Source organism: Atractosteus spatula, chromosome 13, assembly GCF_055471065.1.
Source record: "Atractosteus spatula isolate fAtrSpa1 chromosome 13, fAtrSpa1.hap1, whole genome shotgun sequence".
In the NCBI taxonomy this organism is placed as follows: domain Eukaryota; kingdom Metazoa; phylum Chordata; class Actinopteri; order Semionotiformes; family Lepisosteidae; genus Atractosteus; species Atractosteus spatula.
Genome location: NC_142718.1, coordinates 19,898,877 through 20,043,055, shown reverse-complemented (window position 1 = coordinate 20,043,055; position 144,179 = coordinate 19,898,877). Strand labels below are relative to the sequence as shown.

Sequence of the window (144,179 nt, the reverse complement as noted above, 5' to 3'; positions counted from 1 at the left end):
CTGTGTTTTGAAGAGGGGATGGGTGGCAGATGAGAGAGAAGGTCGTATTCAGTTCAGCAGTAGGCGATCAAATGCAAAAGTGCCCCCTGGTGGAAGCTGTTTTGTGTCTGCTGTACCTCAAATTACAGGGAGCCAACCAGACATTTTAAAAATTTTATTTTTTGTACTTTCATATGTGTAGGTTAATTATTTCTACTTTTATATGATACATTGTTAAATATTCCAGCCCCACAGATGTGCTCACAAGACATTACAGAAAGGAAGTTGTTGCTTCATTTGATAACATGTATAATGCATTTTATTTTAGTCTTTACGTATTTTTTTCCAGTCAAAGCATTTCACAAATGGTCTAGTTCTAATTTTGTAAGTTAATTGAACTTTTCTTCAATGCTTTACCATGTTACCAAAAATTAAGGTTCTTGTAAAATATTATTTTGCTCTTAGTTTGCATAAACATACACTTAATTTAGGCCAGTTGCACTTAATTTCAGGTTGCTTTTGTTGCCTTCTGTATTGTAAGCTGTTTAGTACTCGGTTGGTGCAGTTACGAGAATGAAATCATGAAAATATCTGCAGTTATCTCATCGTTTAATTATTATGACAACCTGTGGGATTTCCAGCAGATTTTGTTTATAAAGCATATGTATCTACAAACAGATCATTTTATTGTTTCGTTTAGAGCGAGAATCACGAGAACATGAAGACCCAGTGACAGCTGAAATCACAGAGGACCTGCACCCTGCCAAAGTGCCTCTCCATCCTAAAGACCCCATCCGTGGCAAGAAGGCAGAAGCGCTGCGTAAGGAAAAGAAGAGACTGCAGGAAAAATCCCGATCTGTTGGCAATTTAGATTACTCTCCACTCCCCATTGACAAGCATGAGCCAGAATTTGTAAGTTCACACAGAGGGGGGAAGGGTGTGAGTTCTTAGCACTGTAACGTGTTAACAATTTGATTATACCTTGCTTGTAATGTAAGGTAGAACTGAAATGAACTTGCAGGTTGAACTTGCTATGTTTTTTAAGGGTCCCTGTCGAAGAAAGCTTGATGGAATTATCCAAAAGATGAAAGATACGTCTCGGATTATGGCCCTGTCTTTGTACCTTCCGAACTGTGACAAAAGGGGCTTCTTCAAGCGCAAACAGGTACTTTTTATATGATTTAACTTGACTACCATGTCTGATGCAGTGATGCAATATTTTAAGCTAAATGCTTAATGTAGAAGAAAAATGTACTTTTTTCAAAGAAGTAGCTGTGTTCTCTGTGGAGACTTAATACTTTATTAAAGGCCCCAGAGCAGTCCTAATAACTTTTGTAATCTCTGATCTAATGCCAGCTTATGCTTTAACTTCAATAAAGTTATTTAAGATATCTTAATTATATAGTCAAAGTATTTGATTTTGACATAATATCTCTTGTCATCTGTTGTCTGTTAATATATCATCTGGATGATGATACTGGATGTCAAGGCCCCTAATGTTATATGTTCTGTGTCAATAAAATAAAGCAGCTTTTTAACTGGAGTCTGGATACAGGTCTCCAGAATGTCAAATTCAAAAGACCTGAGGGTTTCTCATATATCATTCTTCTTTTTAGAAATATCCTTTTTCCCCAGTGGGAACCTTCAGTGATTTGGCAGTAAAAGACTTGTTCTGTTCATTTTTAATCATTAAGGAGATACCCTTTAAAAATACAGGAATCTGAGGCTTTCATGATGTGTTTGACTCTGAAATGCCTTTAAATGGATTACGGCTAAACAACAAAAGCAAAATTCCCCTTCCTCTTTCAAATGAGGAACCTGTCTGACAAATTACCTGCCTCAATCCAGCTGAGCATCGTCAAACCCAGTGGCTTTACACAGTGTAGTCTTGTTCCCTTCGAAGACTGATGTGCTTTTTTTCCCCCTCATTCCCCCTGTGATGCAGTGTAAGCCATCCCGTGGGCGAAAACGAGGCATATGCTGGTGTGTGGACAAGTACGGGGTTCAGCTGCCGGGCACTGACTACAGTGGAGGAGACATCCAATGTAAGGACCTGGAGAATAGCAACATCAATGAGTGAGGAACAGCTCTCCCTGAACGCATGACCCAGGGCCTGCCTCCTTCCTTCCTGCCCGTCCGCCCGCCAGTCACTTTGAGATTCAAAATAAAAAAAGGCATATGAACCTTTGACTGTGCGCTCAACTCTAACTAGCTGGACCCAGTAGGGCTAGCCCTTTTTCTGTCTATTATGTGACCTCTCTGAACAAAATGAGCTGGGTCTGAGCAATTCATTTGTAAAAATATATACATATATTTATATATTTTTATAGAAGCTGAGGTTTGAGCACCAAACTTTATTTCTTTTAAAGTTTAATTAAAGCAACAAAAGGCACGTCTGTGAAAAAAGGCTTTGTCTTTCACGTCTATTACTTTGTGGCATCAGGAGAGATACCAGGAACTAATAATATAGGCAGAATGATGATGCATTTGTTTGTTTTTCAAAAACAAAAACACATGAGGTAGGGATCTGCTGAAACAGTTCTCACTATCCAGGTATTTGTCCTGTCAGAGCACTTATTTTGTAGGGGAACCTCATTTGCTTCTTAAATTTATGATTTCTTTAGGTTCAATGTATGTGTTTTTGTGAGTGTGTTGAGAGAGCGAATTTATAAAAGAATGTCTTTTTTCCTGTCATTGACACTTCCATGATGTTTCCTGTGTATTAATACTGAAAAAGGAATCTTTCTGGAAGCACACTCTTAACGTCCTATAGAGATAGGGTGTTTCTGAATTTAGGAACCATAGACCAAGCTTAAAACCAGCATTCTGTGGGCAAATAAATAATATGTCTCCTTTAATGGTCCATTATACCAGTTGTGCCTATGTAAACAGAAACTGTCAAGCAAATCACATTAATTTTCACAGAGAGTGCTATTTCTGCTGCCTAAAAGAGGTCAAGCAATACAATTTATATATCTTTTTGTTTTAAGGGATTCTGTCTTCAAATATGCAGAGCTTTGAAACTTGATTGGAAACTGTGAGACTGCATGATGTGGTGGCATGACCACCATCTCTGTCACCTAGAGTATCTTATACAATATATCTATTCACAGTTCAAAATTGTTGGTGGTAAAAATGTTTGCTTCTTTTTTGTCACACAGAGATCACTTGCGACTTTTTTAAAGGATTTTGCATTATTTTTGATTGATGTAGCTACTGCATTGCCTATTGTTTTCTGAATTCCTTTGTAAAACAGTTTCATTACTCCAAAGTTTTAACAGACAAATAAAGCTGTCTTAAGGTTTTGTGAAGATTATGCATAATCTCAAATATAGTGAACGTGGTGCATTGACACAAAAATAAGCTAATAGATTCTCTGGGGTATTGTCTGGTTTGATTCAGTTTGTGCTGTATTCTTTCCTTCAGTGAAGAAATAGCTTGCTAGTTACTGAGCTGTGTTTTTGAATGTTATTCAGTCAATTAGTCTGAATAAGATTCTGAATAGAGACAATAAAACATGTGTAATCTAGGTTTTAGTGTAGGTTCGTTTCTGTTACAAAGAGCTAGGGAAAAAGCCTGGCCCCTGCATAAGGGTTTTTTTGTGTACTTGAGCCAGTGTCCTTTAAAAAGAACTAAAGCACAAGCTTTCATTATGATGATGTATTTGCATAGTTTCTTTCAGTCTGTCACAACTGAAAGATTGTTGTTCCTCTTAACTTATTTGTTTCGAATAATATCAGCATGTTAAGTCAATTGTAAATTGAATTCTTTATATCACCAATCGAAAAAGAAAGGAAAAAATAAATACACTGAAATAAAATACACACACTATCACAACAGGGTCATTTAGATTGTGGCCTTAGACCTGTATGGAAATGTGAGTGCCTTTTGTACATGCAAATATTTTAGATATTTGAATTGAGTTTTAAATAGAGGCCTAGAATATAATATGCCTTTACTTAACTATTTATGCCGATAAATTAAAATAAATGACTTGGAGATAACCCATGTAACATAATAGAAATTATGATGTATTGTAGCAACCGCAATTAATTCAGCCAAATAATACTGGCAAATAAAGGTGTATTGTCTGCTGTTTAGCAAGCTGCACTTTTGTTCTAGTTCAGTGGACGTTCTCTGTTGAGCTGATTTTTTTTTTCAATTGGAATGATGAAAATGTTCTTTTATGTCACAAAAGTACCTCAGCTTAACACAAATGTGTGTCTAGATAAATGTGACAAGTGATGAACAGTACAGATAACTTCCAATTCATATATTTCTGAATATTCAAAGTGACCATTCCATACTTGAAGCCACAATTTTGAAGTTTATTTATTATTAATATTACTACCACTTTTTTGGTCATTTTGTTGACCCTAACTGCCTACATCAGAACAGAGCAGAAAGGCTTGTAATGAGTGATGCCAGATCACTGGAGCATCACAAAATATCATAGATAGTCTTGTTGTCCCACAGCTTTAATTTTGGTTTTCTCGGCATGAGTGGTTGTGCCTCTTCAGAAAAAGATGAAGATTAATTCTCAAATGACTTGATTGATAGATTGGACCCCTGTTTTTATAGGCAAATATGAAATCCTTTGATATAATACACAGTTTGTACTGCAATGGGAAATAGAAGTATAAAACATAACTTAAATCTACTTATCCCAAAGGCTTTACTATTGCTTTGATGTTTTTAATACTTAAAATAGGACAGTAAATGGAAAAGATAGGTATAAGTATACTTTATAATAAATCCACTAAGCATTTTAAATTCCAAAACTTGTCAATTAATTTCGGATTTCTTTGTGGCTCATAAAATTTCCATAATGGATCACAAATTGATATATATATATTAAAAATAGAACACATTTTACTTTGCCAATCTCTGGGGAAGCACTGCATTTTCAGAACAATGCAACACCCATAGCACTCTCTTCTTGCTCTTACGGTTATCCCATTGAGCAGATCAGTTTGCATAAAAGCAAAAGCAGCCTTCATCTGCTGCATTTAGTGCACTCAAATCCTGTCACAGAATATTTTAGTGCAGTTATCATTCAGACAACAAGTTATGAGCAGCCAGCAATTTGTATGTTTAAAAAACACAAATGTTATCTAGATTGATTTTTGCATTGCGGCTTTGTGAAAAAGAAAATTTCTATAAACTTTGAAAACGAAATTGAAAAGAGGAATGCAAAAATTCCACGGTCTTTTATGGATGTGTACCTGTGTATTACTTTAAAAGCAAACTGAGCCCTGGGTCTATAATCGTGTAAAATGTGCACACATGCTGGAAAAGCCATAAACAAGTTTGGTATTCATGTTAAATCGGCATGAACACAGAGACTTGTATAGAATGTTCTTTAAACTAAAATAAATCTTTTTTCAAAGCTTTTGAGCCACTCTTAAAAGCACTGTTAATGTCTGGCATTCAGTCAGCTCCATCTTAAATTTCTCTCATTAACTACAGAAATTGAAATAAACTCAACTGAGAAAGCAGCTTGCACTTAAAAAAAATGACTTCTTGCTGTACCTTTAATAGCAAATTCCTTTTACTTTTAAGGAACAGATGCTGCTTTCCATTGGAGGTTTTCTTTAATAAGGTTTAGAATTACTTTGACAGGGGCTGTGCAGCCCATGCCTGGGGTGTGGAACAAATTCAGTTAAGTATAACAATACTACTAATATAAAAACAAATTCCGCTACTACACAACAAAAAGAATTTCTGTCTTAGAGTCATTTGGAAAAGAGCACAGAACAGTCAGGGATTTATCAGAACTCTGTTCTCTGACAGGCAATTGCTAAAGGGTGACACAATCAGCACTAGCATCACATACTGTAGATGCACTTAGCAAATGACAAAGATCTTTGGAATCTGAGAACTGTAGAAATCATGGAGGTAGTAATCATAATTATTTTCTTCCTGCTGACTCCCTTTTTCCCTGCTAGAACTGTTCGTAAACACAAGGTGAGCGAGAATGTACATTTCCCTTTGGTTTGTCAAAGTGTTAACAAAAGGCATCAGTCTGTCACAATGAGACAAAAAAAATACAAGTTTTGCAAAGACAAGATAATTTTTTTTATTAAAGTCTAATAAAATAGTTTCTTCCAGCAGGTTAATGTTGTTTATTTTATATGGCCTACAGAGTTATCCTTCTACTATGTGCTGGAATGGTTCTTTTCCTCTTGCAATACTACATTCAACGTCATATTTAGAGCAATTAATTAATTGTAAGGATCTCAACCAAAGAAAAAGCCTGAAAAGGACTTACGTTTCGTACAAATTCCAGATCTACTGTAGGTTGCTCCCATACTTTAAATGGGAGAGGATTATGATCATATATATACAAACATTTATCTGGAAAATAGTTTCAGAAATTTCTTTAAACCATGCCATTTGATGCAAAGCATCCTCATGTTCAGGTGCTACAAATGACACAGTAAATTACAGAGCTCTGATGATAAAGATCTGGAATTTAATAGCTTTGTTATTTAAAATAGAAATGTAAAAGTTCAAATACACCACTTAAAACCAGACTTAATTGTTAGGTTTTTTTAATTAGCCTAACCCCAAAAGTGTCCTCCAATCAGATTCTGTGTCTCCTACCTGGTAAGACTACAGCAATAATCACAGCTCTCATTACAGTAGCTAACTATAGCTTCTTTTGAATGCCGAACTTTTTTTCATGGAGAAGAAACAAACTATTCATTATCTTAACGTGATGTAAACTGGTTTGTGAAAAAAAAAATGTGGCAGGAGAAAAATGTTCAGCATTTGGAACTTTGCTGAAAAAATAAAAAAAAATCTCAATTTATTAAGTGAATATCACTGTGTAATATTTATTCATCCTGTAATTTATGTACTCTTTTAACCTTTGTCTTTTTGTTATGACAAAGCATTTATTTAAATAAAGTTGTGTATTCATTTAAACCTTGGAGGCGTTTTGTCTGAAAGTGCTTGTATGCTTTTATTTATTTTATTTTATTTTTTTCAAATGCAGTTTCAAATGCCATGATCACTAAAGCTAGTTGCACTTTATATCTCTGATGCTACTAGTTTGAACCTGGATCATGACTCTCACCAAGCTAACAGTGAACAGGACTCACCAAGCTAACAGTGGACAGGTCTCACCAAGAAGAAGCACACAACTGGCAGAATGTAGGGTTAGGATTAGTCAATCGGGTTCCTCTTGCCTTTTTATGGCTTTTCAAAAATCAACTTTACAGTAAAATTAGTAAAAGCCAAACCATTACCTTTGCTATCAGGCATATTAGGACTTGTAATGTGTCAAAAGACAAAGGGAGGTTGACACATTGAAGAAGTTAGTTTCTCCTTCTCTCTGGAACAGATACAGGAGCTGTTTGGAGAGTGGTTAATCAATTATTAAAAATTACGTGGATATATGAGAAAAATAATTTAAAAATGATGATTCCATATAAACAATAATCACAAAGAGTTTCTAAATGTATTCCTTCTTAGTTTCTGCTTGAGATCTTTTCCTTTCACTGCTGGCCCCCTATTAATTATCTGGAATAACTTTGTCATTTTTTAAAGCTTCTAATTTTCCTTGCTACCTTTCATTAAACCAATTCTAGACCATCAATATGTTTTTGATTAATAATGGCCATAAATCTACACAGTATTTGAAGTGATGTCTTACTAGCACATAGTGTTGTTTGAGAACACCTGGGAAAAACTAAGGTTGCTGCTAGAAGAGGTGTTAGTGGTACCAGTAGGGGGCGCTCACCCTGTGATCTGTGTGGGTCCCAATGCCCCAGAATAGTGAGGGAACACCTTTACTGTAAAAAGACACCTTCAGATGAGAAGTGAAACTGAGATCCTCACTCTGTGGTCATTAAAAATACAAGGACATTTCTTGAAAAGAGTATGAGTGATGAGCACTGCAGTGATTTGGGGGATAAGGAGGAGGTATGTACCACTCACACTTCATAATTATCACATTAGAAAGGGTACAGGAGAGGTCTCGGAGTATTTAACCTTTCATAAACAAGCTATCCTGTCACAAGCTTCCATTTGTTAAATTGCTTTTTATTAACAATTTTATTTTTATTTTCCCATAGAAAAATAAAATACAAAAATATCAAAGTATTCTCCACCACGCATGAAGGACCAAAGGACGCTAAAACAGTAAAACAACTACAATGGAAGCAACTGCAGCACTCAAAGACAACTTTTTAAGGCAGTTAGGCCAACTATCCTGCAAACAGAGAGTAGAAAAGGAAAAATATCTTATAGTTTACAAGGAGCTAAATACACCCTGTGAAGGATATTATAAGTAGATCATTCAAAGGATAAATAAGGTTCTATTGACAAACATTTTATTAAACAAAATAACACAGGAAATAGCATATGAATTCTAAAAGGGTGATGCTGTAGTGAGTTTTAGTGAAGTTTAGTGATTTCTCTCTGCTTGCCAGGAGCCTGTAAGCGAACTGTTTGGGTCTACTTGGTAAGAACTAGGTTACTACGAGGTCACCGTATCTGTTACAATACTAAAATACCCCCCCAATCAAACCCCTGTAATTCTACTCCCTTCAGAACTATTATCAAAGATGCTTTCATGCCAATTAAACAGAACATTGTGTGGCCGCCTTTTTTCTTACATACTGTAGGTATGTCATGCATGGGAGAAAACAGTATCATGCAAGTTTGGTTGGCTAATGGAGACGAAGGATTAAACAATGGATGGCAATCAAGTAGTCAATCAAACTTACAATTATGGTTTATTTCCATATAACAAAGTTACTGCTGGTGTCCAAAACCACCATCCATCTTCTTCAATTGGCGATATAATGGTGATGATGTAAGGCTGTTAAGGCAGTAATTTCAGTAAAGCACTTGGCAGGTCCAAGGTAAAAATAACATATGGACATTGTCATGATTCTTGCAACTTTGAGCAGTACTTTTTGTTATTGCATTATCCTTTAAGTAGACTTACTCTCTGGATCACCTACTTGATTGGACTTGTTCCTAGAGAGTAGACCATACCTTTTCTTTTGGCGTAATCAGAAGGAAAGTAATGCTCCCAAGAAAGATGCCTCACTGGAGCAGTTAGTTCATCGCAATGAATTTCATAGCATTTATCCAGATGTGTTTCTCTCCCATTGGATTTTTAATAGTGAGGCTATCATGGATTATTGTTCCTTGTTTTCTTTCCTGGAGCTTTCCAGTCTGATCTAGTTGTGTATGCCTCAGTGGCAACACCCTACGTCATCTACATGGTGGTGAAATTTCTGACAGTTCAGACAAACTGATAGCTCATTTTCCATTCTCTGGGTGGTGGAGCATGACTGTACTTAGCATATATACATGGGAGTAGTGGTTTTATTTTTGAAGTTAAAAAAAGAAATCTGGAAAACTGAGCCAGAATGGAGTGTCCATGAATACAATAATGCATTTGCTCATGGGCAAAGTACAGTAGCGTACCTTAGGTTGAGTACTAAAGATTTAAAAAATGATGGCCTTATGAAAGCTGCCATTCAGGAAAATTAATGGATTTCTGTCCAAAACGTTAAAGAAAGCAGTTTCATAAGACCAAAGTCCAGTCAGGTGATTCACCAAGGGAAGTATACAGCTTGCTAAAAGACCGGGAATGGAAGTGATTATGTTCAAAGGGGAAATCAAAGAAGGAAATACTAAATAAGATTATTCTGGAACAATATATTTTGTCTTCAGTTATGGGAGCTTTGCAGCTGGGTAAAAAGACACAGCCCAGTGAAAGGCACTTGGACTAGGATTTTTCTGGCATCATAAGAGAAAAATGAGAAGTCTTAATTTCTCACTCTAGGCAAAATTCTACGCAACAACAATTGTCTAACCTTCTTCTGTCTTCAGTCCATTCTTGTACACAGCTTACATATTATCTGTGGTCACTGAACATTAGGTGATCACAATCCAAGTGGGTAAGTTACAATGCCCTCCTAAAGTATTTGGACAGCAAAGTGAAAACTGAGTTTTGATTCTCAGTTAAGTTATTTGTAATTGTGATGATATGATTGATAAGTGCACTCTAAAATATGCTTAATTTTGGGTAATTCCATGCAATCATTTAATCCTATTAGAACAAAACCAGACTGTGTTCAACCCAGTGATTTAAAGTTACCATAGTTATGCACACACATTCACTTTAAGTAAATTTACAAGTATAAAAACAGAATTTGGTTGCTTGGCTTTGCATTTGAGGTAATAATTTCTTGTTTGCAGTCCATTGAGCTCACCAAATTCCCTGAGTTCACAGTACTCTTTGGCACTTTTTGCCTATTCTTGGGGTGTTTTGACTTCAATTGTGTCTTCAGCATGTAGAGTACGTGCTCAATTTGGATTTTTTATCTGGGCAAGTCCATTTCTATTCCGAACATTTTCCTCTTTTTACTCCTGATGAATCTGGTTTCATTGGCCATATGTTTTGAATCATTGACATCCCATATCCTGAAGTGCCACCCAATTATATGAAAGCATTTTCTTCTACATAAGCAGACATTTACAGCATTGATTCTATCTCACCATTAGTTTAATCAAAAAATGAGTGAACCAGTTCCAGGGGTGGCCATTCATGTCATTACATTACCACTTCCATGATGAGGTGGTGCTCTTTGGGACCTCTGCAGCTCCCTTCTTTCACCACCCTTTAACATTCCAACACTTTGCAAAAGTAATATCCCGGTCTTATACAGTACATCCGCAAAACAGCCGTTAAAAAAAAAAACAACTTTGGACTTTCAAGTAAATTCTAATCTGGCTTTTCTGGTTTTTGTACTGATGAGAGGCTTATATATTGTAGTGTAACCTTTATAATTCTTCTTCGGACTTTCAATTTTGATACCATTACCCCTGCAAGCTAGAGACAGTCACTAACAGTTGTTTTAGACTTTTTCTTGACAACTGATAATTTCTATGTTCAGCTTAAGATACTTTTCTTGGCTGATCCAGTCTTGGTCAATTAGTAATTATACCTGTGGTTTCGTTCTTCTTCTGTGAACTCTCTGAAATAGATTTAATGAAAATTGAATTCATGAAAGAGGTTTTATGAAAACTGGAATGAAAATTCCAGTTTAGACTTATTCTAATACATTGGGATGGTACTGTGTTTTTATTTCATTTAGCCTGCATTGAATATTATTAGGAATAATTTGAATCTTTCAATTTGAATTCTGTGAGTTTATCAAACAACCAAATTATTCCTAAAATAAAACATACTGAGTTAACAATCAAGTTTACTTGACATTTCTGTGTCATTATTTAAATATGAAACTCAGCATTTTAATATGAACATTTTCAGAATTTATAAATATGACACTAGCCTTTTAAGACCATAGATAAAGGCTTCTAAAATACTTTTCATAAAAACACAGAAAGGTTTCTAAACACTTTGTATTGCAAGGTTCTTTTGAAGGTACTAATTAAGAAGGCATATGGTTAAAACAAAAGATAAAGGTTAATTTGTAAACAAGAGATGGATAAGACAAGAAATAAATGTTCCAAATATTTATTGGTAAACAAGGAAGAAATAAGTTTTTTCTGAGCTGGAATTCAAAGAAAGAAACAAAACAGAGGCAACATTTCCTCCACAAAATTGTGCTCTAGTGGTGATTCAGCAGACACACATGTAAAAGACATAAATTTGTTAGTACAGGTCTTGTGGCACTGAATGTCAATTCCATTAAAGAGCTACTCTTCAAAAAAGGGTAAAAGAAGGACTGATCATTTAGAAATTGAAAACTATTAATTTTGAAAAGAATTTGTTCATCTTGGCAAAAAAAATCTTATCCAGCTTCCAGGCAGGAGTTTAGGTCAGTGGTTGCAATCAAGGCACCTTTTGACATGAATAGAAAATGTATAAATCTGCATCAGGAAATCACATTAGATATATATATACTGTATATTTCACTCATTAATAACACTTAGGTCACATTAAAATAAAAATCAAGAAAATGTCTAATTGTTTGAAAACATTTTCAATAAAATATTGGATTAAATGATAATATATAAAAGACTCATTATACAAAACTCAAGGAAAATGCTTATGAGTTTAATTAAGTGATTTTCTACAAGTTTTGAGATCATTTATTCTACTTCTGTTGTTTTGTAATAGAATTACAAATTTCACTTCATTTTAAAAGACAATAGTCATCTACATCGTCTCTTTTTTTCAAATTAAAAAGAAAATGCATTTTGTAAATATGCATAGAAGCACTTTGTTTTTATTTTGTTTTCCCCAGATGAATTGTACAGGATTATTATAGTTTTCTCTTTTTATTGTAACTCAAAAAAACATTTTTGTATTCTCATTTTAAAAATGCTTTGAGTGACAGTTGGATGCATTAAAAAGCAAATAATACACCTTTGTGGCTCCTGTTCAAACTAAAAACCAGATTTTTATTACCAAATAAAACCAAAGAAACAATGTATGTATTAGCCATTTGCGAAGTTCTTTGGTAATGAATAGAATGTAATGAATAGAGTATTTGATGTTTTATGGGGTCTTAACTATAGGCATTTTTCCTAATCAACTGAGTATTTATGTGCACGTGGGCTACTTTGTAAGGTATCATAACCTAAATATTATAGTAAAGGCCTATGTAAAATCAGCAGATAGACCTGCTATTCATATATGTTAAAAACATTGGCCATTAACTACTATCAAGATCACTGAACTTGTGCAGTACTTGGCATTGTTTTCAGATGTTCTGGGCACAAACGTGTGGGTGGCTTCTCCATCATTACTTGGAAATATGTATAACAGAGCTAGGTGTTGTACAGTCAGTCAGCATTGCACGCATATATATGCAAACATACCATTTTTTATATAGTCAAACCCACTTAATATCACATTTGTCAATGTCAATCGCTTTCTCCTAATCTTGCTATCTGTCAGCACTTCATTAGTAATTCCCCTAGATAATGCCACATGGTTCTTTATAGTGCAGAAGGGCTTGGAGAACAGGGTTATTTTAGCCGCCAAAAAATCATGCATTCATTCTTTAACACAAGGCTCAGTGACAAATCTGGCAGTGCTATCCATTGGCACAATAACAGTGTCGAGTTCTGTACACTAGTACCGAAAGGAGAAGTGCAATGTGTAGAAGGGATGTTGACAGCAAAGTGAGATTAAACCATCTTGGTAGAAAGGAACGGAGTGAGGTGCAGTGATGAAAGACAACATATGGTTATATTTCAATAACAAAACTATTCCAATCTTAAAGATTTCTCTTTTTCGGCGACAGCCTGAATAGCCAAAGGAAAAGTTGAATAAATAAAAATGGAACTGGGCCTGAACAACAGCAGCTGAACAAATGAAGGACTACATTACCTTAAATAGCTAGAAAACTAGTTGCAATACTAAAAAGGAGATCTAAAAGACAGTTCTATGTTGCTTGTAATGTACTCTGTATCAATAAAATACAGCCAATTTTGTAACCTTAAAAAATTATTTCTAGTTTATTTTTGTGACTTGATTTTCTGCATACATTTGCCTTTGCCATGTCTCCCTGCTCTTTATTTTTTCTTGTGATATCATGGAGGTTTGACTTATATGTTCCAAACAAAACTATAACATACATCTGTAACTTGTATAACTGCTTCAAATCCTGGTACTCCATAACTTTTAGAATTTCCAGCACTTTTTCTCAGGAGGGTTATTTTTGAGAGGCCATAGGAGGCTGGGTCTGAAGCCCAGTGATGTACTGCTTGCAGCTGGGGTCCCCTCTCACCACAGGAGATCCTGGGATCGGCTTTCCAGTGTGCTGGTTCACACACCAGCACTCACCTCTTTGGCCATTTACAGACATCTTGCACTGAAACACAGGAAAAATACAAGAGCTTAATTAGGGATATTATATAGTCAACAGCAGGGGTGTGAAAATAATGTAAACATGGCAGAATCCCAACTACTGCTATGAAATGCTATGGCAAATTAGCAGTGAGCCATTAGTATTGTAAAAAGATGGTCAGAATTGAACTGGGTAGAACACATTTGGGAAAACAAATACACAAAGTATTTTTTCTATAAAGGCAGGGATATGGAAAAGCAAAATTTCCAGGAATTACAAATTATTACAGGAATAAAATGATGACTTGCAAATTATTACACCTTAAATTTGATTTATTGATGTCTCCATGAGCAAACAGTATTACAAATATAACATGCAAATTAATTTCTATTTGCTAAACTCACACTATGACACTTTAGTTTCAAGATTAAAAAAACATCAGTGATCAAAGATCAGTGAACCTCAATTTTTAAAATGAGACATGGGACAAACTAGTTTCATTTAATTTTCAGAAGGTTTTAAATGTCCCTGGAGTTATACATGAAATATATTCAAGGTAAATATGATTGAAGAGTATCACCTGTTTCAAGTTGTAGAGCCCTTGTTTGTCACAGTTGGGGATGTGAAGTGCATACAGGTACTCCAGCGGACCCCTTTCATCACTGAAGGGCATTTTTGAGATCCGTTCAAGAACTCGGTCCAGCTCCTGTTGGCACTGACTCTGCAGAGAAAGAATAATCACTCATTACATTAAAACAGAAATCAATCAACATGGTCTTTTGAGTTTACTACTATTTTCAGTTTTTTTAGACTTGTGTCTGTTATTAATTAAAGTCTTCAGACATATTCATCTGACAATTATAAAAAATATAATTGCTCTGTACCAGAAGAGGGCACTACAGTACTAAGTACATTAAGCAAAGATCTTGTTATAAACTATCCTCTGCCTCAACAAAGGAAAAGATCTACCTTATAACTACAGTCTCTATACCACAGTTTCTATGGTTTATGTAATGATACACTTTTATCATATTGTTTTTAGTTTGGTGAAAGATTTTGTAACCTAATTTTGCAAACAAGTAATTTTATCCTCTATCCAAAATAACCCCAACCCCCAACCATTTCATTCATACTAAAAATGGTTATTGAGAAAAATCTGCTTCACTTAAATGTCTAAGCAAATTGTCACAAACAAAATCCTTTACTGCTTTAATGTATTTTTAGTTAGTAAGCACAGTTTACACTGACAGGTTTCAAACGAGGCCTTTTGGGTTCTTCCTGTAGTCTGTTTCCTGTGTGCATCTTAAGGCTTAGCCCTTTGGTATGCTGTCGAACTGCAATATCCTTTGGACTCAACCATTGACCGTTTGTGCTCCTCTCCTCAGGCTGGTGGTCCGTCAGGCTCACCTCTGAGTGGTCCACCATTTCTGCTATTTAAGAAAAAAAATGATATTAGGAATTAAATGGGTTTTTTAACCATGTAACTAAGCTATGCATTATACGGCAAAAATGTAGCTAATTTCCAACGTACCAACACAATGGGTAATAAATCACTATGACTGACTTACTTTTTTATGTAAGGTATTGGTTAGAGTATTTACTGCCTCTTTTACAAAAAGAGGGGAGCAGAATAAGAGGAGGTGTTCGGAGCTTTGGAGCAGGGATTATATGAACTACTGAAGCTTAGGTGAAGCAGTTTAATATCTCAATATCCAAAGGGAACAAGTGGAAACTACAGAAAAGGCTGGGAACAGGACGCACTTCTTTATACAAAGAACAACCAGTATCCTTGCTGCCTGGTTTAAATGGGATCCTTAAATCAATTAGCTATTAGTCAAATGAGCTTAACAGATCTCTCACAGAGAGATATTGGCTAGCATATTAAGAATAATTTTCAAAAACCTCAAACTTAAAGCACTAATATGTACAAGTAATCAATAATTTGTAGCGGTTACCTCTACAAAATACTGTTACATTGTGTTACAGGACAAGATAACAGATGTTCTTCAAGATCATTACTGCTTTGAAAGGTTCTGAATTAAAGAGTTTAGCTCTTAATTACACACTGACATTTTCTGACGGTACAGAAAATTGCTCTCTCCCTCTTCTCTGTGGAATATATTTAGAAAATCAGTTATCACTTGCCAAGTAGTCTTCAAAGGGGACAGCAGATACTCTCTGAAAACATTTCAGTGCTCTTTTCAAGTATCAGTTTAAACAACTGAACCCACTTGATAATGTATTTTGATGTGGACGACCTGCTGTATAATATAATCATTGATGCTTAGAAAAATGTAAAACTGAATAACTGAAGTAACTCATATTTAACAATTGTATATTATGGTTTCTTTCCAAAACAAGAATTGAAGCATTTCAAGCTGACTTTCAAAGAGGTTTTGGTGATTAATAAACATGAGGTCTGTATAAAAAATTACGTATGCTTTGGCTTCACTCAGCATGTTAATATCTCCATGCATAACCATGGTTACATTTCAGATCTTGTTAGTGTTTCAACTGCACGTACTTAAATTGGGTATATATGATCACAAGTATGTTTTATCTAATCTATACACTCCCTTGTTCCTTTAAAAGCAAATTGTTGCTTGCTTAATTTTAAGTAAACTCTTCAATTTTATGAAGTTAATACCAATGTTCCTTTGTGAAAAGCACATTCATATTTTCTAAAGGATGCAGATTTGCCATATAGTGATTTCCTCACCAACATTTCAGATAATCTGCCTCACAGTATACAGTAAACTGTGCAGGATGTGTAGGATGTATGTAGAAGTATTCATGAGTAGGACTGTGTTACAGTTTATTTGCAATATTTAAAACAACACCAGCTGGCCTACTGGATCTGGAGTTCCCCCCATTTTTTCATCTCTACACAGTTACTGAAAAATCTAAAATAATTTAGGCCCTTATGCATTACAGGCCAGTTTCTATCTTGTTCTTTCTTGCAAAAACTTGTGGCAGCACAAAACTGAAAATCAAACATTACCATCTATTGTGGAAAAAGTATGTAAACCCCTTGGATAATGACCTCTGTTAAAGGGGCTAATTGGAGTCAGGAGTTCCAATCAATTAGATGACATTCAAGTGTGAGTATGAGGTGTCCTGCCCAATAATAAAAACCCACAATGTTTTGTTACCAATAGAGTCTACTCTTCACAACACAGATTTGTCAAAGTGAAACATAACCTGATCAAAAGAGGTTCCAGAGGACCGCAGAAGAGTTGATGATGCTCATAAGGCTGGAAAGGGTTACAAAAGAATTTCTAAAGACTTAGTCCTTTCTCAATCAACAGTCAGGGAGATGGTGTACAAATTAAAGAAATTCAGTACCACTGCTACTCTACCTAGGAGTGATCATCCAACAAAAATCATTGCAAGAGAGAGCTGTACAATTCTCATAGAGGTGACAAGGAACCCCAGGGTAACAGTTAAGTATCTGCAAGCGTCTCTTGCATTAATGTCTGAGTCCACAATAAGAAAAACACTGAAAATGTGGTGTGCATGGGAGAATACCATGTGCAGGACTTATCAGCAGCTACAGGAAATGTTTGGTTGTGGTCTTTGCTGCTTAAGGAGGTTCCACTAGTTACTAAATCTAATAGTTCACAAACTTTTTCTAGCATAGACAGTGAATGTTTAAATATTGCGTTCAATACAGACAAGAAAAGGTATGATTGTGTGCTATTTGTTTATCTATCATTATGACAGAAATTGTGATCAGAACATTTTATGAGCAATTACTGCAGGAATTCAGATAATTGCAAAGGGTTCACAAATGTTTTCTTGCCGCTGTGTGAACTATTTTTTTAATGTTTCAGATCCACACACAATACAAACACAGCTCTTGTCAGGGTGGTCAATGATTCATTGATGGATGAATTTTCAGCTTCATTAACTACTGTAGTCATTGTGAATTTAACAGCGGCCTTTGATAATATTGTTTGGAACACCAAACACTCTAGTATACTCACTATACAGGTGTATCCGTCACTGTTGTTCACCGATTCAGATCCAATTTGAGTAAATAAAAACGGTTATAAAAAAAACATATATATGGTTTTAAATCTGATGTTAATTTTTTTCATATTCACTTGTGTGTTATGGTGTCTGCTAGGACTCTGACCTTGGAAACATATTTTATTTAGTAAAGATATATGCTACTTATTGGCCATATATTTCACAGGGATTTATGAATTTTCATTGCTATAAAGATGATATTCACATTTACCTGAATAATCCTGATATAACTCATTTTTGTTAGTCCTGCACTGATTGCTTCTGATATCCACGTTTTTTTCAGAGTTTGGTACCATCCAACCTCAAAGATGTATTTCTGAATTACATTTCAACACTCAATGTACACTGCACTAATTCCAGTGTACCCATGATAAGATTTCACTCCATGGGTGATTGAGCATTCTGTTCTGTAACTCAACTGTGGAAATTTCCAGAATTGTCAGGGACTGATTCTTATTCACAATAAACAATTTTATTTAACATTTTTAATTTAGTGTGACACCATGCCATACTGGTTAGCATTGCTGCTTTGCAGTGCTGGGACCCTTGGTTCAATTATGAACCTGAGGTACTATCTGAGAGGAGTTTCTATGTTCTCCCTGTGTTTGTTTCCCACAATCCAAAGACATACTGCTTGGTTAATTAACCTCTAGGAAATTTGGTCCTGGTATAAGTGTGTGTGTGTCTATGTCTGTAAGTGCCCTGTGATGGACTGGCATCCTCTCCAGGGTGTATCCTGCCTTTGGGTTGCTGGGATAGGCTCCGGTTCCCCTGTGACCCTGAATTGGATGAAGTGGTTAGAAAATTGACTGATTTTTTTTTTATTGGCTCTGACATTTTAATAGCATGATACATTTGTTTATTTGTTTTGTAACATTATTTGGAATATTAAAGGTGTTGCGTAAATAAAATATGTATTATTTATATATTTATCTTTTATACAGTATGTACTTTATGTATATATCTGTACGAATACCAAAACATTGGCTCTACAATTAAAGTACATTTACGTAGCATATCACAAATACAAACTGTCTTGAAAATAGTAACTTGCAAAACTATTCTCGGTCCTTTAATATGTGACTCCCTTTACTTGAAAGACAAGTCTTCAGAGGTATCCCTGCAGTAGAAGATCTAGTGAAAACACTTTTTTCAGCAACCTTTATGATGTTGCAGTGAAAGACAAAATATAGATTAGAGCAAACTAATTAAACTGACTTGGTAACTTTTATAAACAGCACCCAACGTGGACTGACAGTAACTCTAACAACAATTGCTGCAGGTGTTTCCTTCTACGCTAGACACAGACATTTCTGGATATGCTCATAAATGTGGAAATATAAATATTGTTCATAAATGTGCAATAGACGAAAGTAAGGGGATAATATTTGTCCCCCAGAATAAAGTTTAGATTTTGCTTGCTGAGTAAAAAAGGTTAACATTCTTTTGTCTGGTTTTATCGTCTGTACCTCTGTCTGGTTTTAGCAACCCGAGCACACAAATAGACATCTGCTTATCTACTCAAAAATAGATACAGCAGCATTATGTCCTAAACAATAATTGAAATGGCTTACACTGATGTCATCAAGGTGTGTAAGCACAAACAAAGCTATCAGAATGAATGAATTCCTAGTGCACTGTCCAGCCAAGAACTGTGGTTTTATACTTCACACCCAAATGGGGAGAAAGTGGATAAGAATAGTGTCTAACTTTCCAAGCAATAAGCAATATTTTCAGAACTTGCCTCGTTTCAAAATTTGTTAGCAGGTAGTTTTGCACCAGACATCTGTCATTTAATATAATTATAAGTATCCATTGTCTTCATTTATATTTCCTTGGCCTGCCTCAGATGAGCCTCAATAAAGGCAAAACTGCTGTTTGTGGTTGCCCACTTAAATATATGCAAAGCAGTATTAGAAGTCTTTTTAGATGGTTCTACTTTCTAAAACAGTGATAGAGCCAAAAGAAATATTCATATATCTCATATTTTGTGTGACTTCTACATATTCTTACACTTAATACCACCTTAATCCTTAATGGTCTTCTTACAAGCTTGCATTCATTACAGGTAGGAATATAAAGTAGTTGTTTTTTTCTTATTACAATGTTATGCTAAAAACAAAAGAAAAAAAGTAATAAAGGATTTATCATTGAAAGGAAAACAAAAGACAATTTGACAATGGAAAAGGTGAGGGGAAAAAGAGGGTCTAAAGATATGAAAATCTGAAAGATGAGTTTAACAAAATGCAGAAATATGTAACTGAATGGAGAGATTTAGAAAGACATAAATTGATTATTGGGAGTGGGGAAAGATGTGAACCTTATTTAATTAAAGAGATTGCTTTCTGATATCATTCTGGAATAGGATTCTTTGAAATCCTGTATGTCCCTTTGAAAGGACACTGTCATAAAGGTTAGTGTAATCATGGTTGGGAAATGTAAAATGAGGAACTATGTCCCTGACATGGCTATCTGCAACCTGAAATGGTTGGTCAGTCATCTTCCTATTTTGCTAATGTAAATGGATGGGCACTTATTGTAAGAAATGGATAAATTAGATTGCTGGACACACATGATGCTCATGGGTAAGGCTATTGTGGACAAGAAGAACTGTGGAACCAGATTACCTGGTTACTGGTATGAGCTGATTGAGAGCACAAAGGGTGTTAGGAAAGAAGGTAAGGACAAATGCTATGTGATTTCAGGTACAAGAATCCCCCATGAATTTTATGCTCTGTGACATTCATATCTGAAAGGAAAACATTTTAGGTTTAAAGTGAAATTTAAAGGCATGCAGAATAGAAAATAATTATTATTGATATATGTACAGTATGTACAGTGGACATAGCTGCATATAGAAGTGGTTACCTCACCATCAAATTCAAATCATGTGCTTTTTTCCCCTTGGATATTAGTATCTAAAGTGTTTCAAAGTTATATTGATACATTTCTAATTACAGCACATGTGAAAATACATAACTGTAAACCGTGTACGTCTACAGTCTACAACACAAGACGCACTGTGAGAGACAGTAAAAACATGTTTTGCCGTGTGGCAGATAAATCATTTAAATATACTACATTCTTAGGCACTGCTCTTCTTGATTCATATTCAAAGACTGATGTTAAAGCAGTTGCATTCATTAGGGTTTCATGTCCTGTTTTTGTGACTGTATACTGTCCTCCATATTTATTATGGAGGTCCGTTATTAGAGGTTATCATTTGTCTACATTAAATGTCTCTCCACAAAATCAAATGTCTGAGAGTAAAGTCAAAATTAACTGGTCTAAGCTTTTAACACACTCATATTCCTTATCTGTTCCTGGTTATCTTAGCTGAAATGGAAGATGTGAGCTAGCTACTACATTCATAAACAATTAGCAAATGTCCTTTAAAAACACACAAAAGTGAACCCTAATGTCACCTCCTATTAACAATATGAGCAAAACATTCAAGTTAAGCTTAAGAAATAACCTGTTGATAGCAAAAAGAAACTGGATATAAATATTGGTGGGATTAGTAGAAGTAAAGCAGAAAAGGTTTTTATATAAAAAAGGGAAATCAGATTTTGTGTCAGATGAACTAAGGGAACTGGGGATGCAAACCAACAATGCAAAGTTAGGGATCCACAAACTTGATTCAACATGATAATGTTGAAGAATTAATATATTTACAGATTTGATTGTGCCATGTAGAAAAGAGTCAGGCAATGCGTTGTTCTTTGCAGCCTCTAGGTTGCTTAAAGATAAAGTTAACATGTTCTTAGAGTTTGTTATTTGAGGTAAGGGGAGTGAATTTTTTGTTAGTTGAACCATAAACAGTGAATGAGATTTTGGTCCATGCCTGTCCTGAACCTCAGACATAACCCTCTCCACTGGAAAACTAAAAGAAGACATTGATTGGAATTCCTCCATAGTTTACTTTTTTGGTTAAGCATTAACAATTAAACAATCTTCCATAGTCCCATTGAACTACCCTCAGGAAATAAGCAATTCTTGAATTCATACTAAAATGGCAACTTTCACAACTTCGTACCAAAAAATCAGCAGTTCTTCTATTAAAACAATATAAATGGAGATTTTTTGCTAGCACAACAGTGTTATGGATTGCATAAAACTTGTAAAGGAAACGCTAGAGGAGAAATGGAGTCAGTGGAAAAAATCTATATGCTGAAAGGAAGAAGTGAACGCAAGTTTTACTTCAAAACATCACTTTGATGTTCCTTCTGTGATTGTTTCTGTATTACTGAAAAAATCTAGCAAATCTCACTTGGGGTACAGTATAATGTCTGAATTTGTTTAGAAGGCAACATGGCAACATGGAACAATGCTAATTGCTCTAACTGATCATTTCAGTATGTGCTAGTGACCTTTATAAGAAAAAAATCCCCTTACTAATTAAATCATTTTACTAAGCCATTAAATATTATGTGTATATTAGTAGCTTGGAATATTATTGACAGAAAATTGTACAGTATAAAAAACATCCAAAAAACTGAAACTTGACAATAATTTTATATGTCAGTCAGAGATTCAGGATGTAGGATACTTTAAGTTACTGAAAGATGGGGAATTGAAAAGAAATGCACAAGGCTGAGCTAGTTACTATTCTATCTGGATTTTTATTTATTCAATTAAACATTCTTCAGTTGAAGGTTCGTGTCCCCAGAAGTGATGTTTGGATAATATGACAGGATCAATGCCTTCTATGTTTTTAAAATGGGGCCTCCTTTTGCATCTGTTTGCCAGCACAAAGAAAGGCAAAGGTGAATTTAGTTTGTTGTGAGCTTATCTGCCTACAGGGCAAGAGACTTCAAACAAAGTTCTTAACTCAGAAAGAAAATAACAAGGGATGTAACAGGGACTTAATCTGTTAAGGTCAGATACACAGGCTTGGTGTTGTTTTGATTTTTGGTTTAGATATTTTTATTGTATTTATATGTTAAAATTAGTATTTCCTTAATTTGATTAATATTCGGAACATTTAAAATGTTACATCACAGATTCTGAACTGTTTTTAGAATGCCAGTGCTGCTTGTAAGACATTGTTAGTGTTATCAGTATAATGATGGCACATAATACTTTGAACGTAAAAAGCCCACTGCCACATTTCTCAAAAGGTTTGTATTCTAAACTTTGTGCTCTTCCTTTTCTTGAAAAAATATTAGCTTTCAAGGTACAGAACAAAGAACCGGGACACTGAAGGAAATTACTGAAGTATGGGTACTTTGTTTTGTATATATTTTTTTGGTTTTCATTTAAATGGGTACTTAATTTTACTTCAAATGTTCCTTATATTTTAAATCTATGTTAATCTCACTGGCAGTTGTACCGCTGTATTATAGCGTTTGAATATACTTGGAAAAACTTATCATCTTTAATAAGTAGTGCAGAAGGTGGGTATCAAACCTACAATTTAAACTGTCAGAGAGAAGTGGTGTAGAAATTCTAAACACTTTTATTATGTATTGAGGATGTAACAAATACATTATCATTCTGGTTGTGGTAGTATAAACAAATAAGTGGGAAGTAAATAATGTCAGTATAATTCTCACTGGTTTGCTCTCATAAAGCATGGATGTTTCTTCTTCAGTGTCTTTATTTTTTTCCCCTCTGTTTGTTCTCAGTTAAAATATCACCCAATATAGAAACTATTTCTTTTTCCTTTGCACCTTATTCTAAGCAGTTACCACAAAGCAATCTCGGGTGCTAAAGAAGGGCTTTCCATTTTCTTGCTGACGAAGGGGACTTAAACTTGCAGGTTAATTAGAGGAACGAATGCAACCTGCCGAAAGCATTTTTAACTGAATGTGCAGTGCCAGCATATTTCACACAGGTTTGTCTAATGTGTAATTACAAATGTATATACGAAACGCTTATTCTGTGAAATCATAAATCATATTCCTAGGCTTGGAAATGTTCCTTGTGAATCAGCAGGCAGACTGTAAAGTGACATTTCATGTAGGAACAACTTATCATTTCATTTTTTTTAACATAGGCTAGATCCTGAAGGGAAATACAATGGATTGCACATTGTTCACTTCCTTCAGAATACACTTGTTATGTATTTTTTTCTTGTAAGAATCAAACATTGAACAAACTAAAATTTGTTTTAAATTAACACAATTTAGCACAATTAATTTGGACAACGTTAAATTACCATCATAAAACTTTCCAGACATTTCCTTTATAAACATTTCCAGCTTTCTGTAAAGACTTAAATTAATAATCTTTTCTGCTGATGTCCATTCATTTCTAATAGCATAGCATTAAAATAAAACAATCATTAATTTCTTGTTATACTACTAAGGAACTTGAAATATATGGTAAACAAGACCAAACTCCCATTCCATTATTGCTTCCTAGTCACTGACCCTTATCCCTAAAATTAACATCCAGTTTAAATTACATGAATTTTTAATCACACCAGTCAGGATAGAAGGCAGCTACTGGTTTATTTAATGGTCTGTATGTGTTAGTATGTGTGTATATTGGTCAGGGGGTGATAAATCATCTTGTGTTTTTATTTATTTTTTCAATATCAGAAACATAGTCATTTTCATTTAAATAAGTGCTTCACATAACAAACATTAAACAATACATGTTAGTGCAAAGTTGTTCTTTGAATTTTTTTAGGTACTGTATACATTCTAAACATACATATTTTGTTGTAAAACCATGTACTATTGCACCATCTCTGTAAATGTTTGATATATTATCAGTATTAGAGTATGACCTGGTCAAATGTCCAAGGTTAAAATATGGGTAGATGGCTCCCTTATTTTCCACAGAAAAGCACAAATCACATTATTAACTTACAACTGTGAACAGTTAAAAGAGACCTTTATATCTCTAATGTTTCAATAAACCCCCTTGGGTACAATCTGTAGCGCATTACACTGTATATGAAATAAAATGAGCTCATCTTAAATTTTAAACTGCACTTTGCAGAACTGGAAGCAGTGTAGACATAAAAATTCATGGTCACGTTTTGGCTGGGTCAAAAATCTGAAAATGTAACAAAGGCAGTATGAGAGAAGTCTGAGGAACCTTGTGTTGATTCATTGCATCAATGTAATCCTCTGTTTTTATTATTAGTTTTTGTTTCCTACATTATACAAATGTTCCATCAGATACAGTACATCTTGAGAAGAGTGATCTCAAAATCATTTTTAATGCTATTCATACAAAAAACAAAAACAATAGAAGGTTTTTCTTGAGTTTTAATCGTATTAGAGAGTGTACTCTTTTTTGGGTTAACAGCTTGTTCCCAATGCTCACAGAGGGATACACATCACATTTTATAACACAATTTTCATACAATATATTATATGATATACGATATAATCTATAAAATATATGGTATTTAATACGCTATTTAAATTATTAATATGATACAAATAATTTATTTAAACAAGAACTGAGCCTTTGATTGGTTTTACAACACATTAAACACTTCTGTTTCTTTCAAAGTAAAATGACTTTTATAATCCATGTACAGTATGCCCATTCACGTATTGCTGTCCCCACTGTTAAAGTGGCTTACAGCTGCTGCCAAATCCTAAAATACTGTTTGTTTCAATATTGTAGTCTTACATTATCTTATTTAGTTGTTTATACTGGCAGCTGTACAACCATAATGATTCAATCTGCAACAAAAATGCCAATATTAAGCATGGTACATTTTAGTAAATAAGGAAGATATGTATGTATTGATTATGTATAATTATACTTATATGTGGCTGTGTAAATATGTAGTTTCTAGAAATGACAAGTGTATATGAGTGTGTTTCACACTCAATTAAGCATTAATCGATGCAAAGATCTTCTTTTAATTACGTGCAATAATAATAAGAAATTATGTTGATTGTGTATATGTCTACTGTTAAGTCTTAAGTGACTTAACTAATGAAGGTGGAATTCCAAGCATCAGCTGAGCCCAGTAATGCAGACATCATCAGTTTTGAGTCTGGGCTTCGTCATCAGCAACTGAGACAGAATTCACTTTCTGTTAGTGCAAAATTAGCTGAGACTCAATTGGGTGGTCAGCCTCCAGATGATCTGGAAATCATTGGGAGTGGTCCATGTGGGGATATCGGGTTCCTGTGAGACCTGCAGTGTTATCAATGAGGGCTTTTACCTATTGAATACTAATTCTTCTGTGGGCAGCATGGGGTTCAGAGTGTGAGAAAGGGTAGATGGCTTGACTGTCGACTGATATCATTCTGACTGATGTCATTCATCCATCACATAACTGCGTGAGACTCAGTGATTGATCATTGGTAGTTTCAATTCCAGGGGTTTAGAAAGAAAAAAACTAGGCAGTTCCAAGATTGACATATATACTTAGAATTAGACCAATAACTGTATATGCTTTCATTTGCTGTAAATAATCTGGCACCTTCCTTTGAATGTAAAGACATGTGTTGTGAGATCCAATCATTTCTAGCACCATTTAAGAAAAAAATTAGTAAAAATTATTATCTATTTGACTTGCAAAAAATGAATTCTAAGATCTTCAGGTATGTCAGTGTAGACCTATAATATAACATAAAGCTTATTAATACACATCAGTTCTCCTCAGCTGGCAATCAAATGACTAATCTTGAATTTGGGCAAATATTTTTATACTATGTTTTTTTAAGGCCATTTAGTATTAGTCCGTAACCCAATTAATCACGTACATATTTGTTTGAGATGTGTGCATGTTGTATGTGTGTGCACTGAGCCTTCCATTGTTTTGAATTCCTCCCCTGTAAGGAATGCTTTTAGTGACTCAGCTTGAAAACCACAGCAAGCCCTGCAGAGTATTTGTGTGGGAATGACTGACAGTTTTAAACCTTTTTTCATCACCTTTATTTGTCTTCAGGGGGTGAAAAAAATGCCTACAGAGAATGGTTTCAATTTTTTATTCCTCTAGATCTTTGAACCACCTTACTGGCTTTGTATTGCACATTAAATCGCAGGTCTGCCTATGTGCAGGTCTTGACATACACTCACAGCCCAAGGAGGAGAATGAGGCTCTCTCCTCTCACCTGGTAATTACACCCCGCCAGGCTTTTAAGGACACCTCAGGTAGAAGTAACTGTAGTGGTGTGCATGTCTGAATGAGTAAGCCAGGAGCAAGCCGTGGCACATTGGCTGCCATGGGGTTTGTATTGCAATTATAAGGGAGGATCCTCTAATCACAGACAGTGCAAATGAGAGAGCGAAAGAAAGAAATATAGGAAAACCTAGAGTGTGAAGAGCAACCGCAATGTCTGGCATGCAGTGTCTCCTGAGAGCTTAGAAGCTTAGCCAAGAAGAGCTCTGTGCATTATTCAGATAAGAGACCTCCAAACATCTGAAACACTATACCTTGGAATTGGATGGACAGTCAACACCTGATAAGAAGACTCCAACTTACATTTTATTCCTTTCACCATTGCCCACAGTTATAATATTTCTATCATTTAAGATAAGCAAATTAAATAAACTACATTTCAACACTGAAAGCTCATACCCTGTTTCAAAACTTGTTCAGCTTGCCTTCATCTATGTTCTCATTCATTCCAAAAGACAGTAGTCAAATTAGTCTGTAAATTCTGTAATACACTTTCACGTGAATTAGGTTAAATTAAATAACCAGCTATCCATCCATTTTCCAACACTTTATCTGATACAGGGTTGTGGGGGGAGCCAATGCCTATCCCAGCAAGCAACGGGCACAAGGCTGTATACACCTGCAAATTGCAGGGCACAGACACAAACACACACTCACATCTGTGCCAATTTTCCCAGAAGCCAATTAACCTACCAGTACGTCTAGAGAGCAGGAGAAAACTGGAGCACCTTAAGGAAACCCATGAGAACACAGGGAGAACATACAAACTCTATGTACTGTAGATAGCACCCCAAGAATTGAAGCCAGGGCCCCAACCACCGTGCTACTGTACTTCCCAATTTAATAATGTTCTCATTAAATTCCTGCCTTTAAATCATCAATAATGTGTAGGATAGACTAGAACTCCAAGGTAAAAATCAGACCGATTCACATTGGATTGCTTGGGTGGCCAAGCCAGTCCTTTGCCATAGATATCAGATACCAACAGATTGTTCTAACATTACATTTAGTGAGATCAAATTGCTGTGAAAGATGCTATAACATCTTATGTGGAATTCTTAAAGTCTTTGGCTACTTCTACATCTAAGGCTACATTTTGATGTGTAGCTAACATAGCCTTTATATTGATCAAGCACATGCCCAGTTTCAAACCAATGAAGAGAGGTGCTTTCTAGTCCCTGTAAGAAGAGTGTCGAGAGGTATAAGCTTTCTACAAAAATTCATTTATACAGTTATGACCAAATTCACAATCCAACAATAATTGTTGATTATACACTCTCCTTTTTCACATTTTACAACAGCATCTTTCACAGCAGCTGTTGAGTTAGGATTGTAATACAAGCCTTTAAAGATTCACTTTCTAATATTTTTTTTTATTTTTATAGGAAACATCTCTGGTCTTCACTTGGTACTTTGCATATCAAAGTTTTGAATACTCATAATAATCTCATTGGTAAAAACCTACCCTGTACATTATAGTAAGAACTGCATTTTTCTGAAAAGCAAAAAGAAACCAGCTTGTTGAGGTCCAAATTGCTAGTTCCGCATTAAGCAAAACAAATGTGTTAAAAGTTAAAACAATGTTTCAAACTGACACAACTGTTGTGGAACTTCTGAGTTATGGTTCCTATCGTCTGTGAGGAAAAATATGGCTGAACAGAGATCTTACAATAAATATTGTTTTCAGAAGCTGAAATTAAGACCTATGTGGGAGTAGCACCTCTCCTTCTAAATGCATATTACCAAATCTATTTGCTAGGTGCTGGGGACTTTAATCTGGATTTTTCATTTGTGATACATTCTGTAGCCTACAGCTAATGACTGGAGATGACAGACATATGCGAGTATTTGAGTGAATGCAGTTTATTTCTCACCTCTCCTTACCATATTGTCTAGCCCCCATTACAAATCTGAAAGTTAAAATCTTAACCTATACCACAACACAATTTGTATACTGATGTCACCCTTATGATTTGAAACTGTAAATTAACAGAGAAAACCACAGATTACTTAATTGTAACACAACACTACATGTTATATTACAAGAGTGTATCTGTTCTCTTTAAGCACTTTCACAGAATCCTACTGACGGGTAAAGTAGATATACATTAATAATGATTTTACTCATTTAGAACCCAACACATCATGTTATGTTTTGCTTGCCTATGTACCCAATAAATATTTGTTTCATCACTGTTTAAGCTATCGCTTTAAATAGGTAATACCTCCAGCAGCCATATCACCCTGCAATTCACATCTGACATCTCAATGAACCTAAGCAGGTGTGAGCCCAGTCATTACCTGGAAGGGGACCTCCTGGGAAACACTAAGGTTGCTGCTGGAAGAGGTGTTAGTGGGGCCAGCAGGGGGCACTCACCCTGCAGTCTATGTGGGTCCTTATGCCACAGTATAATGACGGGGACACTATACAGTAAAAAGGCACGGTCCTTTGGAAGAGACGTAAAACAGAGGTCCTGACTCTCTGTGGTCAAACCGCAGAGCATTTCTCGAAGAGTAGGGGTGTAACTCTGGCCAAATTTCCCATTGGCCTTTATCAGTCATGGCCTCCTAATAATCCCCATCTATGAATTGGCTTCATCACTCCATTCTCCTCCCCACTAGTAGCTGATGTGTGGTGCACTATGGCTGCTGTCGCATCATCCAGGTGGATGCTGCACATTGGTGGTGGTGGAGTGGAGTCCCCATTACCTGTGAAGCGCCTTGAGTGGAGTGTCCAGAAAAGTGCTATATAAGTGTAAGCAATAAATACTTTCAACTAAGTGAAATGTATGACTTCAGCGCACATGTAAAACAGCACACTGCAACTCTTACATATGCCTTTCAAATATCTATTAGCATCCCATTCTACCTTACTGAAATCATTAAAAAATGATTAAATGATTACTTACTGAAATGCATTTTAAAACAACAGCAGAAATGGCCTACTGTCACACTTATTTAACATTTACCTGTTTTTACTATGTAAAAAAAGATATTGTGTTAATGTACTCAGGTGGTAGGACCAGCTGCTAATTTATGTGTTGTACTAATGACAGGTAGAGCATGTTTTTACTTAATGCTTTATAAACTTTAAAAGATGCTATAAGAAAAGTAATTATAGCACACACTTAAAGCATTTCCCACAAAACATATAGCAATTAAAATAACATATAAAAGACCATAACAACTCAGAAAAAAAGCATAAATGTCCTTTTCAATGCCACAGTTAAAAAAGAGACTGTAGTCATAAGCAGAAAGAGAAGCTATAAAGAAGTGTTTTTGGTATGAAGGATCAAGGGTTACACTATAGGACATATACAATATATTAACAACATATACAATACACTAACTTCAAATCATGTCTGTTTTATAATATCTGAATCTCTGCAATAATTTTGTCCAATTATCCAAATAAAGGTATGCACAAAATGTATTTGAAACTTCAACAGATAAAAGGTAGAGATTGAAGATGAAAATGCAAGTGTCCCTAATGTAATTATAACAAAAACACTACCCTATTCTACATTTCTGTTCTGCTAGAGATATGAAGACATAATGGATTGGAACGGCTTTAAACCTCAATTAGAGGGCATATCAAGATGTTTCTTCAAAGTCCAACTTTTGTTGAGGAGATGTGCCTCAGTTCTACATGCTTATGAGAATTTTGCTGTATAAATAAGGAGACCATAAGCATATGTGACTTTTTTTGTTTAAAGTGCCTAGGAGCATTGTGGAAACAAGATACTTTTGATAATATTTCTTTCTTTTAAAATAATCCAGAAAGAAAAAGAAAATGGTGTGTGTGTTTGGGGGGGGGGGGGGGTGGGGGTGGGATGAAGATCAAAGATGTGATGTACATAAAAAAGAATACACTGGCCTTCGCCTGCTGAAGATCATGCTGGTATCATATGATGTCAATTAGGATCATTTAGTGACCTATGTACTGTATCTTCAGGTGGTGCAACAAAAATATATGATCTCATAATTTATCACAATAATCTCAGTATTATTTTTTGTTTCTCATATTTCTTGTTTGAAGGGGTTTGGCCTGGAATATGTTCTCTGATTTTTGGCACCTCACTTGCCAAGAAGCCTGGAGACAGTGCTAGTTTTGGCTCCTAGTACAGGATTAGCATTTAGAGCTCAATTCAGTAAAAGATCAAACATTCAATCATATCTATTTCAACTCTGAATACTATTAAATTGGATTATATACTACTGTATACTGTATATATACTGTATACTGTATCTTAAAATATATTAAGAAGTTTAAACTTCAGTTACAGATACTGTAGATGTGACCCTTTTCAATCAAATTACTTTTTCTCCATGAAGATACATTTCATTACACCTTCACTCTACAATATGAGGTAGTGCCCATTTCCCAATTGGTTATTGACCACGAATCTTCTATACTCATGTTTCCGCATTCTTCACAGTCAATAATAATTGTTTTGAAATTCTAAGAAAAAATGTTTCTGGAGTGCCCCTGAGATAAATTTGGATTTGTTGAAACTCTCCATTGTATTACGGTTTCACATTCCTATCGTTCTGCCCCACTTCTAATTTTCATTTAATTTTTTTTTCAATATTCAATTCAATTGTTAGTCTTTTCTTGGATGATCACCTTATCTGTGGATCTGAAGATGGTTGATGAAGCCAATCTGGTATAGACAGACTCTACTGCGTTTTGCATGTGTTACCAATTAGATTAAGAAGTCCGGGGTTGATGACCACTTTCACAACACTCTGTTTCTAAAGTTACCATTTTTCAGTTTGTTATCATTGTACAGTATGCTGAAATATCATTCCTGGCCACCTGAGGTAGTACTAGAAAATAGTTTCTAACCACGTGGTGTCCATGTTGCACTGAAAACTTTAGGCCTTGTGGACATCTTTGAAGAGCTGTGTCTTATCTTGCATATGATCATCCAAGTGCTGGATGTTTGCTTCTTGTAACTTCTACATTCCAGCCAGTACATGACTGGAAACAGTTATGCTCCCACCATGATTACCTGGCCACTAAAAGGTTTGGTAAAAGGGGTGGAAGATTTTGCTTTTAGTGAAGATGTCTGCATGATGCTTAATTTAGAGAAGTCGTTGTACACCAGCTGTTACACACCTTTCCTAAGAATGCTCTTGAAAGACAGGGGCCTTGATCTAATGGCAGGGATGGCTGGATGACATGCCTGCAGCCTTCATTTACTTTCTCCGCTAGGGAGATTTTGACATTGTCTTCCACCTGTTCTGCCATTCAGCCATTCAAAGTCTTTTTGCAGAGTACTGAACTTAGTAACAGCAGCTCTTAATGTCAGTAAAGGTTATTGATCAAACCTTCACAAGTTGATTAAAAAGTTGGGATATGAAAATCTCCTGGCATTTCTCCTCATATGTCCAGTTCCTTTTTAACCACAAAGGGAGAGTGCAGTGAAATATATGGTTTGTGAACAGACTAAGAAATTTCTGATGAAAAACAAATTTGCTTTCAGCTTCATCTCAATTAACCATATGTCAAGTGACACCTAGCTGGATGAAAGGAAACATCATCTTAACGTGTGTAATTCAGCACCAGTACATCCTGCTGAAAGCTGTTCCAGGACTCATCACACACAATCAGGTAGCCAACTGACAGTAACTGACTGACACTTTTGCTAGTAACAGGAAAGTGTAATACAATTTAAAAAGAATTCCTTTAACCTCTATTTTTAATTAACAACAGTATACCTTTCATCTCTGCTTTTTGAGAAGCTACTTTTAAAGGTGCAATATAAAGTTTATTCGTACTCCTCTAAAAATACTGCTCAGCTTCACCTTAATTTAAGGCTTAAATACACAGATACATTAGCTAATCAACGGCCTGCTAGATGTATTGCTATTGAAATAAGATATGTGGAAAAAACGGTCTTGATAACATACAAGAGAACTGGAATAATGTGCATTTTTTCATTCTATAATGTTGTATTTGGATATATCATTTAAGCATAAAAAAACAAAAATTAAAAGCAGACCAGCAATTAATGAATTGTATTTATTTACATCTCTATTAATGTATCTATGTTAAAATACTGACAGAATAACTAATCTCTGTCAGTGATATTGTAAATTACACTAATTCATTCCATACGCTCGATGATTAGTTGTACAATTTGTTTTGTATATAATCCACAGGATAGTGAGGTCAGTCTTTTGCGTATCACACACATGCAAGATGTCATGTCTTCTATTCCATAAAATCAGTTACAGGTACTGTAAGTTGTGAGCCCCAATAAATTATTTGGATTTGCTCAACCTTTTTCATTCGGGAGTATGAATTTGTCATACCTTAGAGTAAAATATGACATTTCTGCTCAATCAAACCTGTCTTTTAAAATATGGATAAAATGCACCATTTACTGGTACCTTTTGTTCATTGCATCAAACACTTAAAATATAAAAAACAAAAAGTAAACTGAAATGAATTGAAATGTTAAAGCACTGAAGAAACTGAGAAAACACAACAGAACAAACAGTTCAGACCAAAGTGATAAGTCTGTTTGTCTTTAGAAATACAGTGCACTGTTTTTCTGGTTTCATGATGTAAACATGCAAGAAAACCAATTGATTTTTGAGTATCCCAGCAGAAGCATTGAAAGAAGCAAATAATTTTCTTTCATATTATAACTTCTTATCTCTGCTTTAGGAAATGAAAGCACAGTGGGCAATGTTATTATTGGCTGTGTAACACTAATGTCTCAGCCCTATTTCTGCTGGCCAGGGATCCATGCATGCAGCTGTTTCAGATTAATTAGTAGTATTATTTGTGCTCAATTAAATCAGCTCATTTACACTTTACAAACTAGACTAGTCATTACACCTCAAAGGCCTGTTCTGCTTTGTCAGGGAGTCAATGTAAGTGACAACAAAACCCCTTTTATCTCACAAAGTTCACTTATCTGGTGGAAAAAAAATGCTATCAGAAGAGTCAGAAAAAAACACAATGAGGCTGAAATGTATGTACAATTTAAACACAATTAGCTTGTTTGAAACAATTACATGAAAGAGGTTGTAAGGAATGGTAACAAGACCAAAGGCTTTTAAAGTTGTCCCGAAAAGGGTCTAAATTCTTATTTGCTCAGTAAAGTAAAAAATCTTCAGACCTTACGCAAACGTTGAAGGAACTTTGGAAATTTAGCATGGGATACATCTGTCGAGATTGTTCTGTGTATTACAGTCGACTCGGAGAATAAACGTGTGTTTATAGAACGAGGATAACGTAATAAAAAACAGGAAGCAGATTATAAAAACATAAACTTGCACGACTCCTGTAACAAAAATAATAGAACGATACCACTTTTTTTCGTTAAAAATGAAATTATACAGTACGTACCACTACCAGTTCCATGTTCCTGGCTCCCAGTGCCTTCTCCGTCTACTCTTCGACCGCAAGTTCCAGATCCCTTCACCAGCTCTTCCAGGGGTAAATCGGAGTCTGGCTTTGGGTAACAGCGAAGCCCACTAGAGCATCTTGGGGTGTAGACACCGCAGGATTCACCCTCTAGTCTAGCGCACACGGGACAGCAGCCGCAGCCGGGCTCCCTCACAATCTCCAAGCAAGTTGTCACAAGCTTCGGACAGTCAGCCTGCCGCTCAGCGGAGCAGACGGGACAACGGAAAACCAAGTCACCTAGTACGGTGCCCGAGAATGCCACTGATGCCAACAGTAAGATGCTGCCAAAGAGAGAGACCATTTTGCCTTTAGCAAAATAATAATGGGTCCAAACTAAGTCAGAGCTACTTCAGGTGTAAAGCTGAACTGGAGGCGGACAGGTGAAGATCAGAAATGCAATCTGCAGGGTCCTATCAACTGACGGGTTCGTCTATCTAAGCCATCTAGCGAAATGAACATAAAAGCACAGGGTCTGTAAATGGGGTACTTGTACCCGAATCAAAAGACATTGTATGGTGGTTGAATATGGGTTATCTAATTTTATTAATGCCATCTATGTATTAGCGTCATATCCTCACCTATTAGTGTAGTACAGCAAATATCATTTTTTAGTTTTGTTTTTTAACTTGTTTAAAATAAGTATTACTTTTTTATAAATAGACTGGAAGTGTAGTGGTAAAAAAGGATTACGTAATTAAATATAAGGGGTTAAGATTTCATTTATTCTCAAGAATATAGGTCTAGCTGTTGCTTTCTTTAAAAACAATTTAATAATTACCCTTTACTTTTAGTTTTTGTAACACATAAATTCTTTCAAAACACCCAAACTGTCTAATAATTCATTACTGTACTGATAATAATTTAATCACCACTAATACGGTAAAGCATTCTAAATCCCTTTCAAGTCCAACGCAATACTTTTGTACATTAAGAGATAATGCCTATAAGTAGTTAAATGCTTTTAAACATTGTAGAATATGTTGTAATTAATATTAACATTTATCCAGGTAATTATCATATGATACTTAATTGAAACCTACTAGATTTGTTGCAAAACTTGTGAGATTCTTTAACAAAAAAATAAAGATCTTTATATTATGAGGTAAATACCCCCCCCCAAATTAATGGTACGATCATTCCTTTGAGACACTGAAGTGTATATTCTCTTTTGGGAGCCACAAGATTAGAGTGGTTAAATTCTGTTTGTTGTGTATTGATTACCAAGGAAGAAAGCTTAGCCACCAGAACACTAAGCCACCAGAAAAAGCTTCTATTAACCCATATAGTACGGCAGTTCATTTTTTTTTTTGCCCTGGAGACTGATAATTGTTGATTTAAGCTTACAAAAATAGCTCCTCAATCTGAAACTTAATGCTCCCATGACAGGCTTGCAGATATAAATGAGGATTATTTTGTTTTGTGGGTGTCTACTGATTTCATGGCATTTATATGCTTATGGTTTGCTGCCAGTTTTTCTTTGGAGAGTTTTAAAGAAAGAAGGACTTTTGAAAGTCTAGTTTAAGCAGGAGTTAGATGGAGTTGGTGTTTGTATAGAACCTCATATGTCATTTAAAAAAAAGAAACTGTACAAGAGCAACCTTACAGTTTTATAAATATAGTTAATGTACCGCATCTGCAGAGAGACCTTTTAACTGACTATAATTTGTAATGATAAAAATGATAAAATCACAGTTATACATCACAGATTATCAAACAAAACTGGAAAATATCTGAAGGCATTAAATGTATTACATGTATAAAGCTGATATAATAAATATAGAAAAATAGAAATATATATTGAAAATACATTTATTATGACATCCTCTATTCAGATCTTTTTGATTCAATGGCACCATATACAGCATTACTAAAACCTATTATTCATTTAATCCAGATTAAATCAATCCTAAAATGTTTGACCATGTGTTGATGTTAAGGGCTTGATACTGGTCTACACTGAACACTTCAGGATGTCTTCATGGAATTGTAAACCCTTTTTTTAAATATTATAATAATTGTGGAATTCATTTTTTATTACACATCTGTTTTTATTTAGAATTGTTTTTGTTGTTATAGCCACTCAGTTTGAGGTGTCCTACTTACTGTATCTTCAAATACGCACCATCATGCCACAATGACCACCTCATGCCAGAGGTTTAAATCTGATCGTGGCGCCACATACTGTACATACAGGGTACAAGTGCCCATGATGCTGCTGTAGTCTTTGTGTTCACTAAGAAGACATATATAGAGTATAGAGAGCCTTGGCCAGCTAATTTCACCCTACCCTCAGCAGCATTTAGTCAATTGTGCATCACTGTTTGGGAACTCCCAGTCATAGTTGACTAGTGACATGGCCCAGTCTTGAACATGCTGAATAATTAATCATAAACTGCAATCAAATAAGTGTTTTTATCAATTGAGCCCCCTGGGAGGCCCCTTAATTGAGAGACATTTTCATTTACCTCTATAGTCTTGGACAGGTTTTCACTTCCTCCTGGCTTTTTTTCAAACTGTGATATTTAATTCTTTTAAACAATATAAGAACATGCAAACTGAGAAAGGGAAGGTCATGTTGCTCTTCTAACTCATTTTATTTATTCGTGTCATCAAATTAATTTCTGAAAGAATCCCGGAGAACCAGCTTTGTCATCTTTTCAGTTGATGAGAACTGAGATCTGAGTTTCCACTTGTGTTCTCTTGTTCATGTTTCACTGTTAAATTGGAAGAAGTCCACCAGGTCGACTTCATCATCAGTGTCTTTGAGGATTTTGAATACTTGAAATAAATCCCCTCAAAATCTGTTCAGGGCTAAAAAAAGAATAAGTCTTGAAAAGAATTAAATAATAAATTATTTTAGGATGTTAGCATATGAAATTCCTTTAAACTTTGGAATGTAACTGGTAAGTCTTCTTTGGCTTAATTCCAGAAAAAAATCATTTTATAAAGTCATGATAGAAACTGTACACAATACACAGATACAGTCTTTCAAATCTCTTGTACAATTTTGACATCCTTTGGTTTATATTCTGTACTTTAATCTATATATCCTCTTACAAAGTATGCATTTTATCATTTTACTGTATTGTTTAAGGGAAGGAAAGTCTGCTGCCAACACGTAAGGCTCTGTACTTCTCTTGTCAGCAGCCAGGTATATGTCCAGTTCTGAATTTCATTTAAGTGTGTTTGAATTTTCTTCTATTTGTATTTATTATTTGGACTTAATTAGCTCAATCATTAGACCACTGGCAAAAAAACCTCTTGTCTGTAAAGACAGGTGTAATACACATCTACGGTATTTGAAAATTGCTTTTGTTACACCCATCTATAAGGTAACAACAATCCACAAAGGTAAAAAAAAACAAGTAAGGCAATTATAGACCAGCACGTATTACCTTATATTACTGTTATGAAGACAATAATTACATTTAAACTAGAGGATCAACCATATGGAAATAGGATTATAGTGGATGGATTTAGAAAAGGTATTCCTTAATTAACTAACTTATAAAAACTCTTTAAAAAAGCAACATCAGTAATAGATACAAACAGCGCATACAGTAATGGATACAAACAGTGCATTATATTGTACACTTAGTTTTACATAAGGCTTTTGATAAAGTTCACATAAATGATTAATCTTTAAAGTAAAGGTAGTAGACATGCAGGATAATGTACAGTATTTGGATTAAGAGCTGGTTAATGGATAGACAACAGAGACTAATGGTAAAGATTGAATTCTCCAGTTGGAGTGTTGTGTTAATTGGAATACCTATGGGTCTATATTAGGAACAATGCTCTTCCTTTATATCAATTAATTTAATTAATTATATCAATTAAATATAATTAGTAAATAAGGATCATTGACAAATACAAAAAAAAGGATATTAAGCAAAATCTGTAGAACCTGTAAAAGATATTCAGAAAGATCATCCATCCATTTTCGCTTTATCCAATACGGGGTTCAAATACAGTACAATCCAGTGGGGGAGTTGGATCCTATCCCAGCAAGCAAGGGGTGCAAGGCAGGATACACCTTGGATGGGACACCAGGCCATTACAAGATGCATACAGACACAAACACACACACCACATCCAATTTTCCCAGAAGTCGTTTAACCTAGTTATATGTTTTTGGACTGTGGGAGGAAATCCACAAGAACAGGGAGAGAACATAAAACACCCCAGGAATAGTTGCAATGCTAAATCCTGTGCCACTCTCAGAATAAGCAAGTAAATGAAATTGAATATAGCTAATTGCAGAGTACTATATGCAGGTAACACAACCATAAATGTTTTATAACAGATTAATTAAAAAAGCAAGATACAGTATGAAAAAGACATGTTTATGTTGATATACTATTTTCATCTTCTATACAATGTGGGGAACCAAAGAACAAACAATGTTACAATAAACAGTTAAAACTGCTGATTTCAACACAAGGGATACTATGTTAATGCACAGTAAGACATAATTTAAAATACAATGTTCACCATTTTATACCATCTGTTACTGAACGTTTGAAGAAAAAAACGAGGAAAATGTTTACTGGATTCAGTCCAGAAAAGAGAGACTAGATGCATTCTGAAGCTGGAATGGAAGTATAAAGGAAATTAATCTTTTTAGTTTTGCACAGTCTTGAAGTGGACCTGATTCAAGTATTCAGACACTGAAAAAGTTAACCCAATGGACATCTTAGGAATTACAGATAAAACAGCAGAGGACACAATTGGAAATTATGGAGATGTGCATTTAAAAATGAGACTAGAACTAGCTGTGGGTGTCTACAGCAAGCTACCCAGCCATGTTGTTGAAGTTAACACCCTAATACTGTATCTTTCATGAAATAATTTGTGAAAATCCTTAGTGAACTAGATTCTGGTATTGTTGTTAAGCTATTCCTTTTTGCAGATGATACCATATTAAGAGGATTGGCAAACACTTTAGGAACAGCAAATTAAATTTTAAAAATAGATTCAATTTAAAACTGGATTATACTCACCCTTTTACCCAGGTTTACCGGTTCTCTATGCAAATACATGCATTACATTGAATGTCTTCTGCCCACAATTTAAAAATATACCTTAAATGATATACTTTATTGAAAGCTTTCTATAACCCTAAATATAATGTATCATATCATATTACCATACAGATTATCTTCTAATTTAGTTCAAATTTTTGTCTCCGCATCTTCCATGAAAAATAAATAAAACATATTGGCTAGGTCCATTTTTGTGGATGAGTGATTCATTAACAAGTTTCCAGTCAATTGGTATAACTCCTGCTTTGAGTGACTGTTGAAACAATTTTGCTAATGGCCTTTAATTAGCGCCTCTCATTTCCTTTTAGTGCATTTGGTAGAAGAGCAGCACACCCTGGAGACTTCTAATACTTGTAAAACTTTTACTTTTATTTTGCTTAAACTATTTAATAAAGAACTTTATTTTTACACAGTTTGGTATATGTTGTATATTTATTCCTTAATAAATGCCCCGAGTGAAATATTAATTTAATACATTAGCCATTTCCTTTCATCTTTTAATATTCCTCCTTAATATCTCACTTTACTTTATCTTTAATTATTATATAAAGTACTTGCTTTCTCCTTAAATGTTTCTTAATTGACTTATCTAACTGTTTAACCATTTTTGTCACAGTTTTCTAAATCTTAAGGTACTTAATTTTGGGACAAAGTTTAAATGTTTCATTCTTTTCTGAAGATTCCATATCTTAACCCTTTGTAAATCTCTTGAAACCATGTCTCATTCCTTTAAAATCTGTTTTCCTAAAACTGTAAACATTTGTTTTAGACTCTACCTGCATATTTCCACAATGCACTTTAAAGTACACTGTATAATGATCCCAGTTCTCTAATGGTTCTCTGACCTTTCTTTTCCATAATCTGTTTTGACTGTTTGAAAAGTATTTTCAGATTAGTACTATTAAATGAAACAAAGTGCAACTAACATTCATTTAATTCCCTGCTCAATCTTACGAATTCAAACTGTAAATCCTTAAATCAAGTATATTAGGGATGCAAGCTTGAAGAAGTAAAATTAAATAAAAAGAGTTGTTTCAGAAACATTGTATAATTTCAGATTAAATTATTTTAATCAATAGTTCTCCAAAAAATAGTTACTTTATAAAATATACCTTTTATGACATCGCAATATACTATATATACTGTATGTAGAAAATATCTACAGTATATAGGATAGATTGATGAGATTTGAAACGGCTGAATTATCTTTTTTTACTTTTATGTTCTAGTTAATCTTAATTAAATACAACTTTAATCTGTTTACATGTAGATGCCTATAGTTACTGCATATATGGGAATAAAATGAATTCCGAATATCATAACCAGTGGTATGGTTTTCATCGAGAGTCCAGTTAACAAAGGTGTATTTGCATTGCATTCACAAATCACACCGCAACATACCGAAAGTAGGTTCATCACATAAAAAATAATGATGAGGAATTCCATAATTCAGATTAGATCTCAAATATTTTAAAATCTGTTAAAGAGCAGCTATTAACCTCCCAAGGAGTTTCTTAATACATTGTTATACGTTTTGCTATACCTTAATATTTCTTTTATTCCAAGCATACCGACCTTGCTGAATTTTGCTAAAACGTGAGTAATAGACTGAGTCATTGGCTACTTTTTTATTCTGAGGTTCACCTGCTTCTATTTTAAGCAATAGGTGTAATTGCTGACTTCTAATGTGTTTATTCTGCAATAGCTTTTAAACAGTGGCTTCTGTGTTCTGCTTCCAAAGAAAATCTTGAAGGTTCATCAGTTACAGTAAAAATAAAACTAGAAAAAATAACAGAAAAAAGTCAGCCAAGGGAAGGTTTTGCCATTTTGCCAGTGGGCGCCTCAGTTTTGTTCTATTAACTTTATTCCAAATTTTATGATTAAATGTTAAGCAAGTGATGAGGAACCTACTACTGTCCTTTGATGTGAATGTCAGAATATATTTCAAAACATTGTAGATCATCAGAGAAATACTCCCTTTGATATTCATATTAGGGCACTTAATGGCCCATGTCCAACTGGGAAAGAGTTCCTTGGCTTGCCAGGAGATATTTGCTCTAATAAGCAAGACAGGAGCATGGTTTTGCTGATGTTATCATTGGAAGGCCCCAACTAAATATAGGCCTTGGTTTATTCAGTGTTTTGGATTTGTTGCAAGTGGGGATCTAATGATAGAAGAGAAAAATGTGATGGGTAAACAGCAAAAGGCTAGGAAGGTCTCATACTGAGAAGAGAAACACTTAGAAATATAAACCTAAGCCCCTTTTCAATAGTATCTTGATTATCTGTTAGTTTCAGAAAATTAAACTTTCTCAAAGACTATACATTGTACAGTATGTGTGTATCTTCTATAAATATAAATTTATATTAGAAATCATTTCAAATTTTCCATTGAACAAAACCTGAGAAAACCTATTTGTATGTACATTTATTTTATGTGCTAGCTGTATGAAGAAACAATGTTTTAAGCCTAAAATGCTAAAATGCACTTTTGTTTTTTCCACTGAAGTCAGGGACAGAAAAAACAGAAAAGTATTAATACCTTCATCACCTCATCAAACTTTTCAGTGCTTAAGAGGCTTCCCAAGTATGACCCCTGTGTGTATGAAGGGGTTTCCGGGCAGTAATGGTACCTATGAGTAAGAGCTCACGTCTGGGCCTGCACTAGCCTGGAATGTGAGGTAATGTCTGATGCATTTGTTGCTATACGATAGAGGTGACTAAAATCCACCTCTGAGTGGAGGAGCTGTTTGAGACCTTGTTTGTTGTTCTTCACATATACATTCTATGCAAATTTATACAATGGAGGGGAACAAGGGATGAATTTTTACAAGATGGACAGTACACAGAGCTGCAACCCCAAAAAATGTCCACTAATCCCCTGTCAGATCCCTACCAGAAAACAGACGTGTCAACTAGGAGGATTGAATTTACATTGATTAGAATCTACAAAAATTTGGTCACAGCAAAGTAATGTATATGGATATACATCCAGTATATGGATATGTATATGGATTTAGCACCCAGTATAATGTGTTGTAGTAGTAAATCCATCCCATTTAACAATCAAGTTTAAATAATTCATTACCAGTTGTTCCTTGTCATCAACATCATTGTTCCTCTCTACATAACTATTTAATTAAAAATGACTATTTTATATGCTACACAAAAAACATATCTATCATTATCTTAAAATAAAACTGCTACAAGTCCTGTACCATGGAACTGTGTTTTTGCACAAGAAAAGAAAACACTGAGTGCAAGAGCAGAACAATGCAAAATATGCAGTGCTGTATTCACTCAGGTTTCTCCATACTCAGGTTCCCTTGGTATCTAATGAATGAACTGAAAGTGAAAGTGGCAGGAAAACAGAATCATCTGTACATGATGCTCAAACATACACATGGCAATTTGCTATACAATACTTTTATAATTAATTTTAACACAAATTGAATTAAATGCAATGTCAGGTTGCATTAAAAAATCATCCGATCTGTATTACTGATATTGCTGGAGTAAATCTAATTGGTCAAGTTAAATTAACAGTTAAATCACTATGAATTCAACTTTTATATAAGTCTAAGGCAGGTTGCACTCACAATCAAACATGTTACATGACTAATGCAGCTGCACTATGCAAATGTCACAAACACTGGAAGTATTTGTAAGTGCACAGCAGAAGACAAATGCACCTTCTTCAAGGAAGTCCTAGATTATTTATATTCAGCTGTGTCAATAGCACCATAAATATTGTCAATTGAGCAACAATAAAGAGGAAAACAGGTTAATTGATGATATCTGAAACCACAGAACATTCACATAATGTAATTTAAAAATGAAATGCAAGTAACACACACACACAAGGAAAATCAAACATGTTTCCAATAACATTTTTGTGTTACGTAAATGTAAAATTTAAGATATGTATAATTCTTATTTCATATGCAACATTGTTTTAAAACAGTTCATTAAAGTTACATGCTCAGACTTAAAAATACTGTGAATTCCAGACACGTAAATATTTATTTTGTTACTACGATTCACAGTTCTTGAAGCAAACATTAGGTCATAGTAGAGCATAAAATTTATATGATTCCAAGAAATATGTGCAACTTCCAATATTCTCTTCAAGTCTAGCTCTCAAATGCCCACTTGACTAAACTGAATCTTGTCTGTTATTCTAAGGTACCTTTACCTCAGTACTTTCCTTTCAATACCATCGAGACTACTCCTAAATATGCAGTTCTTGTTATGATAAGTACTAACAAACAACATAAATGCTTTGAATTCCAATGAGAATACTGTTGCAAATCACATATTTAAAGCCTACCTATTTATATATGTAAAAATATGTATTTCCATATTTTATCACATATTTATCCTTAATTTAAGTATACCATAAAGCATTTGCTACCAATATTTTTGATACAATGACACTATGTATTGTCTCTGACTGCCACCTGGAGGCGTTTCTGGCTGGCATTGAACATGTGAAAGGATTATTTCAAAGAGAACAAGCTAGTACAGTTGGAAATAATGGAATGTGTATCTGGAGTCAGTGTGCCGAGTTCTTGCAGAGCCTCTGGGCTGTTCTTTACATATTCAGTAAATTTCAGTTTTTCCTCAAGCTCCTTGCACTGATCTTGAATCTTAAACGAGAAAGGAAGACTTAAAAATATATCAAAATATTCTTAGATTGAATCATGATAGAGATGTTTTAAGAAACCAAAAAATGAAACATGATGGTGTAAAGCCCCAATTTTAAATCTATAACCTATATCAGTAGAGTATATTAGTATATTGCCACTTTATGGACATGTCTTCATAGTCAGATGTTTAACTTGTAATATAATATGATGACACTGTACATTTTTGTCTAAATCAATTAAAAATATTATCTATATGAATTTATATGTGAATATACATATTTAATTATACATAAAATGTTGTTGTTGCTAATCCAGCACGTTTACCAATCACATACTGTATGTTACCTCATCATTAATATAATTTGCTCCTATCAAGATATCCATTAAGACAAAAGGCTATAAATACATTTAATAACACACTTCTGACAGGATAAATTGTTAGCATAAAACAAAATGACTAAAGTTCTATCAAAAGTGCAACACAGAAATGATTGTGTTAAAAGAAGAAAAATATTAAGTTAAAAAAGTAGAATAATAGCACAACATATTATATACTGTAGTTTATTTTGAGTATTTAATCCATTTATATATAGATCTTAACTATCCTTCTTCCATTTGCTGAAGATTTAGATTAATTTCACTTTTCATGGAAACTCATAAAAACAGAAGACAAAAAGTTAATCTCTATTTTCCTTTACTGCAAGAACATGAAATACATTAACTCATTTATCTAGTTTTCTAACCGCTTACTCCTTGTAAGGGTCACAGTGGTAATAGGCTGACAACGGCAGGGCAGACCAGACTGAGCTGCTCCTGGGAGATTTCCAGGTGCTCCCAGACCAGCAGAGAGATATACAGTAAACTCCCAGTGAGTGCTGGTCTGCTCCATTGTCTTTTTACTTTGTTTAAGTGTATTCAAACCACACAGTTATTTTCTTACATATATAAAAGTTCTTAAAGTCATTGCAATATTTATCGGTAAGCTTAAAAGATATCAAGAGTTTCACAGTTAAATAAAGAAATGGTCAATTTATACCATTTTTAACAGCACATAGACTACTTTAAGAAGCATTATAAAATTATTTTAATTACAAATATAAATCTTAAAATTCATTCAAGAAAATAAACCCATACTTAATTTGAAAACAATTCACAAATTCAGAAATATTATTACCATGATTTATATGTTAACGTTTGTTGTCCTCTGTAGGAGATAGAGAGGCTATTTTGTACAGTATGTATAGTTTAGCTATTTGACACTTACCATTTCTATTTGTCGGATTAGAGATGGACGGATTTCTAACTCAAGCATCATATCTCCTTGCAATATATTTTCATGGTACTCCTCCAGCTTCAGATGTTGCTCCAGACTTCGGATTTGATTAAGGCACTCTTTGTACTTTTGGTTAAGCATGTCTGTTTTTTGCTCATCTCTTGCTTCCCATTCTGTAAGTTGCTTCAGATGGTCCATTTCATTTTTCTTGTCTTCGAGTTGAATACGAATGTTTTTAACCTTCTGCAAGACCTGTATAATCTGCTGTTCCAGAACCTTTGCTCTCTCTTCACGCCACATGAGTGCCATGAGCTCCATTCTGGCATTTCTTAGCTTTGCTCTTATGCCAGTCATTTGTTCTCCTTGACCGTTCCCACTTTCTGTTTTTAAGATGCTTAAAGGCTTTCTTAAGTGTTCTGTCTTCTCTAGGTTTGGGCTATTGGAGGTCTCCACTTTTGCTTGGCTAAATGAGTGTTTTGGCCACTTCTGGTCACTATATTTCATCTGGTGAAGGTCAACCCATTGAGATGTTAGGTTAGCTGCCAGAAGGCTTTTATAGAAAATATCTGGTACCAACCAAAGGATTTTTCCAAAATGCAGTACCCCCCCGGCCTCCTTTGGTGCACTCTGTGGATTAAAGTTCTCTGCTTTAATGGGGCCAGGAGTGAGCAGCAAAGCCCACCTCCGTCGCAGGATAAAAAGTTCATTAGCCACCTTAGCAATGGACTCCTTTGGTTGCACTTTTGGTTTTGTCCAGGACTCCTGAAGAGAAGTTAAGGGTGAGAAGATATCTGAGAAGCATTCTGAGATTCCTCCTTCGTCATTAACATAAAGACTTTCACAAAGAGGGATAACCACTTTGTCATCAAAGGTTTCTTTCATTGACCTTAGATGCTCTATGAAGGAGCAGAGCCATGAGATATAGCCTTGAAGGTCAGAACCTCCATTATTAACTGTGATGTTCACACCTACTTGATTTGTGATAGCTGGTATTCCAGCAAGATGCCAGAGCACATCCAGGCTCTCAATCTCTCCCTGGTAACTCTCAGTAAGCACACTCAGAACATGCTTCAAGGTGTCCAGGTCAAAAGCTTCTTTGCAGACCTGAACATGTGTCTCAAAGGAGGCAATTTCCTTCCGGAGACATGAATAAAGCTGATCCATAATGCTTCCTGTAAAGATATATTCACACGCTGAAGAATTGAAGCTATTAGTCTAATTAATGTGGTCACATAACAGGTTAAATTACCAGTTAAAACAGGAATGCAAATTGGATGATATCATGAAAGAAATTAAATGAGTTGCAGTGTACTGATACCACAGTTCTTATTTCTATACATATTGCAAAATCATTTATTTTTCAGTTTCAAGGCTGAAATGACATTCATGGAAATGTATGTCTCCAGTTATATAGGGTAAAGAAATTTAATGAGTGTATGCCTTTGTGACATGAAATATAGGTTCACAGGCCAAATCCTTGAAACATTCAACATCAGAGAACCTCACCTATTTGAACTTCAAAGGTGCTGAGAAGCTACATTTACTAGTTTTGAAAGGTCACTCTTTGAAGTGTCTGACCTGTCACACACAATGAATGATGTTTATAAAGTTTGCTCTTTCCATTGCAAATTTCATGTTAAATGTTAAGAAACAGAGAAAAATTAATTTGGACAAGTTAACAACCAAAGGAAAATTTGATTGATGTGAAGCATTAGGTTGTGTATTCCAGTTCAGCTTTAATTGCTAGTTAAAAAAAATGAGATTTGCAATAAAAAAATAAAAATCTTCTCTGCAAGCCATTTGAGAGTCAGCTCAAATCTTAGGTAATCTAAAATGCTATTCAGTAAGAATCTTTCTAAATGATTTTTTACTAAGAGAAGCATCCTAATCTTCTGATATCTGTAGTAACTTACTGTGCCATTTTGTCTGGTACATTATGGATAATAACACATCAAAATCTATCACATGTTGAATAAGACACAGCACACATACTGTCATTCATGTTTCTGTATTAATTTTTAATATAATCTAAATTGTTGCTATGGTGAGAAAACAGTTTTGGTTTCCACAGCATAGTAAATAGATGATGGATGGATAGATGGATACAATTTTTTCTATGGAGATGAAACTGAAAACAAAATTAAATAAAAATGTTGGAAAACACAAAAATGAACTATAGTGCTGAACTATAGTCCTGTCAGTTTTTTTGGTAATTAAATAATAACACTTTTATTGGAAACTGCAGTTAAATAACTACACAACTGACTTGCAGACAGGAATCTTTGCATAAATGCTATATACTGAATGTTAAATTTTAATTTCACATACAATAAACATTATACTCTATTATGATATTATTATAGAATATTTTCTTATCTCTTTAAATCTTTATATCACAGACTTGTTTACTGCACCCACAGAAATTACATTCGCTTTGGGACTATATACTGTACTTCAGGTCAATTTCCCGTCACTGTCTTCAAAGGAAAGAAAAAAAAAGTTTTGAAAAAACTTTGTTTCTTCTCATGTTAACACTATTTTAAAGTATTTGTTTTATATCACTACAGACAATGTTAAAATCTTTTTTTCTTCCTATCTACTGATATCAACTACATTTATTTTCTCTTCTCTTTTCTTGATGAAATGCCAACTACAGTAAACTTAAATATGTTTACTGTAGAATTACAATGTAATTAAAATGTAATGTATGCAGTGCATAATATTTGTCACTATAGTCTGAAAGAAACTCATCAGATATAATATACAACACATCCTTAGAATAAATTATGATGTAACACCAAACACTTACCAAAAGGTATTAGAGCTGGTCAGAGATTCTTGTATGTGGCTGAACTTTGTCATTCCTCGGTTGCTAAAGAAAATTATCACAATTTTCTAAACATGAGTAGAATCATATTTCTTAAATTTAATCATGTATTTCAGCTTTTAACTGAGAATGCTTTTCCAAAGAGAATGTTTTTCACAAATTTAGTACTTTGGCATCCTCACTTAGTGTAACCCATTAGTTTCACTTCTGTTAACAATTATTATGGTTTCCCATTTATTCTTCTGTTAATATTTATTTTCGACCATGTTTAAACAATATTTTCAATTCATTTATAATTTACAATTTAGACTTCTTAGTTATAATTTTTTACATTGGATGCAAACCTGTTCTGTGGCTCTATGATGTTTTCAGATTTCTATGTATTCCCTGTCTTAACTTGCCAAGCCAGGGCTAAAGTACAGAAGTCTTGCAAGACACAAAGTGATCTCTCCACAGTAACCGCAAGTTAAAACATGCAGTCCCTAAGCAATAAAGCCTGCTGTCACTGTTCCTTCACTGCTAAAGACAATCCCTTATTAGTCAAATGCCACAGCAGGACTACTTTGTTAACATAGTGAAAAGAGAAGAAAGAAAACACAACGTTGTGCGTTCTTTCTTCACTTTTCAGCATGGAAGAAACCTATTACTTGTTCCTTTACAGCTTACACTTGCTGATGCAGCTACCCACCTGAACTACTTTGTTAATGTTAGAAAATATCCTCCGAGTTCTACAGAACTGGGGTTTGATTACAGCTATGGTGATACATCTAATTTTAGGACATAATCACCAAAGGGAAAACAGCAAAAAGAAAAGGTATAAAATCAGGGCAATGGCATGTTGTATTGAATATAACAAATACATGTTATGCATTAATTCATCTTTGTTGCTGATAACTATTACTTTTGCATAATTGTCTATAAAGTTTGCTTGTGTCCAATGGTCTTATATTTTTTACAGTACATATGCTTTAGTTTCTGAAGGTCCTTGTTCCTGATCCTTCAGGATTGCTGGAATATTACATTATTAAGAGATTAAGTATTCTAAGAGGAATTAAAATTTTACTCAAAAGTACTCAAACAGTGTTACATTTCTAATTCCTATCAGTAATGGAAAAATGAGTAAGAATTTCTGTAACTCCCAATACTGTATAATACAAATAACTGTTTAGTTGATAATAAAATTAACTGTGTAAATGTTTAATTGTCTTATACTGTATATCAACTCTTCAGGTGAAATTGTTTACAATGGTACCTTTAATAATGATTGATACAATGAAAAAGCTCTAAATTGTTTCTCCTGGAATTGTGAACACAACAGACCTTTGGCTTGCTAAACTCATTTGTTGGGCCAGTGTGGCAGGTACAAAGATCCTCAGCTTGGATCCAGTTTTGTGTCTAGTCTAAAAATGCAAAGCTCACACACCAAGCAGACCCCACTGGTGTCATTACCCAAACAATCTCGCTTACATTGCCTGTGGTTGTCTACCTCTATTCAATAACAGTGCCCCTGCTTCATGTTATCACAGATATTCTTTGACAGGGGCATGTGTTTGCACAAAAACTAATGCCGGCTTCACACTACACTACAAGAGTTGTAAAAAGACACAGTGTGCGCCCGTTACCATCAGTTGTGTAGTGTGAGACCTCCAGCATCTCAGTCATAAAGCTCTTTATAGCCGGTACGATTCTCTGTGACTCGCTACGATAAAATCAAACAAAGAAACCTTGAAAGTCACCAGTTAATATTCTGTACATCAATAATAATAATTGCTTACATTTATATAGCACTTTTCTGGACACTCCCCTCAAAGCGCTTTACAGGTAATGGGGACTCCCCTCCACCACCACCAATGTGCAGCATCCACCTGGATGATACAACGGCAGCCATAGTGCACCAGAACGCTCACCCCACATCAGCTATCAGTGGGGAGGAAAGCAGACCAGGAGGCCATGATTGGTAAGGGCCAATGGGAAATTTGGCCAGGATGCTGGGGTTACACCCCTACTCTTTTTGAGAAACGCCCTGGGATTTTTAATGACCACAGAGAGTCAGAACCTCAGTTTTACATCTCATCCGAAGGACAGCACCTGTTTACAGTATAGTGTCCCCATCACTATACTGGGGCATTAGGACCCACATGGACCACAGGGTGAGCGCCCCCTGCTGGCCCCACTAACACCTCTTCCAGCAAACCAAATGGGTTAATACCCTTGTTCTAATCCATGGATAATGTTTTATATTATGATTATAGAAAGAAAAAAAATCTGATTTAGGACAAAGCAACAGATTACCATAGCTAAAGCCAATTGCATTTTTAGTAAGACTGCAAGCTATGAGCAAAAATGAGAACTATCAGTTGTGAAACATCTCTGCAGTGTTGAGTACCATCCTTTAGAGGGAATAACTGTAAAGCATGGGAAGTTAAATGGTTTCACTGGGGAAAAGATGCAAGGGGGATTCTTTAAAATTATATTCTGAGTATAAAGGCTCAATCATGACAGGCTAGGACATCTAACAGCTGTTAATTAAATGCTATCACAGACTTCTATGATATGAACAACAGGGTTGTTCTGATGCTTAGTTTGCTGAGCTTAAACAACAGAATAGCTCAGTGTTCTACTTTGCTAAATAGTAACAGCTTTCTTTTGTAATAAATTTGAGCAAACAAAACTACCATGGTGACTAAAGCATTACATTCTTTGTTTGAGTAGCAGTGAGTTGGTGCTATTAACATCAGTTGGCAGAGATAAGAAAACAACAAACATGAAACTCAAGGTCTGCATTTCATGTGCATTTACTGTAGGAAATACACTGAGTAACCCATTTTCCAATAAGGAACTCTAGCTGTTGTTGGGTATTATACTGGACTAAAGTCGGTCTTTACAGGTACAACTTTCATTTTTTTTTCTTTTAATGAAGAACTGTCTGTTCTTAACTAACCTGACTTATCCCTATGCAAAATTTGCTGTATACTGTATAAAGCCAATGGACAGATGGACATACAGTATGTAAATCGAGCAAGATAAGACTGTCACTCTGTTGTTGTTCCCAAAGAGACTCGAAATAATTTACTGTAGGTGTCCTGTAGCAAAGACCAGTCTGTTGTGATAGTAATGTTAGTGCATGGTTGGAGTGTGTGGGTCAGTGAGTCTAGACATGCCCTTGTAATCTGTTTTTGAAATATGATAATAATGATAATGTTTCTTTATTAGCCCTATACAATTTCTTGCATTAGGAATTTGTCTTTTCGCATACCTCAGCTTTTCTCCATGAGACACAGACACACAGACAGGGAGAGAAGTTTGGGGTCAGAGCACAGGGTCAGCCATTGTACAGCGCCCCTGGAGCAGTTGGGGGTAAGGGCCTTGCTCGGGGGCCCAACAGAGTAGGATTCCTTTGTCGGCCGCGGGATTTGAACCAGCAACCTTCCAGTCACAGGTACAGGTCCTTAGCCACAGTGAAGTAAGATATATCCTGGCCTGCTGGACAATGAAAGGCAAATGGCTGGTGTTCTAAACCTGCATTTCACTCTGGTATTCCCTAAAGTAGAAGTTAGCAACACACCTCAGGCAATAGAAAAACAAAGCTGTGTATTAAATAGGAACAAGTAATAGGTTTATCCCATGCTGAAAAGAGAAGAAAACACAACGTTTCGGCTGTGGAGCCTTCTTCAGGTGTGTGAAATACAGTAGTATCAAATAGTATTAGCAAAGTGTTTTAGGTACTAGAAGAACACTGTTGTTCTGCTGACCAATTTATGTTGCAATTGAAAAAAGTTTTTAAAAATGGATTCTTAATAAATCTTTAGAACAGAAAAACTGAAGAAGTTAAAGCTAATATTCAAACAATATTAAAAAAAGATGGGCATAGAAGGAAAACAAAATAATACAAGAAAGGGTCTAATCAAATAAATGCTTCAAATGAAACAGAAAGTGTCTGGCTATAGAAAAAAAGTACATAATTATTTGGCTACACAGTACTTCTCTCAGAAATAAAGTAATGCAAATTAATTAAACCAGGTGTCTAATGATGATGAAGTGTGTCTTCATCTCTGCCCAATCTTACAGAAATGACTTTTTAATTGCAAATAGACAATACAAATTTGTGTCTAAAGACTGACAGCTAACTCGAAATCATCATTGAAATGAAGTTAAGGGCTCAATTGCACAGTCATGCCAGTTATATCGAAAAACATATTATTCACTCAAACGTGTTCTATCACAGCCACACCCAAAACATGTGTAATTGGGTATCAGCCACAACTTAATTTAATCTGTGACAGTGTTGGGACTATTGTATGATAATTCTCATCTGGAACTGCCAACATAATTTTATATACACTCTGTATGCAACTTTATTATGTATTATCTAGTGTTCTAAATTGTTGGAGCAAGAAACAGTACTTTCTCAGATTGCATTAACAAATCAGGACTGCCATCTGGCTTGTCTAGGTCTCTATCCAATACCATCAAGCGATAGGATATTAGTAGGGTTGCCAAAGTGGACAAAACACCAAGAAAAAGCAATTCACCAAAAAACAATCTTCATATGAACCCAGTGTCAAACTGTCTACATGTATTACACTCCTTGTTACCTGTATTACAACAGTTGTATGGCCTTTTCCTAAAATAGATAAATGTTAGCTTTTGACAATTGATTTTTAAATTATTTTTAAGAAATACTAACTCCTTTTCTTGTTACATTGTTATCTGTTATAATGTTAGATGTTTTTCCTTCATTTCTGCATGGGCTTTAATTTAACAATCATCAGAGTTCAACTCCACCATCAAATGTTGTACCCAAATATAGCACAGCACTCTTCAAGGAAACATGTCTGTTAAATGAAAGCTATTTCATGTGTCACAGGTTAATTGGCTGTTACTGTTTATGGTAATAAAGGTGCGCATATCTCCCACACGTCTCCTCCCGCATCACAGCATGTCTAGCAGACATCTCTTCTTGGATGTCCTGTAACGCATATAAGCATAGTGATGTGAATGTATGCGAGTTGCTTAGTGACTCACAGGGCTATTCTATGATAATTAGTCTGTATGGTAATTGATGAGTGCCTAGGCAAACAGTGTGTGATTTAGTCTGTGAAGAATGCTGCTGTTGTGCTAATTGTGTTAGGACAATAATGGTTAATAATAATTATTAACATTAAGAATTGTTAATAATGCATTAATAATATCCTACATTAAATGTTATTTAGTTGTTTCCAATAGTACAAATGGGCTAGGTTCAAGGTTATGAAATGGGTCAAATTGTGTCCTATATTATTTAGGAATAGTATTTCATGGTCTTTCATAAACAGTTTTTAATTTTTCAATTTTGGAAGTGTGGAGTGGGGTTCGTTGCTAATAGATTCAGAAACACAGGAGTATTTCCTAAGATTGGGGTTAGAACAAGTTTTGCAGATTAGTGCCAAACCAAGAGTCTGATGAAGAAGAATGAAATAATACCTGTATGTCAGAGGGAATGATTCATTTCCTTCACTATTTCAGTAAAAGGTGTGAGTTTTTGGGCAATGGGCAATGGGTTTCACTCACAGTGAGGATGGTTTGTCTTTATGTTTAACAATGCTACTCTCCCCTCCTATCTCCTAGCTAGTGTCATAGCTGAGATAATTAGCAGACTTTGGCAGCTATCCCGGGCTAAAAGAGGTTAAGGTACATTCGGTGCATAAACATTAATAATGGTGATTGATTTTTTTCACTATAAAGCATGTCATTAATTAATACATATCTACCTTCTTCACCTTTATAGCATGCTTTATAACTTTGTATTTTTAGCTATTTATATTGTGTCCTTGTGAAGATCCAAAATGTTATATTCAATATTAACACCAACATATTAACAAAATAAAACCAATATCCCAAAGTAACATAGCATACCACAAAGCCCTCCATGTTGTCTTTGAACTCTCTTTATTCATATACAGTAGTCAATATACTCTCTGCAGTCACTCATTTAGACTGAAGACCTGCAGCTCACTGGCAGTAGTTATAGTTCCCCGTGTATTGTGGTGCCAGTCTTGGTGGTGGGGCTTTTTTTACTTCAATTTACACATTTTGTAGGAGTATGGAAAAACCTAGTCGAGTCTTTGTATTGGATTCTCAATGTCTGAAAAGGGCGTGGCATATTAAATTCACACTGCTCAGAGATTTGTCTTTACCTCACTGAAACTGCATATTTTTTTCTGCAGAGAAATCTTCAAAAACAACTTTTTTTCTCCAAACTGTAACGTTCCTCCTTATTTATCTGTATAATTTTGGAACCACATAACTTTAACTCTAGGTCTTTTGCCCCCAAGTGGTTGATAGATTCAGCCTACATTGTTTACCCAACTTTCTCAGAAACTTGGCTCGTCAGATTTCAGAGAATGCCATTGGTTTCATGCCATCAGAGCCTTCTGACATTATAGCAACTCTAATTTTGCATCTCCTACTCTTCTCATTTAATTTCAATCTTCAATGTTAAATCATTTGTGTCTGAAATACTTTACTTAGTGTGCTAGAGTCTAGTTTCAATCATTTGTAGACATTCAGAAACACCTGCAACAGATTCCTCAATTTGTTGTTGAAGTGCAGTAACATTGGAAAATAAATATACTGTATATACGCAGGCAGTAGACCTGAGGAGCACATGCTGTTATCATAAAACCCCCTAAATATCTATTAAATTTTAAACACTTTTAATATTGAATCAGCTTTTATTACCTCGGAAAATTGTTCCTGTAGGAATACAAAGTAATCTTGCCAATTATTTCCTGTTTTGTGCTACACAATGTGAGAAAGGAAATGATTTTATGTGACCATACTGTTTCCCATACTCCACATACTGTTCCTTTGGGCAAACATTCAAAACTCAACTCAGAAAGTCACATGAATGCTCTGCAAGCAAACAAGCTGAGTGAAGAATAAAGCAGCAAGAATATTCCACAAAGCTTCTATATTGTCAATGCCAATGTACTGTCAATGTTTTACAAAAGGCAGTGCCTAAAAAAATCAAGCAAATGTTCCATCTCGAAATCAATCCTTACAACCTTTGAGCTGAAACACATTTGTTTCAATGTTTTTATCACTGTTTTAATTGTGCAGTAAATAATTTAATTGAACTGATATTATGGTTTTGTTTCTCTCCTCTTTTCCTTGAATGCGTCTTGGATATCAATGCCTATAAACTTCAATGGGCTTCAATGCAGGCTAGATCTTTTGCCCAAGAGAAAAATTGTTTTGGCTGTAAATTTTTTCCAAGCCAAATACTGGCTATCGGCTATTATTGCCCTGTAGAACACAGCAGCAGTAATTTCCAACAATCAGTACATTTTGCACAATACAGACAAGGAGTTTTTGGTAGTCAAAATGAGAAACATTTTTTTTTTACATTTTTTAATATTTGTATTCTGCTGTTTGGTTTATCCTTTTTTATGTGAAACTTTTTTTTTTCCTAGTACACTGCTCGAAAGAGTAGAACCTTAATACAGTCTGGCTTCAAGGGACAAAGGACATGGGAAAGGAAGTCGATGTTATGATGTAATGAGTTTGCTTTAGGTTTGATATTTGTATACGTGAACTGCTTGTAGGGAGGCTGAGTACCCAGATAACAGTTAAATCATAACTTAACAGACTACACCAACAGTAATGCTCTTCTGCTTTGTATAGTACAGTGAACCTGATTGGAAGGAAGAAATATTCTACAAAAAATGCCAGTTCAAAAGGAATAACAGCTCATTTTTTACTCTCAGGGTGAGTTTAACATTTTTTTCTAAAGCTATGGTTTAATGCAAATGTATGTAAAGTACTGAGAAGGGTCTAATGTTTAAAGAACGTTTTTCCCAATGAAGATAATTTTGGACAACTTTGTAGAAAGAGATGAATAGCTCTTTATCATTATGTTTTATTATTACTAGTACTCATGAAGGATGAAAAAAAACATATCTGTGTCATTATAGTGGTAAATATGAAGACTATAAACTAAACATTTTTCCTTAGTAATTAAAGAAATACACACATTTACATGATAAAGAAAAATACAGGATCAAAGACTCATTTACAAGTTATTCTACTTTTTGTATCTTTCCTGCAATGTGATCCAAGCATAGTAGAAGCTTCATTTACCTTTTAGCCACTTCTTTGACATCACTGTCTTAACATTTCATTTTCTGCAGAAAGTTAGCATTTCACATCTACACCAATATTTTTGCTATCCTGTACCATTTAACATGGTTTTTACATTTTCTCTTCATCATGGCAAGATAGTGTTTAATTTTCCTTGTTGTCAGAAGTTAGCAATTTTGAAAACACTGAAAACTTGAGGACATTTCTTCCAGAAAAATAATGAGAAAATTTAGAAGAGAGAGAGAGAAAAGCAACAACACAATTGTGTAAGAATTTTATTCCATCTTAGACATTTCAAGTAAACATGTAGTCTTTCATAGAGCTACAATAAAAAGCAATGCACTGTACACAGTAGGACAAAAATATAGCATTTTCAACCACTCAAAATACATGTCACAAATAAAATGAATCTCAAAGGAAAAGTAATTAGGCTACTGGAAATATTATGATGTGAGACAAGAAATATAACTGTCAAGCAAGCATTATTGAAATATCAATGCATATATTTTTTCAATGTTTCATTACGTTAAAATAATTCTATGAGTCCTGTTGATCTGATCATTCCTGCCTTATGTTATGTTACTCTTTCCAATATTTTAAATGCCTAGAAAAGTACTAGAAAATGTCATATTGTCTCAGATAGAGAATTTCTTTAGTTTTCATATTATACCTGGTCCTTAATGATCTTTTCAGAATCTCTAAAGATACATCAAACAATAAATAACTAGAAATAAAATGGAAACATTGCTATTTTCCATAACACTTTTATGAAACCGGTTACAGTATGTTAAAATGACGTAATTCCCAATCCATTGCATCATTGCTTCTTAGTTTGCATGTATTTAACAGTATTGGAACCTAGATGCCAAGACAGAAGAATGGGAAAGCAATGGACTTTGAACTTTCTGCTCTATTTGATAGTGTGCCCAGGTAGGTACTAAAAGAAACTGATTCATGTGTTCTGCTTTTGCTGAATGATTGCATTTGTCATTAAAAAACAACAGAATGAAATGTATAAAAACACTCAAGACAGAGTGCCATTTGTTATAGTCATTGCTAATCAGACTTCTGACTTCAAGTCTTTTTCCCCAGCAAGTTCAGCACCTTTATTCTTTTTCACTTTAAAATAAAATTTTTGAAAAAAGTGCCAGAAGAAATGAATTGTAAATGAAAAAAAATGAAGGCACTCCAAAATACACAAGTAAGAGCAAATTTCACCTTGAATGCAGTTGTTTTGATGCTATTTATAATCTGTTTTCTATATGTATATATCTCAGAGGAGTACCCATCTCAGAGATTAATTATGTGAAAATGCACATCTGGTCTCTCTCAGACATACTGTACTTTAAACTGTGGATGCCTATCTATATTTATCCTAATTTAATTTTTTACAAACTTCAGACTTGAATCAGATGTACTGTATGTCAAGTAAGAAATATTAAATCATATTTAATAAGGAGTTAACAAGATTTGTTTTTGTTCAGGAGATGCCAACTCAAGTTTAATGTTAAGAGGAAGTAGAAAATGTATATCAACCAGCACTTACATGAGTAAGAGAATTATACCAAGAATCTGGCTGCCACCATCAATTCATTATTCTGCTTTTAACATACAGTATTTCAAACACTAAAAGCAAACACAATGGTTTGTTATTTTTCCACACTTCACTGAAATCAAATCAAATCAAATAAAAACTCAAAACAAATAAAAAGTAATCATTTAAGTGGGCATCACAAAATCCTTTCCATGGATTCCAAATTGACCATTAATAGCCTATAATGATGGCTGTGCTACAATATCCACTCATTTTAAGTGCTAATTGATATTCCTAGTGAATTAACTAACTTAATAGGCATGGTAAAGTAATTGTTTTTTTTTAATTCTATATAAGGTGCTTATATAGAAGTTCCATTAATGTACAATAAATATCACTGTCAAACTAGTGAATAACATTTGTTCTTTTCAGGTCTGGACATTTTAGCAAAAGATTTCCAAATATGCAACCAGGCTGCCTTTGACAGTGTTGTCAATAAGTTCTGTATTCCTCAATTTGCTAAAACTATGGAGTCCTTGAATTTCAAACAGGAATGTCCCTGGTCAGCCTCAAAAATGTAAGTGTGGATTTTATATTTAATCCAAATACCGAGAGTGAGGAGAAGGGTTTTTTGTGGATGTTTTTTTTTATTTTTAATGGCCTGAACACACAAAAATGGATTTTGTATGGAATTAGTAATTACAGGAAACATAATAGTTAATTTGTATATGACTTAAGTACACCTTTGATCTTGAAAAATCTGGAATATCAACATGATAAAATATTATATTGCTCTTATTTCATGAATCAAGACTCAGAAATAACTGAAAAGGAAGAAAAACAAATTCTTTTTTTGATAAATTATTATTTATGATCTCTATATTCTTATGCATCCAGATTCTGGCAGTCTGTTCCCAATAGTTGTCATCTTTAACATCTTGTGACCATTTTCCAGTCTCACAAATATGGAAATTTACAATACAATATGTAATAATATGACCTTCGTTATGTTTTACCACTTACTTTTCTCTCTCATGTCTCACAGCTCTTACAATACTCTCATAAAATGTGTGGAAAAGACTGCAATAAACACAAAGTGCATCAACCCCAGTCTGAAAGACAAAATATTCCTGGAACTTCATCATCTGTTTTTCCCCCTCTGTCCTTCCTACATGAAACCAAAAGACCCTGGCCTCCACATCATACTACTTCTGGTGTTGCCCTGTGTTCTCAGCCCTTTTCTCCTGTCATACTTTTGTACTTATATTACAATCAGAACTGCTAACCCACAGGTTCCTGCTTCCCCATAACTCAGTGGTTAAGACGAGACTTGGTATGAGGAGATTCAGCTGCAGATCCTGCAAAATCTTAAAGAAAAGTTCTGGCTCCTTGCTTCACGGTGCAGTCGAACATGTTTGTCAGTCTGCATATACAGTATGCAAAGAACACGTGTACCAATGATTGTGCTCTATTTCCACCATTTTGCTTTGGTGTGGGGAAGTAAACTCTTCCTCTCAGGACAAAATTCTTCTGTCCACATTCTGTATATGGATGGAAGGATACTGCTGCCCTTCTAGTAGATTATGGCATCAAGCCCAGCTCTACAATTAACTTTTTGTGTAATACATCAAACATTCTTACAGGATGTCCTTGTTGTCCATCTTTTGTGTGAGTTGTATAACAAAGGGCATCATTAGAAGAGATTTTCTAGGTAAAAATGCCAATTCTTAATTCACCCCTAATACTTTTTAAAAAGTATAGGCCAAATGATTAATAACTACAGGTCTTATGTTTTGGAGTGTCACTCTATCAATGAGGTAAATGGGTGTTTTTCTAAAATAAAATTGGTTAATCTTAACAGCACTTCATATTGTAGTTTTGTATTATTCTTGCCCTTTTTAATAGATGTGTTAAGGGACGTAGTTAGACATTGCAAAACAGACCTCCCCCTTTTAAATGACAATTTGTTGTAGCATCTCCTGCCACCCACCACCATGCCACACAACAATGACTCTTCCAAATACCCCCCATAATCATGCAAGAACATTCAAATTTTCAACAACATCCTGAATTTGGTCCCTTTGCTTTTGTTATACAGTACATCTTGAGATCTCCACAAAACACATTTAAAAAGCAGTTGAATTGCACTTTTCTTGCTTGTGTGCTAACTAAAACTGATTCCAATTCTTCACCTAATTGTGCAGCACAACGATACCCTTTCTTGGTAGAAATAAGTGTTATAAGCGTGGTTCTTCCTTTAAATAAGTGAGTAAAACTCAAAACAATATAAAATACATACACTGAATTATATGGAAAAAGTCAAGATAAATTAGATTAGAATGTCATTGACTGTTTAGCATCTTAACATACTTCTCCAGAGAAGCAAGGACACAGTCAAGCACATCACATTTGCACATCTTTTATGGTCTTTCTTGAGGAAAGTTTTTCAAGCACCATCTGTTTTAATGATACAAATGATGCCTTAATATTCTTTAACTACAATTTTAACCTTTTCTTTTTTAAAATCCCAAAACAATCTTTTTAACATTTTACAATTAATGATACCACTCAATAAAAAGTAAGGAAAAAGCTATGAAATCTTTTCTAATCCCAGCAGTAGGAAAGTTGTTATAATAAATATAAATGTACAGTACTTGCATTCAAAAGTAAGATGCACTATAAAAAAGAAAACAGTAAATGTGTAATGATACCAACATTATTTCTTCACTAAAAACAAATTGTAATCAAAAGAATTTATTTGTCTTTGTAACATAAACTTAAGGAAAGCAAACAGATTTAAACATAGAAATTCCAACATTCCTACAACCTAACTTACCGGTTAGCTCAGTTATTTGGACCATAAAAAATATATTTTAAACGAATATGGTAACAAAGAAACAAAATGGAACAAAAACTATTTAATTGATTTAAAAATGCAGTGCCTTCACAGTGTACTAAGCGCCTCTCTTTCAGACTTTGTGTTCATACTGTGGTGAATTCTTCAGACATGGTAAATACACACTTTGCTAATGAGTTTTGCTAATGCATCAGCATTTCAAAAATGAATATTGTAAATACAATGAACAAACATATGTGTTTATGGAATAATGTGTTTATATTTAAGTTTTAATAGTATTTCTGAAGTGATACCACATTCAATATAGCGATTCATATCAGTCAATAATAAACATGCCTTCATTATTCAGATCATGTACAGTAATTAAGAAATTAAACTTATGTATTAGTGCATATACAGTACCCAAGGTTTAAATCTGTAATATAGTACAAACTGTATACAGTATTTGAAATGATCTCGCAACAGAAACAGATGAAACACAATAAATATTTATTTTCAGACAAAAAAATAACTTTTTTTTACAATAGCTTGTAAACTTTTAGTCTTTAGAGTAACAGCAAATTATAACTGCTATTAAAAATACCCATTGGATAATATCATACTATTGTATGTATTGCTAATTCTAAAATAATACATCATTTTTGACCCATACAAGACTGCTTATATTTTTTTCTTATAAAGAAAGCACAAAAACAATTTATTTAATACAGCCTTGCGTAGGTTTCAGTTAATAACAACAACTCTATCTGTGTCACTTAGGTTTTAAAATGCCTCATCTGACATAAATTAATATAACATATTACATACTGTATATACACTATTAAATATATGTAAAATGCAAAACACTCAAGATTTAAATTTAAATTTTGTTTTAAAATCAGAAAAAAATAATGTGCTATCTCAGGGCTGTTCAGATCCAGTGCATTAGCTGTTTAAAACCTTTAAAATGAATTTAATTGCAACAATTCAGAAATAAACAGTAAATTGAAGTAACTGTGACATCAGCTTAAACTAAAATAAGTAGATACTCTAGCTCCTGGAATTAATACAACCCTGGAATAACTGATGCTTTTCTAGAAAGATTAAAGATTGTCAGCACTTGGGCCATTAAAAGCCCACAGCAAAAATTCTAGATTGTACTGTCACAAACATACAGTACATTAGAACAAAGAAAAACTGAACATCATATTTAAGTCTAAACCATGTACTTCCGAATGGTTATCTATTAAGTATCAGGCATTATAATGACTGTGATAAGGGTTTTGGGACTGTTAGTTCTACTTTTACTATCAGCATTCATTTCTGTTTATTCTGCTATGGCATATCAAAGTCTGGAAGCATAGGGTGCAAGGGTGTACTAAATGTACACTGTTGCTCTCTACCTGGATGGGTTGCTAGTCCATCACAGAGCTCCACAGAAAAAAAAAACAATTTAGAATATTGAACCCAACCCAGCCAGCATGTCTTTGTAGGTAGGAAGAAACTAGAACACCTAGAAAAAACCCACACAAACACAAGGGGAGCATGCAGACTCCACAGAGACTCCACATTACAGCAGGATTGCTGGAACTGAAACCAGGACCCATGAGCTATGAGATAGGAGTGCTAATCATTACAGCATTGTGCTGTCCCTTTAGATCTGCAAGAATTTAAATTATTTTTAAAGTATTCATAGACTTTATAAATGGGTATCTGAAGACAAAGAAAAATCTGACATTTAAAATGACAGCAATCTTGTCACAGTTATGTTTGATGTAAAGTTTGAGAAACCAAACAGCAGAAGTGGGTATCAGTTTTCTATCATTATTGCCAAGAGAAGCTTGAGAAATAACTCTCTAAGCTGATGCAAATTCAGATTTCCTGTTAAAGAAAATATACTTGTTTGTCTATGCAGTATATTAGTTTCATTTGTATTTGGCTATTTGGCAGGACCATCACACATGGATCTGTTCTTGCTCACTACACAAGCACAAGTTCTTTCTTAAAAACAAAGATCTTTTGACTCCCACAGCAAGCAAGAACTTTGCCTTTGCAATTTCCAGTTTTGGGGTAACAACATGTCTGCTGCCATGGCAACTACCAGCACTGTTCTAGACAGGGCCGGATGGTTCAATAGCCAGGAGCTGCTGTTCAGACAGGAGAAGCCCACTTGAACGTTTCCATTGTCAAGTCTCAAGTTCATTTTGACCTGAGTCCTTGTAAAGGTGAAACAAAACATCACATATATGTGTGCACAGTCAAATTTAGTACTATTTCATTCATTCAGTTAAACATATAAGGTGCCATGCATAAGTATTCACCCCCTACCAATAATGTCACATTTTTTTCCAATAATAAACAATGTATACACATTTTTTCAAATACAAAATGGAATGTTATATTTGAAGGAAGGTGATTGTCAAAAGCTGTGATGAAAATATACAAATTAAAACTTATCGATTGCATGTATTCAGCCACTCAAGTCAGTATTTCTCGGCTTGAATAGGACACTTCAGGACATTTACTCTCTTCTTGCTGAACCATTTTAGAATGGCTTTCATCTTCTGTTTCATACCATTGTCCTGCTGCAAAGTGACATTCTGATCTACTTTTAGATTCATCAGTGACTCGGTCAAGTTTTCTAAGCTTTACCTGTTCTTCAAACAATACATTTTCCCTGACAGACTTCCCAGTCTCTGCCAATTAAAAATATTCCTATACAATGATGCTACTAGCACCATGCTTGACAATTGAAATGACATTTAATTTGTGATATACTGTATGCTGTAAGAGACAGCGCCAGAAGTAACATTTTAGAAAGTAAAATTAAGTTTTAAAAATCTGCATTTCATCTGTTATGTTTGTGGTGCAATCTTTTTTCAATATTGGGCTTTTTCTTGCTAATCTTCCATACAGGCCAGCTTTGCATAGTGACTGGGATGTCGACAATCTATGAACACCGTCTCTTATCTTGGACATAACCAGTTTTCTGCTTGCTTATGTTCTCTGTAAAAGAAGCCTGATGTGGTATTATGATTCACATTCCACTCATAATGATGATTAGCAACTTTAAAAGTTCTTGTAAGCTTCTACCTCTGACTTGTTTTGAAAGCTCCTTGATTTTCATTGGTTGGTTTGTTGCATCACTATGTGAACTGTGCCTTGAAATTCAAGATCTAGCTCAAGACACTTAGACAGATAAACAAGATACAGTAGATAATGATAATCATGTTAAGCCACATTGAGTACACACAGAATCCTTGATTTCTCTGATTTTGACACCTTTCAATTGTTTTTTGCTCTTTAATCTCTGAACTGATTTAAGTTTGCCATAGCTATAGCAAATTACAATATTCTTTTTTTTTTCAAAATAAAACTTGGAGTAAATTGCGTAGATTCTGAATATAACATTTTATTTGAAACTATAATCATTACAAGCACAGAATTCAACAAACGAGAAAACTTTGTAGGGTGGTGAATACTTTTGCAAAGTAAAGAAAGCAGCTGTAAATGCCATTAACCATAAAACAAATGTAACATTTTAAGATACGATTCACTGAAATCATACATCCAATATGCCACAAAATGTAATGTAGGTGAAGAGGCAGTGAATTGATTTTTACATTTAACATTCAATAATTTTGACAGCTTTATTTAGTCATACTAGTTTAACTTTACTAAAAGTTGTGGATGAGCATTTTTTTCCAGTTTGCAATTTTCTTTCAGTTTGTAATTTTTCATACTAATCATTTTTTGAGTAAAGTATTTCATTTTCTATAATGGCTGCCACCTTTATTTTGCACAGAAAAGGTGAGGTAAATAAAAATGTAAAATCGTGCAAAGTATTTTTTACTTTAATTACAGTCATTTCTTGAGGAGTAGCATATTGTAATCCTGAACACAGGTTTATATTGCTTCAGCCATGGCTGAAAAAAATAATTAAAAATACACCAACATTTAATACCCATGGTACACTCCTTACATTAGCAAATGTTACCCCATCTGGATTACTTGTGGTACTGTGGTATTTTTTATTATCAACTAACAATTCTTTATCTGAATTCAGTTGTTTTAATTCAGTTTCAGTTTAGTGCCTTGGTGACATAATCTTTCAAATACTAAGGTACACCTTTTTCACACACACACAAAAATAAAACACTTAGGAATTTCCTGCCTCCAATAATCATCGATGAGGCATGATTGTAAATCCTCTTAGGACATTCCAACATTTATAAATACATTAATATGCTGAAAATATTTTAATTGCTACTGGTGTGAATCATCAGCAGAGAGAATCACATTTTACACATGAGATAATGGTCCCTTATCACAAAGCAGTGCCCTGGTTAAAATAAACCAGAAATGTAAATTCATTGGTACTCTAAGTCACTGCTTAAGGACATTAGAATTACAAAAAAATTCTATTCAACATGAAATCATATGAATCTGTATTAATGGTATATAAATCCACAATACAAACACTTGCAGCACAAAGTTTATGCAATGTAATAAAATGTAATGCTCATTATATAATATTTTATTAAATGGTGAGAGAGGTTTTCCTGTAAGCTGATGATAAAAAAAGCTGATAATAAAATTACGCTTCAGGACATGTACTCATGTACTTTGTAGAATTAACAAGAAGATTGTATAAAGTATAGTTTGTACAAAAAAAGCCTTGAAACCCTATTACACTGGATATTACTGTATTTTCCACAAAACCATTAAAGGTACATAATGAAGCTAAAGTGAAATTTTAATTCAGAGGTTCACAACATTAATTGTTGTAAGCTTTATCACATTATTGACTTTTTTTCTGGATTTTGCAGTTGCATAATGACTTATTCCTTAAAGTTAATTCTTTTTTCAAAGAATGTTTGATTACAGCAATTTAAAAACCTAAATTTTTTCAGTTAAATTTCCCAATGGGAGATTTTTTAAGAACACACATTCAGACAAGTTAAAAATATATGAAAGATAATGACACCATCACAATGCACTGAAACTAATTTCAGAATCTGTTTCTCAATTAAAAGGTTACCTGCAATGCTTTGACACTGAACAATGGCTTTTCCTTCAACAGATGGCTTCCTTTACAACAATGAAAAACAGACTGCAAGATTCAACTTTGATAACTTACAGATCATGCTGCCTTTTATGAAAATTACTTAACTCATTTATACATAAACCTATAGGTTCCAATTCTACAGGCATCACAGTTAAACTGTTTGAAAATGTAAAACATTGCTGATAATTAAATCTAAGTAAATATTTGTAAGAATGAAAATGCTGCTTGTAATTTTATCTCTGTAGTTCCACTAGTTGTCTTTTAGATATTGCGTGACTTTAGAACTGAACTGTTTACAGAGACAATAGCATTGTCTATGTCACAACTAAAAATACATAATGATAAATTACATTGAATGATTAATTAAATTGTAACAATTAAAACAGTGGTAATACTTCATTCAAGTGGTCACAAATTCAAAATTATAAATAATACCAAATCAATCCTTTTTATCAAATTCTTTGATGTCTATATCGATACCAAACAGGTTTATGAGAAACGTACATAGCAAAATCACTCAGAAAGAGATTTTACTAGAAAACTGCTTGTTTTGTAGATTTTAAATGTTTATATATGGAAAACGTAAATGTAACTGACTTTGAATGCACACATAAGCCTTCTGCTGAATGATAACCAGTAACTGCAAGTGAACCACAGTCAAAGTGCTAAATTAAATCCTAAGAGTTGCAGTTAGAGCACAACTAACTCAATCTCCTTATAATATATATTATAATATAATTGTACAAATATACAGAACTGGCTGTGTCTTAGTGATTACATTTCTAATTGGTAACAACATTATTATGGCCACTGAAATGGAATATTACCAGAACATTCTTAATAAGCTGGCAACACATACAGTACAAAGTGAACTGTATACAGATAATAGCTGTGTTTTTTAAATGGATCCTCACTACCTCATCAGTCCTAAGACATTTTCTGAGGACGTACCAGCATGCTTGTATTATCTTCATTGCACATGTTCCCAATACATGTATGGAGTTCCCCCGTATCTGACAATAGGAGATCAGACCATTTTTATTATCTTCTTAAAAAAATAAGAAGCAGTCTGAGTTGTGCAGCTAAGGAGTGTTCCGTGGTCAATCAGAGTTTCAGCAAAGTTTGAAGTGATTGTGACTTCCTTGGAAAAAAATTAGAGCGAAAAGAAGCATTCTCCTGTTTAGGTCCTATGCAAACAGGATTTCATACTCTCTCTCACAGACATAAAAGCTACAGTATATAGACATACAACTGAAGTGTCCTTTGGAGAGTGTTCTTTTCTCTGTAATCTTCATACACGCACATGATCTGCTTTGTTGGTTAACTACCCCATCCCCACCAGAACTATGCAAATATTCCTACCCAAATTCCAGCTTGTCTTCTGCTCTTGCTCCGGGTATCTTCTTAACTTGCCTGGTTTTACAGTGTTCAGGACACACACTAAGCTTCTATGGTCCTCATCTGTCTATACAGGCATGTGCAGCTCATTGTACTCATCCTGCCCATCCTCATCAAAATTTGGAGATCCTTCATCAGAATCAAGCTGTAAAGGAAGTAGATTAAGTTACTTTAGGCTTGCCAGCATTATCTATCACCTGCTGTCATTTAATTTCCATCGGGTTTTTTTGTACAAATGATCAGTATGCTAAGAGAGGAATGCTTGCCTTTTTCTGTCATGCTGTAGATTATGGTGACCTGCTTCTTTTCAGGTCTGCCACCTTTTTAGTTTTATACATAACTATGCCTTACTTTAATCCATGTTAAGTGGTTTCTAAACAGAAGGTAAATCTGATCACTTGTATGGGCTAATAGATGCACCATATTAATCTCAATATTAATTTCAAGTGTGCCTCTCCTGTTTATAAAAGCAGTGACACCACAGTGATTTTAAAGATGTATAAGTATGTATCTGACAGGCAAAGAATAAGCCTGTCCAGAAAATATTCAAAGATGTATTAGTACTTGCCTGACAGGCAAAGAGTAAATGATCAGATGATACAAATTAGGCACTGCAGACAATAGACTAATCGAGGCCAATGAAAGGAAGAGGGCTAAGTATGAAGACCTTGTGGAGTAGTACCGTTCAAAGAGCTGGAGGACAAGGTGCATGCCCATTGAAGTGGGCTGCAGGTGCTTTGTAGGGTAATCCCTGAATAGGGCCTACAGAATGCTGGGTGTCACAGGTGGTAAAAGGACAGAGGCTATTAGTGCTATAACTGAGGCTGTAGAAAAAGTATCAAGATGGCTGTGGATAAGGAGAAATGATCATTGGGTTCAGAGTAGTGTTATGTGGATACATCTGAACAAGCTTTGTTAGGTCACCTGGGAGATGACGTTTAATGACCTGGTGTCGGATTTTGAAACCAAATGACCTCAGGATACATCACTGATACATGAGCACAAAAGACATTTCTTAACAGAATCATTTACTGTTATGTGACAGTGTGATAAAATTCCATTTCATCTTTATCTTTGGTCGTTGTCAATATCTCAAATGAAGTAAATATTAATACTGGCTTTTTGGGAGTCACAAAAGATATAATGGAAATGATTCATGTTGGTATCTTAAAAGTAAGTTTTGTTCTCATTTTTCAACATCAAATTTTTCAACTACTGTATCTTATCATGACCCTTGTACAGGTCTGAGAGTAGCTCAGACAGACTCTGTGGGATGTACTGTACAAGTCAAAATAGCTTTGAGCATTGCAATAAAAAGATACAGTGGAGACAAAAATTGCAGTAGGATAATTTCTACAGGGAATAGAGTTAAGTACAAAGAACCAAACCCACAGCCTTAAGCTCTCTGTCTTCAAAGATTCTGCTGAGGACAAAGCGTCGGAGAGGTACGGTCAGTATGAGAATGAAGGGAAAGGCCAGAGAAGCCACTGTGGATTTCACCACCCACAGGGCAATGATGCACACCAGCTGGATGCAGGTGAACATGTTCATCCGCCATGTCTTCACCTAAAGGTCACAAAACACCAAACACCATTGAGCTGGGTTGATGAGCTTCAACATTACAATAACAGTGTTAGTAAACGTTTCATTATGCTCCTTTACTGTTTTCACCAGAAACATTCTGCTATTTGAGGTCTTTGCATGCCACCCCCTACACCCCCACAAAAAAGATGTATTTTGCACCACCTAGTGGATATTCCCAAGAATACAGTACTGTAGCTTCTAACACGCTTGAACAATAAGAAGTGATTCCCCTGGCTTTTAAATATGTGAACAAAGTAATTATTTTCAGTGGTATAGTATAGCATCCTTAAAACAACCTTAATTAAAAGGGTTATTATAGTGTACAACGTGCCTGCCTGAAATAAATACTTACAGGGTATACCTGAGATTATTTGTACATTATAATAAAATTGTAACATCAAATCCTTTTTTAATCATAACATTCAAATTTTTTATGAAAAACTGTTTGTCTAAAATGTTCAAACAAATTCAATGTCAAAATTATCTTTCTCTTGCATTTTATTATAATTATCTGTGCTTAATTTTGGCTGGAGTTCATCTCTTGTCTGCACTCTGGAAGCACAGCTCCAACACCTCGTGTACATTTTATGTACAAATAAAATAATTTTCCAATTTTCCATTTTCATATTCCAAATCTGCATGTTCAAACATTTAATAAATCCTTTCTCCAGAAAAAGAGAAAATTGTTTTAGAAGATAACACAGTACTCATCTAAAATCTGGCTACTGCTAGGTGTGACTTAATAATTTCAACAAAAAAGTGCCCTGATTGTTTAACACACCTATTTGTAGCTTTTTTCAACCAATCACGTTTAAATTGTAATTTTATGGAAATAATGAAAAAAGACAATAACTTTATCCTTAAAGTAAGGATAAGGATAAGGTTTTTTTTTCCCAATATAGTTACCCATGGACTATATACAGTAAATTATAGATTAGTGGGAGATCATAAAGTCAGATTCTGAAATCCTACAGACCAGGAGATAGTTCCATCAGAATGCAGAAGCTTAAAAACTAATGTAGACTTAATGATTATGGTATTTAAAATTGCTAATTAAAAATGTTTGTTTCAATATGCTTGTTAGCATGTTAACGACAATCTTAAAAATGCTTTAAAAGTGCATTACACTGTTAAGCATTACGAGCTTATCCAAGTTCAGCACCTCTGTTGTCTCTTGTGCATACAGTATGTGTCCCCTATTACACTGAACTCCTGCAACTCACAATTTACAAACTAGGCGCTGGTAAATATACTAGTTATCCCCTCAAACCCAGGCACTTGCCCAAGGTGAAAGCTATACCTTGGTGACGTAGATGTGGTCAGGGTGATGCTTGGATGGCGTGACCATGAGCATTATGCGCTCATACAACTGGATCCCAGTGAGAGAGGTGATCCCCATGTAGAGGAATATTCCAAACAAGACAGCCAAAGGAATCAGCCGAAGGACATCTCTCATGACTATAGAAAGGCCTAGATGAAATTCAACACATTAACTTAGCACATGGGCTTGATATATACTGTACTCTTTCTCTTGGTGAAAAGATAGCTGAGTTTAAAGCATTAAGCATTTATAAGCCATAGTTTTTTTTAAATCTTTTTTGGATATTGACATCCTGTTCACTTTAGTTCCAAATTTAAATATTATCATTCCTCAGTCTCGTTGCCTTCTTTTAGAAATTTAATAATGTGCATTTACTGATCAGTCTGTTAAACTTTTAATATGAAATCTGTTGCATTTATTTTGAGGAAAAGCAACTCAGATTATTTTTCTTTAAATCTCAAGAGAAAAACTCCCATTGCTGCAGAAGTAGATAATTACCAATTTCACACTGGAGAAAATAAAACTCTGCCTGTTGGTACACAATTAAAAACCTGGAATCATTTACCGACGCAAAGATTTTATTAATGAGACCACAAATCAATTTGGAGTTGTAGACAGAGAAACGCCAGGGTCTTACCTACAAGTACAGAAACTACCATGCCAGTCACTCGCTGCTCTTTGACCTCCCGAATTCTGGGCTTCTCCCCAGGAGCAGTTGCTTTGCTCATCACGGTCAGTGCATTGACATGAGTGACAGAGCGCACAGTGGCAGCTGTCAGCCAGGGCAACCCGAAGAGGGGACAGAGTGCACCCAGTGTCACAATCAGCAGAAGATCCAGATGGAATCCAGATCCCTTTACCAGACGGCGCTCCTTCTTACTCACGATCAGCCTAAACGGAGATCACAAACACACCTCCAAAGATTAAAGACATACACAAAAACCTGTGTCAACCAGGATTCATCTAGCTCCAGTGAACTGAACAGAAATCACATAAACAGATTAATTGTAAATGACAAAAATCAGCATACAATGCAGCTGTAAACTACCTTCAATTTCAATGTTAAACAATAAAGCTCTGTGAAAGAAAAGAAGGTGGAAAGGAAAGTCCCATGATATTGCCTGGCTAAGTGTACATACTAACAGCAAGCACCCCAGTGTTCAATGCTTTACATAACCTCCTCCTCCCAATCAGACCTCCTCCAGCAGGTCATTGGCTCATTCTGTATAATGGTTGGGATAGAAGGGGGTTCATTCCCTTATCCAAAACAACATTAAATCTTTCTCTCGGATGCTTATTTACCAAATTACTTAATGCTATGGAGTATTATCAAATGTAAGTATTTTTCATTTAAAGCAGGAAATTATTGTTACTTTAAGCTATAAACAAGATAGCTGAACAAACAAAAAGTTTAGCACATTAAAAAAACAACAACAAATGTGCTAAAGTAGATCTGTGCTATTTTTTATATGCCCCAGATTGTCTTGATGTTTTCCTAAAGATATGGTGACCAGTCGTTTGGAGCTTTGGTTGAGACAAATACACTAATAAGACTATACAGTACAATTTTACTGTCAGTGAGGAGACACTCTTTGAAATTGGGTAGGTCATACACTTACGTTGTAATTTGTGTTTCCATGAAGATAAGAATGAACACTAATAGGGCTGGGATTGCAGCTGCAAACATCATCCAAATGGGAAAAGGTTGTTTGTCCCCAAAAGGATGAATGAACCACTGTCTTTTTTCTGGAGAGGTAACTGAGAAACCAGAGGGTACATTCAGCTTCTGTAACAAGAGAATTTAAAAAGCACATCAAACGTATTCAATAAGTTTCAATTACATTTTGGCAAACTACAACAAGCTACTTTTAACCATTTAACCATGATGAATTTAATTCAAGAGATATTGCAGAATATGTTAGTGGTGTGGTCTAAGAGTGGCTTTGTATATTTACCTTGTATTTCATCTTTTTTATGCTGAACATCAAAAGAAACATCACTCTGTATATGAACAATTTTGATTTGAGAAAAATAAAGTGGATAGGTTTTGCATATCGATTAATTGTTTTTGGCAGAAATTTGATTAACATTGATCATTCATGACTGACTTTGATACACAGAAATGATTTTAACTTCCATAAACTTTAAATTGCCTTCTTAGTGAGCAAGAGACAAGCTCAGTTCACTTTACAGGTGATTTAAATGTGATTTTTAACATGGAGAAAAACAGAAATGAAAACAGAAAAGAAAAATAATTACCCTACTTATCAAAAGAACACATTCACACTATCAGTATATTAGTGACAAAACTAAACTGAATTGAGATTACTACCGACACTTGTCCATATGGCTTGCATAGTGAGTTTTATACAGCTAGTGATCTACATCAGTGGTTCTCAAACTTTTTGGACCAAGTACCACGCCTAATCCAACCAAAGCATCCAAGTACCACCTACAAGTCATCATCTCATAGGAACCCCAGAAATTCTTAATGACCAACATGAGCGCGAGTGCAAACACACTCACACATACATATAATAAATATTATAATAATAAACTTCGTAGCGCCTTTAAAGGTGGCTTCTCAAAGTGTTTTACAGAAAAAAACAGTAACAACAACAAATAAAAATAATAAAAAAGCACCATTTCAGTGAGTGGGGTGAGCCTGTTTAGTCAAGCAAAACAGATGTGAATTAATTTTTCGAGCCTTGATACAATTCACAACAGAGTCTAATAGATTTTAAATCATCAGGCATTTTCTTGATGGCAAAGGTCTCGCGGTGGATGTTGCAATGCATCCATTCATTTCTGGAGCAACCTCTCTAATTCGTGCAACTACACCGTTATGTCAGCTTGTCATTGCTCTAGCACAGTCTGTACAAACTCTGACACATTTTATCCAGTGGATGCCATTCTCTTCGATAAATTCATTCAGAAGCTGAAATATGTGCTCTTCTGTAGTTCCTGTTGGTAGCGGTTTACAGAACAGAAAGTCCTCACGGGATGTACCCTCAAACCCGTATCTAACGTAAACGAGCAAATTGGCCAAATCGACTACAGACTCATCTAATTGCAGTGAAAAACATCGGCTCATCTTAACGCGCTCTATCAGCTTACTTTCGATATAATACTTCATTTCAATAATTCTATTAATGACTGTGTCTTTCAGGGAGGGGCAGCAGGTCGAGCTGTTCTGCACCTTTTTCTCCACACCTAATAGTGTGGCTTACCTGCTCTAGCAATCCGCAAGTTTGCATTTTCCTGCGTTTCCGTTTTTATTTCCGTATTTAAGTTTTTATTTCATGCGCATGGGAGTGAAACACAGAGACGCTCGGTGTATTTTTCTCAAATTAACTTAGAACAGTTCTTAAATATTTTTCTGTTATCTATCACGCTTTCCTGTGCTCACAAGATTACCAGCGTTCGTAGCACGTATTTCTTTGCATTCCTGTGTTTACAACGTTGGCATTGTTCCAAAATCACGCACATTCTCTTACCTCCCTATTTGATGGAGATACAGTAGCTTTTTTTAAATACAATTGGTCACTTGCGTCCGTAGCACACATTTCTATAGAGCGGTATAGAATTACAGAGTATCTCTTGTGTCCACTGAAGTATTAGCGCGCGCTGTATCATAGTACGTAGGCTGCGTATTCGACACGTCTTAAAATACAAAATATGAAAACCCGTCCCAATTTTTCAGTGCACACAACACAGTTCCAGGGTCATTTGGCATACCACCTGGCGGCACTCCACGTACCACTGCAGGTACGCGTACCACAGTTTGAGAACCACTGATCTACATTATACTGTGTTCCATCAGCAATGTTTGGACTGTTCTATTGCCTGTTCCAGAATAACATGAGTTCCTCAGCTTCTTATCGTTTTCTTTGTATTTTGGTATCACTATAGCACAGACACAGACAATATGTATAATATCAAACATATTCAATAACTATACAAAATAGGATACAATTTAATTAATACAATTAATATTAATCTATAAAATGAATATTTTAGTGCCATTATGTTTAAACACAATACTCATGCTGTGCACAAATGGAAGTTGAAATGCTATTTCAGACCATATCTTTTTCATTTTTGTAAGAAGAACGACTGTGGCCATAGAGCTCACTGCACTTCTCAACCTCAAGTTTTACCTCTTTACCTACAACAACTAAAATGGGCTTTACTTTCAACAACTAAAATGGGCACTTAACAGACGCAACAGACATACAATACATAAAGACTTCAGAACTGTTCCTAATGATTAGCTTTAAGTCAGCAAACTGTCAGTTCACTGTGTTTACAGCTAACAAGTTCTAACCTGGGAAGATATTACAGCCAAATGCAGTCATGGATGACAGTCCATGATCTGGAATATCTTGAGTCATGATAGCTTATCATGAGGTACAACAAAGATGCATCATCATGCCCCATCACCACTACTATTTCTGCAATACCAGTTTATGGAAATTTGACTGCACAGCACTACATTGATCAAGTCATTGACCTTCCTTGCTGCCCTTTTCATATATTCAACCTGATGGGACAAAATTACAGCAAGGCATTTCTTATCCTGAAGTTTCTAATTTGAAAAGCTTTCTTCTGAGGCGAGAATGGAACAGTTGAGTCATGGTTATCCTACAGACCAGACTTGATCCCCATTGATCATTTGTATGATGTTGTAAGGCTTAGATACAAGTGAAAAAGCAGATGCTTGGTCATGAACTATGACAGAAGTAGGACAGAATCCCACAAGACAGCATCTGCAACCTGGTGCAAAGCATACATTGTATCACTTCCAATAGCTGTCACACATGCTACAATCCTGGGATTTTCACAGTAGACCCTTTGTTGATTAACCCAATTGATGATAAATGTCAATAAATTTACCAATTATGTTAAGTCTGTTCAATAAAATATCAGTGAGCCTTCAACAAAGAAATATCTCATTTTATGTGAGTTTATTATAGGTTTAAATTATATGTTTCTTTGATGTTCAGTTTACATAACACGCTACTGTAAGTGCAGAAATTTTCCACAAATTTCATTATTTAAAACCTGGCAACTTTTTAACCTTAAGTTCTAAATATATATTATATCTTCTCGTCCTCACTAGGTAAATAACTTCAAAAACATACCATTCCAGTAAGATTTTTTTTTTGTAATTTTGAGCAAAGATTAAGAGCAAATGAATAGTTCTGACATTAAAAAGGTTAAAAGTGTTTTTAAGAAACAATTTTGGGGTATAATGGTGTATGTAAATGTAAGTGGAACCATATATAGTTTCAGATTCTTAAAGATAACACTCCCCAAGTTTGGGGATGCTTGGGATGTGTTAAAATATTTTCATTCTATTTTGAATTGTCTTATTTATTCATTTTGTTCTTCTTCCAATATTACCTGTGTGTAAGTGTCTGTGATGGAGTAGTCCACACACACCGTCAGAAGAATTGAAATCGGTATTCCAAAGTCTCCAATTATTCTTCTAGCCTTAAAAATACATTAAGGTTTAGTTATGCCACAAAATAATATTATTGCAACAATAAAAGGCAAAATTCAGTTCCTGAAATAGTGAAAAAGACATGGGAAAAATGTATACACATTTCTTTGATAGATCGTAGTACAAAAAGAACTAAGTGTTTGCAATTTGACAAAAAAGTCAGGTTTTGGAAATAAATGACTGTACTGATTTGAAAATGAATACCAAAACAGCACTCTAAACCCAGTACACATTCAATCCTATTGGAAAGCATTGGACACAGTATCTGACTAACACATTTCTCTTTTAGCCACTGTGAAAGAAAATATTTCATACCTTTCCTCCCAGGAACCTGCTGTTTCTGAACTTCCTGAGGAAAAAGGCAATGAAGAATGTACCCAGCATGAGTATCAGGGACAGCAGGGCTGTGTTTGGCTGCATGACTACTGGGGACTCTGTGGTCCCTGCCACTTGAGACAGGTCGATGGACCCTAGGGCAGGCTGAGAGTTTGGAGGGTAGGTCTTCAACAAGGGATGCTCGCTGAACACCTGAAATCAAAACCCTTTAACAGTACATTCAACATACTGGGTCGATTACAGTAGCTTCTCCTTACATTCAGACAAATAACACTTTAAAGAGTTCACACAAAAAGTGTTAGCTTTAGTAATTAATAATTAGGACAGATGCAGCCTAATGTGTACAGTAAATAAAGTACTTCTGGAGTCACCAATTAGCTGGAATCTAAATTAAACTGCCCTTGGGGTTAACTAAAGTAGTTTCAATTTCTAAATATTCCAAATAAATACATATTCAATTTCTTAACATCAAATTTCGAAATAATGTCTAAACATTTGCAATGGGAATGCACAGCGTTCAGCAAATTGATTAGGATTTACGCACATTTTACTAGAATGTTTAGAAATACATGAAAATTTCACCCCCAGGTAATTTTAAAATAATGTTCACCCAAAAACATTTACATAAAATCCTATGAACTACAATTACAAGGTTCCCTCTGAAGAATGAAATAGACACTGTGGTTATTCTTCAGCTCTCTAGCTTTATTATGAAAGGTACAATTTAATATCTTAAATTTTCAGCTGAAATGAAGTGAATACCAGATGGAATGACTGCAGAAACTAATAGTCTACTGAGGTTTACAGGAGAAAATTGTATAAACATCCATCGTTCCAGAAGATTTACCTTAAAAAGCTTGTAGAAAGTCTCATAAATGAAAATGAGGGAGATGAGGAAGGCAAAGATCTCCTGAGTGAAAGGGGAGATGTACCGCACCAGGAAACTGCCCTCTGCTGCCACAATGACAAACACAATGAAGACCAACCAGAAGCCGATCCACACCCGGCCCGTCAAGTACTCAAAATTCTGGGCCTGACAGAACTGAGACACAGAGGAGCAGGAGCCAGAGTAAGGATAGAGAGTCATCACAGTGTATTTGTACATAAGGCTGTATTTTACCAGGCTTTTATAGCAATACACCATATTGTACATATGTTGATTTTTAGTCTACATTCGCCAAGAGTTCACTGCCACTGCCTAAAGGATTTGGGCTACAATGTAGCTATGGTTCCCCTTTTTCATTTTTTGCATTTTTTTCATTCTTAATTTCTGAATCAGTATTGTATTCATTTTTAATTCTCATGGGATGTCAATACAATAAGAAGAAAAACAAAAACTTGAAAAAAGTAAAACCCAAATGATTTGCCAGCTATACTTTATAACTTTACTCACAAAACAAATCTTCCACTTTGACACAGATCTGATCTGTAATTTAATTTATAAATGAATTCCATTTTTATCAGTTGAGGTCTCTAATAATCTGGGCACTGATAGAGCACTTTACCAAGAAAAAGACATGCAGTATCCATATGCATAGAAAAGTATTTTAACTCCAATTTAATATAAAAAACAGAATACCAACTGCTGTAATCTTCACAGTTATATCCCTTAAGTCTTAAAGTTTGAGACAAATACAATTTCTTTACCCAGTTTTTGCTACTGAAAGAAAATATTTAATCAATCATAGAGAACTGATTGTCTACATAATTAGTAAATACAGGAGATGATATTATAAGAATTAACAAAAAAGAAGAAACAGAAGTACTGAAGTATTTCATAACATCTTTCTTAAAGTTCAGATTGGGTGTCAGTGTAATACAGATAAAAATCTAGCTCTGCCTTACCTTATAGAAAGCCTCCTCAAATACCAAAAGTGGTCCTGAGAAGCCAATAATAAGAAGAGGCTGTCCAGCCAAAAGCGAGAACACGACACCAAGAGCAGAGGTGGAGATAATCAGTTCAGAAACTCCCATCAATCCATCAGTTTTCTCTCCTAGGCAACATAAAAAAACACGGGGTAAACCTACAACCAACAGTGTTGAAGATTATCATTGAAGCACTGCATTGAAACAGACACAGTCCCTGCAAGAATTCAGAAAGTGCTAGCATCAGAGACCATACTTCTCGATATATTAATTTGAACAAAGATAGCCAATGTATTCAGGGTTTCATATAATAAAGCAAAATGGTTGTCTAATTTGTAATACTCTTATGTTTTAGATATGATTACGGTGTTCACAGTTTTCTAACATTGCTGACCAATGTAACCTCAATGATCTTGGGAGTACTCTTGCATTTGACTACAATGTAAAGATCAATACAAGGGACAAGCTGGGATTTCAAAGGCAAGTCTTTGCATGAAAGCAATTGGGAAAAAAATGGCCACCACAAGACCTGTGTATGTCCTTCAAACTTCTCCTCCAAATTCTGAATAAAAAGTTCAGCCATTGAGCCACCTTTGGGGTCACTGGAATTGTACCTAGTGGTTTTTATTATCTCAAAAGATTTGTGAACATACTGTAGCAATAATGGTCTTGTAATTATATTATGAAAGAAAAGATAAATAAAATGCTGTTTTGCAAAGACGTTATGTCTATTTCTTCATAGAAGCTGACATACTGTAGTTGATGTGAAGCAGAGGTAGTTAGTAGCCATGCCCAGAAAAGATGTCAGTTGGTACAGTGACTGAGGTGCAGGATGGGCCTGCATGGCATCAACGTGGGAGAAAATAGGGACATAGAAATTATGCTGTAGTTTGGTTTAGCATGATCTGCAATTTGCATAATTGGTCAGTGGAAAGAGATTTAAAAAAACTATGCCATTATTAACAAAATTTGAAAATCTATTCACTTTACCACAAATCTGTAATACTTGAGTTACATGAATTTGAATGGTTTGAGAAGGTAAGATTTTCATGTGTCAATTTTTTTTTAAATCCTGTTTTGACATAAAACTGACCAGCCCAAAAAGTGAGTAATCAGTATCACCAGCCCTTCAGCATTTTCGTATTAACACCAACTCAAGATTGCAATGGCAGTTTTTTAATGCACAAGTCATAGTACAGTAGTTCTCGTTTTACAAGTAGGTTGAGGTCTAAAAAGGTCTCATATGACTAAAATATATAAATTAAAAATTAATTCTCCAATTAGGAGAAACTGAGGGTTAGACTGTTGCTAATGATAGGGGTTGCATTATATGGGTGGCGATGTTTTATTTACAAATAAAACATTTCCATTGAATTATAGCCTGATTTGTCTTTTGTAAAGTCTGTAGTAAGACAGAAATCTTTTCTAATGTTTGTTTGTACAAAATATTTTTGTTTAACTTCAAGATGATTTTTTGGCTTCATTTGGAAAATTGATTTTTTACAATGTTTTTCTTGGTCTTTGATGTGGGTTTTGGGGGTTGTATTCTATCTATCCATTTTATAACTGTTTCTTCCAATTCAGGGTTGGGGGCGGGGGAGCCAGAGTCTATGTTGGGAAGCAACAGGTGCAAGACAGGGTACACCCTGGACTGGATGCCAGTCCATCGCATTGCAGACACACAAACACAAAGGCTGACATGCACACACTCTCACCTAGAAGCAATTTTCTCAGAAGCCAATTAACCTACTAGTATGTTTTTGGACTGTGGGAGGAAACCCGAGCACCCCAAGGAAACCCTTGGGAGCAAGGGGAGAACATACAGTACAAACTTTACACAGACAGCACCTAAGGTACTGATGTGAACTCAGGGCCCCAGCTTTGCAAGACAGCAATGCAAACCACTGCGCCACCATGCTGCTTGGGAGTTGTGTTAATCTGGCTCATTGTGACATTTGTATCTTGCTATTTTGTACATAAACTAGACGTAAACTGCGGTCCAATAATGATAAATTAGAAGTGGTTTGTTTACATTCCTAACGCAAATTTGTTCCTCATTATACAATACTTTCATTGTGTAACACACAGGGTAACATGTTGATTTAAAATGACTGAATTTTGGTCACTCCCTCCTATTCCTCTCATTAGACTACTTCTTTTTAATTACATTGTGATACTTACAGTATTTATTTTTTTAGCTTCTAGTAATGTTCTCTTTTTCTTTTGTAATGATGGGGAGTAATGTGAGATTTTGCCAGGCACATGGGTTCTTGAGTGAAATCTCAGCAAGAAGACTCAAACATGACTTTGTCGTTTAGCCACACAGTCTAAATGCAGCCCGAATCCTTTAGTAGGAGGAGAGTGAGTGCTATGTAAGTCCATATTGTGGAGGAGATTTTCAAGTGCACTTAAACTTGAGGATGACTCACCAAGCAGCCCTCCAAAAGTTATGGTTGGAGACAGGGCAGCAAAGTAGATGAAAACAATAGCAGCCAAACACTGCGTGTGCATGGCATCTCGGATGTCACTCAGATAGCGGGGATATCGCCTGCGGATGTCATGGACCAACCCCCCAAATGGGATGCCAGAGCGCTTCAGAGGGTCATCGTCAATCTCTTCCGGTCGCTCTTCCACACTCACCTCTGAAATACAAAAACACTTTAGACTCACTCTAAAAGTCCTGAAACACACACACCAGTACATTTCCTTAAGTTAAGCCACTCAGCCTCAGAAAAACTATCATTTCCTGACTCCTCCAATTGCCAGCTGTGTACTTTTTAAAATGAAGTTCACACTTAGAGAAAATATCCCCATTTTCCACACAGCCACAGCATTAATTCATACAATTTCAACAAATAACTTGCACACACCTGAATTTCTCCCCATATTATCCATATTAGATTGAAAAAAACAAAGTAACGAAAGTGCTTTTGGAAGGGGAATTAATGAATGGAAAGGTTAGGTGTAGCTAGATGATGCAGTTATGGCAAAGGAAAATGTATAGAATTTATTTAATAAATCATGAACCTGTACAGTGTCTTTAACCACATTGTACTAGTTGCTTTCAAAAATAGGAAAAACAAACAAAATTTCAGTGTCCTCCTACCAAAATCCCCCTCCACACCTGCGTTTCCTATCGTTGTTCCTAGTTAAAATATAATTAGACAGGTATGATAGAAGTATTGTGCAATATGATGTGTCCAGTATTTGTGAGAATGGAAGTTAGCCTTGATTTGTGTCCAAACCTTTTTCTTGCCCACAAAAGTCCCTTTTGGCTGCTTAGAGAAACTTTCAAAGATGCATAGAATCGGAAAAAAAAAAGGTCTCCAACATATTTGAAGCACATGGCTAGTTGCTAGCTCACCTTTCGTCTCGGGGACAATCCCAACCCCCATGTTCATAGACTTCTTCCTTTCTCTCTCCTTCCTCTTTCTCAGCATTTCTTTCTGGAAGGATGCCACAGACTTGAGCAGGTCTTTCCCCTCCACCTCAGATGGAGGAATCACTATGCTACAATCCAAGAATTCATTGATGCCATTTAAAAGATCCTGGCGGTCATCTGCACAGTAAGCAGCCTCATGAAAATGCTGTGAAAGAAAATAGGCAAGAAGTCAAAGACTGAAGGAGACCATTTACGAAGATGAGGTTTTTACCCCAGTAGTGTTTTTTAAAATTCAAAACAAATATTTCACATAACCACAATTTGCAAAAATTGGTGAGAAAAATGTACAAATGTTATTAACTAGATATTATTCAGATTATTGAATATTCATTTAAATACACTTAAAGCTTTTATTACTAATATATGTCCATTGTAATCACTGTGTCTACTTATTAGAGATAAATGTTCTAGATACTTAATGTCATAAATTTATGGATTACAACAAAGGAAAACTGGTTTTCTGTTTTAGCTTTTTTGACAGTACATAAAATTTGGTAAAAATCTTTTTACCTGTTTATTTTTTAAAGGAAGAAGGAAAAAGAAGAGTACCTTGTCTGACATAAGAGTAGAGATGGAGCGCCCAATTTCATGGTAGTCTATGTTAGATTGACTTGGTCCCAGCAGCACGAAGATAAAACGGACAGGAACAGGTACCTCCAGGACAGACTCAAGAAAAACTGCCTCATTCAGCCGCACAAATGCCATAGCTGGTTGCTCTAAAAACTCAACACAACCTGCAACAAAATTCAATACAAGCTTCAGTCTCACCTAAGGCTGCCTATCTTAAATCAATCTCTAAATGAGGGCTATACAGTGTTTCTGGCTGATGAACATAAGTATACGGTAACAACCATGACCCCCCTAGCAGCAGGAGATGGGACTATAGCCTGAGGCTCCTCCTAAACTGTGAAGTTAATTACCAGAAAAGCATGAGGGAGCCTAATACGTAATATGTCCTTGATTCATGTTCAGTTCTGCTACTGCTGCATTTTCTGTGAAGGATGTTAATGCTCCTTCTGTGCAGTTTTTTTAGACACTGTGTGAAGTGTGTATTTGAAGGTATGCACTCTCGCTAGGTCACTTTGGGTCCTGTGAAGTGTGGAAGAACACTTGAGAGGGGACTATAGGCAGCCTGGCAGCTTAATGTTCATGATATCATGGTGTTTTCATTAAATTCGTATTCGGTCTTTCCAGCCTGATCACATGAGAAGGTCATGTGAGCTTCCTAAATGTTAAATTGTATTATAGAGTATTCTAAGTTTCAGTGAGGTAATTAAAGGTATAAAAATGTATTTTTTTTTTCATTTTTAGGTTTCACTTCATTTTTCAGTGAATACACTTAGGTATTTATTCCTAAATGGTAAATGTAAAAATTATTTTAAAAGAATCAAGATACAAATGTAATTATAAAATTAAATTCACAAAGTTCTTAATCAAAATGTAGTCACAGACTGTAAATAATATGATTTGTACTTGGATATAAAAGGTTTTGTGTTATTAGTCTGTGTAAAATTGAATTACGTTAAATGGAGGAAGTAATTGCATTACACATACAGTATGTACACAATAATGTATTACTGTTTAGAACTTCAAGTGATGTAATTAAAACAAGAAACTACATTGTGGTGGAGCATACAGATAAACTATAATGAATATACATGGTATTCAGGCAGGTAAAGATTTTAGAAACAGAATTTTCATAACATTATTATAAAATCAACAAGGGTTATTAGGGAATGTGATTAGCTAGTTTAATGGTAGTTGGACACATTTTTTATTTTAGTTTATGTAATTTAGTCTTTAGTATCTGAAATAACATTTTCTGAAATTAATGTTTTGTATGTTTTCTAGCTAATGCATTAGTGACCAACTGTCTTTCAGACACATGAGTCAATGCTTATTTCCAACTGTATGTAATATTGCTGCAGCTTTTAATATTTATTTTATTTGCACCTGAATGCTTTAGAAAAGAGTTAATAGATTATGGACAAACTAATATTGTGTGTACATTACAGTAGGTTTAGATTAAAATTTACATTTAAGTATCTGGATCTAATATTGTATGAACTGTACAGTAAGCAATTTTCAGCCTGGAGAAAAGAAAAACAAAGAGAAATAGATACCAAAGAATCACTGTTCTGCCAGAATTACAAGACTAACAGGAACCGTGTCCTGAGAGACTGTGACAGAGGCAGAAAAGGAGAACTTACAGAAAGAAAGAGGATAAGAAATCTGACCATCAACAAGTTCTGTCAATGCAGACAAAGGAATTGGGCCTAGACAACAATACAATAATCTTCAGCATTCATCTTATAAAATAAAGAAATAATGATAATTAATAACTTGCTTGTGTTTTAACATAATCTTACAGAATGCTCCCATTGTGCAAATAGTGTAATTATTTAACTAAGTTTAAATAGTATTTCAAATAAAAAATATCTACTTCTTTTACATAAAAAGGCATGGACACATGGACAATTTTGATTAAACTAGATGTGGACAGTTAGAAATTATTTTAATATTTATTAATTGAATTCCTAAAGGAAAGCCTAAACCTTGCAAAGGAAATAGAATTCCGTTCCCATCCTGGAAAAGTAATTGTTTTGGTATTTTTTTTACATTTTTTAACACATTTATAATTATAAACTTTGCAAAGACCAATAATATAATTATGGGTAAGGAAAACTTTACTGTCTCTAAAGATGTCATGAGACATTGTACATGCAAGAGTGAGACAGGAGTCCCACTAAGACATAAGACACAACTCTCCGAACCCTGCAGAAAGTTATTCGGCATTTGTATGTAGTATAGGTAACCACCAGGTGGAGCTGTAAAGCTGGGATTTGGTTTTTGCAACAAAATGTGAGGTGAGCATAAATGTCTACCTCCTTTTCCTTTTGAACCCATATAAGCACTTTTACAGTAAGTGATACAATAAAAAGTTATTGTATTCAAGCCCACAGAAAAAAAACAGATGTATTCTAGGGCTTAAGGAAATGCCCTACAGTGACAGGCTGAAGAACTCAACAAATGTTAGTCATGAACAGAGATAATTTCAATGGGACCTCATACAAGTACTGAAAATCCTCAAAGGGTTTATAGTCTATACATTATATGGACTTCTTCAGACTGAACAGTGCAACACGAACCAGAAGAGACTAGTGGAAACTATGTGAAAGTGTATTTAAAAATGAGAACAGAAGGTACCAAATATCCAAAGGTTTGTGGGAATATGGAACAAGTACCCAGCCACGTGGTTGAAGCTGGTACCTGGATTTCCTTCATGAAATGGCTGGATGAGATCCTTGTGTCAATATGGGACTAACTGCCGCCAATGGCCCAGAAGGGTCAAATTACCTCCATTCATTTTTAACCTTATAAGATCACTTTATCGGCCATATACAATTTCTTGTATTAGGAATTTGTGCTTTCACATACCCCAACTTGCTCTCCATGAGACACACAGACAAGGAGAGAAGCTTGGGGTCAGAGCGCAGGGCCAGCTATTTATATGGCGCCCCTGGAGCAGTTGGGGTCAAGAGCCTTGCTCAGTGGCCCAACGGAGGATGATTATTCTGCTGGCCGTGGGATATGAAATGGCAACCTTCCAGCCACAGCCACAGAGCCACCTCACCGCCCACATTCCAAGCTGCAATCTATGTGGTGCTAGTAAGCCAGCTACAGTATGTGTAAGCACATAGTTAAGCTGCGTCTTTCTGTGTGTAGTGTGTAACCTGCAAGGGTAAAGCGCTAAGAATAGCAATCTTGGAAGAAAAGTTAAAATGTATTGTGTAGATGTGTACTGCAGAAAGTGGTTGAGTAAGAGCAGCAATGGGAACAGATTAAGAATTAATTTTGTTTAAAGAGACAGTCTTTTCTACAGTTAAAGATAACAGGGTAGTCAGAGTAGTGAAGATGTCTGCTGTATGATACAGTAGGTTTTTTTACTTTAAAACTTAGGTCCAGAGCAAGGGTGTGGTAGAGGGGCCCTCACTCTAGAAATACCATGTATGTGGTGATGGAAAGAGCCTATCTATCAAATTATACAAAAATATCTTTCATCATGCTCTCATATACTTTAGAAAAAAGAAAAACATACAAAGTACAGTCATTTAATATGACCAAGAGCCATTATTGAAATTTTATCCATTTTAATTTTGTTGCTTCTGTTATGGAAAGTTGCAGCTTACCTACTAAAACCACAGTAGCTTCAGCATCCTCTGGTATCTTTTCCAGAAGCTTTATGCATTTGTTCCGATGTAAATCAGAGCCATGGTGATGAAGTGATTTCTTTGATGTAAAAAAAAACAACAAAAACAATCCAATAAAACACGAGTTTCCAATTCTGCAATGTCCGAGTGAAAGGAAAACGTGAATAATTATTTTACCAAAACAGCTTTTGTTTTTGAGGTCCTATTGAATTTAGGAGCTCAATCTTTAGCGAGCCGCATATCAAATGAAGCCATTGAAAGAGAGAGATGCTTCAGTTCAGCAAAATAGAGCACACAGTGAATTAAAACTAAAAATAATTTAGAAAAAACGGTGTTATAGAGAACATTACACACCTCTGAAAACAATCAGAATTATAAAAAGTCTGATTTATTGTTAAACCTTAACTTTTAAGAAATTAAGTTTCTCATGCCTGTTCCAGTTGTCTTTAATCTGAAATGGGAACAAAATGACTAAAATAACTAAAATTACGTCCATTATTCAAGTAAATATTAACTAAATAAATTAACTACATGTTTTCTTATTCAAAGTATTGAAATAATATTTTAAGTTAATTTTATGTAACCAAGCCATGCAGATACCATGTACCTCAACAAGATCAAAAGCATCCTAATTTTACAAAGACTTAGTTTTTTTTAGCTATCTGAATTAGGAACCCACTGTAAATGCTAATTTATAAAATAATTTAGTACATGCAGCAAGATGGCAAGTGATTCAGCTCTTTCTCAAACGTTTTACCTCTATTAGATTTTCAGAAAGAAAATTCATTAAACTAGCGAACACATAAACGGGTACCTCTTTTTCAGATTCTTGAGATTTGGCATCATGTAGTTCAATTCTGTCCTCCCCCACCAGGGGCTGACAGGTTTCAGGAGTGTGGTTGTGGTTGTGATGAAAGCTGGCTTGAGCAGAGGTCATGCTGGTGCTTGAGTGATTCCTTGGGAAGAACCCATCCTTATCATCATTGGGGTGACTGTAACATTAAAACATTGGTTGATGACAGAAGTAGTCTATCCACCCAGCAAATCATTTACCACTAAATTATGATAATAATAAAGATGTAAAGCTGCCCAAACAGTGAAATGCAAAAAAAAAATCATTAACCTCCAATATGTCATAAAGCAACAGAACACCAGTGTCTAAAATTACACTGATAAAAATAGGATCCCATTTATTTTGTTGCATTTGGGGTGCAGAGAGAGAGATTTAACTGCAGGTTGTATCACATTTATGTAGAAGGCATTGGTCTCTGTAGGCATTATTTAAGAGTTTCATACTTAGAAGACGTCTGGGGGGTTTTCTGGGTGATTAGATAGATACTTTATTGATCCCGTGAGGGAAATTGCAGTGCAACAGCAGCTTAACACAGACAACACAGCCACAGTGTAACGAATAATACAATACATACAATACAATCAGTACAGTGAGGGGTGCACTAAAAGAGTTACTCACAGTCCAGAACACACAAAGAACAAACTAGAACAGAATTTCTACAAGCTTGTCATAGAGGGGATGGGAGACATTGTCCATGATGGCCTCTAGTTTGGACACCATTCTCCTCTCAGCCACTACCTCCAAGGGGTCCAGGTCAGACCCAATGACAGAGCTTGCTCTCCTGATGAGCTTGTTCAGCCTTTTAGAATCCACAGCTCTAATCCCAGAGCCCCAGCATACCACCGCATAGAAAATGGCGCTCACTACCACCGACTGATAGAACATATGTAGCATCTTACTACATACATTGAAGGACCTGAGCCTCCTCAAGAAGTAGAGTCGGCTCTGTCCCTTCTTATAGATGGCCTCGATGTTCTTAGACCATTCCAGTCTATTGTCGATGTGCACTCCCAGGTACTTGTACAAGTCCACCATCTCCACGCCACTCCCATGGATGTAGACAGGAGTAGGTTTGACCTTTTTCCTCCTGAAATCTACCACCAGTTCCTTTGTCTTTGTTACATTCAGTTTCAAGTGGTTCTCCCCACTTCAGAATGTTAGGCCTCTGAAATGTGTGGTCTGTTAATACTGTATGTGTAACTTGTGTGTTGTATGCTTTGTTTGTGTCTTGTCATTATAATAAATATTTGTTTAACCAAGTGTGCCTACATTATTACTCTTTTCACCAAAGCTGTGCCAGAAAACCAAGAATTCACATGCCTCTAATTATACCAACTGCTCGGGTACAGTATATTCTGTAGGAATAATACACAAGTTGGAGGTTATGAATAATTATTTTACTTACTGATTTAACGTTCGGTCAATCCCTGATTTTCACCAGTTTCGTAACTCCCATTGTAAAACTATTGAATATTGAATAAGTACATTTCTTTCTATGAAAACCATGGTGAACTATATACTTACTTTAATGTAAGGAAGATTTTATGAAAAAAAGCAAATCATTCATATCATTTATCAATAATTTATGTAATTGTAAAAGCAACAACAGAATTATTCAGTTTTAGCAGCTTCTCTGTTTATTTGTATGGTAATCACTTTTCTCCAGGTTGAAAACAAAATAACTGTATTTTGTGCTACCCCTTTTCATTCCTGCTGACAGTTTTTCCACTCTCTTCTCTTTTCCTCATGCAATGTTATCTCTTTCCAGATAACAGAAAAAAATTACCTGATTTTTTTTTAAAGACAGGCCTGAAATTTGGTATTATACTGGCAAAAACTGTATGATCACCTGAGTAAAAACACATCAATTTGAAACAAGGAGCTGTTGATCATACAAACCTTGCCATCTGCTCTGTCATATTGATGCAAAAATATCACTGCCAATATATGACAGTCAATCTGCCTTTATCTGTCTGGATACTGCATTATTGTGACTCAATAACGGTATTTGGCTGTTGAATAATTTAACAGTATAACAAATGAAGTGCATATCATCTGTGTTTTTTCATCACTTTTTTAATTACAATATTTTCCAGGTGGTTCTCCATTTCTGTTATGGTTTTGTATGCCATTTTATTAATGAAAACAGCTTCAGAGTTGATTACTTTGGAGATACAAAGGAAAATCACATTTACAGTGCTTTTTGCATTTCTTGAAAAACACAGATATACTTCTTAGAAAAAATCTGAGATACATATTAAATGCATATGAAAAATAAAATTACAAATGAAAATCAGAAAGATGTAGAAGGAAAAAAGTACTCCTTTGAATGCTTGACACTGTCACTCTCATGCCAAGATAAGTCAAGTGACCACTCTTATTTTCAGCAACAAGAATGCGATGAAAGACAAAGTCCTTAGACCAGAATTCTTTGGAACATAAAAAAACATTTGCAAATATATAATATAAAAATTAGCTGATCAGTGTACTGTACTATCAGTTTTAGATTACATCAAACTGTAATCTAATCACAGTCGATAACCTACAAGCTTGGGCATTTTAGTTATTATTGACTGGTTGTGTGGCTGTGGTGTACTAAATGTCTTAGGAGGTCAATGTAAAATACATGTGTCTGTACATTAAAATGTTTATTTATTGAGAATGGCATTAAATGACTTAATAGAACAAAGCTAAATGTTTTGTCAAAAAAGCAAAGCAGTACATATCAAAATTCACTATTTAAAAGACCCACAGAAACAAGTATTATGATGAGGTTTTTTGTAGAATCAGCAAACAAAAGAATACAAGCAATTTTAAATTAACTTAAACTTTAACTTCACTATCTTAAACGACCACTCAGGTAATTTCTGATAAACCCTGTATTAAGCATCCACCCATTTTCTAAGTGCTTCATTCAATTCAGGGTTGGGAGGGAGCCCAAGCCCATTTTGGCAAGCAACTGGTAAAAGGTGCGATACACCCTAAACAGGATGCCAGTCCTTTTCAGGGCTCACACAGGCACAAGCAAAGTTACAAACACCCACACACTCACATCAGAGATGATTTTCTGACAAGCCAGTTAACCTACCAGTATGTTTTTGGACTGTGGGAAGAAACCGGAGAACCTGACAAAAACTCACATAAACCTGGGAAGAACGTGCAAACTCCATGCAGATAGCACCCAAGGTCCCGAATTGAACCCAGGACCCCAGTGCTGCAAGGCAGCAATGCTGACCAGTGTGCCTGCTTTGCAAAGGGGGAGACACTGGGCTGAGCACACAAGGTGGTTGAATAAAGTTAAACTAGAAACTGCTGCAATGCCAGTGAAACAGGAATGGCGATAAGCTGCTTAGCAGTGATTGCTGGGGATGAAATCTTGATTCAGTTTATAGTGACGCAGTAAAATGTGATTGTTGGAAAAGGGCACTTGTTTTCCTCCTGAAAGTTTATCAACTGCAGTAAAAAAATAGCCTTCACAAAGAACTCCAATACTGACAAATGTGTCCAATAATGTCCTGATTTTCTAAGGACAGGACTTATTTTCTTTTCATTTTTCTCGTCGAACAAAAAAACTGGTATGAAAATTGTTCTCAAAAACAATTTTATGTTCTGCCATACTGTATTTAATATCCATTATGAAAACTGTTTCAGCAATTAAGCATTATGTTTCTTTTATTACTGATTACTGGTTATAGTGTGGAGTAATAGCTAAGGTTATTCCTAAACAAGATTTTGTGCTTTCAAGTTCCAAATGGGGACACTACTACTACAAGACTGAACAAGTTATAATAAAAAAAGTGATCCAGCAAACCCAGTTTATATAAATTAGTCTCTAAGTTCATATGTACAAAAACAGTTAATTGTAACAAATTGGCCCATTGGCAGTTAGATATTTGCAATTAATTGCTGTAAGTTTGTGGTGTTTATGTTCAGCAATGCAACACTAATAAATCACTACTTTTGGACTGACAAACCAAAACAGAAACATGGTAATGGTTCATGATTGTTGCCATTTAAGTGATTAGTGGGCCAACACAATCCAAGCACAAATAGAATAGAATCTATTTAATTTTGTTTCTAATATTGATCTACATAAATCAATAACAGACTGTATAATGTATAAAGTATAGTATACTTTGGTTGTCACTTAAACAGCAACAGAGGAACTGCAAAAAGACACTGATTATTGCAAAATGCCCATGTACAGGTAGAAGGCATTTGTTCATATTGTATAAGTCATTGTGAACTACAAGAAGCTACACATGAAAGAGAATAGGTATGTTGATTCTTCAATGTCCACCACGTTGTGGGGAAGCAATAAATAGCTTTTGTTCTTTAAAAAAGTGAACCAAATGATTGGGTATACAGAATAAAAGTGAGAAATGGGATGCCAGGGTAGGCATGGTCAAGCTTTATAATATCAGAAAAGAGATACTGCAGCATAGACAGAGATCCAAGCAGAACAAAATGAATGTTTCAAGGTCTCAGAAGATTGTCATATACTGTACAGTACAGATGGGGCAAAGGATTTAACTATCTTCTATTTAGAACAAAGGAGATTGGGAGAAGATTTGATCAAAGTATAGTGCCAAATGATCAAGATTGGTCTGTGTTCTTTACCTGTGTTTAAGAAGCAGAGCCCTCAGGACATTGGCTCTGTCCTCTGCTTTGATCTGATCGGAGATGATCATTGTCTCCACTACAAGATGAGCAATACCCGGCAATGTTGTCTGTTCAAGGTCAAGCAGGACAGCCCCTGGATAAATGAAACAAAAAAACAAACACATTTATAGGTCATGAAAGTAACTTTCATTCTTTTGTTATGGTTTTTGTAAGTGAATATTAAAGTGTCTTTAAAAATATACAGTATATACAATGATTAATACCTGGCTAGGATAAACGTTTGAAATTCTAGGACCTTCAGAGCAACTATGATGTTTACTTAGTTGTGCTGGGTGCGAGACCCTGGATCAAAGGAATCATCTGATTTACCTTGGTTAATTAAGTTGTGGGCACTGTAAATGATTAAGTGTCAGTCCAGGAACATTACATAAAACAGGTAGCTTTAGGACAGCTCCAGGAGACAGGAGGAGAAGGGAAAAGGGGAGAGAGGGTAGGAAGACAGAAGTGGAGAGGTCCTTGTCCAGATCATCCTTAAACACCAGATTCGATTTAAGTATTTAAACCTTTTTAAGAGGCTTGCCATTCAGTTGTTTTTAGGATACTCAGATTTTCTGCATTAAGAATCCCTTGGTTAAAAACAGCCTCTCCTGATTATTGGATGTATTTTATAATAGGGAGATATATTTCCTATTCACTTTGTAACATCCAGATTTACAGAGAGAGAGATTTAACTGTAGGTCGTACTCTGTTGGTTTAGAAGGCAGCTTTAATCTCTTTCTGGCTTTTGTAGGTGTTATACAAGAGTTCAATACTGGGGGTTTTCAAGGATGCCTTATTTGTAAGTTTGTATGTAGCATAACTTGTATGCTGTACAGTATGTTGTTTAGTGTACATTATTAATAAATACTTTAACCCAGTTTGTCTGAATTATTATTAAGATCCTGATGTGACATCCAATCCTGGGTATGCCACAACATATAATTTTATTTTTGACTTATCCATAAACAAAGCTAATGCTACTATTTCCCCCCCACACTAATCTGTTCTCCTCTGTTCTCCTCTGTTACTGATAAATCAACACCGACCTGGGTTTTAAATACACCCTTGTCTTGTTCTGACTGAGTTGATTCCAAATAGGTACAGTATTTGGTTAATAAAAGATAATTCATCTAACACTAAAATATTTATCAAAAGGATTCTTCTAAGAAAAACAAAACTCCTAAGATCCTAGTCAAATATGAAAACAAAAATCATTCTTGGGTCTCACTAGGAAACATTCTTTCTTGGAAGAAACACTTTTTAAAAATCACATGATAAGAACAGGATGTGCAGCATCCGAGGATATGCAGTGTCTTGCAAATATATTGAAAATATTGCACATTTTGCACAACAAAATATTGTTGCTTTAAGGTATGCAGTTATGACACTCATTACATGTACCACCTACTCCACACAATGCAAAATCTTAAAAGAAAGAAGTAAATGGATAATTAATATGAAAGAAATGTTTTCTGAAGTAAAAACACTTCAAACCCTTTGCAAATACAATCCAAATTATTTCAGATGCACAAAATAATCTTAACAAGCACACTCAGTTGATTGGCTTCTGTTTGTGTACAATAGGTGTGGTTCACGTGATTTCAGAATAAGTACAGCTATTTCAGTCAGGTTGTGAATATAAAAATCTTTCAAACACCCCTATAATATCTCTTTGAGCATGGTCAAGTTGATCATTAAGAAGTGGATCCAGACACTACCTAGATCAGGTTGTCTCTCCAAACTCAGCAGTTAAACAAGGAGGAAATTGTTTAGGGATGCCAACACAAGGCCAATGGTAGCTTTGAAAGTATTACAGAGTTAAGTGGCTGAAATGGTAGAAATATTCAAGGATCAACAATATCGCAGTCACTTCAAAAAAGGAAATTGTATGGAATTGAAAAAAAAACATATCTAAAATGGGGTTTGCAACAAAACACCTACAGTATGTGGTACTGCAAACGTGGAAAAAGATGTTGTTAAAAATCTTTACATTTAATGCAAACCTAGTGTAGTGCATCACTAAGTCAACAACATCCCAACAGTTAACCATGGTGATGGCAGCATTATGTTATAGTTTTGCTTCTCATCAGCAGAGACTGAAAAACTTATCAACATAGATTGAGCAAACTACTCACACATCTAAGAGGAAAACCTGCTTCAGACCAAATACTCGGACAGAAAAATTACTTTTCAGCACGACAGTGATGCAAAACACAATGCCAAAGATGCACAGGAGTGGGTTAAGAGAAAGAAAGTAAAAATCTCCTTAAGTGACCAAGTCAAAGACCTGACTTGAACCCTGTTTAGAATCTGTGCAAACTATTGTCAGTTAGCAATTCCCAAGCAGCTTCACAGATTTTGAGCCAATCTGTCAAGAAGAATCTACCAAAAACTGTATCAGGCTGACATGCAAAGTCAGTGGAGATTTACAAAAAATAGATTTACAGCTGTTATTGCTGCCAAAGGTGCTTCCACCAAATATTGAGTTCACTGGGGTGAGTACTTATGCAATCAATATTTAAGCTTTTTCTCTTTGTTTTTTGCTGACGTTTACTTTATTTTGCATTACTGTGCATGCATCGTTTTGTAATTTCATAGCTTAGGAAGGGTCTGAATACTTTTGCAAGGCACTGTAAAAATCTGAGATACACACTTGTGTATTTCACAGCACCTCAGCAGAAAAGCATAACCAGTGCAGTAAAACTGGTCAGGCTCAATCAAGGCTTACTCCTCACCATGGGCAATGGTTCTCCTGAGCTCCAGAAGGCTTCGGAAAGTGAGGGAAGCTACATGAGGTTTTCCCCAGCGGTCTGTCTCCTCTTCCACGTCTTCTTCAAATTTGATCCAACGGGCTGTCTCCTTCCAGCGCATGTCCTGGTTCTTATCCACTATCAGCTCATTCAGTTCAACAAACACCTGACAACACAACCCAAGAACAGACTTTGTTTATGACATAAAAATACAAATGTTCTATGCACTCAAAATAGTCACCCATTTCCTTCTTAAATTATATAATTAATCAAGGATAATCAAAAATTCTGATTATGCTCTTCATGGGTAAAACTTAAAATTAAACATAAATAATGGAAAGCAATACAAAGGGAACTACTAAGAAAGATATCTATTATAAGGGCTGTGCAGATCTAATCACTGTAATGAATAAAGACATCCATCCATTTTCTAACTGCATTATTCAAGACATGGCCGCGGAGAAGCTGTAGCCTATCCTGGCAAGCAATGGATGCAAGGATGAATGGAACACCAGTCCTTTACAGGGCACACACAAACACAAACACTCACACACTCACAGCAGGTCCAGTTTTGCCAGAAGCCAACATAACCTACCAGTATATCTTTGGACAATGGGAGGAAATTGGAGCACATGGTGGAAACCCACACAAACACAGGGAGAACAAACTCAATGTAGATAGCACCCCAGGCACAGAATTTAACTTATTGCCCCAATACTGCAAGGAAGCAATACTAATCACTGCACCACTGTGCCATCATGATTAAAGACAATATTATGTAGAGCTAAACTGAATAAAAAAACTGTGATCAACAAGGGCCAGTTTAGATTAATAGGATGCTATTGTTCGCAAAATGTACTGAATTCTCATGCATTTATTAGCAAGACTTAAAAAAATATATATATTTTTGGTAAGACTGAGAAACCTGGATCTGACTGAATTCAAAACTTTGTCCTACCTACCTACAAGTCAAATCTGTCATTTAAGACTTTGTGGCTTCCCACATGTTTTGTATGTATCTAATTAAAGGCTGAAATCAAGCTCATGATTTGAAATTTGCAAATGGCAGGTGTGTATTTGAACTTGATGCAGGCCACTGTCTTGATCACTGTCACAGCATGAGTGTGTTAGAAATACTGTATATCTAGATTTGATTATTTAAGTTCTAGAAATTACTGTAAAACATTACTATAATAAAAACATTTTTATTAAGTTTTTCATTCAAACCATTTCTCGTTCCTATCAGATTTCTAAATCTCTTTTCTACTTTTGTAACTGACAGAGATATATTATACAAAATGCAACTGTGGTATATTTAGAAAATGCAAGTTTAATAACATCTAATCATCTCTGTTTTGTAGTAACAAACCACAGGAAATCAAAACGTTATAAATTTATATATGAAGATATATTGATAACCCCCCCTTTTGGTGCTTAATTTGTCAGGCTTAAGCAATGACTTCTCTTAAATCAAACTTGTTAAGGCTTAAATCAAGGAGATATTATTTTATATTTATCTTAATTAATTGCCTATAGTACAGTAGATAATAGTACTGTTCCTTTACAACCACATAATATAAAATGATATCATACAAAAATGCACCCAAACTGAAAGCAACCAGAGAACAAAAGTCTGAATATAGTCTCACTCCTGCTTTGATTTCACTCGAATACATTCACTCTAACATGCAACGGAAAAGCTGTTGAGCTCTAATTAGCCTAATAAGCAGAAAAGAAATGACCAAGATTAGCTCATCCCAGAGATGCCAACATGCTGTTGGAATCATTTGAGTAAACTGAATAAACTAATGCTAAGAATGGAAAAAATAATCTTCCAAAAAAATACTTTCATAACTGAAACATCACATCAGGAGGAGTCTAGACTATGAACTGCCATACTTGAAGGTGACGGATATAAGGCTCGTCACGCACCAACACAAATTAAGCACTTGCCCTGCTTAATTAACCATTGTTACAGTAATTCCCATGCTTCTAAGAAATTCATGTTGAATCTAAATATTTGCTATTCAATCATTAGGTATGGTGAACCTGAAGTTATCACAAGCATTTTAACAAGCAATGAAACACAGAGCCTCTCTCTCACCTCATGTGGTTTCCGGTCTGTTTTTTTCTTTTTCTTGAGGCTAGAGGTCGGAGGCGAGTTTTTGCTGGTGCGAGTGATTTGGTTTCGAGATGGTTTCTTCACCAGGTGACGCCTTACTCCAGGGTTATCTTCAAACCGGTGACCTTACATAGCACACATGAATTATAAAGAGGTAAATATGAATAATGAAGAGGCAAACAGAAATACTGGTAAAAGGAAAGCAAGGAGAAAAAAAAGATTTGACCATATTTATGGAGCAAATAGATAATCATTTTGAATTTATTCACAAGTATAAACTCAGACCCTTAACATTCTAAATTAATTCAAGAATTGAAAATTAAAGAAAAACTAAAAATCAGAAAATTATGTTTGTGTTAACTAGTAAATAAAAAGTATCTAAAGGATTCCGATGTTATAGATTCTGTTTTAGTTTCAAGGCTATTTCAGGACTACTGAGAGTACATTTCACCTAATCCGTCTAGACTATTTTGAAATTACACACAAATAGTGATTAAGACAATGTCTCCATTAATCTCAATATACAGTATTAAACAAGGAGCTGTATTGGCAAGTGTCCAAAAATAAAGCAGTTATTAAGCTCACAGGTGCCAGTTCTGTTATCTCAGATTTTGCAATCAGCTGTTGTTTGCTTGAATGTGTGTGTTCATTATAAAGGCACACAAAACCATCTACTGTACATAGAAAGTGGGAAGTTACTCAGTAAAATTTTAAGTTGAAACTTGAGATCTTGAAAGAAATGGCTAAACTTTCCGCTTGCTCCAGGTAATATGGTCATCCAGATGTTGTCCCTAAACTCTTTCCTTTGTTCTGCTTTATCTCTACAGTTTTAAGTGTAGTGTATTGTTACTATGCTTTTTTCTAAATGTCAAAAATAAAATTTATGGCTTTACAACAGACATTTTTAAGTCTCAGGTCACTGTTATTCTACTGTAGTTACAGCTACCTTTGTAGTTTATATAGATATAAACTATATCTACTGTATATAATAAATAATATAAATAATCTATAAATATAGATTTATAACAGACATTGAGAGCTCTGATTATTATGATTAATATTGTGTTTTATTCAGTGTCAGACTTGGCATTGTTATTTTTCAATTTCGTTCGATACTTTTAGTCAATTTAGTGGTATCGCCTTGTTGTCTAATCTTGTCGGACCTCAGAAGCTAAGTAGATGCGGTCCTGGTCAGTACTGGGATGGGAGACTTCCAAGAAAAAATCACAACTAAATGGTGTTGGCTACACAGCAAGTATAGGTCTTTTGGTCCAAACAAAATTTTAAAACCAATGCCTATTTTGAGTATGACAATATGCTAAAAGAGGTGCCATCCCTAAAATTAGATGTTCAGCTGAGGTACAGATTATGTGGTCATAAACTTCCCATGGCACTTATTGAAAAAAAGAGCTGGAGACCCATGTGTAAATTCCACCGTGGACTTGTATACCTGTGCCACACTTCACAGACGAGGCCACTGCATTTCAGTGTACTTGCATTCCCAAATACTGTATATTTAAAAACACCTTCAGATCTTTTGGGATCAAGATGAAATACTATGTACATAAGCACTGGATTAAAGATTGATAATTAAAGAGTAAGGGAAGTCCATAGGTATACAAAATCTTAAGTGCACAGAAAGAAATGATAAAAAAGAGCAGATAGTCCAGGAAACAGTCTAAAACTAGTATAGATTAATGACAATACAAGAACACACTGCATGTTTCTACTGTATTGTCGCAGAGAAATTGCTGGGAAGAAGGGCCAGCTGTGAATTAGGTCAATGAAAAGTCATAATTCAAAGAATCAGAGCTGCTTTGCAGAAAAGGGACTATTTTGTGAAACAACAAAACATAATTATTCCATATAATGAAAGCAAGGCGCTCTTGTAATGCATAATAGACATATGTTGTTAATTTTTAGTATTATGTAATTGTGGCCTACAAAGTACTCATTTCATTGAATTCCTTAAATTAAATCTTCCTTCTGAGTCTGCAGCTGCCACCTGTCTATAGCCATATGCTGTATTTCTCAGCAAAAAGCTACACCATACTTGTTTCTGCTCCAGATGTTTTTCTGTTGTCACAGGAAATTATGCTTCACTAAAATGAGTAAACAAAGTCCAGAAATAATTTGCTTTTGCAATTCTTGCCAATTCTCTTGCCATTTTGACCTTGGGTCAAAATTAAGTGTATAATAAATGAAAGTTTCAGTTCATATTTTTTATTGTTCCCACAAAGATTGAGAGTAAATTAATAATATACAAAGTTTGTTTTTTTTCATTTGAGGTCATACTCAAACAGAGTAAATTAATTATGAGGAACGCAGAAAATTACTTTAATTTCTCTGACAAGTAAATATCAAATGATATAAAACAAAGTTCCACACAACCTAATTAACTGGAATTGTCTCCTCTGTTTTTAATGAATCATGGGGTAGGTTGGCAAAAAATCTTAAATGGTAAATATAATGCCCCACATTAGCAACATCTACTGGGATTGAACATAAGTGATTCAATTATACAGAGTTTTATAAGAAAGCACACTATAACAAAAAAATTCTGTATCAGATGGAGCACCAGTGCTATAACACTGACACTTTGTTCTAAGCACAGAACAAAAAGATTCCCTAATAAAATGTGCTCAAGGACACATGGCTGTCAGTTGATTTTTGAAGAATTTTTACCTTTTGTTTTTAGCCATGGTAGACCATGTACATATTAAATTAATATTGCAAAACAATTTGCAGGAAGTTTAACTTTTGTTTCACTGGAGTACAGCTGTGTCATACACTGTTGTCTTTTGAAAAACTAGTAATGTAGTTCAAGATGCAAGTGAAATATCAACCAGCATAAGACGGGCTTATTCTATGTTTTTCATCATTTAGAAACACATTTCTGATAAAATCTTATGTACAGTATGTTATGGGTCACATTGCATTCAGGTACTAAAGGTTAAATAATCAATACCAGGTATTTTCACCAATAACAGGGAATATTGCATGGAAATAGTGTGGCATAGGCTGCATAGCAAGTCTAAGGTGCACCACAGGGACATTCCTCCATTGTTTAAAATTACTAACACAGCAATGCTATCTAACCTTGATGGACAGTGGCATATGCATCTGAGCTACTCATCCCATAACTGTGCAAATGGGTTAAGATCCATTGAAACAGAACACCAACATATAACCATTTTATATCAAAAAGTCTTCAGTAATCCTTGTCAGGTGGGGATGGGCAATATCATATTGAAATATTGATTTACAGTATTACCATGACTTGGGTGTTACCACATAAACGTCAGAAAATTACCAAGAAAATTAGTGCTTAATAATTTCCACCAGTAACAGAAAAAAATCCCTCAGACAACTACACTACCCATCCACCAAACGTCACTCTTACAGACAAAATGGATATACTGTATTTGCCAGTATCTAAGGTATTACCTAGGTGTGCAAATGGGAGTCTTGCAAACCAGTGCTTTTAATTAGGTAATGGGTGTCTGCATTAGATATCAAAAGTTCTGCATCATCTCTTGGCTGTAATCAGGTATAAATGTGTCCAATGGTATCTAATTGTGTTAGCAGCTGTAAATATCCATCTGCTTAAGTTCACTGCTCTGTAATATCAAGCTGATATTTTTTCTTGTTTACATCCATTCACACACATTTCCTTTAACTTATTCTTTATGTGTGCCCACTGTTTTATTTACACTCTATGGGCAATAAGGCCTTTTGTACTTACGTCCCAAAGCTCTGGAACAAAACCCTAACTTCTAAAATAAATCAGGGACCGTTTTTAAATCTCTCCTGAAACTTTACTGGAAGGAAGGTTTTCTCTTCTAGGCTTGCTTTGTTTTGTTTTCATATGCAGTTTTGTACCTACAACTACATTACAGTATAAATTACTAATCGTTAAATTCTCCTTATATCAAAATATGACTTGTGCACGTGTTGTGAAACACTTTGATACAATTGCTTTTAGAGGCAGAATGTAAAATAGATTTTATTATTACTGCTCCTTCCAGGATTGCCATTTGGGACAGACCAGGTCTTAGTCAATCATGGGTGTTTTCGATCAGATGAAAACACAAAAATAAATAAATATAAATATAATATATTTCTGTTTATATAAAATATAAATATAACAGTTGAACTGTTTTCAGTCAGTTGATTGGACAGTGATTGCTTGTCAAGTATGTCTTATCCAAGTCTTATTTAAGCATGGTATCTGAAAATACCTGAATTGTCTCTGAATACTTTATATATGACATCGATTGCCTTTTTGTTTATTATAGACATTGAAGTGCAATGCCTACAGATCAGTCTGCAATGAAACGCCAGCAGTTGGTTCCCTTTTCAGTTAGTTAACATTAGTCTGCCTAGGTGAGTGTTTGCTGAATATCATCACACTTTTACTCTTAATACTGTGGGCACACAATAAAAGGAAGAGCGGGAAGGGTAGGCATTAATCTTTATTTTGCCTCTTCATAGACAGAAATACTATTAAACTTGAGAAAACGTAAAATTCTAGGTTGGTGAGGATTTTAGGTTGGTGTAGAACACAGGATAATTTTATTGCACAACTGAAAAATATCATAGGCTGAATGTAATTCAAATGCTTGGTTTTTTACTGGATCAAAGGAAGAAACTACAGAAAATAGATAATAGTGTCCATTAGGACTTGCAATGTTATCTTTCTCAAGGCCAGTTTGTATAGAAAAGTATCAGGCCACAGTTATGACAGAACCTTTTGAACCATGGTGATTATTCATATCATTGTATAAACTTCAATGTTTAATTTAGTGATTAAACAGACCTACTGTAGTAAACAGAACTGCTACTAGAAATAATTATTTCCTATAATAAGTATTAATATCTATAAAATGTTATAAATATATATATATTAAATACATTTATATTCGCAAAAGCTTGACAATCAATGGAACCCATTATTCCATTTGGCAAAGTAACTACAGTGGGGAAAACCCCGGGCTAACCAGGGACGCCCAATCTTTAGGAACATATAGACCAACGCAAACTTGCCCAGGGCTCTGGAAGTATTCGATTACTAACCATCCAATGCAGGGAATAGTTTTAATATTAATTAGTCTGTGGATTTTCACACAATCAATGGCACAGTGTGATTCACAAATCCCAAATCAATCCACAATGTCAAGCTTCCCTTTAGAGGGTAAACTATTTTAAGTACTGTATCACATTGTAAGGACAGTAGATTTATTTCCACCGTACAGACAAATGATATTGCTTTTAACATGGATTAATATAACATTTCTCGCCATTATGTATTGAAAAAATGTAACTGTAGCTTTACCCAAAGATAGCCACAGTTATGAAACTTTCAAAAAATAAAAACACTACAACCAAAAAAAGTTGAATCAAATTTCTCTGATTTATAAAGAAACCTCAAAACATTGATTATAATTCTACAACTTACAAGCATTCTCTGACAGAACAAAGACAAACATTTTAAAGATAATATCAACAAAAATGTAAAAAGGTGACATTACTGATTTTTAAAAAAAATTTGGTCAGTAGGTCTTTCATTTCTAATGGTTTTAAGCTGTTGCTTTTTCCACTGTTTCCAGAGATCATCAGATCTTTTATTTTATTTTCTTTGATTGATTTTTAGATTAACGAAATCCAAATTTCTCAAAAGACAACACTGATGAAAAGTCCCAGGGGATTACTGTATAGGGCCTAAAAAAATTCTGAACATCATAAAAGCACTTTACCATTGCAGGAGCATAAACATTGTCTTGTTTGAAAGGAATTTTAAAAATAATGTGTTTTAGACCAAGGTTAACAGTTGTTCAATATCCACCGTATGACTACCTTATGATATAGAATTTCATCTGTAATGATTCTACATCTCTGAACTCAATTGAGGAGGATTGAAATTGAACTCTGAAAAAATAAAATCAACTTTATTTTCTACTAAATCATCCTATTAAAATGTTCTGTACTTTTCAAAGGAAAAAGGTTCTGATAGCTATAATAAATTGTCTGTCACATGTGCACCACAAATGCCCAGACTCACTAAAAATATTTTTTAAAACTTACGAGTTGGTAAGCCAGTGCAACCCATGTGTGCCCGAATAGATTCCAAAAGGTCATAGTCTTCAAAATCAAGAACAAACTCTTCAAAGTCTTCAAAACTGTCTAGACTGAAGCAGCCCAACTCTTTCTCTTCTTTTTCCTCATCTTCATCTCTATTCTCAGCTACAAGGGCCTCTTGTTCTTCATTAATCACCATCATCTTGTCATCCCGCACTTTCACAGAGGCACCTTCAGGCTGAGAGCAAGGACCATCCAGCATTTCTGCTCTGGACAGTCTCTCGATCCTAGCAATGCCCACCTCTGAAGCCGGTGTCAGCAAACAAAAAAGCCTTCAGATCCCATGTAGGATCCTTTGTTATTTAATTAATGGAAAAAAAAGAAACGGAAGATGATACCATATCCCGAAAGGCTGCTCTTCTGTTGAATGTCCATGAAAATCAATCCTGTAACTCCAGTACCACAATTGTCCTTTCACTCAGCTTTTTGGATGCCTAATGTACTGTAAAATCTCTGTGCTCAGATCTGATGTTTTCTATTCCTGCCTAATTTCACTAACTTATTTGAGTGAAAGATGAGACTGTCTCAAAAAGAAAGGTTCTTACATAAGTACAAGACAAAAAGAATCAGTTAGGCTCTTTTTTGATTTCAGCTTAGGTACTTCTGTTTAGGCAAATAATCCATAAAAAAGTCCAGACGACTACAACAAACACTGGCCGAAAACAGATCCAGGTGGGAGAACTGCAGCAAGAGACATCACAATCTGAATAGCTGCTTTCTCTGTAGTTAAGACAGATCATAAATAAAAGTTGCGGCATGCAATTATGTTTGTAGCACTGCACAAGAATATTTCTTTCTCTGCTGTCTGGACTAGGCTGTTGCTAAACCAACTGTGACAGTGAAGTCACTTGCTTGAGCTGAATAGGCTGTTGATAAAACCAATGTTTTTTTGTTCAGCAGATCTATTGGTTTACTGGACACATCTTTGTCCAGAGGGCTAACACTTATTTCCATGACGTTACTCATAGATCCATTTAACCAGCTAATGTATTGAGTTTATAAAGTACAAGAAGGATTTTGTGTCGGCTACACTGATGGTTTTAAATGTTATTTTTATGCAGCCAGTGTTGTAGATGCGGTTTGAGATCTGTGGAGGAAAATCTAAAAGAAATGTTACTTCTAGCATTACACTGGGTGACACTCTAACTGATTTATTGTGGTGCTAAGTGTATATTTAAAAACTATATGGAACATGCTTATACTGTACATTACCAGGAAATGTGTATACCATTACTAGAATTCTCATATCAATCTCTATTTTTGTCAGAAATGCTGCAGATCAAAATCAAGCTGCAATTTGAGAAATATTAAAATATAAAAAACATGGAAGAGTTCAAGAACAAAAGAAGATATTTGTAAACTAGAACTAATTTGCTCTTTCAGCTCATTTGATGTTTAGCAGCTAAGAGATCCACATACTCTATCTCACCCTATCCTTTCTTTCTTGACAGAAGTGATGGTATTGTTCCAACAACATGGAAGGGCAGCTTATCTACGACCTAAAAGCGCTCTGAGTATAGAAGTGCCTCCTGTTCTTAGTTTTAAATGCGATTTGCCTTAGTTTCCATTTCTGTCCCTGACTTGTATGTTATTGTACATTCTGAAAACATACATACAGTTAACTTTGTCAGTGCCTTTGAGGATTCTGAATAGTTTAATTATGCCTGCTTCTTAAGTCTTCTTTGTTTGTGACTTAAACGATTAAGCTCTTTGACTCTGGGAATATAGCTAACCACATTTCTCTGAAATGATTCCAAAGCAGCAATATCTTTTTTGTAATATGGTGACCAAACTTGTGCTCTATTAACACTCACCACTTTAGTCATTCGCCTTAGCTTTTGATTCATTTCACAATTTTTAATAAAAATACATACATTTCTTTGTGAATGTAACTTCAGATATCATCTTTTATTAGAAACATTAAGAAAAGCCTTCTGAAAATCTACACATATCATCTCAATGTAGAAAATGTTTGTATCCATTATTTCTGTTGCTTGTTCAAATAACTCCATCAAATTAATTAAGCAAGACCCACATTTTCTAAACCTTAACTGGCAATCTCTGTGAATCCTATTTAATACAGTTAGTTTACGATTTTGACAAAAACTTAAAACCGATTTGGTTTTTATCTATAGTGACTTTGTAACCAGCGCAGAAATCCCAACTCTCAGGGTTGCTGGCTTTTGAGAAGTTGAAATAGACTTGATTTCATAACAAAATCTTTTAATGCCAATTATTTTTTTTATGTGCCGGTTTATGAATAAGGAAAAATATTACAAATATTACAAAAGTTGGTGCACGCCATTTGGATGGCAAAAAAGACTTCAAATAAAATATGATCAGTATAAAATTAGCCATCTCTGTGACTAACAAAAATCCAATTTCTCGATCCAACTAGAGACCAGTTTCTAATTCAGTGAAGCCCAGTGGTCAATGATTTCCATGTTTTAAAAGCAGAAAAGGCCACAGGCAGAGCTGCTGGGAAAGAAAATCAATCTGTGGACATGTTAATTACATCAGGAAAGAAACCAATTGGGTTACTATCACCTCAGCTAAACTTTTCTCTCCTAGCTTTCATAAAATAACAATTCAATAGTTATAATCCTAACACACATTTTAGCCAATTTCTTTCAGTAAAGGTGGCATTATGAAGAAATGTGTGTCTTTGTTGCTGACGTGTGTGTTAAATACAGTATATCATTGCTGTGCATTGCAAGAAAACATATTTCCAAAGAAAAACCTTCTAAATATCTACTGCATATGCTCAATTTTAGCTAAGTGTTTTTAAAATTGTCAACGTTTTGTGATAAATATTCTGGGACATTACATTACACATATATTTTCTTGTACTGTACATAGCAATTATAGGATGAGCATGAAAAGAAATGTATCACTATTCAGGCATGTGTGTTTTTAGAAAAAAAATACATTTGTATATTGTTTAAATGTTTTTGGTATTACTTTAATTAATGATTAATGAGCAATCATGATACAGTCAAGTCATTTTTACTGTTGCTTAAATACAGTACCAGAAAACCACTGTGGTTAGAGGGTAAGGCATAGATCATGACATGAAAATATCAAGAAAAATCAACCAATTTTTGTTTGAATGAATTCAAGAAAGTAGGTATGAGTTTGCCAACTTATGGTTAAGTGCTTAGCATTTTGAGTGGCTGTACATGTTTTTACTTCAACTACATGGACCCTATCCCCATTGCAAACCACCTCGTTTAAGGAGATGTGGTACAACAAATTGCATACCCCAAGTTAAAAATAGGATCTCAGAATATACAGTCAGTATATAGACAGGTAAGACTTCATTGACCCCTGGGCTTCACTAATAAGAAACCAGACTTTTGTTGGAATTCATTAATTTTTGGTAGTCTCAGAGATTAAAACATTTCTGCAGGTAATTTTTTATTTAATGTCTTTTTTCCATCCAAATGGGTGGCGTCTACAGTAGTATTATTTTTCTTTATTCATAAAGTGACATCCTAAATTGTAATTTAATGTCATTCAAATTCTTATTATGAACTGATATCTATTTTCAACTTTTCAAGAGGTCAGCAATTCTAGGGGTTGGTTTTCTGTAGTAGCTACCAGGTCACTATAGATGAGCACTAAAGTTTCAAATTGCCACAAAAAATCTTCAATTGAAATAGTAAACTACAATCACTGCTTTATCTGTACAGTATGGGAATACTTCATTCTTTTGTCAACTTAGCTGGATATTAATTTCCTGGTTCTTAGAATGTTAATATAGGAAACTGCACTTTATCTCCAGTAATGTGGAGCCAACAGTCCAAAAAATAGAATCTCAATATTCTGTATATAGGTAAGACTTACAAATATCATACTGAAAAAAAACATTCAGTTGTTATTATTAGGAGTATTCTACAGATTACCAAATGTAGATACCATAATGCAGTATACTGTCATTGACTGATCTGAATTATATTCTCCTTACAATAAAATGTAATTGACCTCATCGCATTTTGTATTTTCTATCACATACAGCCAATTTACTAAGTAAATGGTTAGTAAAGTCATTTTAAATTTTAAAACCTATTTTAAATTTAAAAAGTAATAACACAACAAAAATGCTTCTGATTTAAAAAGTCGGTGGTGCGGTTGCTCTGTGGCTAAGGATCTGTGCCTGTGGCTGGAAGGTTGCCGGTTCGTATCCCACAGCCGGCAGAGGAATCCTACTCCGTTGGGCCCCTGAGCAAAGCCCTTAACCCCAACTGCTCCAGGGGCGCCGTATAAATGGCTGATCCTGCACTCTGACCCCAGGCTTCTCTCCCTGTCTGTGTGTCTCATGGAGAGCAAGTTGGGGTATGCAAAAAGACAAATTCCTAATACAAGAAATTGTATATGGCTAATAAAGTGATCTTAAAAAAACATTACATGGTGTTTGGTTTAATAACCCAAGTTTATACAAACTAATGCACTGAACACAGCATAGTTCTTCAAATGGTAGCTTCCACAAATGAAACGTTCTCTTGAATATTATTCATAAGAACCTCATCCTCATTATTTAAAATTATATAGCTTAAGTAACACGCACACAAGGTTATGCACTCTTATTCATTGTCACTGAATGCTGTTAATTGATTGAAATACAAAGGGAGCATACAAATACTCAAAAATCTAAGAACAAGAATACAAGTCAGTTTGTCATTCCTTACCTTATGTTGACTAGTTTATAACTTTAGAACCATTTATGGATGTTTTCAATTCATATTGCAACACCGTCCACATATTCACACCTAAAGTGTTCACAGCAAGTGAATTAGCTGACTGATAGAAACTATACCTCTAGACTTCTTATTAAGATCAGACCCGGCAGCCCTGACATGAAAGATTAATTAACATAACAACCTATGAAAAATGCAATGATAGATTTCCCCCAGTCTTAGTCTCTGAAACCCTAATTAAATTTACATGCAAATACACAAATTAAGAGAACAAATTCAAACAAAACTCAAACATGTCATGTAAATCGTTCAAATCATTTCCAAAAAGGTTGAAAGAACAAGTAAGACGAGTTTTTTTTAGAAATACACATTACCAAGTGTGGCTACAAATGTTTGAGTAATAGGTCAGCAAATTTCACATTGTTCATACATTAATGTATATTTAAACTTATAAGATGTTATTTGGACTCACTTTCAAAATACAAGCTTGCTTTTAAGTGGGGCATAGGAAAGTTTTAGAAACATTATATGATAAGGGATAACACTATTTTGTGAAACCCTGATGCTTATTCCTTAAAAGTAGCACAAAATGGAAAAGAAATGGGCTTACAGTTTATAACAAATATCCCCATAAATACGTAGTAATTGAGTATTTAAATATTAACAAGGTAGAACCATGTATCTTCTTGGAAATATTTATTACCAATAATACTAAAAAAGGAAAATTAACAATTAATGTCATGAGTAAAAGAATAAATAAACAGCTTAAACAATAAACAATATAAAAAAGAAACTGTTACAATGTTCTCTAGATTTCTGACCCTACAGAACAGCTGGGAGATGAACTGGAGCATGCTATCACATTTAAAAGCTCTCCCTACGTACGTCAAGCGGAAAGGATGCCGGGTGAATTATTCTGGTGTGAGACCTCTGAAAAGCCGGGGCATTCTAGGGACATCCTGACAAAAATGATTGCAAAAACAATAACTGCACTCCACAAAGAAAATCCTGTAAGAAATAAATATTGAAAAACATACAATTTTTCTTTCATGTCAATTTAATTTTTTGGGGGGCTTTCTCTTATAGAACTTCCTGTGGTCTTTATACTGTAAGTCTGAGATCAACATGTACAGTATATACTTTAATTTCATGCTATTCATGCTAATCTATGCTATTTATTTCACAAAAGCACTGCTATGGCATGTGATGCACACTGTATACTGGGATGCATCACATGCTATATCTATGGAGATACATTTTGTAGTATTTATAGAAAATGATTTTCATGACCAACCTTTCATTAAATTCCAGTGGCTTCCCAGATGCAATTAATCTTGACAAGTACACCGTGTATTCCCATTACAGACACAGGACTACCCATAAAATGTATTTTTAGACTCCAAAAATAGTGAGACCTTTTCTGTAAAGCTTATCCAATAACCTATTTTAGGTTGATATAATACAAACACTCCAAACATTTTTATATACCCAGGCTTCAGTGTAAATTACATCTCACTCCTTTTATGGTTTATTTGTGAAGAGAGCACAGGATAACAGTTCTAAGACGAAAAAAAATATGTACAGTGTCTTAGGGCAAGAGTATTCTGTTAAACAAGTTACCTTCTTGGAAAAGAAAGTTCTACTTCACCTGAGAAAGCACATGTGAAAGACATCCTGCAGTCTCTGCCTAATGTAATATTTGGATATGATATCACATCTTTGATGACATGTGACCTGCTTCTCTAAAACCAGGCTCCAAAACCAGGTTAATTGTCCGTTAAGCTTTGCAAAAACAAAATATTGAAAATCATGAAAATGTAATAATCACTTTTAAAATACAAGGATTTGGGGGACTTAATGCAAAAGCTGTAATTCAGCAGTGTTGACACCCATGCCACCTTTTGTGAGAATTGTTCTCCACTTTGGAGGAATTTAATTAGCTGTGAAAAATGTGTGGTTTTAAGATTTTTAAACCTCACATTAATTTAGCAAATAATGGGCGTACTGGACATAAGATAATGAAAACCATTATCGTGCTTATTGATAAATGTTGTTGATGCAAAATTAATCTTCATTGCAATAAAATTTTTGTTCCATTAATAGAGTGCATAAGTCATCATCACTGTAAAAAGGGGAGGAGAGCAGAGTAATGAAGCCAATTCATAGATGGGGATTATTAGGAGACCATGATAGGTAAGGGCCAATGGGAAATTTGGCCAGGACGCCAGCGTTACACCCCTACTCTTTTTGAGAAACACCCTGGGATTTTTTGTTGTGTAAAACTGTGATGTATATAAATGAAACTGTAGTTTACATTTTCTTAATAATAGTAATTACATTTTCATTACTAAAAAAATCTCAAAATGTGGGACAAAAAATTTAAATAAAAAACACTAGAGTTATTACATTTTACCTAAATCTCTAAGATTCTTTAAAAGCCCTAAAAAAGCCTTTAGTAACGCTGTTCACATGGAACTCACATCTAGTATGACTCAGGGCTATATCATTAGCTGACTGCAGATGGATTCAGTAGAAAACTGGTTAAGTGCCCCATTGTGACTTGATGAGCTTGTCGGTACATTGTTGCAGTGTCATCGGTAAAAGCTGAATCACTCATGTAAGTAATGCAAACACTGCTCTGCACACAATGAAGCTTGAAGCTTGGAAAAAAAAATGACAGATGAATCCAACAATATACTTTTTAGAGGAAATTGTCCCTTTCACTCTAATCATAAGGATCATAGCAATAGCCAATTTGATTAATTGGAAGTAGAGACGCAAAACAAAAAATAACTGCACATTTGAAAAAGTACAGTAAATGTTTATTTCAAAACATACCATGTATCACAGTAAACTTCACTATGTGGGTATGTTTTCAGGAAATTAAAGTATACAGAAGTGGATATTGAATAAATGGTTTTGTGTCATTTCGATAAATTCCTGACTCATGCATGGCTGTGATACGTACAGTATATAAAAAATTACTCATAAGCACAAAATCACCTTATTAGTCAGAGAATAGTTTGTGCACAGTTGATGAGGTGATTTAAAGTGTTGATTGCCTTTCTGTGTTTTCATTTCTTGATTTTCTTGGCAACCAACACTAAAAATGATGGGGAAGTCCAAGTGTGATGGTCTGCCCTAGTGTGTTTAGTCACTATAGAACTCTGGCAGAACACTGTAATGATTGCTAACCTCACTGCATGACCCTTGTGTATACAGATCATGTCCTGGGACCTCACCCGTTAGCCTTCCACCATTCCAGTGATATATGCTGTTTGTGTAATGACAGCCTTCTTGTGAGATGAAAAGTCACCACACTTAGGGATGAGCTAAGGTTGGTGCATGGAATCTAGGGCTCAGAGACCACTAAACAGATAAATGTTTGTCCAGGCTCTTTGAGAAAGTGTATTTGCAGATGCTGTGTTACATATATTGTTTTCAACAGTTGCCATAGGTTACTAACCTGTGACTTTCTCAGTCGCACTGATTGAATCTGTTGGTGGCAAATGTCAACTAGCATAATAACCTACAGGGGGTGGATAATATAATGGAAACACCTACCGAAAAAGGAAACATATTAAGTAACTAAATCACAATTAAAAAGAATTCTACACTTTCCATATAAATTTCAATACTAATTACCCATATGTTTTCACTATAAATACGTCTTAAAATCAACCCATTTAACATGTGAGTTTCTAAAGCAATGTGAGTGATCTAACAGATTTTGAAAAAGGTCAAATAGTTGGTGCCCGTATTGCAGGTGCATCAGTCACAGAAGAGAGCCTCATGTTGAGGCTAAAATGTCAAAAATCATTATAGCATAGCCAAACAAGGGAAAACATCATCAGGAAAGAGGAACAGGGGTAGCAAGTACTCACCAACAGGGAAAGAAGGACACTAAACAGAATAGATGCTGAAAACCACAAAACAACAGCATCAAGAATTACCACAGAACTTTATCTACAACTCTATGACCCAATTAGATCTCTCAAAGAAACTGAAGTGTTCCTTTTTCAGATTGGTCCAATATCCCACTAGAAACTGTTCACATCTTGTATAATACTATTCCAAGAAGCACTGAAGCTGTTCTGAAGCCAAAGGATGTCCCAACTCCTTATTAGTTACTAAATATTCATATATTGTTTGGTGTTCAATGTTCAAAAAAATGTCAATGCCCCTACTACAAAAAACATAATTTTCTAAATAGTAACCTTTTGATTTTTTTGTAGTGATAAGTAGCAAGGTTTTTTTATGTATAGAATGTTGTCAACAGTTGAACCAGATGAGCATTGTTTAAGAAAAGCAAATATTTTGTTTATGGTCTACTGTAAATGACCTTTTAAATTAGAAAAGGTTCTTACTTTTCATGTCATCAAGGTCAGCACTAGCAAGCATCTGGGCCTCCGCCTCATCTGTGGGGACTTTCTGATACACAGCAGTCTCCATTGCTGTCATACTCCCAATACAGATTCTCTCCCGAAGGTCGTAGTTCGCTCTTTGGCCCCCTGTGAGTCGGTGAAAAGGCTTCCTCCTAAACCAACCTCTTGTGGTCACTTCGGTGGTATCTGGGGGTCTTGAGAACCTAGAGAAAATGCCAAAGTCCCTGAATCGGTTATAACAGTTTAAAACAAGACATCACTAGTATTGCGTGGATTGCTCACTGTATTCTGTGTGGTACAAACATGTTAAACTATTATAAAGAGAAACAGAAACTCTCTCAGGATATTGTTTGTGGAAATGTAGGAGAGAAAAACCTAGTCTTGAGATGCAGGAAATGACACAAAAACTAGATAAAACCAGAAAATTATAGAAAGATATTTGTTTGCAATAACAAGAAGAGGCTAATAAATAGATTAGAGTACAAACAATAATTTGTACTGTAAAAATGTCTGGATATGACAAGAATGGATCATTTGTGGAGCAAAAAATCCTGAACCAATTTTCAAGGGACAAATAGAGAAAGACAAGGAATCTTGTATGGTTAGATAATAACCTTAAAATGTTTGTAAATTGGTTGAGGATAGCTGAAAACAGATATTGGTGGAAGAATCTTAGCATTTCACCCTGTAGTGGATTGATGAAGACTGAAGATGGTGATTATGATGAACATGCTGCTTGGTTAATGATAATATATATATACAATATTTAAGAGCAGATCACATGGCTAAATACACTGTTAGAGCTCTTCCATCAATGCTCATACATTATTGGTAGTAATGTGTTTCATTTCCATGAGCAAGTCAATATATAGGTATTTGAAAAATATTTAATTCACAATGCATATTTAACAATGTATATAATATATATTTATAAGTAAACATACCTTCTAAATTACATACAATATAGTTTTCAGCCATTTTTAAATATGAAATATGCATGACATTGTCATATGTGTATTTTTACATCAGGGAATAAATCGATTTCATGTATAGTTTTAGACTTGTTCTTTCATGTTTACTCCCCAAGATTATTTAATATGCAATACTGTATTACAGATTTGGAATAAATAGTAAGGATTGTGAATCCTTGCTTGTTCCAAATCATCTTGTCGTCTGAGAGGCCAAATTCATGTTTCATTCTTGTGCTGATTAAAGATGTAAATACATATAAATTACATTAAATTAAAAATATTACATATTACTAATAAAAAATATAACTTCTTGTTAAATTTTTAATGAGTTCACATATACTGTAGTTGCAAAAGTCTGAACATTTTTACAACACTGTAGATCTTTTCTATACCACACATGCCCTATTAATGTTTCTGGTTCCCTTCTCCCCAACTTCTCTCTTCTTGACTCAGCATCCCTCAATAAACTAGTTACACACATCACATGAAACCCACCACATCTATTTTAGATCCCATTCCCACCACTTTATTTCAGTCCTGTTTCTATTCTTTCTGTCCCATTGTCCTCAATATTATAAATGAATCCTTGAGCACTGGCGCTGTACCAACGGTCCTCAAAACTGCTGCCATTACCCCCATGCCAAAAAAGCCTAACATGGCTCTCAACAATCTAAAGAATTTTCGCCCCATCTCCAACTTACCCTTTCCTGAAAAAATTCTAGAACGCGCTGTCACATTTCAGGTACATAACCACCTCATTGCAAATAACCTTTTCGAACCCCTCCAATTTGGCTTTCGTCAGCTTCACAGCACGGAAACTGCCCTGGTCAAAGTCACTAACGATCTTCTAATAGCTTGTGATTCTGGTTCTCTTTCTATACTCATCCTTCTTGATCTCAGTGCTGTTTGGAGTTTCTGACACTGTTCTCAAATGGTTCAAATCTTACCTCACTGATCGCTGTCACTTTTGTCTCTCTTAATGGGTTTAGGTCTGAAATTGGTCTTGTTAAGTCTGGTGTTCCTCAGGGCTCAATACTGGGCCCCTTGCTCTTAAGCATTTGCATGTTTCCATTTGGTCAGCTTTTAAGATCACATGGCCTCAGCTATCATTTCTATGCTGATGATTTTCAATATACATCCATACCAAACCTGACACTGATGTGGCTGTGTCTATTCTATCTAATTGCATCTCTGACATAAAAACTTGGATGACTCAAAATTTCCTTCATCTTAACTGTGACAAGACTGAAGTCATGCTTATTGGCACCCCCCATTAACTTTGTAAAGCCAATCCTGTAACCCTATCTGTAGATGGTTCTGTACTTGAACTTCAGTCTAAATTGAAAAACCTTGGGGTGATATTCGATTCTGGCTTAACATTCGACCCACATGTGCAGCATATTGTCAAAACGTCTTTTTTCACCTCAGAAATATCGCTAGACTACGCCCTATGCTATCACTAACCGTGACCGAAAAGCTGATCAACACATTTGTGTTCTCTCGAATTGACTACTGTAATGCTCTACTTGCTGGGGTTTCTAAATCTACATTGAACAAACTGTAGTATGTCCAAAATTCGGCAGCCAGAATCCTGACCAGATCCAGTGCAAGTGTTCACATTACTCCTATCCTGGAGTCCTTGTACTGGCTCCTGTCAAATAACTTTAAAATCTCTTTAAAATCCTCATGCTCACCTATAAGGCTCTGCATGGCTTGTGACCTCAGTACCTGTCTGAACTATTATCGCCCTACTCCCCACCTCACAACCTTCGCTCTTCTAATTCTGGTCTCCTAACTGTCCCCCAAGCCCATCAACATTTTATGGGTGACAGGGCCTTCTCCTGTTATGCCCCCAAGCTCTGGAACTCTCCAAGGATATCAGACTCAAAACCTTCTTCTTTAGAAAAGCCTTTACTTAAATGTTCCATTCTTTACCCCTCTGCTCCTACTATAATTAGTATCAACATCCACAATCTCCTCTGTGTATTGTAATTGTGTTTTATCTTGTGTATTCTTTTTATTTATTGTTGTTGTCATTCTATAAAGCGCTTTGAGAAGCCACATTTAAAGGTTCTATATAAAATAAAGTTTATTATTATTATTTTTGAAGCAGGCAATGCAAACATTGGATAATGGCACACAATGTAATGGCCAGAAGGTGGAGCTATGCTCAACAGAAATACAGCTTGCTTCATCTAAGCATCTGAAGGCTTACAACCAGCTCAGTGTTTTAACACATTATAGGCATTATAAAGAAAACACCTAAATATAATTTCAGATCCCTTGTCCATAGTTGGCTATATAAATATCTAAATTGATACTGAGTATTTACAATTTAATTATCATATGTGTGTGTGAAGAACAAACTTTAGTTAAACCAAAATGGCATGAATGATCATTAGTCATTATTATTTAAATCTGGATTTCAGAGCACAGAATAATGCAAATGAAGCATTTTCATGCCAGAACAAATATATACTGTTAACAGGATTCTTTAAAATAGTTATTTCACCATTTCTTGATTGGATTTGTTTGAACAGAAATATGATATAACGGACTTCAGGATTAATCCCACCTAGAAAAGACATATTAAGTTTAAAGGTTATTAACCATTACTGTTACAGAATAAAAGAGCTATAATAAAAAGGGAAATCAGAAGGGGAATATGAGGCCATATGCTCATTCTATAATTCTATGAATAGCTTTATAATGAAAATGTAGTGATTCTGTTACCGGTACAACGTACAATTTGGCCGTAAGTTTGTAAAACAATGTACATTTTGGCCATGACACATACAGCATTCATATAAATACCCAAGTACATATATTCTTGGAAATTAATCACCTAAATTAGCATATAGTTTTTCTGTTTGTCAAATGTTCATATCTAATTTGCAGCATACCGACCTGTTCAAAACCTCCTCCCTTCTTCCTGTGTCTTTGGCCTCAGGCTCTGCACTGGCACAGGTCTCTTCCACATAGGTAGGGGGACACTCCCTTTCTATGTGAAAACTTGTGAAGGCCAGAGGTGGTGCAAGATCTCCTTCATTTCCAAGACTGAACTGAAAGGATTATACACATAAATTGTTTTATTGTTTGTTGTGGGTTCCTCTCAAAATGGCCACACATAAACACAGACTGTCAAAGTACAATTCTAATCCAAATTACTATACACGATTGCCTGAACATTAAACACAGATGAATATATTGTGATACCAAAAGGTGTAAAATGCAAAAGATCACTGTTCATCAATCAAATCATTTAGCAAGGTTCAGTCCACCTTCCATGAGAATGGCGTATCACACCATAGGTTTAAGAAGAAAAGTTTCAGGAAATGTTGTTTTCAGTTTAGGCAAAGAGAGTTAAGGTTTCTTCCCAAAACTCAATTTCCTTATGCTGCAATTCTCTCAGGCACAGCAGATTCATAGAGGACTTGTCGATATTCTATACAGGGTCTTGGAAAATCAGCTTTACTGTGCTCTTTAAGATGTGGGAGTTTCTTTCTGGATTTTACAGAGATCTTGAAAAAATGTGGATGACCCATTTCTGACATGTAAATCTAAGGTTAATGCACTAACATTGTATGGATGATGTAAGGCAAACTTTTTGTGGTACATAAAAGCAACACGTGAAAATAAAAAAATACATTATGTTAACAAGAGACAAATGTTTTGATTTGCAACAAAATAGAATCTAATACTAAAGGTAATTGTTCAGAAAAATTGGAATTATTTCGCTTCCACACTAAACATTTCATCTTATTTTATTGAGGAATTAATAAATTATTCCACGCTGAAAAGTAAAAACAAAATAAAAATTAGCTGTGGAGCATTCTTAATGTGTATGTTGGGAATTAGTGAGGGATCAGGAATATGAGGCAAATGGGGGGAAGAAGAACAAAAGAAATGTGGAAGAATGGTTAGGAGGTAAAGCAAAAAGAGCCCAATGAGGCAGAAATCTGGATTGTGAATTTCAGGGGAAGTGTCAAAGGCAGCAACCTATAAATTGCTGAGGGAAAGTGCAAAGCTAGTTTACACATACTTTTGGCTTCTGATGACTTTAAGGTTTTGTAATAACATACAGGTACTCAGTGTACTCATAGTCGGGATACACTGAACGATTGACCTGAAAAGACCACTAGTCTGATGTGATTTCTAAATTTTGGAAGTTAACTCCTGTTCCACCTCTATAAATTGTAGGGCACTTTCTGCAAGTGATTTAATAAATGAAATGCTGGACACATATGATGGCTTCTGGGTGATCTTGAAATAACCAGAGTCGTCATGGATATGTGTGCTGTTGGATGAGCACTTGTGGGTGACACAGTGACTTCTATTGCAACAAAAAGTTCTTGTTACGTTGGCAACTGTGGATGCTTAAGGGTACTGTGAACATGAAAGCTGTGTAGATTAGGTGGTTGGTGTGTTTACAAAAAAGGTTCCAGCTGAAGGACCATAAAATATAGAAGCTTTGCTTAATAAATTTAGGAATATAGGAATAAGGTAGAAATAAATGAAATATGGTTCTGGGTAGGGACCTTTCTTGTGGACTGTTTTTTGCTCAGATGAAGTCTGTGAAACTGTAAGAATGTAAAAGAGAAAAGAGTTTGAATTTGTATATTTATAATATACAGAGGTTTTCAATCCTGGATACTTAAGAGACACATAGGCTTCCAAAATGATGAGTGGAGAACAACATTAATAGTAGACTTGAGAGATGAACTGAAGTTAGTGAAGCGATATAAAAATTGGTATACTTAAAACTAGTCGGTCCAACACAGTTATCAATATTTGCACATCATCAATGTCACTTGCAGAGGTCGCTCTAAGAAGAAGATTTCCATTTTTTTTTCCTCCTCTTTTCCGGAACGTAATTACCGTCTGCTTGTTCCTTTGCTGCTCATATGGTGACGACAGAGCAAACTACTTGATTGAGAACATGCGTCTGTTGCGCATGTCTATTAACTCTCAATTAATACTGCTTCTTACTGTTATGTATGTACAGTATATCTGCTGATGTATGTCAAACATAGGATTAGGTCCCCTGTGGGGTTAATATCACATATAAGATTATTTTATGATTAAAAGTGCACTGAAGCTCTACAAAGCAACTAAAAATATTTCCTTATAGAATCCTAAAAAACTGAAATCCAAGTGTATTTACTTATGTATGCCTTATGCCTATTTTCCTTTCAGTTTTGCCTTTTCTGTTCAAACATGAGATGTTCTCAACATGTTAATATTTTTTAAATCCATGAAAGCCTGATAGATATCAAATACCAAATGTCAGCACCTTCATGATCAGCAATCATTCTGCCCCATTAACCGCATAACCCCATGAGGTTACCTTTGGTTTGCCTTCCGTCTGTTCAGTGGGTGTGACTACCTGGCCATGGCCTTCTATCTCAGACTCCACTTCCTCTTCGTCTACTTCCTGGATGGTTGGCGTGACATCTGAGGGTGGGATGGAGGTTTTCTTTTTCTTGCGTTTCTTTTTCTTGCGGCGGTCAATGCAAAACACTCTCTTGCGGAACCGCAGTGGCGGGGGGAGGTGGGTGGAGAGGGGGTGGTGAGTGTGATGAAAGGTATGACGGTGATCTAAGCAAGAACATAACACAAACAGAATAACCCTCTGGTACTCTGATATTTTATTCACTGATTACATTTGTTTATATCACTTTACCTTAAAAGGCTTAAACTAAGTTCGAATATTATGTCAGTTGTATTTCCAATATTAGCTCATAAACCTACAAAATGAAGCGGTCTTGAAGCAAACACTCTTTCTGAAGTCTGTCAATATAATTGCACCATCATTACAGCTGTGAAACCAACACTTTCCATTGGCATTTTAACATCTGATTTCTGGATAATACTTATACGATTTGTCTTAAGCTGTCAACCATTCATCCGAAATGGTACAAATCGCTCAATTTCATCCACTGGATTAATTAGACCTAGAATGAGGTTTCATCTTTATAGGAGCAGTTTTAAATTGTTTTTTTCTGACATCACTGAAAAGCTGCAGATTGAATTTCATTATATTTGAGAAGAATGTTTCTACCTTCCATTAGCATTGAAAAGGGGCCACATGTTGGCCTCTCCTCTTCTCAATTCTACATTGAACCTTGCCTGTAAATATCTCCACTCACAGGAGGTTCATTAATTTGCAAGCAGACTGTTGTGTAGAAAATGTACGTTTTTCATTAGTACAACAGACCTACAGTATTACTACTTACAGTTCCAGTGATTAAATTAAATTGGAAGAACTGGGTTAATGGAAACTAAATTATATGTTTCATTGTGCCATAGAAGAAGCATGGCAAAAAGTCTATGGCAAACAGACTGTTCAGTGAAGTTCAATGTGCACAATTTCAGTTTTCAAAACTTTAAATCTACTGCTAAATCTACAAACCTTGATGAGTACTGGTATTATTACAATTATAAATATGCTCCTTTTTTCTTATAGAAATATAATCTACTGTAGATGCAAGGCATGTTTCCATGTTTTTGTGAAATATTATTTACACCAAAGAATGTGGTTATGTATTATTCATTGTTCATTGGTGGATAAAGATAAAGCATTCCCATTAATATTTGTACCTTGAAAAGTTTTTTGTAAGTAGCATGTCTCTGGTTATGTGCTCCTAAGACATTTTGATGTGTAAATGTATTTGCAAGTATTTTAAGCATCACAAATCAGTGTCATGTAATGCAACAGTGGTACATACACTCAAAGTCCCTCTCATTGTAGCTGCGGCCCATTTTCTCAGCATTTCGGGAGGAGGATTCGGAAATTATATCTCCAAATCTCTCCACTGACAGGGCCTTCTCCCAGTTCTCTTCCTCCTGTCCATTTGAAGAGCTTTTCTCAACATCAGCCAGAACCTGAAGGACACCAATCAATCAAACTGAATGATTCTGCCAGTGTAAGAATAGTAAATATGCTACAGTTGGACACTAATTGGACATTGGACATTTCTTCAACAGTAGTATCTAGAAATATTATCACTAGCAGTTCATCTGCAAACCAGTCTCCGTTCAGAGTGTAGGATGAGACTATAGCCTAGATGATGCTGCATCACATATAACTACAGTATAGTAATCAATTCCAAAGGAAGTACAAATACAAAAAACATATATAAAATAACAAGATAATGTAAATACCTTAGGCTTTTTTAACTCTTAAAGAAATATCTTGTTAAAAAATTCTAAAACGTTGGCAGGTTGTTTAGTTTGCAAGCATTCACAATTATGCTTTAGGGTCACAAATATGCAGCACAAGCTACTGCATATAATCTCATCAAATACCTCTCATTCCTTTCTGCTTTAGCACCTAACCAGTCTTACTCCTTTTCCTTCTCCCTTCCAGTTGTTTTCGAGATAATGATTATTCAGTGCAACTTTGTGTTCTTTATCCTGAAACCAGTAGGAGGGCCTGCCATATGGTTCAGTGCTCTCCATGGTGCCCTGATAACCCCTTGGTTTGCTACTTGTTTGGAGCTGTGGCCTCTTTTATGTTAGCTTTGAAGAGAGCAACATCCATGACCTGTGCAGTGCCAGCACTGGCCAGACAGCTCAGTGACGGCAGAAAAACTAATGGAGGCTTGTGGATGAGACATTGAAAATGTCACTCTCTCAGCTGGAAAGCACAATCACCTACGTTTTGAAAAGCCACGTAAAAACTATCCCCACAAGCATTTGCATCTAATCAGCCATATTAACAGTACATTATACTAAGACACTCAGTAGTAAAGTTAAAAAATGACAGTATAATAAATTACCAAAGCATCATTTTTTTACCATCTACCCTCTTTGGAAGTGTCCTACAGTTTTTCTACATGTTGTAATGTAGGAATTGTTAGACTTTTATTCATATTAAAGGGCAGATAATTCAAAAATGCAGTTTTCTGCATGTTTTTCACCTGCTTTGGATCCCCAATACAACTGCCTGGTAAAAATTCAAAAGCTAAATGTTTGGAAAGCCTACATTCAACAATGCAAAAACATGTCTATCTTGAATATCATTTTCATTCCTGTACGATTAAGGGGATTAATAGATTCAGGTGGTTAAATAATTGGTTAACAAGTAAACAAGAACTGATCTTGGGTAGCCCTTTCCAATATATTGGTAAGAAACTGCAAGTCTGATCTTCACCATACAGGTTAATAGAAACACAACATTCTACAGTCACAAGATTTCAGATGACCTCAGAAACATTAGGTGATGCTCATAAGTCTGGAGAAGAATACAAAAAAGTTCTAAACATCTGAGGTCACATCCATTTACCATTGGACTAATACTGACAGAATGCTCTGTCCCTTGCTGACTGCAACACTCTTATATGCAATTTACAGCTAGATCACCATTTAAATATTCAAATATCTAATATTTTTTTTATTTTGTTAACTCTTTTAGTGCTTTCTATCTAGTGATTTTATTTCATGGGTACATTCTGGTAAATTAGTAATAAACTGTAGTGAACTGCAAAAATAAAGGAAAAACCAATATAAAATGACTTAATAGGGCTACTACAAGCCACTGAAACAGCTTCAGTGCACCTTCGCATAGATTTTACAAGTGTCTGGAGAACTACTGGAACACCACCAAATGTCATCATTTGGTACTTTGTTGATGGTGGTGGAAGACGCTGTCTCAGGCACCACTCCAGAATCTCCCATAAGTGTTCAGTGTTCCAGTGACTGGGAAGGCCATGGCATAAGGTTTACATTGTTTTTGTCCTCATTAAACCATTCAGTGACCACTTGTGCCCTGTGGATGGGGGCATTGTCATCCTGGAAGATTCTACTCCCATCAGGACAGAAATGCTTCAGCATAGAAAGAACATGATCACTTAGAATGCCTTTTGTATTCATTGGCATTTACCTTGCCCTCTAGGAGGTTGAAAGGACTTAAAACGCACACCAGAAAAATGCACCACACACCATAACAAAAGAGCCAGAACCCTTCATCGTGGGAAACGAGCACTTAAGCCAGTAGGCTTCTTTTTGCATGCGCCACACATGTACTAATTGGCTTGTTGAGAACAGGATGAAAGATTACCCATCTGACCAAATGACTTTTTTCCACTGCTCAATAGACCACCTGCATGTGTTCTTGGTTCCATTTTACTTGCAAAATTGCATTTTAGGTGTAATAAGACATTTATCCTATACAAGCCAACTATAGTATCCCTCTGTGTGAAGTTCTAGACAGAATATACTTGATGAAAAGGCCTACTAACGCCTTAGCAGTCAACTGATTCAGTTACTCATCGAACAAATGCACGGACACTGTGAACCCATGCATGGATAAAAATATGCATTTTTGTCCACAATTGTCCCTAGTTTATGATTACTGTATTCCCCACAGACTCCCATGCCAACATCACCTAAGCCTCTGTTCTTCATGAAACAGCAGCATGTTGAGCACTCTTCGTCACTGAACATCCTGATTAACATGCCTGAACAATTGCTCTTCTCTCAAAGTCACTGAAATCTCTTCTACCCATGGCAGCCAAAATAGCAGTCAGCTAGGCCAGCAAAGAATTTCTATACATGACTCTAAGCATGATGGAATGTTAATCTTTTACTGCCCAGATAATACATAGCATCTATACAAGGTGTGCTCTCTCATGAGTGAGGCTTAGTATAGAGGTGCCACCACAGTGTCAGTAATTACAGTAGTGTTACAGTGAATTTTATAGCCAGAGTTCAGCATGGTCACCCATGTCATTACCATGGAGGTTTATGAGTGACCATTCCACTTATGGCCTGGTGGCTATTCTCGAAAATTTTATCCACACCTTTTAACTATTCCCAAAATATCATGTACTGTACAACAGCAGGTATCGGTTTAAAATTCACTCAAGCCAGGTCAGGAATAAAGACCCCAGGCCAGAATCAGATTTCCACTCCACGCTCGGATGTGATATTTAGTTTTAGAAGTGGGTAGGCAAGCAGCAGGGTTCTCTGTTCCTAGAGAGGTCAACTAGGCTGTAGGGGCCAGCCTTCAAGAAGAACGAGTGAAGCACAGATATGGAACACAGTGGACTTGGACATACCAACTGGTGATCTACCAGAGGAGCTGGGTGCACCTGCAAAGACTGTAAGTTATGGCCAAGGGCCCAGCCAGACCAGTTTGAGTTGGTGGTGATGTTGCAGAACACATAAGTTCTCACAACCCAAGAGGGGAGAGAAAGGGGTCTCATGGGGGAAATCCAAGAACTGAAGGAGGATATGATGATGATGCATATATCAGGAGCATCTCTAAGCTTCTGGAAAGAAGAAAGTTCCAGACAGCCACTCCCCACACCAGCTCCACGACAGGACCATTGCCAGTACCTGCAACATTTGAGCCACCCCTCAGAAGGGAACCAAAGATCACTGAGGTCCAACCTAAGGATGTTACTGAAAACTACCTGCTGTATGGGTGCCTAGTCTGCACCTGAGGTTGGCCAAAGACTGAGTGGACATAGTGTTTGGTATCCCTGCACACAGGAAAAGCATTGGAGGAAGATGCTAGCATGCATTAAGAAATCTACAATTGTTATGTGTACTGTACATCAAAAAAGAGCTACTAGCTATTTCTGACGTTTCGCCAGACACATACCGGTTACAAGTTCAGACAAATAACCCCCTAGCGAAGACATAAAACCAACTGAAGTGAATGTACTGCAGATGGATCAATCCAGGACAGGGGAATTAAGGAATGGTGTGACATGCATACATGCATGAATGCAAGATGGACAAACCCCAGGCATTACAAACCAACAGGCAGAGGTGTACTGGAGGGATAGTGGAGGTTACACTGGAGCTGGGCAATTAGGGAAGGGAGAAAATAAGGACAAAACAGACATTCACTCTGCAAAATTCATTAGCCACTATTGTCATCAGACCGGACACAAAACAGTTGTATGTGCATTATCAGATAAGATCACTTTATTGGCCATATACAATTTCTTGTATTAGGAATTTTTATTTTCGCATACTCCAACTTGCTCTCCATGAGACACACAGACAGGGAGAGAAGCTTGGGGTCAGAGCGCAGGGTCAGCCATTTATAGTATATGGTGCCCCTGGTGCAGTTGGGGTTAAGGGCTTTGCTCAGGGGCCCAACAGAGTAGGATTCCTCTGCCGGCTGCAGGATACAAAACAGCAACCTTCCAGCCACAGGCGCAGATCCTTAGCCACAGACCCACCACACTGCCCCCTAAGCAAACCTAAGTTAACTAATTTCTGTTATGTAATGTACCTAAGAGAGAGTGATGAATCGGGGCATTATAATGTGGGTATAATGGTGTATTAAGATCTGTTAAGGGCAATGGTTTGCCAGTCACAGCCCTACTTGATACAGGCAGTGCAGTCTCATTATGGAACATTTTGTTTCAGAATATAATTACAGTATAACTGCTCCAAAGACATTCAATGTATACTTGGCAATGAGATATCATATCCAAAGTCAAAAATAATACTGTCTGTTGATAATCATGCTTATTTGTTAAATGTTGGGTTGTGAAAAATATACCCTGTAACCATACACTGGGACAGGATTTATCAGTGCTACATGATTGACTGCAAGACCTACAGCTTGGTCACAATCTATGGCTGGACTGGAACCCCTGCCTGAATGTACCGATCTATATGAGAGCGGAACAAATGGTCCAAGAAACTCCGGGTAACAGCATTGTCATGAAGAGAAAATGGGGACCCCGATACCAGTTCCAGGTGTTTCAGGGATAACTTCTGTGAATTAGGAAAACATTTGTAATTTGCAACAATTAGTTCCATTACTAAAGGCTTTATTCCAAAAAGCAAGAGATGATAACAGCAGTACTGATTTCATAAATTAAAAATACATTATCAAAGATGGTATTTTGTATTGTATAGGCACCAGTGAAGATCAGGTAGCTGTTCCATCTTGTCACCGTCCACTTGTTTTATACCTAGCACATACTGTTCCATTCCTTTAGCAGGACACCTGGGCCGACAGAAAACATACATGAGAGTTAGTACACAATTTTTTGCCAGGCATGCACAAAGATGTACAAATGCACCCAAGTGTCAGAAAACAAGAGCTGCTTGGAAAGCAGACAGAGCTCCCTTTACTATTTGCTAATTGTCACAACTCCTTTCATTGTAGGTCTACTAGAAAGGAGCAGGACTGGTTATCTGTGACTCTAGGTTTCCTCTTCGAAACATCACCCTCCTGAAAATGTTTAAAGGCTCTGATCCAACTTTTCTGCTCTTCAGGAATCCAGGATTCACTAAGGGTCTGTATTGATTTCCACAAACCCAAAGCCTTTTCCACATTTGACACGACTTCCTGGTGAAGATTGTGCATGACAAGTTTATCACCACCTTGGATTTGTGCAAAGGCAGCTGGCAAGTGCTCTTGGAGAAAATGTCAAGGCAGTATACAGTCTTTATAACTCCATGAGGTCTATTTCTTTTTACCATCATGTCATTTGGACTGCATGAAGCATCTGTAACATTTCAAAGGCTAATGGACAGAGAGTTTCAGGGAAACGAAGACTTTCGTACTGTATATCTGGACAATGAATGATTTTCAGCAGCAGCTGGAGGGATTCACCTGAAGCATCTGCATGAAGTCATTGGTAAGAACAGCAGCACTGGACTAGCCTTGAATTTGCAAAAATGTGAAAGGGCAAAAGCAGAGACCAGGTACCTTAGCTATCTTTTAGGAGATGCAAGATATGTCCACAAGTGGACAAAATCATAGCCATTAAGAACAGCCCAAGACTGTTCACTAAATGCCAAATACATTCTTTTTTGGAACTGGGATGTACTGAAGTAGGTACTGAAGGTTCACACTCAGCATAGTGGGAGAACCCTTGATGGGCAGCTTACTACTGATTCAGCCAGTAATTCTGTGAAGTGGACAGATGATTGTGAGAAAGCATTTGTGACACTCAAAGAGTGCCTGTCTTCATATCCTGTCCTAAAGAGTCCTGACTTTGCAGAGAACTTCCTGGTCCAAGTAGATGCTTTGGAAATGACTCCATAGTTGAGGAGGAATACCTGGTTATTAAGTGGGCATTTAAGGTCTGTGGTATTATCTGCTGGGGAGAGAAATTTGATCTGGAAATTGAGTATCATACACTTACTGGGTTACAATCTATGAAAGACCACAACTCCTTTATCACCTGTTGGTACCTCTTGCTACAAAACCTTCAAATACACCACAAACCTAGAAAGCATATTGTGACTGTCAACTATTTGTCAGGATTGCACCAGATGTGCAATTATGAAGAAGGGGAGGATAATGTGACAGAATGCTACAGTATGTCCCCTGCTGATGTATAGCAACTGTACATACTACTATGTACTATATAGAGACAAAACCTATTATTCTGCCTAGAATTAAGTGCTATGAAAGATTTCAAACAACCATTGCCCTGACCAAGCAGAGGATGCTTCTCTCAAAACGCAGAGGAATGTAGCTGAAGAGGTCCCTCTGATAAGAGACATCGTAAAGCTGTATCAATGCGGTACATTTAGTGATACTGTATAGTATAGCAAATGGACTCCAGTAAGTCTCCATGGATTCTTCGGGGTGGATCCAGAAATGAATCTGATGGCATCTCAGGCAATCACCAACTTGTGACGTCACCCTATATAAACTGGAACCCAGTTCATTCTCACCGGTTAATCGCTGGCTTCTAATCCCTGTAAGTGAACTGGCAATCTGACTTTTCCAACCAACCACATGACTGACAGCAGTCCAAGTCAATACTTAAACTTTTCTCTAAGAAGCCAAGCCAAAGGAGTAAGTCAGTAAAGTACAGAATTAGGCTGCAAAGGAACAAGTAATAGGTTTATTCAATGCTGAAAAGAGAAGAAAAAAAATTTTGGCTGTGGATCTTTCTTTGGGTATAAGCTGACACCTGAAACTTACACTACTCAGCTGAAATGATGTGTTTTCTTTCTTCTCTTTTCAGCATGGAATAAACTTATTACTTGTTCCTATAACTTCTTATGTCCGATTGGTTCCTAAATGTTGTCAAGTACTCTCACAATTTGCCGTTACAATTTCTGATTGTTACAGCAATTTCAAACCTCCAATCTCTTACAACTGTGACTATTGACTATTTAGCAATTGCAACATGCACTTACAGCAAGGCCATTATTCAAATATTGAAATATCTCATTTATTTCACTAACTCTTACTGTTTTATATCTAGCATTTTATTTTGTGGTTGAACACAAGTAAATTAATTATACACTAGATACATTGCTTTGTTAAATACAACCAGTACTGTATACTTTCATAGCCAACAAACAGCATTACCATTTTGCATTTCCTTGTTTTGGCCCCAGGGAAACAAAGCCTCTAGACTAGACTGTTCCTAGTTGCCAGCACAGATAAAGAAGCTCTCTTACGAGAGTGGCTTAGTGTAGAAAATGGCCTATTCTCTTGCTACAAGAGCAGGCCACAGAATATAATCGTTTGGTTTACCTTGCATTAAAGGTATTTCTCGTTATTTGTATATTTGCATTCAGGACTATAAATATTTTATCACCTGTTGTTCTCTGCATATTTGTTGTTTTTTGTTGGGGGGGGCAGGAATTGCACTGAACTGCTAGCATCATTTTGACCATCATTTCCAGGGTTCTATTTTTTACTCTGCCAGTCTACAAATGGAAAATACTCAAGACAACAGTGTCTCTTCCCTGACCCAGTCATTCGACTTACGGCAGTTCGGTAGGGAAGAATAGGCCAAAATTCCAAAAAGCCAATTAAAGGTACTGATAAACATTTACAGGTATTGTCCAGTAGAAGGTTCCTGCTACTCAAAGAGGTGCCACTAGTTACTGATTCTAAAGGTTTACATACAAATTCACACAAGACATTTACAGCTGGATCATTTTATGAATTAGAAAATTCTGATATACTGTATATATATGTTATACTACAAATCAAATATATCTTTCTATCATACATGGAACCAGGTTTTTATTAAAACTTTCATGAAGATATACAGTTTAGGTCTTGTTTTAGGTTTGAAATAAATGAGAATATAAACCAACACGACTGATTCACAACTTTTTTTTGCCACGGATATTACAATGTGCTCCTATAACTGTGCCTTAGTTTTTAATAAAATACTGGTATTCATAAAAACAACTGTCTTCTTGTACAAAATAAAAATGTACCATGGGAATCTATGCAAAAAGCAGTGTTTCATTTGACACTTAGTACCTGGTAGCCTGGTCATGAGATCTCAAAAGTTATGGAAGCTGTGTTTAGTACAGGGATAAGAGATCTCCAAGGAAAACTGAGGTGTTGTTGGAAGTGGTTTTGGTAGTCCAATAGTTGGTAGTTTCTGCTCTGGACCACAATTTCTGAACCCCAGTATGAAGTTTTGGGTTTGCTGTGCTAAAGGAGGTCCTTTAGATAGGACATTAAACCAAGTTCCTGACTTATCTGCTTCATAAAAGGTTAAGAAAGATCCTGTAAAACTTTTTGAAAGAATAGTTCTATTAAACCAGGTATGCTGGCTAATTTCCAATCTGGCATACCTGGATTAATTACATTTCAGTGGGGAATGAAATGTGTCCCTTCCAGTATGTGAAATGCTCTGAGATCCTTTGAAGAATATATATAGATGGAAAGAATTATTAATAATCATGCTTGTAAATCTAGCTAAAATTGCTAGATGCAGCCAAGTCTTATTTTTCCATTCCATATATATTCATGAAGGATATAAATAATGACCCTCTTTAAAACCCTAAGAAACAAACTTTGTGTAATGGAGATTTGCAGTTGTTCTAGAGTCAAAGATATCTGGTTTCATCAATAATAAGGATAACATACTGATCTTACAGAAAGTGATATAAAGATTTACAATACACCAGGCATTGATCTGTTGATTTTATAGTCCTCTAAGAAATCAGATAATTAACCACAAAATACATTTCGCCTATATTTACCGACACCACACAAAGCTTCACACAATCTTTTGGATGAATAGTATTACCATAACTATAGAAAAAACACAAAAGACATTTTCATAGTATAGTGGCTTTAAATGTTTAATAGTTTCTACTTGCAACTATTTGCAAGGTTGTTGATTTCTTAATTAGGCTACTGTTTGCATTGTTTAAATGGTAATTCCGTTCCGAAACCTGTGCATAAATGAAGTGAAAAGGCTGCAGCTGATAACCCAATAAGGCTTTTTTATATTCACCCTATAAACTACAAATATAAAGCATTTTGTGAAAAAATGAAAGGCTACACCGTGTTTGGTCCCTTTCTGTATAAACTGATGTCAGTAAGAATGGTTTAAGCCTTCAACCAGAGCAGACACTTAAATGCTTAAATGAGTCTCAAATAATTTTGAGAAAGCAGGAAAGCGAAACAGTTGTTATTTATTCTATGTTAATTATTACATATCTGGGTCACCTACAGTTTATATTATTGAGAGATAAAAAACACACATACCAAATCACAGAGTAGCGCATACTTACTCATATTGTTGTTGTGACTGGGGGAACAGCTGAATTTCAGTTTGGGTCAATAATGTTTTCATTTTCTAGCTTGTTTGCCTTACTCAGAAAGTTTGGAACAATGTATTCTTTGGCTGTATTTCCGTAGCTGTCCTTGGGCCAGGAGGCAAGTAAACATGGAAGATACTAAGTGAGTCCTAATAATTTTCTTTCCTCTGGTAAATTAACTTCACTGTAAATTATTAATAATTTTTAAAAAATTCAACAGTGACCAGGTCACTCATAGTGAGATCATTAATATGGCCACAGTAGGAATGGACCATAGAATAAATACAGGAACATAGTTACAGAGGTAAAAAAGAGAGAGAAAAAGTGAAGAAAAAAAGAGATGAAGAGAGGAAGAGAAGAATTTCAGAGACGGATCAATCATCATCCTCTAAGTTTATGCCATGCCTGCTTAAAATTCGATTTGAAACCAGATTCTGACCAGGAAATCTGAACTCTAAGCACCAGACAGTAAACTTTATTAGAGAACTGACCTTGGTGTTCTATCTGTTTGGAAATTATAATTTTAGTGATGTCTTATAGTAAAAAAGGAAAATTGGTTCTCTTTCATTTGTGAGCAAGTATTTGTCTTAGGTGTAGGCCTGATAATTACTGTATTCTATTTTCAAGCTGTAGTGAGAATAAATGACACATGGTCTAATGTTCCTTAATCCCAGATTTTAAGGTGTGAAATTATTAAGTATTAATTGCCTGCATAGCAAGATGGTGTTAGAATCTTATGAAGACAAGATAAAATGTACCAGTGTGCCTGGCTATGCAAAAATGGACAATTTTTTTTAAGGTTAGAAAGGACAGCTTCTAGGCTTTTGAAAGAGATAGAATGTGACAGAAACCCTATTAAAAAAGACCATTTTGATTTCATAACCATGCGTGGAAAGAAATTAATAAAACAATAGATGCAAATCCTACCACACAAATCTAGCAAGTATTAGTGACACTGACTGTTGGTTTGGCCTGTTTCTCTCCAGAGTTTCAATTTAGCAGCAAGACAGGTGCTTGTTCGCAGTTGAAGCAGCACCTTGCATCTTTGTTAGGAAAAGTAGCTTGAAAAATAACCATCTATAAACTACAACACTAAAACTGATTTAGCAATGAATTAGTGTCATTGATGTATCTAAGATAGAGTAAACAAATTATAACATTGGTTCATGGCTGCAATAATCAGTGGCAGTAAGTAACTACAGACACCCCATGGTACTGTAATTAGAATGCTAATACTGCACAATAATATACTAAGTCTAGTTATGTATTAGTAGTTAATATGTTGATAAGACCATGAACACTTCCTGCAAAACAAATGTGCAGAATACATGAAAAGATCTTTTCACATGCAGCATTTCTTTATATGCTTATTGTTGTGTTCTCTTGTGGGAAAATGTTGATCTGCAATATTCAAACATGAAATAGGTGAGTGCACAATGCAGTTTTCTTTTATTTTTGCAAACAAACCGAGCAAACAAGAACTCAACTTAAATCATTCAAGTTTTCCCTCACAGTCCCTTTAGTAGAGTACAGCAAGTCACCAAGGATATACTGGATATAAAAGTTCTCAGACAGACTGTGTAAAAACTTTAATCTCATTGGCTCACTACCCATGGAATAAATAGGCAGTAGAACAGATTAGCATCACATTTAAATGTAACATGTATACCTTACTACATATAAAAGCAGTTACTGTAGGTGACACCAGAAATATCCATTTAAAAAAACAGAGGAAAACAGGACAACAACATACATCTAAATTTCATCATTGAGAAACTACTTTCAACGATATGATTTAAAGCCACTAAAAACACCAATCGATTTGTGCTGCGGAAACCCAACAATTTACTTAAAACAAAGACAACGAAACCATGGAAAATCCCCAGAAATGAAGCAATGAGAATTTCCTGTCATAATATCAACCAGATATTAGCCTTTTCCACTTTAAAAGCTGGTCACGCAAGTGGGCTGCACCCCATTAGTGAAAGCAGCAACTTGTGGATAGGGATATATAAAAAGAGAAAATGTGCTGCACTGTTTGTTGAGTCATTAGCTGGTTAATGTAAGCTGATTCAGAGAGTACCATTAAGAGATGATACTAAGAGTAAACAGGACAAAAGGAATTAAGGATCCAAGCTCCAACCTGAAAGACGCATTTTCTTTTTCAAGAAGACATACAGTAAAAGATGGTGCTTCTGCACATGGATATGGATATGACTTTTCATGGAAAGGGCGTACGTTAGTCATAATTAAACAAGATGTTATAAAGCATACATTGATGTCTCTTACAAATTTAAGAAATGCTTAATAAATATTTAAATATACAGCCAAGCTCATGTATTACACTGTTCTAAATGTAAAAATTAAAATCTAACATTCTAAACAGAGAAAAAAATAATAAGATAATATTCTCACTGCAAAGAGTATTTTATGGCTCATGAGCACAAAAAATGTAGAACACTTAAATGTATCTATAATCATGAGAAGTTCTTGTTCTGTAAAATGTACAAAAAGTGCATAAATGGAAAGACAAGTGGGATTTATGTTTTAATAAACATTTCCACTGTACTTTACTGCTAGTTATAGAAATGAGGTTCAAGAAAACATGTAAAAAATTGCAATTAAAAGACTTAAATGATAAAAATACCATTAAGAATCATTATTTCTATAAAAGCATCCTAAAGCTAAATTTTTGGTGTACTGTAGGGTTTATGAGTCCACTAGACTCCCTTTAAGGGTCTAATCCAGGTGTGTCCACAGCAACTGCCACACCTGTCACAGCCTTGTAGGGAAACCTTTTACACATTTTTCTCCTCTGAGAGTGCTCTTCATGAACACCCTTTAATCAGAGTGACTTTGTTTTCTCATGCTCACTCTGTCTGAGCTTGTTCATTTATTTATGAGGCTTTGGCTTATGGACTCTCAGGCTCAGAATCCCATAATCATTGCACATCACCCTCAGTGTCATCACATACCTCATTCATGCTTTTATGACCTCCTCTGAAATCTGTTGGTTCTGTCACATGGTTGTGCCATTCGCTCATGGATACCCGAGCCCAGCAAACCTAACACCTCTGGTTAGTTCATACACTTTGTCCCTTGTGGGAATTAGCACTGGAATCTCCCTCAACTTGATTGCTCCCATTTGGCCGAACTGGTTCTACTGCCTCCTTACTCTTGGGCTGACATGGAAATGACAGAGCCTGCTACTTTCCGGGAGCCTTCCCCTGTACCTCAATGTATCTTTGATTGACACCACACATCGAACTTCCTGCTCCCGATGGCACACATGAACGGTCAGGCACCTGTCTCTCACGGACATCCTCTCCTGAAGCTTCCTGCTGTGCCACTATATACCAGTCAGCCCTCAAACTTCACGTCCTCCTCCAGCGGCTCTACACTACCTGGCTAGGTCTCACACTCTCAACACAATCAAGAGTCCTCAGCACTTCAACCTTACTGCCCAGTCTCACACAACACACAACCACCCACAACCTCCAGTGCTTCAGCCTCCTGGGCTGTGCACTTGCGGCTGCCGGTGCTCATCTTTCATGTACCCAGCAACCACTGCTTTTACTCACATTACTTAGAGCTTCTGGAGCAACTCCCTCTTGCCCAGACCCTGCTGTCCTTACACACATATCAGCACCTCAAACCTCTGTTTTAAGCACATGCCTACAACCAGAGATCAGCAGCTAGATATGCTGTTTCCATCACCACATACATAATATTTCTAGAGTGAGGGCCCCTCTACCACACCCTTGCTCTGGACCTAAGTTTTAAAATTAAAAACCTACTGTATCATACAGCAGACATCTTCACTACTCCGACTACCCTGTTATCTCTAACTGTAGAAAAGGCTGTCTCTTTAAACAAAATTAATTATTAATCTGTTGACATTGCTGCTCTCACTCTTTCTGCAGTACACATGTACATAATACATTTTAACTTTTCTTCCAGTCTCCTCCAAGATTGCTATTCTCAGTGCTTTACTCTTGCAGGTTACACACTACACACAGAAAGACGCAGCTTAACTATGTGCTTACACATACTGTAGCTGGCTTACTTGCACCACATAGATTGCAGCTTGGAATGTGGGCAATACGGTGGCTCTGTGGCTAAGGATCTACGCCTGTGGCTGGAAGGTTGTCTGTTCATATCCCGCAGCCGGCAGGGGAATCCTACTCCGTTGAGCCCCTGAACAAGGCCCTTAACCCAAACTGCTCCAGGGGTGCCATATAAATGGTGGCTGACCCTGAGCTCTGACCCCAAGCTTCTCTCCCTGTCTGTGTCTCTCATGGACAGTAATTTGGGGTATGCAAAAAGACAAATTCCTAATACGAGAAATTGTACAGTATATGGCCGATAAAGTTTTCTTATCTTATCTTAGCTTAGCTTCAGCCTGGCCACTTTCACTGCTGTGCTTCAGCCTGCTATGTGGGCACATACACACACACTGACACCTCACTCACTTTACTCAGCTAGATCTTCTACCTTGCCTGGATGTGCGAGGTGGATTAAGCATAAACACTATACATATAACATGGGAACTACAGCCTTGCTCTTTCTCTAGTCTGAGTCAAGCTTACGCTGATACTTACAAAAGAGCAAACCTTCATTTTAAATGATTTAATCTAACAAATGATATTACATTAATTCATTTAAGCACAAAGACATTGAAAAATTAAAATTATACCTTTTATCAGACAACACAGGTCAACCCAATGCTTATAGAACAACTATTTTCTTTTTATTATTTAAGCACTAAAGAAATGCAACATATCACCTCTATTCCTATGTTATTTCTGGGAAATAAATTGAAGAAGAAAATGTACTTTCACTTGAGCCACAGGCCTCTTTGCTTTATTATACCACATTGTATAGAATATTTACATGCTGTTAAATATCAGTCACTACCAAGAAAAGTCTGTGAACGTAAAATGTCTTCCTTATTCAAAACTGCACAGGTGCAAGACTACAATAGCAAAAGGAGGAAAAAAAATGGATAAATTTGATCTAAAGAGAACAAAAGATAATTCAAAACAATATATGCATTTACAATCAAATACCATATGAAAAAGAAATCAACACAGCATCCACATAATATTCAGCATTTATTGAAATATTCTGAGATGACCTATAAAATAGAAGAATCATACTCTGTACTGTCAACTTCAATTACTCTCTGAAACGCAATAACATTTGCCAGACAACAGGTCTGAGAACCACATCAATACATCTCTCCTGTCATGATGTAGATATTTCATTAAACAAACAGGCCTTCTCTCTCCTTTAGTCTTTTTTTCTTAAAATGTAAATCAGTTAGTTTCCAAAGGCATTGGTATGAATGTACACAAGATGAAGTCTACTGCTTGTGATATCTGATATGTGGTATCTTTGCCATACCAAAAAGACTCAAAACTGTGATATTAAACAATATTAAATACAAAGAAGAAATTTTGTACATGGGACAACCCCCTCTCATTTTAATTATTCCATTAAAGAATTAAACTTGAGTAGATTCTAGAGCATCCATTACTTTTCCTTTAATCCAATGCTATTGAATTGCTTCCTTCCGACTTTCTTATCTTTGCTTTACTGTACATCTAACTAAAACATTTAACCTTGCTGTCACTTTAGCAGATTCATTTGAATGTTGTTTGAATATCATTTACCCATATATTTATACTGACATGGAAACCTTCCACTTCATTCTCCATAGCAGGGTGCAATGTGTAAATTTAGCTCTCAGGGAATAAACTAATCACTGCACACCTGTTTCTGTTCTACAAGTGACTAAAGCACAAAATCTCACTCCCCAGTGTAACACATCCCTAACTGGCTACAGATAGATAGATAGATAGATAGATAGATAGATAGATAGATAGATAGATAGATAGATAGATAGATAGATAGATAGATAGATAGATAGATAGATAGATAGATACTTTATTGATCCCGTGAGGGAAATTGCAGTGCAACAGCAGCTTAACACACACAACACAGCCACAGTGTAACGAATTATATAATAATAGTACAATACATACAATACAATACAAGAGTTACTCACAGTCCGGATGCACAAGAACAAACTAGAACAGAACAGTACACAGAAAATCGTATCACACTCATATCACACATATGAATATAAATATAGATGTAACTATAGATATAAATATAAATGTATTGCACAGGTCCCTGGCATATATTGCACAAAAAGTGGTTGTAAACGGGAAAAAGAAAAAGAAAAAGAAAGAGAACAGATGTAGCAGTAGATGTGTAGATGCGTTTAGTCCAGAAACAGGTCACTGTCGATGTTGCCTCTGCCAAGACGCAAGGTGGATGCGTTGTACAGTCTTATGGCAGACGGCAAGAATGACCTCCTGTAGCGCTCCCTGTCGCACCGTGGATGAATCAGTCTATTGCTGAACGTGCTCTTCATTCCTGCCAGCCTGTCAAAGAGGGGATGGGAGAAGTTGTCCATGATGGCCTCTAGTTTGGACCTCATTCTCCTCTCAGCCACTACCTCCAAGGAGTCCAGGTCAAACCCAATGACAGAGCTTGCTCTCCTGATGAGCTTGTTCAGCCTTTTGGAATCTACTGCTCTAATCCCAGAGCCCCAGCACACCACTGCGTAGAAAATGGCACTCGCTACCACCGACTGATAGAACATGTGTAGCATCTTACTACACACATTGAAGGACCTGAGCCTCCTCAAGAAGTAGAGTCGGCTCTGTCCCTTCTTATAGATGGCCTCGATGTTCTTAGACCATTCCAGTCTATCGTCGATGTGCACTCCCAGGTACTTGTACGAGTCCACCATCTCCACGCCACTCCCATGGATGTAGACAGGAGTAGGTTTGACCTTTTTCCTCCTGAAATCTACCACCAGTTCCTTTGTCTTCGTCACATTCAGTTCCAAGTGGTTCACCCCACACCACTCCACAAAGCTGCTGACCAGTCCTCTGTACTCCTCCTCCTGCTCACCCTTGATACATCCCACAATTGCAGAGTCATCTGAGAACTTCTGCAGGTGGCATGACTTTGAGTTGTACTTAAAGTCCGAAGTATAGAGGGTGAAGAGGAATGGAGAAAGAACTGTCCCTTGAGGTGCCCCTGTGTTACTCACTACCTGTTCAGACACACAGTTCTGAAGTCTCACAGACTGTGGTCTGCCTGTCAGGTAGTCAGTGATCCACGAGGTCGTGGAGGCATCGACTTGCATCTCCTCCAGCTTCCTCCTTAGAAGTAAGGGCTGGATGGTATTGAAGGCACTGGAGAAGTCGAAAAACATGATCCTTACAGTGTTGCCAGCCCTGTCCAGGTGTGAGTAGGCCCTTTGCAGCATGTAGATGATCGCATCCTCCACACCAACACTGGGCTGGTAGGCAAACTGTAGGGTGTCCAGTGATGAGCTGACCAGGGGTCTCAGGTGGGATAAGACCAGCCTCTCCAGTGTCTTCATGATGTGAGAAGTCAGTGTAAAATTAGACGCTTGTACACTGAGATAAGGCTTTGTTCATTGCTTGCAGTAAGTTCTACTATTTACCACGTTTGTGACTATAGTCAAATTTAATGTAGTAAATAAGTAACTCAAAAGAAAACAGATGTAGAACATAATACCACAGAAAGTTAATATTGAAAATCAATTATCTATACTCAAAGTACAATTTTATGATTATTATTATGTGATGTTTTATGATATTACAGTAATCTGGCAAATGTGTAAGGGTTTCTGTTTATTTTAAGTACTAAGGAATACAGAAGGATAATGTACTACCTGAAATTGATAATGAGATCAATGCTGTCATTATTGGTCAATAGAGGTTTTCTTAGTTGTAGAATATTAATATTTTCAGTACATTAAAAGCAGCACATCTTTGTATAAAAGTGATAATTCTGATCACTCCAAGCGTTAAATGCATAAAAGAAAATGGTTTGCTTCACATAATGTTAAAAAAAAGAATAGCAAATAATCTGGAATCACTTCTTTACATAAGGTGTTATGAAAGTCTGGAATAAACTACCCATCCATTGTTCTTGTAGATTGCCTGGAAACCTTGTTTTTGGATCAATAAGACAGTGTATCATTCCATTTAATCTCAATGAAAATCTGTAAATCTGTAAAAAAAACTAGTAGCTTCATCAATGTTTCTGTGCAGTAGATGATCTGTAGAATTAATGCAATATAAGTACTACAGCTTTTGTATTTCTCTGTAGTGGCAGGCAGGAAAAAAAACTTGTTTTTTTAGATGCAATGGTTTATGAGATATTTATTTTTGTGTATGAATCAGTGTATGTGAAAGAGTAAATGAACCAATAATTTACTTAGTACGTTTAAGGGGGCAAATACAATAGGGTAGTTAAGTAATTGGGTGACAAGTAAACAAGAACTAGCTTGAGATGCCCTGTCCTATAAAAAACAGAAGTTTAATCTTCACTATACAGGTAAGTGGAAATTCATCATGCCTTGATCAAAAGAGATTTCAGGTAACCTCAGAAAAATGAGTTGATGCTTAGCTTAGAAAGTGCTAAAAAACATTTCTAAATGTTGGGGTTCATTTGGGGTTCAATTCTTCAATTTGGGGTTCAATTACCCAGAGTACCATTTAAGCATATGCAGGCATCTTCTACTGCAGCTAATGTCAGTGCCCATTCCTCAACCATCAAGAAAAGATTGCATTAGAATGGTTTTCATGCCAAAAAATATAAATAACATTGCTGCCCATCCGAGGTTCCCCAGACAGCACCCGGATGATCCACATGGCTATTAGAAGTTGCTCTCTGGATTCAAAAGTCAACATTTAATCTTTTGGTTACAGTAAGAAGCATTTTGTGCGATAAAGACCAAACACTGCCTTCCAACAGAACAATCTAATCCTGGTCATCAAATTTGAGTCTGCTTTGCTACCTCAGGACTTGGAAGGCTTGTCATCATTAATTGAACAACGAATGTTAGGCCATCCATTCATCAGATAAATCTGAACTGATAGTAGGTCATGCAGTAAGACAATAAACTTATATTAATCTTACTAAACATTCATGCAGATCTACAACAAAATGGCTAAACAAGAAATTTTCCATTTTGGATTGGCCAAGACATGGTCTGGACCTATACCCCATTGAAATGTTACTACAGGATCTGAAGTGAGATGTTCATGCAAGGAAATCCTCAAATATCACTGACTGAAGAAGTTCCAAAAGGTGAAACGCCCAACATTACTAAAAGGTAATGCAAGATATTGATAAGCAGTTACAGAAATTCTTTCACTTACGTCATTCTTGCTCCTGAAGGAACCACCACTTACTGAATCTAATAGTTCTCATAGTTATATAAGGTTACTTACTATTTGATCATTTTGTTAATTAAATAATCCAAATATATATTTGTATTATTTAATTAAGCAGGTTATCTTAATTTTGTATTAAAACTTTCATGAAGATCTAATTTTATTTTAGGTCTAAAACATACAAGAATACACACCAACCTAAGGGGTACAGAAAGTTTTTCTCAGCACTGTGAAATGAAATCTAATTTGTCCTCCTCAAATAAAAACACCACGTGGAAACACCACACAACTACAGCTGTTTTATCTCATCTGATATTTTAAGTTGCTTAAAAATTTTCTATCCTGAAACACATTTTCATAATGATTACAAGATCAAAAAGTTCCCTTTGGTCATATGCATTTTTTTCTTTCAGTAGCTACAAATTTGTTTGGAATAGTGGGAGAACATTTAAAACTAATCATAGAGGAACTAGGCAAAATTTTTCAATTTTAGACTATCTTGTTGTATTTTAGACTTAATATACAGTATGTATAGTATATATTGCACAATTATGATAATTCCTGGTTAAAGCTAATAACCTGTTTTGGATTATTTTTTTCTCCACAATATGCCACAGCAGGTATGAAAGCTTGTACACTGAATTCATAGCTCGTGAAATTAACTAAAAGTAATATTTTATACCAATGAAATCTGGATTGCCAAAGATCCTAACTCTTACTGTGGCATGGCTCTGGATCCCGTAAGTTACTTTGAAGACATGAAATACTCATCCCCTGGAGTATTATTGTGTGCCCAAGTTCCTCTGTTCTTTTAAATAATATATTTTCTTTCTCAATAGAGCCATCAGACAAGCACAATTTCTCTTTCCCTTTTTAAAATTCACACCCTAAACCACGATATTTTTTTCTTTCTGCTTTAACTGTGAATAAACTGATTAAAAAAATTAAAAGGCTACTCTAAAAGTCTGGCCAAATCATATCCACAGTACTTAATTTGAACACTGTGCTTCTGGGATGGCTCTGGGTTGCCACCACCCTCACCAAGACAATTTTTTTATTGTTTTATTTTTCTTGCAATGATTCATAACTCACATGCATGCTGGTCATGAAACAGTAATGTCAAGTAAATTTACCACAAGCCCTCTTCATCCAGAAATAAAACAAAAGCTGGAATACAAACATGACCCATAGGGGTGTTGAGTTCTTAAAATGTTTTCCCATTTTCAGTATTTTCATCCCGAACCATTGTGGGGTCATTATACAAGACAGTATCGTAGGTAAGAACACAGGAATGCTTATAAATGAGAGGAGACTGATCTAGCATTTATTTCAGTTGGCAATTTATCCATGGATGCCACTACATTAAGGTAGTTGAATAGTTGCATACGAAAAGCCATTTTGAAGAGTTGCATACAGAAAGCCATTTAAAATATGAACATAACTATTTCAAAGTAAGATGTTCTATTTTAGAAAAAAAAGTATTTAAATCTCTCTCAGTACTTTGACAAAAAGATAGTGTGTCAATTTTAATGTTCCTGGAAAAAAGCTGTACAGAAGTATTCATAATTGCAATATTCTAAAGTATCTCTGTTAGGTCATCAAAATTTCTCCAAAATTGAAAATTGAACATTTTAAATCTTACTCTCTCTCCTACAAAAAGTAGAGTATCTCAAGGAATATTCAAAGTTGAAAAAAATAACTGATTTTATACATGATGTATTTTTCACTACACAAACAATAATGAAATTAAAAACCTAGTTGCAGTGAGCGCTGATTCAGTTGACATGGGATGACCCTACTAATAGCAACAGAAGCAGTACAATGGGCAAAAATGGCCATTTGTTATTTGTAAGGTTTCATTTGTTCTAAACAATAGCATGAAATCAGTGAAAAATGCTACTGAAGTCTAGACATAAATATTCAGTGTATGATTTTCTGTACAAATGTAAATGTCTCATTTAATACATTATACAATGTTCCACATATTATATTCAGAGGAGTTGTCAACTACTTGCAGTTTTAAATAGAAACAGATATTATTTTGACATCTGTCAACAGACAACAGGGTAAATCAAATGAAGTTCTGTCTTTAACTTTCCTGCCAGGCTACGTAAAAGGAATTTAATGTGTAAATATCATCCATGAGCCCCTTCTCAGTTTGTGATTCTTTTTCTACTGACCATAGTCTAGATGAAACTTGATTAATTTACAAACCAATATATTTTATTACACCATTTTTCATTAACATTATTTAACACTTACAATTAGCTTTTTTCTGTCTTCCAAATATCCCTTATTTTTCCAGACTTGAGAACTTTAAATTTGTTGCAGCCCAATATTTCACTGCCCAACATTACTTTTTTCTAGCAAACCACAATGAGGATTAAACTACTACAATTTAGAAAAATTATGTCGAGGTTTAGTCGTAATGCTTACTGTAAAATCCTAATGATAGCAGGGCCAGATTTTGGTGCTCATAGGCCCTAGGCACTTTAACTCTGAAATGTGCAAAAAGAAGGGTAAACGCCAATTGAATTGCGTCTATTGACATGATGCACTTTAAACTACTGTATTGACCAGGGGATTCGCACAGAATGAAGCTCGCACACCCCTGATGTGCCGGCAACAACAATTTAGGGGGGCATAGCTAAGGGGAGGTACAGCCGCTAAAGCGATCAGAGCGGGCGCTACACTATTCTAATGCTAAACCACGGGACTGACGGAGCAAGCTGAGCAACCATCACTTCGATACTTCCTAGAATAGCCGCCAGATAGCGTATGATTATTGATTTGGAGCACCTAAATCGCAAGCATGTCGAACGCAAGCATGTTGTTTCAGCTCGTTTTTCGTTAGTCACTAGTGTTTCCCTCCTCCGTAGGCCGTAAAACTTTTGTAGGCCCTAGGCCCTACAGTGCCTAATGGGAAATCTTGTCCTTGTCCTTCTCCTTCACAGGGGGAACAGGAGCTTACTTTTTGTTTTTATCTTAAATCACTGTTTCAAACTTAACTCTTAAATTGGCTTAATGTAGAACCCAACAGAGATGTTGATACACATTGCATATGCATGGGCAGAACAATTATCCACTTTCCATTATGACTTACACTCTTATTGCTTCAATTGCTCTCAATCTATGACTATAACATTCCTGCATAATAATTGAATGCTCTCTTTGATATGGATTAAGCACTGCTTGTTTAAGCAAGATAAAAGAAAATGACAGCTTGAGCAAAAATCAGAATCTCTTTTTGTTGTACTGTAATATTTCTTCTGTAAAGGTCAACAGGAGCAACATCAGGAGCCTCTTGTAATCACATGATCTGCCTGAAGAGGGTTTTGAACTAAAGACAAGTCATAGAGTGTTCACTGCTCATTTCTGTACCTCAATACCCTTAAACTACTATTCATATAATGCAGAGGTGAGATTAGGAGCTATTTTATTGTTTTACACGTTTTCTTTGCGTACAGCACTTGTTTCTTAACATGTTAAAAAATACATGTGCTTTAGATCAAACCTTAGTAAAGCACCTGACCTTACTTCTTAAATCAAGAATGTTAACTATAAAGACAGACGAAGAACATTAAACTCTTCACTGAACAATATCTTACAGGGTGATATGAACGCTTATAATTTAAAGGGATAACTAAAGCGGATTCCCATTGGCATTTCAACTCAGGTTCAGAATGAAAAATGCAAGGATACCAATGGTAACTGATAAAAGTGACTGACACTTCATTGACATAAAATGCTGTTTCTTTATTTTACAGACATTTATGATGCCATGGAATGAATTGCCAAGTTAATAAGGCAAGCCATGGAGGATCTTTAGAATCCAGTTTGAGGCTTTCAAAAAAGCACCAAGTGTAGATGGAAAACTGATGGACTGAACAGCTTATTCTTGTCAGAATTTCTTATGTTCTTAAGAGTGCAAGACGTGAAAATCATTTTGAGTGTGGTTTAAAATGAGTGCTGAGCTACAAGTTAAATTTGACCAGAAATAGATTAGGCTAGCCTAAGGATGCATTTCAAAATGAAAAGAAATAGTATTGCTGGCTGTCAGCAGAAAGGCTGCCAAGAAATTGGAAACAATATGAATTAATCAACAGCATCTGCAAGAGACAATTGAAGCCTATGCTGTTTATTCTAATGTTATTTGAAGTAAATTGCCCTAAAAATGTTTAAAGTCCATACATCATAGTGCATTTTGCAGTTTAATATCATTGCCAATTTCTCTGTGGTAAACCTTGTTTAGTGCTGTTTTCAGGCAAAATAACATCTTCTAAAAAGCAAATTTCTATATTTCTGCTTTTCACAAAATACAATGCAATGTGCGATATATATGAATGTCCTTTTTGCTTCAAAGCTCAAAAAAACAGAAGCACACCATCCTGTATAGTCCAGTGTTTTTTAAATGTGGTCCTGGAGTACCGCAGTGTCTGCTGTTTTCTTGTTCCAAAAAGCTCCTTGATCACCAATACTAATTTCTTTCACTTTTAAAATATTTTTAAATATTTGTTCAGCTGTTAAAAAGCTAAAAGATCGCAATTAATGAACCTGGTAATAATTAGTGAGTTTTAGACTCTCCCTCATTCAGGTGCTAACTGAAACATAACAAAAAGTGGACTTCAGAAGAAAGCAAAATCACAATCTCACTGTTTTCAAGTGTCATTCCCACCTGTGTCTGTTCATCATCAATTGATCAGCTGCTAACTGTTGTTTTTCCAGGGAGAAGGGAGCAAACCCTTAATAAGTAAGTTGAGGAGAGACTGCATAATTTACTTTGTGATGAAGCTTTTTAAAGCAGTGTACTTTTGTGTGTTTTTGAAACCACAGTCAGTGCAGAAAAAGTCCAAACCAGCAAGCACCAATCAGCATTGGTGATTAAGAGTTTAGATGGAAAAAAGAGCAGATACAAGGGTAGTCCAGGACCAGAATTAAGAACCACTGCTTTACGAAGAAGTTGCTATCATAAACATCAGCAGCCATATACAGTACATACACCTTTAAGTCACTCCTAATAATTTAGTCAGTGACTGGTACCCTACGGATTGTAATTTTGGTCATATATGAAACACTGTTTGAAAAGCTAACACTATTCCACAAGTTAAAGAAGATGATCTAATGATTATTTCAACAAACTCAATCCACTACAGTTGGCAGAATGAATCTGAAAAGAACAAAATTCAGATCAGCCCAGGAAATTTTAAGCTTAGATTGACAAATACAGCATGTGTTCACAAATATGTTTATGTGCTTTGAAGCTGTCAAATACCTAAATATTTTTTTTAATTCAAAGAGGGTTAATGCTTTTTAATTGCACAATTAGGTGTAAAAGTGTGTCATTTCCTGACCATTTTCAACTCTATGTTAAATCTTAACAGGAGACTTTCAATATAATCAGTTTTAAGCATAGCTTTGCAATCCTATAACAACCAGATTGATCATAGTAGCGTTCAGTGGAAATCTGTGGAGTGTATTGCTAATTAAACATTCATAATTCAATGCTACTCGAAATGACAGATATTTAGTGTTACTATGTGTGTTACTATGATAAAAGAATCAGTAAATAAAAAGCCTTACTCATCAAAAACCACCACAGTTCTGTAAATCCCCAAACAAATTCCTAATGATGCAAAAATGTAGACATGTTATACCTTCTAAAGGGCTGGAGAAAAGGGCTTAAATTTGGGCCTCCAGAAAGAAAGATTAATGTGACACTTCATGCGACTTCATTGTATATTCCTAGAGAACAGCTTGGATGACAGTGTATGACATGAGAATATGAGAAAATTTAAGTTCAAAAGAAAATACATTTTTAATTAGGGCAAATCAAAGTATGCTTGAGTGACTAATCTGCCTCATTTCGCAATCACATGTTGCCTGCCATGTCCCATGAAGCCCTTATTTTTTTTAAATTGTTGCAAGAAACACTAGGTAGCAACCACAAGATATAAACAGTCACAGTGGTGTTTATAAGAGATGAATGCAGATGACCTTATTAACATTTTAGCTTAATTCTGTTCAAGTTCCTCCAGGCAGGAAACGCAGACGGTAACCAGACGGCCCAGGGGAAGGCCTCTTACCTGATGCAGGTTGATAAACACGTCAGTCCCAGGAGCAGCACCTCCAGCCGCCATGCTCATACAGAACACCACAGGAAGCACGGGGTTGGGGGATCAGCCCTTTTCTTTCACTGTTGGGATTCCAGTAAAGCTGTGCGGTGGCATAACCTGTAGACAGGGACAGAGGGAATGAAAGCAAAGCACTTCATTTTTCTGCATCTCTGATGCAGCGCCGGTGCAGAGTGAAATAACATCAACATTCCCTCAGTCTTACCTGGTGAGATTTCTTTTGAAACTGAGCAAGCATCAGTTTTTCCCCAATGGCGGTAAACAACTGATCTCAGTCTCTCAACCTTACCATAGCTGCTCATGCTGATAAATTAAATA

The 144,179-nt window shown here is 35.5% G+C and overlaps 4 protein-coding genes across 6 annotated transcripts in view; 2 read left to right on the top strand and 2 right to left on the bottom strand.

Moving 5' to 3' along the window:
- The window catches only part of LOC148821856 (insulin-like growth factor-binding protein 5), a 12,650-nt gene extending 8,866 nt beyond the window's left edge, over nucleotides 1-3,784 (top strand). The window contains exons 2-4 of the mRNA XM_088930149.1: nucleotides 680-891; nucleotides 1,025-1,144; nucleotides 1,925-3,784. Coding sequence (XP_088786275.1) covers nucleotides 680-891; nucleotides 1,025-1,144; nucleotides 1,925-2,059 — 467 coding nt within the window. The 3' untranslated portion in view covers nucleotides 2,060-3,784. The remainder of the gene's footprint in view (nucleotides 1-679; nucleotides 892-1,024; nucleotides 1,145-1,924) is intronic.
- A 7,685-nt stretch (nucleotides 3,785-11,469) lies between these two features.
- On the bottom strand, nucleotides 11,470-34,762 carry LOC148821855 (insulin-like growth factor-binding protein 2-A). Of its 2 annotated transcripts, none has more exons than XM_088930342.1 (4): nucleotides 34,271-34,762; nucleotides 15,018-15,199; nucleotides 14,350-14,490; nucleotides 11,470-13,793 (listed from the first exon to the last, which is right to left on the bottom strand). In XM_088930342.1, exons 1-4 carry the CDS (start codon nucleotides 34,629-34,631, stop codon nucleotides 13,635-13,637), a joined length of 843 nt encoding a protein of 280 aa, XP_088786468.1. In that variant the 5' UTR covers nucleotides 34,632-34,762; the 3' UTR covers nucleotides 11,470-13,634. The 2 variants fall into 2 exon arrangements, with proteins under 2 accessions (XP_088786468.1, XP_088786469.1); XM_088930343.1 differs by having other exon boundaries at nucleotides 15,018-15,196; nucleotides 34,271-34,704.
- A 20,986-nt stretch (nucleotides 34,763-55,748) lies between these two features.
- Nucleotides 55,749-59,640, top strand: LOC148821854 (receptor activity-modifying protein 1). 2 transcript variants are annotated; one of them, XM_088930341.1, is made up of 4 exons: nucleotides 55,749-55,873; nucleotides 57,095-57,175; nucleotides 58,212-58,356; nucleotides 58,825-59,640. In XM_088930341.1, the coding sequence occupies exons 2-4, from the start codon at nucleotides 57,124-57,126 to the stop codon at nucleotides 59,087-59,089; spliced, it is 462 nt and encodes a 153-aa protein (XP_088786467.1). In that variant the 5' UTR covers nucleotides 55,749-55,873; nucleotides 57,095-57,123; the 3' UTR covers nucleotides 59,090-59,640. The 2 variants fall into 2 exon arrangements, with proteins under 2 accessions (XP_088786467.1, XP_088786466.1); XM_088930340.1 differs by lacking the exon at nucleotides 55,749-55,873 and having other exon boundaries at nucleotides 56,369-57,175.
- A 1,470-nt stretch (nucleotides 59,641-61,110) lies between these two features.
- Nucleotides 61,111-143,867, bottom strand: slc4a3 (solute carrier family 4 member 3). Its single transcript, XM_088930339.1, has 22 exons — nucleotides 143,814-143,867; nucleotides 118,654-118,810; nucleotides 117,273-117,523; nucleotides 114,833-114,987; nucleotides 110,937-111,157; nucleotides 95,717-95,859; nucleotides 93,598-93,778; nucleotides 90,821-90,956; nucleotides 86,162-86,339; nucleotides 85,327-85,426; nucleotides 81,686-81,870; nucleotides 81,059-81,281; nucleotides 80,124-80,336; nucleotides 77,674-77,822; nucleotides 76,676-76,870; nucleotides 75,808-76,020; nucleotides 75,393-75,482; nucleotides 71,606-71,772; nucleotides 70,624-70,877; nucleotides 69,966-70,135; nucleotides 68,474-68,647; nucleotides 61,111-67,226 (listed from the first exon to the last, which is right to left on the bottom strand). The coding sequence occupies exons 1-22, from the start codon at nucleotides 143,865-143,867 to the stop codon at nucleotides 67,149-67,151; spliced, it is 3,687 nt and encodes a 1,228-aa protein (XP_088786465.1). The 3' UTR covers nucleotides 61,111-67,148.
- Between the last annotated feature and the right edge of the window lie 312 nt (nucleotides 143,868-144,179).

Excerpts from the sequence above, each read along its gene's own strand:
- LOC148821855 (XM_088930342.1), bottom strand. The coding sequence starts at position 34,631 with ATGGTCTCTCTCTTTGGCAGCATCTTACTGTTGGCATCAGTGGCATTC. Across the intron at positions 15,200-34,270 it reads GGAACATGGAACTGGTAGTG|CAGAAATGGTGGACCACTCA; the intron begins GTACGTACTGTA and ends TTTCTTAAATAG. Across the intron at positions 14,491-15,017 it reads AAAGGCCTCGTTTGAAACCT|AGTCAGTGCCAACAGGAGCT; the intron begins GTCAGTGTAAAC and ends CTTTCTCTGCAG.
- LOC148821854 (XM_088930340.1), top strand. The coding sequence starts at position 57,082 with ATGTATTTAACAGTATTGGAACCTAGATGCCAAGACAGAAGAATGGGA. Across the intron at positions 57,176-58,211 it reads CTATTTGATAGTGTGCCCAG|GTCTGGACATTTTAGCAAAA; the intron begins GTAGGTACTAAA and ends TGTTCTTTTCAG. Across the intron at positions 58,357-58,824 it reads CCCTGGTCAGCCTCAAAAAT|CTCTTACAATACTCTCATAA; the intron begins GTAAGTGTGGAT and ends CATGTCTCACAG.
- slc4a3 (XM_088930339.1), bottom strand. The coding sequence starts at position 143,867 with ATGGCGGCTGGAGGTGCTGCTCCTGGGACTGACGTGTTTATCAACCTG. Across the intron at positions 118,811-143,813 it reads TGTTTATCAACCTGCATCAG|GTTCTGGCTGATGTTGAGAA; the intron begins GTAAGAGGCCTT and ends GGTGTCCTTCAG. Across the intron at positions 76,021-76,675 it reads CTTTCTACAAGCTTTTTAAG|GTGTTCAGCGAGCATCCCTT; the intron begins GTAAATCTTCTG and ends TTTTGATTTCAG.